The 144,179-nt window shown below is 40.7% G+C and overlaps 2 protein-coding genes across 3 annotated transcripts; both read left to right on the forward strand.

Annotated features, from left to right (window-relative positions):
* Positions 1–1,471: 1,471 nt before the first annotated feature.
* Positions 1,472–90,986, forward strand: LOC136871632 (GON-4-like protein). 2 transcript variants are annotated; one of them, XR_011018024.1, is made up of 10 exons: positions 1,472–2,168; positions 16,785–16,894; positions 20,780–20,960; positions 31,741–31,915; positions 43,325–43,599; positions 53,185–53,366; positions 65,996–66,191; positions 74,227–75,405; positions 79,849–79,998; positions 89,421–90,986. XR_011018024.1 is itself a non-coding variant. In XM_067145111.2 (9 exons), the coding sequence occupies exons 1-9, from the start codon at positions 1,974–1,976 to the stop codon at positions 89,499–89,501; spliced, it is 2,574 nt and encodes an 857-aa protein (XP_067001212.2). In that variant the 5' UTR covers positions 1,472–1,973; the 3' UTR covers positions 89,502–90,986. The 2 variants fall into 2 exon arrangements, 1 of the variants encoding a protein (XP_067001212.2); XM_067145111.2 differs by lacking the exon at positions 79,849–79,998.
* A 26,825-nt stretch (positions 90,987–117,811) lies between these two features.
* Positions 117,812–132,769, forward strand: LOC136872416 (allergen Tha p 1). The gene is made up of 2 exons (XM_067146235.2): positions 117,812–118,010; positions 132,262–132,769. The coding sequence occupies exons 1-2, from the start codon at positions 117,818–117,820 to the stop codon at positions 132,399–132,401; spliced, it is 333 nt and encodes a 110-aa protein (XP_067002336.2). The 5' UTR covers positions 117,812–117,817; the 3' UTR covers positions 132,402–132,769.
* Positions 132,770–144,179: the final 11,410 nt, after the last annotated feature.

Below are 144,179 nucleotides of genomic sequence, written 5' to 3' on the forward strand. Positions count from 1 at the left end.
ACCCTATCAAATGCTTTAGACATGTCAATCGCGATACAGTTCATTTGACCTCCAGAATCCAAGATATCTGCTATATCTTGCTGGAATCCTACAAGTTGAGCTTCAGTGGAATAACCTTTCCTAAAACCGAATTGCCTTCTATCGAACCAGTTATTAATTTCACAAACATGTCTAATATAATCAGAAAGAATGCCTTCCCAAAGCTTACATACAATGCATGTCAAACTTACTGGCCTGTAATTTTCAGCTTTATGTCTATCACCCTTTCCTTTACATAGAGGGGCTACTATAGCAACTCTCCATTCATCTGGTATAGCTCCTTCGGCCAAACAATAATCAAATAAATACTTCAGATATGGTACTATATCCCAACCCATTGTCTTTAGTATATCCCCAGAAATCCGATCAATTCCAGCCGCTTTTCTAGTTTTCAACTTTTATATCTTATTGTAAATGTCATTGTTATCATACGTAAATTTTATTACTTCTTTGGCCTTAGTCTCTTCCTCTATCTCGACATTATCCTTGTAACCAACAATCTTTACATACTGCTGACTGAATACGTCTGCCTTTTGAAGATCCTCACATACACACTCCCCTTGTTCATTAATTATTACTGGAATGTCCTTCTTGGAACCTGTTCCTGCCTTAAAACACCTATACATACCCTTCCATTTTTCACTAAAATGTGTACGACTGCCAATTATGCTTGCCATCATGTTATCCTTAGCTGCCTTCTTTGCTAGATCCAAACAGTTCCGCAGGCAAAGCACAGATTATTGTAAAATACACTTGCATCTAAATCACTGGACACTTCGAAGCACTTAGACACAGACGGAATATCACAATATCAATTATATTCTATCTAAATTAATATTTTTCAAGGAGCACGAATAGTTTGGAAGTAGAGAAATGACTTCCCTAACCTCAGACATTCTCAAAATGATGTATGCAAGCTACAGTTTTGTCATGGATTTCAAAATAATCACGATGTATATTCCTAATCCATTTCTCCATTTAATATTCTATTCCGTAGGAAACTTAAGAATAGTTGTATGAAAGGCATTGCCATAGTTAGACTAAAACCTGGTTCACCTAGTGCATTCATGTTTTTTAATGGGTAAAAACACGATCAAAACAAGCACATTCTCACATTACTGCGTATAATTACATATCTTATGTGTCCACTGACTCATATAAATACACTCGCACACCTATATTCTACAAAGAAACTAAGACTTGTCGTCAACTTTCATAAAATTACACCGACTACATACGATAACAACAAACAGACATTTCCAACAATTCCCGCTACTCGATTCGCCATTTTTGAACGATCGAGGGTAGCATTAAGTTCTGAGGATTGGAGATCAAGACCGACTCTGAACAAGACCGACTCTGGAATCGGTCTTGTTCAGATCTTGGATAGTTGTAGGTCCTGATCGAACGGATCTTAATCGATTATCGTGCACGAAACTATGGAGGAGATTTGTTGATATTTTTTTCATGCTGTCATTTGTCCGTTTTTAATGCTCTGTAGTACTTGTGAGTGAACACAGATTATTATGATTTTAGTAATGAAGGAAATGAGAAAAACATATTCGCCATTTATTTCCATAATATGGTACTGTTTGGAATGACCATGAACGCGCCGAAGTGTGTGACCGGTAGGCGAAAATATTATAAGGCGGTTATTGAAGTTTCTGTCATTAATGAGACTTTCCCAGTGTAATTCATGATTCATATTTGCGGATATGTTAAAGATCTGCAATGTTTCGATTTTGGAAAGCCAACTGAATTGTTTTGGGTGAAGTAGAATCCCCTCTGTCAGAATGAAGTGTCTGTGAATTAACTCGCTAACCTATAATATACATGTGTGCAGGGACTCGATATAGCTTCCTGCTCACAACTTGAGTATGTGATTTACGCCTGTATTTGTTTGTGAAACTTCGAATTTTTACACACTATTCAACATGTTGCCTAGTATGCCATTGATATCAACTCCATTGAAGGAACCAGCAGGTGATTCACAAAGAAATGAAACTATCAGTGGCAATGGTTTAGAGGTGCCAATAACACCAGTTAACTATCAGTCTGCAGATGGTGCTTCAGCACCTCTGACGGATGCTGCAGTTTGTGGAACAACAAATGCAATAGATGCTTGCTCTGTAAGTCCCTCTCCAAAACGATCATCTCTTTTAAAACATGTTACACCAATTCTGAAGAAGTATCATCGTAAAGGAAATAAAGCCCCTCTTCTTCTGAAAGGAAATTCCAATGAACTGGTAAAAGAAGTCTGTGATTTCATGCTTGACTTTTTATCATTGCACTCGGATTTTATGTACCATTGATTCAGTTTGCTCTTAGTGTGGTTTAGCTTCTCACTGTAGTCTTTATTTTACTGCAAGTTTATTGTTAAGCTATTGTTTCTCTTGAGAAAACCTATTGAACTCCATTGGCATGAGTTGCTTTATTCCAGTCATATTCTTGAGCTTCATTTCCTTTCTGTTGGTACTTGATTCATTAAATATGATTTAATTAGGCATAATTTCTGTAAATGCTGAATTTTTGGTTAGTAAGAGTGATCTTTTAATGTGAAACGGCTGTTCAACTATATTATATGCCTCGCTCATATTGATACTGATCCTTCCGTTCTCTTCGTCCATCACCATGTTCTGTAGTCCTGTCCTAATTGAAGTCCATCCATGATAATGCAGACATTATTGGCTACAATGATTTATTTGACCAAGCATGTTTGGGAATTGAGTAGGAACCAGTGTTAATGGAGGATTGTTACCCAGTTGTACTTTCTCTTAAAGCAATAATTACCTCCACCACCACTTTACAGACTTAACCACTCAGTCTCCTTAACTGATAGTGGGTACTATAGTTCTATGAATGTGGCAGCTGCAAGAAGTGAAATAAAGCCAGAATTGGGTAAATATAGGGAGATGAAATGGCTTCGTATTAAAATGGTATTTGGGTAAGGTACCTTCCATGTGTCTGAAGGCTGCAATTACACCTCTCTACAGGTGAGGGAACAGAAAGGATTGCAATAACTACTGCGTTATTTCTTTGATCAGTGTTCTGGGCAAGGTGTCCAAATGCATTTTTGGAAAGGAAACAGGATACAATCAATGGTGGAACGTTGGATGAAAATCTTTGTAGATCCAGACCTCTGAGGGACTGTCGTGAACAGAATTTTTTACCTTGCTTCACTTAATTTGGAAAATGCTATGAGAGGAATAGACAGTCATTCTTATGTTTTGTAGATCTAGAGAAAATGTGATGACAGAGTACCTACCATGAGAGGAAAGATGTTGGATATACTGAGCGATTATGGGTTCAAAGGTAGGCTATTACAGACAGTTAAAGGCATTTACATTGACAATTACACCTCTGTGAGGATTGATGATAGGTTAATTCTTTGTTAAAAATATTTACAGAGATTAGACAAGCCATATAATCATTCATAGTTTACATGAATTATTTCTGAAAGGGAGGGATTCAGCTGGGTGGAAATGTAGTAAGGAGTTTGTCCTATGCTGGCTACTTGGTCTTTACGACAGACTGTGCTGAAAGCCTGCAATATGATATCTTGAATAGTGATTTTGCAAATATGGTTTGAAAATTAGCATTTCTAGGGTTAATGTGATGTCAGCTGAGAAGAAATCTAGGTACTTTAAGGATTAACTGTCAGGTACAGAATATTAAATAAGGGCAAGTGGATCATTTAGAGTAACTTGCTTAGGATATGTGTATTCTCCCAGAAGGTAGGTGAAATTGAATCAAGGTGTAGCCTAGCAAATTTAATGTACTGTACGCGCACCTTTTAGCGATATATTTTTGTGTGGGGTAGAGGAGTAAGGAGGGAGCTCTCCTGGTTCCGGTAATACTACCAACTGAATGGAAATTAAATCTGAATTGATTCGATAATATTATCAATCAATATGAATTTTCTAAACCTTTATTATCTTAAGCCAACAACTGTGTCACACCTCAGGCCTATATAACATTTCTCGATGCGAATCTTGTTCCTAGCATGAATTCTCTAGTTTGGCTTTGCTGTGTAAACAACAGTACTAGTATGTAAAGTGTACGCCAGATGTCACACAGCGATGCACAAGCCATTCATAGTTTGTGTTTCAAAGGTTGCCAATACGAATCTCGAAGATAACCGAGGTTGACCCATTCTGCACTAGGGTGTCCATCTATCACTAAAAGGTGTGCGTACTATAGGTAGGTCACAATTGCAGTCAGCATTAGGTATTCTGGAAGGAAAGAAGTGTGCTCTCAGATGAAGTTATCCTCTGTTTTCAGACTGACTATTACTCGCGAAACTTTCAGTAATACCTGGACTCCCTAGTGCTGAATCGTTAGACTTCGGCAATCTTCGAGATTCGTATTGGCAACATTTGAACACAAACTATGAATCGCCGTGAGACATTTGGCGTACACTTTACGTATTTGTTGTTTACACAGCAAAGCCAAAATATAGAATTCATGCTAGGAACAAAATTCACATCCAGAGAAATGTTACATAATGTTATATAATGAGTGTGTGACACAGTTGTTGGCTTAACATAATAAAGGTTTAGAAAATTCTTATCGATCAATCATACTATTTTTAATGTAATCTCAGTTCAATATGGACCAATCAATATGAAATCTATATCCCTCCTTAGTCTTCACCCCCGTACAAAGAAGTATTATCACTTAAATTTTTGCGAGTAATATATGAGAGTGAAAGCCAGGTGGACTCAGGATTTATCATTAATAAACTGGAAGGACAGACATACAAGTACATACAGGTGAGAACTATCACAGGAGGAGATAAAGGCTAATTTAGGATCGATTTTGATGGATGAAGTTTTGCATATGAACTGTCTTCAATGGCAGGATTGTGCAAGCCAAACAGAGGATAGCTTACCTAGGAGAATAATGGGTTAAGACATGGAGGGTAAGAGAAGCAGAGGAAGACAAAGGCAACAGTGGTTAAACTCAGTTGGAAATTGAAGGTTGTGGAGGCAGTTAATTCATTTTCAGAGGGTACAGAATGAACACTGAAAGGCATAACAGTGTATAACGAAGATGTTTGTATGCTTGTACCAGTACTTGAAATGTTCCTGAAGAACTGTGTTATGTTTGTTAGTCATCTAGTATGTTACATTGTTAATTGTGCCAGCATTAGTGTTGTAAAATATTCTTTGTCCAGCATAGTTCATTGTTGCATGCAATAGTGTCTTTCTTCTTTCAGAATCATCTCAAGCTTTAAGGAATGTTTGAAAGTAGGCCTATAGATTGGAAGTAAAGACTGTTCTGAATGTTTAGTGCTATGAGATTGTGCTTGAAGGCTTATTTTACAAAAATATAATTTGAGCATTTTTCAATTCCAGCTGCAGATCATTTGGTAGTGTTGCATGATGCTGCTTGAAAATATTTTTTTACTGCTTTTTTAGTTTGAAACTGTAATACTTTTTGGTGAATTACTTGTAGAGACCTAATAGTTTCTCTCATGTACTCGGAGCTAACGAGGTGTTTGAGGTAATTAGGGGCTGCAACTGAGTCCAGCATTGCTTCTACTCTCTCTGAAACGACTTCTCCGGTTTCACTTTTCCTATCCAACTTCGATTTTCTCAAATGTTCTAATGTGTCTTGATATTTCTAAAGGCATTTTGAAGCCTAGGGATTCCTTCATTCACCAAGAAGGCTGTGGTCTTAAATGTACTTAAATCTTAACTAGCGCATGTGGAATCTGACTTGATTATCTAATATGCAGAGTGAGTAAACATATGAGGAAATGTTTACTAAAAGATTAAATAAAATGTATGAAAAATATGAAGTTTAAAATGACGAAATATGAAATTATGTGAAGTTGTTCGTGCAGGTTTTAGTTTAGATACTTGAAAGTTAATTGGTAGGAGTTCATTCCAAAATTCCAAAAGTATTAGATTGAATTTTTACTTTAAAATTATTGAATAATAAGTTTCTTTTAAGACCAGCCCTATGGTGTAGGGGTAGCGTGCCTGCCTCTTACTCGGAGGCCCTGTGTTTGATTCCCGGCATGTCAGGGATTTTTACCTGTACCTGAGGTCTGGTTCGAAGTCCACTCAGCCTACGTGATTAGAATTGAGGAGCTATCTGACGGTGAGAAAGCGGCCCCGGTCTAGAAAGCCAAGAATAACGGCCAAGAGGATTCGTTGTGCTGACCACACAACACCTCGTAAGCTTCAGGCCTTCGGGCTGAGCAGTGGCCGCTTGGTAGGCCAGGGCCCTCCAAGGGCTGTAGTGCCTTGGGGAAAGTTTCTTTTAAGACTGTGTTTATTTAATCAACTCCCAGTAGCCTAATTTACCAAAAAGTGATGAAGTAAATTATAATTAATAATTATTTGCAATAATATGTAATTTTGTTTTTCAATACGACATAGCATATAAAGCTGCTTTTAGTTGTACAGGAAATCATGTTATTTTCAAGTTAATATGAAATCAAGGAAAACGTGAATTTTAATGTGTTTATTTAAAAAACCAGGATTGAAGTGTATTTCATTTTCAGTATGCTTTACTACGCTTTCAGCTGCTGGGATATGTATTAAAACAGGGTACGCTATTTTTAAGTATATTATGTCATACGATTTTATACGTGAAACTGTATTCAAAAATATATAACATGAATATTAAATTGTGACGTAAGTTTTAATATGACATGGCATATAAAGTTTTATTGACATATGTAGAAAATTACGTTATCTGTGTTAACAGATATAATAAGTATTCTTTCAGTTCTACATTTCATAAATAATTAATGTCATTGGATTTAATACCAAATTTATACAAATTAACTTAGTTTTGTAATTTATTATCTTATTTATTGCTTATGAAAACTTGAATGAAGAGACACACCTTATCTGTTTCTAATTTATTTGAATAAATATGTAATGTATAATTATACAGAATTGCATAAGTGCTAGAATATGAATAAATATGAGAATGTTTGTAAAATATGAAGATTTTATCAAAATATTATGAAATATGATAATTTTTATTGCTGGATTATTATTGCTGACTGCATAAAACGTAAAGATATCTGGTTTCCTCTTGAATATTCTTTATGGTTTAGAATATGAAATTCCATATTTTTACTCGCTGTACTAATATGTAAAGAAATATTGGCAAACAATTTTTTTTATTTTACAGTAAATGCTAATCAATCTTGGCTGAGTACTGAGTAGAAACCCTTCATTGAAACCTTCCTGTACTTATCTATAATAATAAAAGGAAGTGTTTGTTTCTCTTTGTTTTGTGTGTGCGCAATGCCCAGCAAAATTTACAGCACAGAGAGATCTGAAATTTTGAACATAGGTAGATGGAAGGGGGTCCGAGTGCACCTCAAAGCCGGAATTTTCATTTTCGCTTTCATTGGTGAGTAATGAACGAAGAACCATCGGAAAATGTGTATTGGGATATGACAATCCAAGGTGCTGTCACCAAGAGTAAAAGATAGTCACTTTAGTTAGGCAACGTACATGAGATAGGTAGAGAACAAAATTGAAGAAGCCATTTTACGTCCGTGGTGTAGGAAGCCGTTTTTGGTCTTATATGGTGTGAGGGTATATGACGCTGCTGATTGTGATTTGTCCGTCGGATGAAGACGTAAAGTCTTGAGCTATTCGAGAGGAGTGGGCTATGTGCTGGTGCCGGGTTTTATCCTTTTCATTCTTACTATCATACATCATGTCATTCATTTCATCTCATTAACTCATCTGAATGGGTTGATGTCATGAAAGTCATACCCGGTATCTTAGCATTGAAAGTAACAATATAATAAAAATAAAATAATGTATTGCATGCAGTTTACGTCAAAACGATGTGAGTTAATAAATATAATGTTTTAATTTGCTTTTAAATAAATAGTTTAGAAACATCTAACGGCTGAATTTATAAACGCCGGCAAAGCCACGGGCACATGCTAGTAATGATATATACAGCTATCCTAAGATATTTCATTGTTGTAATACAGCTCTCTAGGATATGTAATTTGAGAGTATTTATGATCATCATACAACAGATACAAAAAACAGTGATCTTTACAAAATAACATATACATTTACAACAAAAATTACATATTAGTCCAAATTTCTAGTGTTGTTTGAGTCATCAGTCCATAGACTGGTTTGATGCAGCCCACCATGTCACCCTATCCTGTGCTAATCTTTTCATTTCTACGTAACTGTTGCATCCTACATCTGCTTGTCATATTCATACCTTGGTCGACCCCTACCGTTCTTACCACCTACACTTCCTTCAAAAACCAACTGAACAAGTCCTGGGTGTCTTAAGATGTGTCCTATCATTCTATCTCTTCTTCTCGTCAAATTTAGCCAATTACATAAAATCAGCTTCATGGTCCATATCGCACTTCAATAGATTCACAATTAAGTATTTATTTTTTTTCCACCTAGTCGATACAATGATTGCTTAAGGCAATTTTTAATGGTCAAAAGTGGTACATGTTTCGTATATTATCAACATCTTCAGCCACATAACACTGTTTAGATGAAAAATATATAAAATTGACAAAGTAATGCTTTAGAGGAAGTGTCCTTAAAATGAACATAAGATTGACAAGATTAAAACAAACAAATAACTCAAGAGAAAAAGCATTACTTTGTCAATTTTATATATTTTTCATCTAAACAGTGTTATGTGGCTGAAGATGTTGATAATATACAAAAGATGTACCAATTTTGACCATTAAAAATTGCCTTAAGCAATCATTGTATCGACTAGGTGGAAAATAAATAAATACTTAATTGTGAATCAAATTTAGCCAAATCGATCTCCTCTCCCCAATTCGATTCAGTATATCTTCATTCGTGATTCGATCTATCCATTGCACCTTCAGCATTCTTCTGTAACACCACATTTCGAAAGCTTCTATTATCTTTCTTTCTGAGTTAGATATTGTCCATGTTTCACTTCCATACAATGCCACGCTCCACACGAAAGTCTTCAAAAACATCTTTCTAATTCTGATATCAATGTTTGAAGTGAGCAAATTTCTTTTCTTAAGAAAGCTCTTCCTTGCTTGTCTGCATTTTATGTCCTCCTTACTTCTGCCATCGTAAGTTATTTTACTACCCAAGTAACAATATTCATCTACTTCCTTTAAGACTTCATTTCCTAATTTAATATTTCCTGCATCACCTGCCTTCATTCGACTGCACTCCATTACTTTTGTTTTGGACTTATTTATTTTCATCTTGTACTCCTTACCCAAGACTTCATCCATACCATTCAGCAACTTCTCAAGATTTTCTGCAGTCTCAGATAAAATAACAATATCATTGGCAAATCTCAAGGTTTTGATTTCCTCTCCTTGGACTGTGATTACCTTTCCAAATTTCTCCCTGATTTCCTTTACTGCCTGTTCTATGTAAACATTGAAAAGGAGAGGGGACAAACTGCAGCCTTGCCTCACTCCTTTCTGGATTGCTGCTTCTTTTTCAAAGCCCTCGATTCTTATCACTGCAGACTGATTTTTATACAGATTGTAGATAATTCTTCGTTCTCGGTATCTGATCCCAGTCATCTTCAGAATCTTAAATTGCTTGGTCCAATCAACATTATCGAATGCCTTTTCTAGATCTACGAATGCCATGTACGTGGGCTTGTCCTTCTTGATTCGATCCTCTAAGATCAGACGTAAAGTCAGAATTGCTTCGCGTCTTCCTACATTTCTTCTGAAGCCAAATTGATCTTTTCCCAACTCAGCTTCAAGTTGTTTTTCCATTCTTCTGTAAATAATACGTGTTAAAATTTTGCAGGCATGAGATACTAAACTAATGCTGCGGTAGTTTTCACACCTGTCAGCACCGGCTTTCTTGGGAATAGGTAAAACAACATTCTGCCAAAAATCGGATGGGACTTCTATTGTCTCATACATCATGCACACTAAATGGAATAACCTTGCCATTTTGGTTTCTCGTAAGGCAGTCAGTAATTCAGAGGGAATGTCATCAATTCCAGGTGCCTTGTTCCTATTTAGGTCGCTCACAGCTCTGTCAAACTCTGACCTCAAAATTGGGCCTCCCATTTCATCAGCATCAACAGCCTCTTCTTGTTCCAGAACCAAATTATCTACATCTTCACCTTGATACAACTGTTGGATATGTTCCTGCCATCTTTCTGCTTTGTCTTCTTTCTCCAGAAGTGGCTTTCCATCTGAGCTCTTAATATTCATACACCTAGATTTCCTTTCTCGAAAGGTTTCCTTGATTTTCCTGTATGCAGCATCTACCTTTCCCAAGACCATACAGCCTTCGACATACTTGCACTTCTCCTTCAGCCAGTCTTCCTTATCTACCTTGCACTTTCTATCCACTTCATTCTTTAATCGCCTGTATTCTTTTCTGCCCTCTTCATTTCTGGCATTCTTGTATTTTTGTCTTTCATCAATCAGGTCTAGTATCTCCCGAGTTATCCACTGATTCTTAGTTGATCTTTTCTTCCTTCCTAACATTTCTTCAGCTGCCCTACTGACTTCATTTTTCATGACTGTCCATTCTTCCTCTATTGTGTTTCCTTCAGCCTTTTCATTTAGTCCTTGTGCAACATGTTCCTTGAAAGAATCCCTCACACTCTTTTCTTTTAACTTGTCTAAATCCCATCTCTTTGCATTCTTTTCTTTCTTCGATTTCTTCAGCTTCAGATGACATTTCATGACTAACAAGTTCTGGTCAGAGTCCACGTCTGCTCCTGGGAACGTTTTGCAATCCAACACCTGGTTTCTGAATCTCTGCCTAATCATAATGAAGTCTATTTGATACCTTCCAGTGTCTCCAGGTCTCGTCCACGTATAAAGCCGTCGTTTGTGGTGTTTGAACCAAGTATTGGCAAGGACTAAATTATGATCAGTGCAGAATTCAACCAGCCGACTTCCTCTTTCGTTCCTTTGTCCCAATCCAAATTCTCCTACTGTATTACCTTCTCTTCCTTGGCCTACCACTGCATTCCAGTCTCCCATCACAATTAGATTCTCGTCACCTTTCACATATTGTATCAAATCTTCTATCTCTTCATATATTCTTTAGATTTCCTCATCATCCGCTGAGCTAGTAGGCATATAGACCTGCACTATTGTGGTGGGCATTGGTTTGGTGTCTATCTTGACGACAATAATTCTTTCACTATGCTGGTCGTAGTAGCTTACCCGCTGCCCTATTTTCTTATTCATTATTAAACCAACTCCTGCATTTCCCCTGTTTGATTTTGTGTTGATAATTCGGTAGTTGCCTGACCAAAAATCCTGTTCTTCCTGCCAACGTACTTCACTTATACCAACTACATCTAACTTTTGTCTATCCATCTCCCTTTTCAGGTTCTCTAATTTACCACAATGATTCAAACTTCTAACATTCCACGCTCCGACTTGCAGAATGTCAGTATCCATCTTCCTGATGATCACCCCCTCTCGTGTAGTCCCCCACCCGGAGATCTGAATGGGGGACTAGTTTACCTCCGGAATATTTTACCCGGGAGGAAACCATCATCAGTACATCATTCATACAGAGAAAGCTCCATGTCCTTGGGAGTTAGTTACGGCTGTAGTTTCCCGTTGCTTTCAGCCGTGTAGCAGTATCAACACAGCTAAGCCATGTTGAATATTATTACAAGGCCATATCGGTCAATCATCCAGACTGCCGCCCTTGCAACTTCCGAAAGGCTGCTACCGCTTATACCACAATGAAAATGGTACAGTCTGTATATTTTGTGTTGTCGAAGGACCTGTGTGGGCAGTTCGTACCTAATGTGATGGCCACCTTTCTTTTTAATTCCGTTAAGCCAATCTGGCATAGATCAAATCAACCTTTCACAGTGAGAGGGCTCAATCTGATCCCATTCTGTCAGAAGGGCAGTTTTGAGGTCATGCCGATAAGCTTAGATATGGCATGTTTGTGGATGTTTTCATTGAACACACTCCACAAATTTTCAATGATATTAATGCCTGGGAGACTGTGGAGGGGTATATAGTACATGGGGGAAATTATAGAGTAACCACATGCGTACCTTATGGGTTTTGGGTCGTTGCCTTAGTAGAACGTAAAACAGTTCCGCAAGCCTAATTTCTCTGCACTCTGTGTCAGTTCTTCTCCACCATCGTGTTCCACTATCGGCCGAAGATTCTTTTCTGCAAGCTCCATGTTTGGTTTTCACCAGATACTCGCCGTCTCATACCCTGCAAACACATTGAATTTACCTTCATCAATACAAGGTTATTACAAGTGATTGAAGTGATTTCATAAATTAACGTTAGTTCCAGGAATTGACATATGGTCTCGAAACTCAATGGTCATGTAGAAAAATTCAAAAAGTTTTGGTCTGCTGAAGTCGCACTTCAGATTTCTGTCACAAGAGCGCAGCAGTGAGCAGTGCGCAGTGAGACAAGGTGGCGACAGGAGCCGAGAAAGCGTTTGTTGTGCTTAAAATGCACTCACATCAGTCTGTCATAACAGTGCAATGACACTTCAGGACGTAGCACCACAAAGATCCACCAACTGCTAACTCCATTCGGCGATGTTATGTGCAGTTTAAAGCTTCAGGGTGCCTCTGTAAGGCGAAATCAACTTGTCGGCCTGCAGTGACTGAAGAAACAGTTGATAGCATTCGGGCAAGTTTCACGCGTAGCCCACAGAAATCAGACGTAAGGCTTTTTTTAGGCGTTTTGCTCTATCAACCAGCGTTTTGTCTTAGGTCTGACACTAGACTCATCAGAGTGAGATGTGTCAGACCCTACCCACTAACACTGGGGTGTATGCAGGTGACTTATCAGAAGCCCATTATAAGAGGCACAGTCTGATAACTGCATACGGGAGATAGATCTCCACAATGGAATTATTACCCGCCTAGCAATTCCGAAAGGAAATTCTAAGTTCCCATGGAGGGAATTAGATATTTTTCCACCTGATGAGTCTAGTGTTAGACCTAAGACAAAACGCTGGTTGGTAGAGCAAAACGCCTAAAAAAAGCCTTACATCTGATTTTTGACATGCTGTATTGGTGGAAAAATAGCTAATTCCCTTCATGGGAACTTAGAATTTCCTTCGAGTCCACAGAAGTCAACGGAGAGAGTGAGCAGAGAGCTGAACATAGCACAGCCGACCGTTTGGAAAATCTTAGGGAAACGACTAAAGCAGAAGCCTTACCGCTTACAATTGCTACAAGCCCTGACTCCCGATGACAAAGTCAAACGTCTTGAATTTTCAGTGTGGTTGCAACAGTGCATGGAAGAGGATGAATTTAGTACGAAACTTTTTTCAGTGATGAAGCAACATTTTTTGTTAATGGTGCAGTACACAGACACAATGTGCAAATCTGGGGTGGTAGAGAATCCTCGCGCTATAGTGCAGCACATTTGAAATTCACCGAAAGTTAATGTGTTTTGTGCAGTCTCACGGTTTACAATGTATGACCCCTTTTTCTTCTGCGAAAAATCCGTTACAGGACGTGTATCTGGACATGCTGGAAAATTGGCTCATGCCACAACTGGAGGACAGCGCAGACTTCATCTTCCAACAGGATGGTGCTCCACCCCACTTCCATGGTGATGTTCGTCAATTCTTAAACAGGAGATTGCCAAACCGATGGATCGGTCCTGGTGGAGCTGATGATCAGCAATTCAAGTCATGGCCTCCATGCTCTCCTGACCTAACCCCATGCAATTTCTTTGTGTGGGGTTACGTGAAAGACTTGGTGTTTAAACCTCCTCTCCCAACAAATCTGCCATAACTGCGAGCTCACATCAACTGTGCTTTCGAAACCATTGATAGGGGCATGCTGCGCCGAGTGTGGCACAAACGTGATTATAGGCTTGATGTCTGCAGAATCACTAAAGGTGCACATATCTAACATTTTTAAATGTAAAAAAACTTTTTGAGTTTTTCTATGTGTGTACAAAGCCTTGTGACAACATGTCAAATAATAAAGTTATTGTAGAGCTTTGGAATTGCTCAAATCATTTGTAATAACCCTGTAGAAATTGCTGTTTCCCAGAAGTCAATTTATGTGAGTGATTAGTGGCAAACTGGAACCTGAGACGTTTGTTCTTCTTGCTGATGTATGGTATACTGTGCGATACTCGACCATTGAAATCCTCTCTATAAAGGACTCTCCTCGTGGTTTCTGGGCAGGCTGTTTTCTTCATTTCTGTTTCCTTGGTAAGTTTTCGTGCACTTAACGTGGAATAATTCTTTTTAAAATAAAATTTAAAAAATGTCAAATCCATGTCTCGTCTGAAGCAGTGAATATTTTTCTCGAACTACACTTATCTTTGTTCTCTATTCTAATGTACTGACAACGAAAGCAGCTATTGACCAGGCGAGTTGGCCGTGCGGTTAGGGACGCGCAGCTGTGAGCTTGCATCCGGGAGATAGTGGGTTTGAATCTCACTGTCGGTAGTCGTGAAGATGGTTTTCTGTGGTTTCCTATTTTCACGTAAGGCAAATGCTAGGGCTCTACCCTAATTAAGGTGACGGCCGCTTCCTTCACCCTCCTAGGCCTTTCCCATCCCATCTTCACCATAAGAGCTATCTGTTTCTGCGTAAAAGAAAAAGGCAAATGCAACTAATGATATTTCGTACAGTAAAATGGCTCTGATTCACAATTTTTCTGATCTCGCACAGCTTTCTCAGTGCCACAGACGTCTGACCTCTTTCACGTTCTATGTTGATCTACGGAGGGTTGCTTAAATGTAATGCCTGTCTTCATGCACAGAACAAAGGTATGCGTGGTTCAGACTGTGTGAGCCAGACATGGCATGCCTAGTACAGTAGTCCAATGCGAGCCATGTATAGTGCAGTATACCACTTTCATTGTGGCGTTCAATCTGCAGTTGTTTTAGTGTTTTCCATTTTATGTAGGTATGATCATAGAAATGAAGTGCATCTTTATAGTCCCTAAAAGCTGGATATGTAATCAATTAAATAAGCAGTGTTACCGGTAATTTTCATGTAGAGGGAATGTTCATTTTCAATCAAATATCAGTTCATACTAGGTGTACCACTTCCATTGTGAGCCACTGTAGGTATATTCTTATCGCGGAGTGCAGGTTGGTCTCCTCATTGATCATGCAGAGAACAGTGGTCGGTGGCGAATTAAGTGGTAGAGTTGGTTACACATTTTATTTCTAAGTTAAGGATTGTGGGATCGATTCCCAGGGCAGTCGGTTAACATCCATAAGTGCTTAAATGTTACAGGTCTCTGTCAATAGATTGCTGATATTAAGTAACTTTTTTTAAGGTAATAATTCCAGCACTCTATGTTCCATTGAAGTGATAGTATTCAACACACAAAACTATTGTTATTAAAACAGGTTTGAAGATTTATGTAGAACTAATTGTATTTCAAAATAATTACCTCTGAAAATACACTGGTGCAATTTGTAAGGCATTGAATTATGAAGATACGGTTGAGCATTGCTTTCACATACTACTAATACTGAGTTTACCAGTATTCCATTTCTTATGATGTCAACATGTAAAGGATCTCTGGTGGTGGTGTGATTGTGATTATTTTAAGAGGAAGTGCAGTTGGACAGTCATTCTCTTGTAAACTACTCGCAGGGAAAAATAGAAGAGGTCCAACCCTTCGAAATTGAAAAACTCACTAGACATTTGGGGTTGGAAGAGAACAAGATGTGACTAAGAGAGGTCAGATGTGAAGGGTGAAGGTGGAAGTCATGCTAGGGGTCCTATAGTCACCAAACAATCCTTCCAAGTTGAGAGCCCCTGGGGATGTATTGTAATGACTCCACCCACTGTGGTAAAGGATCTCTTGTGATTTGGTGTTATCCTGACAGAATGAAAACTTAGCAGTACCGTAGTGTTCTAACTTCTCTGCCATCTGTTAGAATAATATGACACATTGAAATTGACATGCAAGCAGCCTAAACTGAAATATACAACACAGTTAATACTGCTGCGTGGAAACAACATTGAAAGAGAGTCACATTTCAAGTACCAAGGATGCCGGTTAATGCAAGAATGGGCTCAAAATGTAGGAATTGAAACCAGAATCAGCATTGAAAGTTGTGTGTTTCCAAAATTTAAATCTTGTGTGGAACTGTGACTTCCTTTTAGAAGCTCATTGCTGTGTTATCAGTGCTGCTTTATGGTGTCAAAGGCTGGAGACAGAACCTACTTCAGACATTTGAAATGTGGTTGTATTTTAAAATGTTGAAGGTTCCATGTAGGTCTATAGACTGTGCCACTAATGAGGAGGTAACTTACTCCATCATACAGGGAAAGCATGCAAAGTCCTAATCATCGAAAAATATAGGAAAGTAGCCTATACCAGTCTAATGTTCCAAAATGACAAATACAATCTGATACAAGGGTTCATCGAGGTATATAGGAAACGTGGATGTGAGCAAAGATGATTGTCATGGGCAGGGAACCGCTGATTGTTGTTTGACATCTCGATATGGCATCCTGGTATGAGGAGCACTAAAATAGAAAAAATACTCCATGATAGTTGCCATCCTTCTGTACAAAGGCAACAGGAGAAGAAGAAATAAGTAGGCCTAAACTAACTCCTCAGACAAGTCATATTTAATGGATAATATTTACATTTGCTTATTACAACTATTCCATGATGAAATATCCTATAGTTTTTGAATTGCCCTGTTTTAAACCTTCAGTGCTTTTATACTAATTAATAGAGATTAGATTACAGATTGTTTTCTTTAAATTATTTTATGTATCTGATTTTTTCTTTGTTTTTCTTTCTAGCAACATGTTGAGAAACAGAATTTGCGTCCTATTGCTCCAAAACCAGTGGTGGTAGTAATTTCTACTCCAACCCCAACTTTTGCTGCAGTTCCACAGGTTACTACCACCGAGTAAGTATATTCAGTTGTATTAGACGTTTGAAACATCAAGAAAACAATGAATAATGGAATTTAGTGATAAAATAAATAGACTCAGTATGTGGTAGGTATTAAGTTTATGCTTCCTTCTAATAAATGGTAATGTTTAGATTTCTGTGTAACAAATCTGACAGTTTTAAGCTGTAGGCCCTATTGTATTGTTATTTTTTCTTAAGTTAAAAAGTTGAAAATATTAAGAGTGACCAATCACTTTAAGGTGCAGCCACCATGGAATTATTTTTTAAATGTTTTTAATAATGGAATGTAGAATTTAAATACAGGGTGTACCAAAACTCGATGGCAAAAATTCAGGAATGAATTCCTCACATAGAGAGAAGAAAAAGAGGTTATGACAACATGAGTTCGGAAACGTATATTTACAGATTTATTCAAACTTTTCTGATACAAATTAATTTTAGTAATAATTTACGTGTCCTCGTGCAATCATCCAATTGTCTCACCAACAGAGGTTTGCCATTAACATCTGGGCAGGCATTGCTGGTGATTCCTTGTTGGGACGCTATGTTTTTCCGAATAGTCTTACTGAACAGAACTACACAAATTTCTTGCATAACTGCATTGCGTGATTATTTGGAAGACATGGGAATTGTATCCCGTCGACAAAAGTTTTTCATGCATGATGGTGCTCCCGCCCATAGGTACCTGAATACCCATTTTCCTGAGTGCTGAATAGGTAGAGGACCGATTGCTTCGCCACCACACTTTCCTGACTTGAATCCCATGGACTTTTACCTGTGGGGGCACGTTAAGTCTCTCATGTATGCGACTCCTGTTCCTGATGAAACAACTTTATGTGAGCGCATTGTGACAACCCCTCAGGCAGTTTTTTTATCGCGTGCGTAAGTCCATGCGACGACGAGCGGAGGCTTGTATTCAAGCTGAAGGTCGGCACATTGAACATTCCCCCTGATACATGCTCAAAGTCTTTCAGCTACCATTACAGACGTACGGTGTAAATGTACAAAAGTTTGAATAAATCTGTAAGTATACGTTTCCGGACCCATGTTGTCATAACCTTTTTTTCTTCTCTCTATGTGAGGAAACCATTCCTAAATTTTTGCCATTGAGTTTTGGTACAGCCTGTATACCTTTTGTCTATTCAGTATCACCGAGCTCAATAGCTGCACTCGATTAAATGCAGCCAGTATTCGGGAGATAGTGTGTTCAAACCCCACTGTCGGCAGCCCTGAAGATAGTTTTCCGTGGTTTCCCATTTGCACACGAGGCAAATGCTGGGGCTGTATCTTAATTAAGGCCACAGCCACTTCCTCCCTACTCCTAGCCCTTTCCTGTCCCATCATCGCCATAAGGCCTATCTGTGTCGGTGCGACAGGAAACAACTTGTAAAAAAATTTTTTATCAAACAGTATACTTCGAAATATACAGCTGTTTGATATTTTTTGCATGGGTAGTAGAGAAATAACGCAAGGCTCCAACCAAAGCCTTATTTAATGGCATAGGCCCTTTGTAAACTTCTGGTAGGCATTGCCTATTCATCCCATTTTATTCACCCAGGCCACACATCTGTATATAAGGCTTACGGAGCTCCAGCTTTGAACATAGAACAACGTCCTCTAATCAGAATTGCCAGTCCCTCAAAGCATAACACCGCAAAATCATTAACTTTAGAGTAATAACAAAGTGTTGGTGAAAACTTGCTGTTTCAGCTCTGCCTTCTTCATACATTCTCTGATAGCCACTAGATCAGGGATGGCAAACCTTTTCCAACTAGTGTGCCATTTTGAGTCTAGTTTATTATTCACAACTGTCTACTGTGCCACTTGTTATTATATATGTTATTGCATAATATTGTAAAATAATACATTTGATTGCATGTTCCGTGGTCGTATTTTTGCCAATACCGCAAAAATACATTTAAAAAAATATAATAAGCGCCCATTGTTACACACTTCGTCATTAAGTATTATTTGATATAGAAATAAAAAAATACTAATATTACCAAAGGACTTTCTCAACTTTAGTGTGAAACTTGTTGCTGAATCGTGGTAGCCATGTCATTTATGTTAGGTTCATAACTTCTTGTCCTCGATAACGTACAAGAAGCATTTAGGTCTGAACCAAAACGGTTTGTAACCGTTGACTTCACAACGTTCATTTTAGAAAATAGCTGCTCGCAGGCGTATGATGACGCAAACAAAGTAACTAACAGTGTAGCAAGTTTCTTCATGGCCGAAACCATTTGTGCGAGGCTGTTTCTCTGTTCAAATATTAAGTTCTCTGGCTTCTGGAGAGTGTTCACCATCAACAGCACATTCAATTTTCACCAATTCTTCACCAAGTTGTTTGTTCCCCGATGAACTGCTTTCTTGACATTCAGTCAACTCCAATTGTAAAATGTCAATAATTAACCACTCAGAAGTATTGATTTTAATATCACTCAATTGTGCAATATGAGGTTTTAAAATAAACTGCGATAGTTTTTCCAAATCTCGAAATTGGGGTAATCTCTTAGCAACTATTTGTCTTACAAAATTCGCAACAATAAACAGTTACAGTACACACCAAAAGAATAATTACGCGATGCTGGCAACCACACACGAGCCAAACTTCGCTAATTGACTGATATGGGTGAGCGAATGGCTTGTCGGCCGCATCTGACATTTATCTCACTTGACTTCCGGACATATCACTATTGCAGTGTTGCCATAATGCACGTGCGAATGGAACTAGATTATATATTTTCGGTATTTATTTCTTAAACCTGCAACACTATGACTTTACGATGCATGAGATATGTATAGTCTATAGTACAAAACTTACACAAAAATGTTAATATGTGCATGTGGTGTGCCACCGAAATCTTGTTCGCGTGTCGCCTACTGGCACGTGTGGCATAGGTTCGCCATCCCTACACTAGATGATCCTTTAGCTAGAATACTTCAAGTTAAGAAGAGATCTTACTCAATACCAATTGGCATCCCTTTCGGTAAGCATCTTGTAATATTTTTTATCAGGAGCAGCCCTCTATTGTGCCATGTGTTTCAGTTTATGAGCCATGTTGCAAGATCTTGAAGAAGTAATTAGCTTTTTTATTAAGTTTGTGTATTGTCTATTGTGTGCCATTTTCTGGATTTGTTGAGGTCGCCCTCATTGTCGTTTAGCGGCGCTCTGAAAGGGTTGCAACATTTTGAGTTCTGTAAATGAGATGGTGTTAAAATGACACTATACTACACAATACTATATAAAATTTACACTACACTAGAATTCCAGCCTTGATAACGATACACTTATTAACACGACCACAAAAGCACTATAATATTTAGCTGATTTCAAAAACACAATATAGCCTACAGATAATGATATCACTCAAAGTAGACATTGTTATATAGCCCAGCCACATGTGCTAAGGTATACCATATTGGCAACGTGGAACTCGGACCGACCGCCTCTAGAAGCTGTCTTACAGCGGGGGTAGGAAAAGGGAGAGTGCATGTCGAGCTGGGATTGGCTGAAACGGGAGGCGTGTACTGGTTGTCATAGTAACTGCCACCTCCTACTACCACGCTGAGAACTGTCAGAACACGCACATTGTTTTAATAGCACTATAGTGGAATTAATACCAGGGCCAGAATAATTTATCATTATAGAGAGGACTATCATTGTGTCAGTAATTGTTGTATGGAGATTTCACTGTCCTTTATATTGTTCACTACAGAGCATTTTAATTTTGGAAAATTTGTTAGTTTGAATGGAATGGGGCAACCTTATCACGCTTATTTTTATAATTTTTTTCATCAGTATAATTATTTTCAGTGAAGTATGTTCCCCAAGCTGGTAGAGAGACATCTGTTTTAAGACACTGAATTTAATTTTTAGGATCTTACCTGCAGTATCTGATTCTGCACAACTTCCTGCTGACACTGAGGCTCCCAAGCAAAATGATGAAACACATACCGAACAGCCTGTTGAGCAACAAGTTGAATTACAAGTATCTGAGCAGAAAGATGACTCTCAGTCTTCAGAAGAGAAGAAAACTGCAGAGCCAACTGAGAGAAAGGTTAGTATAATTGATTTACCAAGGTTGTAAAATATAGGCTTGTTTATTTTGAAAAATCCCATTGCAGATAGCCAAATACCAGTTTTTTCTTTTGTGAAGAATTTCACTATTGTTGATTTAAACATTTTATTTGAAAATGACAGATATAAAGGTTTGTTCAGTTGCGAGAGTTAATATCCATAAATATTATTCCAGTTGTATACCGGATGATTCTCTTGCGCCTACTAATTTTGTATTATGGAGCCCAGCAGACGTGTGAAAAATGTCATAAGGTCGATATTTCTATATTGGCATCCTTTGTGATACTAATGCCTTGTAAGCTCAGCATGCAGGCGATTATTACTACACCTGACAGTTGCTATAGCCCGTTCATAAAACAGCACGCTTGGTCTGGAAGTACCAACACTTAATGGATCAAGGATGAGTTGTCATCAGGCAACAAAAATGAAGTTCCTTTGTTCTTGTCTACAAAAATAAAATATGGATAAAATAAGAAATGTGGATATCCGACAACAGCTTGGATTGAAAAGAAGCGAGAAGTGAAGAGATTGCAATGGTATGGTCACATGAAGAGGATGGGTCCCATAGGACTGCCTGAGCATACTTTGACCACAGTGTTCCTGGAAAGAGACCAAGAGGAAGACCTTGTGATGTTCAGGAGAAGGTGGTTTTCAAGGACCTTGAAATTAGAGATCTAAACTGGCATTGCATATATAAACATCTGTGGATGGACAGGACAAACTGGAGGAGGCTCGTACATAACCGCACCCGGCTTGCTGGAGCGAAGAAATGATGACGATCTTATGTCAGTCTACAATGTTAATATGACTGGATGTAGCAAAGCACAAAATACATGTTTAAAATGAGGTTACAGTGATGTGAAGAGTGTATGAAATAGTGACCTGACAAAGTAATATACTCTATAATCTATTCTTAATATAAGCACACACTCACTGTTCCACCATAGCGCATGTGGTTAGATGCTAGCCTAGTAATTAACCGAACATATTGTTGGTTCGAATTGTACATTTTTCAATTTTTTTGAATCAATATGTTTTATTACTTGGGCACAGACCAGTGTGTGCCACGTGCAAACAGTAGTACGCTGTTGTTGTTGATATTGTGCGCTGCACTGCTATACGGCTTGAGTGAGTCACTTCAGTCATTCATCATGTTTTTTACGGATGAATACGCGAACATGCTCTTATCTATGGGGAAGCAAGGAAAAATGTGTGCCAGGAACTACGTGTGTACCAGGTAAGGTATCCAGATAGGCGACATCTGACTGCAAAGACTTTCAGTAGTGTTAAAAGATGTGTGCGGATAACGGGTGATTTCGAGAGAAAACTGTAACATCTGGTGAGAATGAGGTGGCAGTCCTGGACACAGCTCGTAATAATCCACACATGAGTACATGGACAGTTCCACAACAGTTGAGCATCAGCCAGCCATGCACATAAATATTACCCCTACCATCTACAGCTACACCAACACCTCCACAGGCAAGATTTTGAAGCTTGAATGAATTTCTGTCAGTGGCGATTAGGAAATGCGGAAAATGATTCAACATTCCTGTCAGAAATCTTGTTATTGGATGAATCGTGATTTCACAATAATGGAACTGTCAACCGCCACAACATGCACAATCCTCACTGGGTGCGACAGGCAGCCTAACAAGTACAGTGAGGAGTGAATGTATGGTGTGGAATCTTTGCTGTCGTCGCCATAAGACCTATCTGTGTCGGCGCGACGTAAAGCCCCTAGCAAAAAGAAAAAAAGAATCTTTGCTACCCGACCGCATTATCGGACCGTATTTATTCAAGGGTCATTTAACAGGCACACGCTACCTCACTCTCTCTGTCATGAACTTCCACTTCTTTCTTTCTTTCTTAGTCCATTTACCATCCAGGGTTGGTTTTTCCCTCAGGCTCAGTGAGGGATCCCACTTCTACTTCCTCAAGGGCAGTGTCCTGGAGCGCGAGATATTTGGTCGGGGATACAGTTCTGGAGGAGGACCAGTACCTCGCCAAGGGAGCCTCACCTGCTTTGCTGAACGGGGGTCGGGAAGATTGGAAGGGATAAGCAAGGAAGAGGGAAGGAAGTGGTTGTGGCCTTAACTTAGGTACCATCTTGGCATTTGCCTGGAGAAGAAGTGGGAAACCACGGAAAATCATATTGAAGATGGCTGAGGTGGGAATCGAACCCTTCTATTCAGTTGACCTCCCAAGGCTGAGTGGACTCCATTCCAGCCCTTGTAGCCCTTTTCAAATTTCGTGGCAGATCCAGGAATCAAATCCAGGCCTCCGGGGGGCGACAGCTAATCGTACTAACCAGAGGATGTACCACATGCAGATAATTTAATGATGTGATTTCAACAGGATAGAACTCCACCACATTCGATGTTAGCCGTCTGTCGCGATCTGAATGAGACACATCCGGGAACATGGATAGGAAGAGGAGGACCTGTTCCTTGGCCCATCAGGTCACTGGATTTTACACCATTGGACTTCTTCCTGTGGGGGCATTCAAAACAAATAGTTTACACTCAAGCACCAGAAATTCCTCAGCAGCTCTGGCATCTCATCATCTGCTGAACAGATCTAGCATGCCAAAGCATGGCCGGTGAATTTTATATTTTTCATTCACAACAATCTTGACCAGCCTACAACTAACAATCAGTTCTAAATCTCCACTTGTGGTTGACAACACATTCTGACATTAGTTACGGTACGTCAAGAACATGAAATGATATAGGAGGGTCAAATGAACCCCGGCTTGTAATATCCTCTTTACCCAAAACTTACGATAGAGGAAGAAGATCCATATTAGTTTTAGACATATGTTAAGTTAGATAGAATAGGACTAACAAGTATTAATTGTGTTAAAACACCATTAATTTGTTACCCACAGTTATGTTTTTTGTTCACATTTTTAAAATTATTATCCTGGCATGTTAGTCTTAAGAAATTATTAACGTTTGTATACGATACTATGTACGGTTAAAAAGGTCCCAAACCTTGACCTATAGGTTTCTTCAGGCTGAAGATGCCCAAATAATGGGTGAAACATGTACCTGACGTGATAAGTCTACATAAATTCATGTAGATTCAAATCACATTAAAAGTTGAAAGTTTTGAATAGGTGGTTTTATTATATTATCCTTGAGATTCTATGCCTATCGCGTTAGAATATCGAGGAGAGAGCTCGCAAGTCTACATAGTGAGAAAATGATACTGTACCGAAGATGACCGCATTTTGTGGCAAATATTTCTGTTTTCTTATTCAAACAAAATCACGTAACTTAAACCGTTCTATACGTATCATGAAAAAATATTTCAGCACCAGAAGAGAAATAACATTCTCACTATAAATTTACATGGCCATAGCCTCTCCGAAATTTAACCAGACACAAGAAAATATAAACTAACCTCTGAAATCAGTGATGCGCTCCGCCATATCTTGAGGTGTATCACATTCTTACTTAATTTCAGAGTAGAGTATAAAAATTAAACGATCATTTACCTAGCCTTTATTTCTATCGAGTTAACAACTGCTATAGGCCATGTTATTTACGTACTTATTACGAAAACATGTTCTCCTCCTTCATTTCTGATTTTCTTTATGGAACAGCAGTTGACAGGTATTACTAATCGACTCCGACATCGCCTTCGAATATCGAGAGAGAGCTCGCAAGTGCACATAGCGAGAAAACAATACCAACAGTCGCATTTTGTGGCAAACGCTTCAGTTTTCTTATTCAAACAGCGTCACTTAACCGTACTATATGCATCATGAAAGCATATTTCAAGCACTGATAGAAAAATGATAACATTCTTGCTGTAAATTTACATGATAATAACCTTTCCAGGATTTAACCAGATGCGAGAAAGTATAAAACTAACCTCTGAAATCAATGCTACACTTTGCCATATCTTGAGCTATATCCTATTCTTACTTAATTGCAGTATTTAGCATTAAAATTAAGCGATCGTTACATCAGCTTTTATTTTTTAAGAGTTAACAACTACTATCGGACATGTTATTTACACATTTATTACGAAAACATTTTATCTTCTTTCATTTCCTTTTTTCTTTACGGAACAGCAGTCAACGGGTATTACCAATCAACTGCGACATTGCCTTCGAATGTCGACGAGAGAGCTGGCTAATGGACATGGTGGGGAAACAATACCGAAGATGATTGATTGCATGGAATATATTCACAATTAAGTATTTATTTATTTTCCACCTAGTCGATACAATGATTGCTTAAGGCAATTTTAAAGGTCAAAAGTGGTACATGTTTCGTATATTATCAACATCTTCAGCCACATAACACTGTTTAGATGAAAAATATATAAAATTGACAAAGTAATGCTTTAGAGGAAGTGTCCTTAAAATTAACATAAGATTGACAAGATTAAAACAAACAAATAATCTTGTCAATCTTATGTTAATTTTAAGGACACTTCCTCTAAAGCATTACTTTGTCAATTTTATATATTTTTCATCTAAACAGTGTTCTGTGGCTGAAGATGTTGATAATATACGAAACATGTACCACTTTTGACCTTTAAAATTGCCTTAAGCAATCATTGTATCGACTAGGTGGAAAATAAATAAATACTTAATTGTGAATCTATTGAAGTGCAATACGGACCATGAAACTGATTTTATGTAATCGCATGGAATATAATCGCTGGGTGCATAAATGTCGACAATGGAAAAAAATCGTGCACGCTTAATCACTCGTAATAACGGACGCATCAGTCATAGAGGTCTCGCTGTAACCAAAGGATAATACACACAGTTTAATATAGGAATTTTGAAGGGACAGACAAAAACTGTCATTTAATGGGGTTCTCGTTATATGCTGTACTCGTTATAGTAGTATTCTACTGTAATTTAGTGTGTGCCCTTGTGATTGCCATTGTTTAATAATGTTACAGCGCAACATCATTTTATATGGTTAGGTGGTTAATACAAAGATATCTGTTTGTTTTTGCTTTGCATACCAGAAAGGCCAAAGTTCTCATGACATATATACTGTAACTGCCAGTTAGTTGAAATGTATAGAACAAAATTAGTAGGCGCAAGAGAATCACCTGGTATAGAAAAGGAGCACATGAGAGGGTGAAAAGTCAGCATCCAAGAAGGGAGCAATAGAAAAAAAAGCCAAAGACAAACAAGTAAATACCAGAGGATAAGAACAATCCCCACACCTTCATACACTACCATCTTTGAGTAAATTGGCTCTCTCCTCATCAGTTCATGTTCTCTTCCAACTTAAATAAACTGTAGTAGTGTATTGGACTATACTCCTTGGCTTACTTTCATCGTCATCATCACCCATCACCTTCGTGCACTTTGTCATGGAGGAGAGACTTGCCCTGTAGAAAACATCGAAACTCAAATTCTTTGGACCATATCTTTTGCTAGACTATTATCAGAATACAGAGTATTGTCGAATAAATACAAGTATATATGTAGGCAATTAAAGGATTTCACAATTTGCTATCACAAAAGCGAGCAGTTATTGCAAGTTAAAAAAATGTGTTAAATGTTTGCTTCTCCTTCACAAGGGATTTTGAGTTTCCCCAACTGGAAATTGCTTCTGAACAAAGTATACAGTAAAACGAGAGAACTGGGCGAGTTGGTCGTGCTGTTAGAGGCGCGCAGCTGTGAGCTCGCATCCGGGAGATAGTGGGTTCGAATCCCACTGTCGGCAGCCCTGAAGATGGTTTTCCGTGGTTTCCCATTTTCATACCAGGCAAATGCTGGGGCTGTACTTTAATTAAGGCCACGGCCGCTTCCTTGCCATTCCTAGGCCTTTCCTCTCCCATCGTCGCCATAAGACCTACATGTGTTGGTGCAACGTAAAAACAAGAGAAATTTAAAAAGTAATATGGAGGAGTTGATTACATAATGATTGATTGTTTGTCCAACCCTTGTCCCATTTTTGTACGGGATTGGTTAAGAAGTGAGATGAATCTGTCGTGGCGGGTTTTTATGACCGGATGCTCTTCCTGACATTAACCTCATCAGAGGAGTTAATGAGATGAAGTGAATGACATGATATATGATAGTAGGAAAGAAGAGGGTGAAACCCAGTGCCAGCACATAGCCTACTCCTGTCAAATAGCACCAAGGGGTCTGCTCAAGGCTTAATGACAGTGTCATATGCCCTCACTCCATATGAGCACTATGGAGAGGTTTGGAATGTAATCCAGGCTTTTGGCACGCAATGTAGTGATTAGGAATTGTATACCACCACCCCCCGTACCCTGCCAGCCAACATTCTGATGGTGAAATTTTTTTCAACCAACTGGATTCGAACAGGCTAACCATGGCGTCAGACCGTTTAGACTTCAACGGCTTAACGATCATGGCCACCAGGCAGGCTATATAATGATTGATTAGTATACAGTATTTGATATATTTTATGTGGTTTCATTAAGTTTGGTCCTTCAGGATTTTTATTTGTAAACTTTTTTGTTAAGTTTCTTCAGTCTGTCAAAACTAATTTATGAATAAATAAAATTTAGAAACTACCTGAAAAAGAAAACATATGATAACAGAATTATAGCTGGAAAAAAAAAAAAAGAAACAATTTAATTGAAAGTCAAATCCAAAATCATTCAACTGGTACTCTTTTTGATGAAGTGGGGTGGTTGTTCACTTGTTGCATTCTTTTCCTCGTGAACCTCATTGGGTTGTGTTTCAGATGTTTCAAATCTGATTGACAGATCTATTATAAAGCCTTTTTGATAGTCTTTGAAGGCTATCATGTGAATTCTATGGGTTGTGCCTGTAACAGAGGGACTGTGAACCTCCTCGAAGACCAAAGTTCGAGTTCCTTAATGGTTGAGCACTGACGGGTCATATTTTATGATACCATGCATTTATTTAAGATTTGGATTGAATATTTCAAGACAGTCACTGCAACTTCTCTTCTTAATGTCTAATTGAGTTTGATTGATTTGCAGAACTTGACGAAGAGGAGAGGAATGGTTCCTCTAGTGCCAGCCATTCATCCGATGACTTCGATATCATCCAACTGCAACTCTTTTTTGATGGTCTGCGATGGTTGGTTCACATGTAGCTTTCTTCTGCTCGTGAACCTTATTGGGTTGTGTTTCAGATGTTTCAAATCTGATTGTCAGATCTATCATTAAGTTCTTTTGGTTGTCTTTAAAAGGCTATCATGTAAATTCTGCAGGTGCTGCCTGTAACAGAGGGACCGTGAACCTCCTCAAAGACTGTAAATCACAAGTTCCTTAAAGCTTGAGCAATGACAGATCGTATTTTATGATGCCTTGTATTTTGTAGAGCTTCACCATAAGAGCATTAACCAAGGACGTGAACAAGTGTTTTCTACCTTGTTGTGCCAGCACTGACAACAGTTATTGTCCATGGTCCTGCTGACTTACAGACAAGCTTTTCCATTGTTGAAAGATAGCGACTGTAATATGTTCCAAGAGCTGTTGGATAATTCCCTAAACTGACTGAAATATGACACTTATAGGTATACTAGAATTTTGAATGCTTAAATATTTATTAAGCAGTTGGGCGGCCAAGGCTAAATGACAAATCAGTGAAAACTATAATTGGCTGCTGGCAAGAAATAGTGGTGTAACTGAACTATGAAGGGGGGATCAAATATAAATGTGATTTTAATTTTTTATTTAAATTAATTTATTGAAAAACACAAGCCAATTACAATTATTTTTCCACATAGTTTCCTGCTTTGGAAATGCATTTTCCCAGCGTATGGGCAGCTATTTGATGCTCTCATCGTAAAGAGAACAGGGTCGTATCACCAGCCAGTTGCGCAGAAAGACTTCCACACTCTCGTCATCTTCAAATCGTTGCCCTCCTAGAGCTTCTTTAAGTGGTCCGAACAAATGGAAATCGCAGGGCGATGAGTCAGGGCTGTAAGGATGATGATCAAGTGTACTCCAATGCATTTCCTGTAGCTTGGAGACAGTTACAACTGCAGTATGGGGCCACGCATTGTTGTGGAGGAGGACCTGTTGAATCGGTTGGTCTTGTCTTTTGCGACGATATGCAACCCTACCTTGTTCAATAGCTCGCAATAGTAAGCAGCATTGATTGTGCGTCGCTCATGCAAAAAATCAATCAGCAATAATGTCTTTAACCAAACAAATGTTTTCGTCTGTAATGCTATTCCGAGGATGGCGATCGTGTTGCTGATTTTCCACACGTTCTCATCATTCCTTAAAATTTTTATGCCAGGCACACACATGCGTCCTTGACAATGTTTGATCACCGAACTGTGCAGTCAATCTCTGGCAAATTTCCGCCGCTGTAACTCCTTCACGAGCAAGAAATTTTATAATTATGCGTTGCACAGTGGAGGGGTGCACCTGTTGCTCCGACATCATGAGCGTTACTGACGAAACGGCGGGAAGTATCTAACAGCACGCTCTCTCCACTCCTAACGGTCCCGCCTAAGCATAGCAGAAGCGCGGGGCCAGTCCTACCAACGGTTGATGTTCAGGAACAAAAATCCCGTTTATATTTGATCGACCTTTGTAAATGCAACAAGTACAGTGTTTGATGTTGGCAAATTAGAAATAAGTTGAAGTACTTCCATTTTTTAAATACAGTAAAACCTTGTTAAAATGTTTCTTCAGGGGACAACAAAAAGGAATGTGTGAAGCGAGAAAACGTACTACTGAATATACAAATAAAAACTATCCAACACCGATATGGAAACACTAAATATGATTTTTTCCAACATGAGGGCATTTTACGTTGTTTATCCGCAGGTACAGTGAAAACTATTATCTATCATTTCTAAAGAAGAGAGGAAAGTATTAAAAGGTATAAAAACATGAGAAAAGAAATATGAAAACCTTTTCTCCTGGGGCTTATAAAATAACAAGTGCACTGAAAAGTGTAAACATTAACATCACCAAACAGCAAATATGAAAACATATGCACGGGGGCCAACAAAAATATTCAAGTACTATTGCAGATCACACTCTTCCTAAAACAAATGTTAGTAGAAGCCTTTTATTTCAGACCAGTGGGTTATTAAACATTATTTTCTGGTCACACTCTTAGACAATGAATTGGACGTTATACTCGACCATTTGCGGCTGGGAGGAAGCAGGAGGAATTACTTTGACCGCCATTTTGAAAAACTTCGACCAAGTCGAATGATCGAGCTGCAACTGAAATGTGCGAGTTCAACATTCGTGACCTCTGCGTGCTTAAAGATGCGGATGCCAGTCCATTTTCTGAAATAGACTCACTGTGTTATTCAGCAATCTTGCTGCTAACCGGCAAGCGAAACTCAACATTCCTGAGCTAACGGCTTTCGCCCTGAATATGTTATTTGGAATCTATCCACCTCCAGATAGCCCTACGACGTATTCCTCGTCCTTTGAAGCTGAAGATAACAACAAGGAAGTTCATGACACACCAATATCCCCTGCTCCTCCACCTCCTCAAGTACGCGAACAAAAAAGAACGCATCATCGCAACTACACCAGGACTCAGGACCGTAAAAAATGATAGGAGATACTGTTCCAGAGGAAAGCAGTTTTAAAAAGAATTGACAACTAGGAATTAGTAATATTTTCATCTGCAATGGTAATAGGAGCCACATTATAAAATCTGGTTTTATTTATTTCGACAGTTACTTATAAATGTATAAATTGACCTTTTTTCATTAACTTTTTAAGAAAAGAATAATCATTAGGACATATTCTCTATGGATTATTATACAAGTGTTTTCTTGACAACTGCATTCAATTGTAGAATAATTTATATAATTTCTCTTAAGTATTTTGTTTTTAATATTGTCAATCTTCTTATGTTAATTTTAAGGGCACTTCCTCTAAAACATTGATACTCTGTCAATATATGAATGTTTCATCTAAGCAGTGTTATGTGGCTGAAGATGTTGATAATATACGAAACATGTACCACTTTTAACCAATAAGTTGCCTTAAGCAATTTAATGTATCGACAAGGTGGAAAATAATAAATACTTAATTGTGAATCTGTTTAAGTGTGATACGGACCATGAATCTGATTTTATGTAATTCCCAATTGATGGTCGAACAGTATCAAGAATATAACTGGGTTGAACATCTTTGCTGCTGCACATTTGGCCGAGGACCACAAGAAATGGAGACAACTGACCAATAGCCTCCTCGGAGATCACAATCCTCAGAATTGAAAGAACAATAAGAGAGAGAGTTGGATAGTATGCTGTAGTTGATTAAGCACATTCCGTCTGTGCTTTCAAGGTAGTAGTGATATTGAATTACAGCATGGTTGACTAGCCTTTTAAGCATTTGTAAAATGAGATGTCTGTGCGTATAGATTTATGGGCACATTGTCAAGGCCTTTACAGGGAAAAATTCAAGCTCTTCAGCATTTCTTTAGACCAGAAGAAGTGTTTAACCAATACCATTCTCCTCCTCCACATATAATGTAATAATTTAGAGATTTTTAGATTTTTAACATTGTGTTAACCTGGTAAGTTTCATTAACCTGGAGTATATTTAAGGGGTATTTAAAGTCATGCTTCCATGTATATTTCAGTTGTTAATGTTGCATATAATTTTTGCACATACTGTAATTTGCATATAATTCTACATACTACTTGTATATAGAAGTGCTTTGTTCCAATACCATTTTAACTGAAATAATTCAGTCTTTACTTTCATATGAGATCTGTTAAAGGGTCTCCAAATATTCAATGATATTTTTAGTAACTGTGAGAACTGATATGTGTTTCCAGGATGATGAAGATGAGCTGGCTGCTTTGATGCTGGCAAGCACAACTATAAGATCCTCACCTAAATCTCGGTCAGCAAATGCTGCTAAGAAGAAATCTAAGCACATTAGAGATATAGAAGCCACTTTAAATCTTCTGGCACCAGATAGTGACGACGTCAAGAATGACAAAGCATTTGGTTTGTACCTGCATAATTTTACTAGGTGTCATACATATTGTGGACAGGTTAATGTTTGGATAATAGCAGAAGTAACACCATCTAGCAGAGAGCTAACAACAGTAGTCATTCTAATGTTATTGTCGATAAGTTTTAGGGTCTTAGGACCTTGTAATCCCATCATATATTAAAGCATTTGTGCCCTGGACTTCCAACCCCCTGTTTTATGTTACCATTTACCCTCATTCTTCAAGTGATCATTCTTTCACATTCATGTACTAATTTCACTCATCATATTTATTATCTTACCGATTCATCTTCTTGATGCATTTCTGCTTATGCAGGTCGTTCACAGAGCCTCTTCCAGTTTTCTCTTTTTCCCACATTCTATCATTCATCACTGTCTGCCACTGTAGTCCTCTCCGATTTACGTCATCCTCCACCTGATCCCTCCATCTTGTTCGTTGTCTTCCAATTGGTCTTCTTCCATATTCTGTCCATTCCAGAGCTCTTCTTGGTAATCTTTCTTGTCCCATTCTTTTGACATGGACAAACCATTTCAGCCTATTTCTCTCCATAGTTTCTTTTAGAGGGTTGATCTGTAGTGTGTTTCGTATGGTTTCATTTCTTATCTTGTCTCTCCTTGTTTTATCAAAGATCCCTTGCAGAAAATGTATCTCTTTCGCTTGTAATCTACTCAGATCGTTTTTTGTCTCAAGTCCAACATTCTGATCCATAGGTAAATATGATTTATATATCATGATTTTTGCTTTGGTAGGTACTTTCCAATTTCTAATTATGTCTGATACACAGTAATAAGCCTTTGGTTTTAGGATCATACACAACCATTATCCCGGCTTTAGAGAGACAGGGCCACCTTCCCTGTCCTCTACTTGAGTAATTCTTGCCTGGCACGTCCATGTCGCAGGTGTGGGCATTCTACACTCCAGTAAGCCGGAGTGATAGGATGGCTGAGTTCAGACAGGGACCCAGTACCATGGAGTATATCATGAAACCCGTGCCCAGGGTTACGGGTGAAGACCTCAATGGCAGCGAAGGCGGAGATGATGATTTGCTACGGCAGAGCTGGCGGAAGAGGCAATCCATCCTCTGGGATAGTACAGATGGAACCCACTGCCTTGTGGGATAAGGAGAGATCCTCAAAGGCTAAGGGAGTAAACCCCAAAAGAAAATCCTTCTCTATGTTCACGTCTGTCAAGCATCTTCTGATTTCTTCCGTTATTATTATATAATCAGTTATGGATTTCTGTTGCAAGTTCCAACTGTATCTGGTATACTTCTGACTATTTCTTTTCTTATACCATCCATTACCAACGATCCATTTATTTCTCAGACACATGTCTAATAATATCTCCCCTTCATCATTCTGTGATCTCCGTGGCTTCCTATAACTGTTTCATATCCTCCTCTATCATTCCCAACTCTAGCATTAAAGTCTCCAATAATCACAGTCTTGTTACATGTTACAGCATCCTCCAGTTTAGTGATGAACTCTTCCTTTTCATCTATTTCACAGCCTATTTGAGGAGCATAAACCTGAATTATATCAAGGATATTTCCTTCCATCATTTAACTGAACTTTAATTATTCTGTCGCACACATAATCCACATTGAGTACTTTGTTGGCCAGTTCTTTAACCATTATTATTGCGACACCATTTCTTCTTTTGTCTTTTCCTGACCACCACATCCTATATATCCCCTCTCCAGTGCCTTATTATCACTCCCCTTTTTTTCTTTCTTATTATCACTTAGTCCCATTATCGGTATGTTTCTCTCTGTCATTACTGTGTGATTTCTTCAACTCTTGTATCCTTTTCTAAGGATACTACATTAATAGACCCTATTTCTTATATTTTTCTTTGAACAGATTTGTCTATCATCGGAGGCATTTTGGCTGTCATACCGGACAGATCTGCACAAAGGCTTTGTCACTTTTGGTATTGGTTTTACATTTGATCCGAGGCTCGTTTGATTGTTGAAAACAATATACAGTAATACACTACCACTGGCTTGCTAGGCCTGTCATGGACCTTTGCGTTAATATTTTGTTATGCACTAGCTGGTCGGTGCCTGAGATGCATTTCCTCATGTCAGTAAGTTTTATGGTTTACCCGCCAATACTTGGGAAGCTAATTGCAGTGGTTACCCACTGGGCGATGGGGTCGCCACATCCCTATGCTATATCTTACTGATTAATAGTCAGAGTTAATGAATACTTGATTTTCTTTTGCTTACAAAAATCACAACCGCCACCATCACCAGAACATTCGTTACCATGATGACTGAATGATATCTCCACGTTTACAATGATCACCATTGGTGGACTTGGTAATAGAAACCTAAATTTGTGATTATATCCATTATTACACTCTAGCTCATACAGTAACATTGTATGGAATAATATCAGTAAGTTAATTTATTGAATTTACCACCTAATCAATACAAAATGTCTTATTTTAGTTGGTTTACTTTGGCATGTTAACTAAAATGGTACATGTTTCGCCTTGAATTCAGGCATCATCAGCCATTATCTTAACTTTAAAATAGAAACAGGCACCTGATTTATATATACATGAAATAAAACATTTTTTTAAAAAAACCTTGGAGAGGCTAGAACTACAATTAACATATGGTAAAAGATTATAGTTAAGTTGGTTATAAAGATATTGCAATGAGTGAGTAAAATTACAATTGGTGAAAGTGATGGTGATATGACATTAGAAGGCTTCTATTATAATTAAAATGAACAAAGCAACAGTCTGTCATAAACGAGTGATAGGATTGCTAAAAATTGTTGGCCGATCAGCGGTTACAACGAAAATGACAATGATAATCGTATTTAATAAAAATGTAGAATAAAATAATAGTGAAATATGGTCATGTGACCATCAATATTTGTTTACAAGAGATAAATCGAAAGTCAATGGCATATGGTGATGTGGTTCAGTTTGATAAAAAATATGAAGTTGAAGAACGATGTTTAAATAGGGCCTTTATGGACCATCTCAATTTGTTGCAATGCTGCAATGTTGTTAAGAATGTGTGGTTGATTGACATTCAAGTCGAAATAGAAGTGTTACAGTTGAATCTGTAAAAGGAAACCAAAAACGTGGTGTTAATTGAGTGAAAAATCGTAATAAAATGTTAAAGTGAAGATTGTGTACACTTACCATTAGACAAAGAGAGGGTAGTTTGTTACGTTATTAATTGAGGGGAGCTGCTATTGGCGGGAGAGAGAGAGAGGGAAATGTACTGCTGCGCGTGTTGTAACGGTGAGATGCCGTTGGAGGAAGCGATATTACAGTGGGTGTGGCTAAGGGTCTATTGGTTGCATTTGAATTAGAGGTACTGGTGGTGAGGGGAAGGGAGGGGATTGTGTTAGTTGTAGAGGAGGTAGGGGGGTTTACTGATTTGAGGTTGAAAACTTTTAGGAATATATTGGTGAGGGGAATTGATAATGTTGGTCGAGGAAAATTAATAAATTTTCATACTCGGTCATAAGTTTGCTTTTGTTGACTCTTTTGAGGATATGAAGGTCTTGTTCTGTAGTGGTAAATTTATGTCCTGTGTCCCTCATGTGGTTGGCCATTGCAGAAAATTTGTTATGTCTTTGTGCATTATAATGCTCGGCGTATCTAGTGGAGAAGCTGCGGCCAGTTTGGCCAACATAAGAAAAATTACATGTGGAGCATTTTAGTCTGTATATTCCTGATCCAGAGTAACTATTGTCTGTGATGTTGATGGAGTTATGATTAAAGAATAAATTACGATTAGTGTTTTTTGTTGTATAGGCTATTTTTACATCGTGCTTCATTAGTGAATTGGATATCGCATAAATACCATGGTTATTAAACGTGAATTTAGCGTATTTTGGTTTAACGGGTTTCAATGGGGTTAAATTTGTAGCTAATTTTAATTTGGTTTTATTGATGATTTTATCAATTATATTTGTATGAAATCCATTGAATTTAGCTATTTCTTTAATGAATTGTAATTCTTTCTTTAAATTACTGGGGGACATAGGGATTTTTAATGTCCTATATATTAGACTGTGATAAGTGGCTTTTTTATGTGAGTTGGGATGTAAAGAATCATTTTTTATGGTTGTTGGAGAAAAGGTGGATTTTCTGTATATTTGGAAGTCGAACTTGTTTGGTAATCGTGTGATTTTGATGTCTAAGAAATTTAAAGAGCTATTGATTTCATCTTCTTTAGTGAATTTAATGTTATTATCCAAATTGTTGAGGAAGGATAATATGTTGTCACTGTTATTGATTTGTTTATCTATGATTGCTATGGTATCATCGACATAACGATGCCAAAGACAGAGTCCGTTGATGTTATTGGTAATCTTGCTGTGTTCGAGGTTATCTAAGTATATATCAGCTAATATTCCAGATAACGGGTCTCCCATCGCCAAACCTTCCTGTTTGTAAATTTTCTTATTGAAAGTGAAGTAATTGTTGTTTAAAATGAAACTAAGTAATTTTAATCACTCATCAATTTCGATTTTACTTAATTTGCTACGTTTCGATAGATTGTTCCTTATGATATTAATAGTATTATTGATAGGGATATTTGTATACATGATGGTGATATCGAAAGAGCATAAAACATGGTTTTGTTGTAGATTGAATTTATTTAGGGAATTGCAAAGTTCGATCGAGTTTTTTGGGGGTTGGAGTTGTTGAATTTAAAATGTTTTTTTTAGGAATATGTGTAGGAATTGAAAAGTTTTATAGGTAGGACTATTCATACTATTAATTATAGGTCGAATGGGGACCTCCTTTTTATTAATTTTGGGTAATGATCTTACTGTAGGTAACTTTGGGTTCGTTATGGTTAATTTCTGATAATCTTGATCAATTAAAATGAAAGTAGAATTTTTGGGAAGGTTCTTTAAGTCGCGCTGTATTATGTTTGTTGGATCTTTATTAATTATAGTATAGGTTTTGTCTGATAGAAAGGTTTTTGTTTTATCTATGTAATATTGTTTGTTCATTATTACTATGGTGTTGCCTTTATCTGCTTTGGTTATTACTACATTACTATGATGGATTTTAGATTTCAGATTTAGAATTTGTTTTGAGACATTGTAGTTGTTGTTAGATGTTATCTCATTAAACAATGTTGGGAGTTTCTTTTTTACTTCATTACGTACGCCATTTTGCTTCTCAATCGGAATTTGTTTATCAATATTAGTTTCGGTTTCAGCGATGGTAGTAATTATGTCGTCTGCTTTTTTGTGATTAGGCCAATTATGTTTAATACCCTTATCCAATAGATTCATCTCTTGTTTGGAGAAGGCAGTATTAGATAGATTAATAGTAGTGGAAATGTTAGTCAAATGGGAAGGGGACTCTTTGTTGGTTGTGTTATGGTCAGATGTTTTGCGTTTGTTTTCTTGTAAACAAGATAATTTATGGTTTAGGGTTTTCTGTTTCGTGTCTAATATGTAAGATAGGTTAAGGTCAGTGTGCCTTAAAAATGAACTCCATTGAAGTGGAGATAGGTTTTGAGAGATGGTCAAATGTGTCCTATATACAGTAAAAACTCGTTAATTCGAAGTCGTTGAGACTAAAAAATCGGACTTCGAATTACGTGATTTCGAATTAACCGCCAATTCGCAATTCAGAAGTACCAACCCTTGCCGCGTCACGAAGTATTCTAAGACCAATTAATACATGCAATCACCTCGATTCACAGTTTAAACCTTTCAAATGCCATGGAAAAAAACTTATTTCCAAAATGTATCCAACAAGGTGCATTTACAATGTTCAAATAATGCACTTGGATAAATCACTGACAAACATAACCTCACGCAACGAAAGAAAAAAAAAATCGCACAATTCAAAGACGAGGATAAATTATGCCGGTTCCCCTATGCAAATGCATTAATTTTTGGATTTCTTTACTGTTTGCATTTTTATTATAGATGCTTTGTACTGGCATGGAAAGTGCCCGACGCTCTTAAGTTTCCTATGACGAGGGGATAAAGTATCTCGCTTCCATGTGCATTGCAACGCACTACTATGACCCCCATCCCTCACACTGTACGATTTCCCGGCTGGCAATTTCTCCTTTAAAACCATAAGACCATTTGGGTTCGCATTAAAATAAAGCAATGCAGTTTCACCGGCAATGTCAATATTGTTCGGTGCCTACGAATTTATTATATTTGCCACGTTTTTTCGTCAACTGTCGGCATCGCCAGTGTTCGCGGATTCTGTTTTCCCGCACACTGCATGTTGCGTGATATTACGGCATTCCTTAAAAGGTTGAAGACAAAAGAATTCCGATTTCATTCAACTTAGCAATCATGAAGCGCACTGTAGACCCATCGAAGTGAGTTCTGGAACGCGCGTTCTATTATGACGCGGAGCGGATAAATTTCGAGTTGAAATTACTCTGCAACATACTATTGTTTGAAAATGTAAAGGCATTTTCGAATTAAAAGTCTGAATTTCGGTAATGGGGCCGACATTATACTTCGAATTACGAATTATCCGTATTTCGAATTAAACAATTGAAATAACATGCAAAACTGTATCTCATGTTTCCGGGAACGAGAGCTTCTTCGAATTAGGCGGGATTTTGAATTAACCGATTTCGAATTATCGAGGTTCTACTGTAATTGTAAATTCAATAGAGATTTCTTCCCGTATAATAGCTTGATTTCATTTTTTAACCATATGCTGTTTACTTTCTTTTGAGTGACATTAGATTTTGAATGGGGATGACCTTTTCGTTGCAAAGATTTGAGAAACTTAGGTACCAACTCTAATTTCAAGCAATCTTTAAGAAACTTGATATCTCTAGAAATCTTGCCTGGTTGGCATTAATATTACATGTGATAAATATCATTCTTGATCCGTATTGATGATGCTTGAATGCAAAAATATCAATAAGTTAATTTATTGAATTTACCACCTAATCAATACAAAATGTCTTATTTTAGTTGGTTTACTTTGGCATGTTAACTAAAATGGTACATGTTTCGCCTTGAATTCAGGCATCATCAGCCATTATCTTAACTTTAAAATAGAAACAGGCACCTGATTTATATATACATGAAATGAAACATTTTTTTAAAAAACCTTGGAGAGGCTAGAACTACAATTAACATATGGTAAAAGATTATAGTTAAGTTGTTTATAAAGATATTGCAATGAGTGAGTAACATTACAATTGGTGAAAGTGATGGTGATATAGAAGGCTTCTATTATAATTAAAATGAACAAAACAACAGTCTGTCATAAATTTTTAGCAATCCTATCACTCGTTTATGATGAAAACCAGGCGAAGAATTAGGATACGTAAATTATTCAAGAAATGCAGATATTTAAAAAAAATGTACAAATTTGTTTTTTTTTTTTTCCTAAGGGCTTTACGTCGCACCAACACAGATAGGTCTTATGGCGACGATGGGACAGGAAAGGCCTAGGAGTTGGAAGGAAGCGGCCGTGGCCTTAATTAAGGTACAGCCCCAGCATTTGCCTGATGTGAAAATGGGAAACCACGGAAAACCATCTTCAGGGCTGTTGATAGTGGGATTCGAACCTACTATCTCCCGGATGCAAGCTCACAGCTGTACAATTTATTTACATTTAAAAGAATACATCAAATATATACACACAATTGGTTCAACTCATTTGCAGTTATAGTCATTTGGCGTAAAATTACGGCGTGTGTTTCTTTCTGAAAGTCAGATAGGGTACATAAAGTAGGCTGGAGACAGATTTGAAGTACCAACACTGGAAAGTTCTCTTCCCATTACAAGCTGTAGATACAACCTGAAGTGAAATAAATGTGAACTAATAATAGTTCAATTCATGTAAGTACATAATAATGACATACCGGCAAAAAAAAGTCTTACCTTTTATAGGGTTCTGTATTCGAGCACTGGAGGAAAAACTGCTGCTACTGTTATCACTGCTCACATCTCTCCATAAGAAATCATCTTCACTCCCATCTAACGAATTTGAGATTCTCGTTTTCTTGAAGCTCTTTTCAATCACCTTCAAAGAAATTATGTCCCAAGTGTGCAATATCCACTCACAAAGTAGTTCCTCAGGTGGTTTCCGAATCTTGCCTGTTGGGGTAAGTTCGTGTACACTTTCCGCCATCCACCACTAATAAAGATTTTGCACATTGTCTTTGGATGGTTTATTTATCGAAACGTCCAAGGATTGAAGTACCGACATCAGTCCACCAGGAATCACTGCCAAATCGGTTTTCATGGTTTCCAATAACTTCTTAGTGTCTTCCGTCAGGTGGCCATGAAAACTGTCCATTACGAGAAGGGCCGGGCATCAAAGGAGGGACTCTGCTCGATTTCCCCAAACTATTTGTATCCAATCTTGTACGAGTGACGTGTTCATCCACCCTTTTTCCTGGATATGAACGTGGATCCCTCGCGGAAGTTTTACTTTCAGCATTATTTATCGCATTAAAACAATGTAAGATGCAAGCTTTCTGCCATCAGCTGTTACAGCAAGCATTACAAGTGCATTGTTGTTTTTATGCTTCCCATAGTATCGACTGTTCGACTTTGTGGCATGTCGAAACTTATTGGTGTCTGATCTGCGTTTCCTATTTGGGAGAGCTAATATTCCTTAACTTTATGCTTCTCAATCACAAAGCGGCAAAAATCAATTACTTTTTGGTTGAAATCATTCAGCATTCTTTGGCATAATGTTGTTCTTCGTCGAAGAGAGAGTCCATTTCTCTTCAAATACGGCATGTTTGTTTATTAACAAACGAACGCAGGTCTAATGCCTGCCGTTAAGCAAATCAGTGACAACATTGCAGCCACTCTCATATCATTGAGTGCTGTGCGTGTTCCTTTAAATTTTTTGTCTCATATAATGGCGTGCTATATACTGTACCAAAGATTTTTCTTACCATGGTAAAGGCTAATAAGTCTTTTGAATTGGGAGCTTATTCTGCCCGGTCTTTCACGAAGCTCTAAAGCTAATTTTGTAGAAGCTTGTTATTTATCATCGTTAAAGCCCTTTTCTAAATATTTATCCTTGTTGTTAATTGTTGTTGGTTTTTGAAAAGAGAAACAGAGAAAAAGGAACAAAATTAATTAGGAAATACCTTCGAATTTTGAAGTTTTTTGTGTGGTCATTTTGTCCAGGATCCTTGGCCCTGTCGCTTCTTACCCTCTACTGCCCTTGTGCATAACAATTGTTGTTGTTATTATTCATTTACGTATCCTTTTGTCCAGCTCCTGCCAGGTTGGGGTGTTGATGGTACTTTTTGACTGTTGCCTCTCCTTTTACCACTCCTCTTCAGTAATTGTATTCCATTCAAGTCTTCTTTTTCTTATACTGTTCTGGACAGTCTATCCATCTTGCTCTGGGTCTCCCTCTTGCCCTCTTTTCCTCTATCATAGCCTCCAGCACTTATTTTGTTATCCTCCCCTCCTCCATCCTCGTAAAATGTCCAAACCATCTCAGGTTATTCTTCTCCAACCTTTCACTCAGGTTTTTTTTTACCCCTGTTACTTTTCTGACCTCAACATTGTTAATTAATTGTTAATTACTCTCTCTCCTGGTTTTTCCTACCATACTCCTCAGGCACTTCATCTCACTTGCCTGAATTTTACTCTCATCTCTTGCTGTCAATATCCAAGTCTCTGATGCATATGTTATGTAGGGCTATAGTACATACATCTTTTACATGATCTCTTTACATTTTGTAAGAGCTTCTCTGTTCCACACCAAATTCCTTATATTCTGGTAGAAGGTATTTCCCACTTGTACCCTTCTGCTGATTTCCTTATCCAACCTTACATCCCGCATTACTTCACTTCCTAAATATTTGAAGCATTCAACAACCTTAAGGTTTTGTCCCCTGATATTAACGGATCCTTCTCTTCCTCCTCTTGTCATCACCACTGTTTTGCTACCATATTTCTCAGTAATGTAATTTAAAGCCTCCAGTTGGATTTGCACTCCTGTATTGTTGACTCCCCAGATCACTATGTCATCTACTAACAACAATATTTTCATATTTCGTCCATTTGTTGTCTTTGTCTCCTTTAAAATTTCATCCGTAACCATTACAAAGGTCGATCAAATATAAACGGGATTTTTGTTCCTGAACATCAAGAGTTGGTAGGACTGGCCCCACGCTTCTGCTATGCTTAGGCGGGACCATTAGGAGTGGGGAGAGCGTGTTGTTAGATATTTCCTGCCGTTTTATCAGTAACGCTCATGGTCAGAGCAACAGGTGCACCCCTCCACTGCGCAGTGCATAATTATACAATTTTGTGCTCGCGAAGGAGTTACAGTGGCGGAAATTTGCCGGGAACTGACTGCACAGTTCGGTGATCAAACTTTGTCAAGGACACGTGTGTAAAGGGAGTGGCGGAGGAAGGGGGAGGCAGCACCAGTGAAAGCCAAGACTCGACTGTCAGCTGGCAAGGTTCTTGCAACCGTTTTTTTCGATCAGCAAGGCATTTTGCTGATTGATTTTTTGCATGAGCGACACACAATCAATGCTGCTTACTACTGCAAGCTGTTGAACAAGGCGAGGGTTGCATATCGCCGCAAAAGATGAGACCAACTGATTCGACAATACACGGCCCCATACTGCAGCTTGTCTCCAAGCTACAGGAAATGCACTGCACTACACTTGATCATCCTCCTTACAGCCTGGATTTATCGCCCTGCGATTTCCATTTGTTCGGACCACTTAAAGAAGCTCTAGGAGGGCAACAATTTGAAGATGATGAGAGTGTGGAAGACTTCCTGCACAGCTGGCTGGTGACACGACCCTGTTCTTTTTACGATGAGGGCATCAAAAAGCTGCCCATATGCTGGGACAAATGCATTTTTCCAAGCAGGAAATTATGTGGAAAAATAAATTGTAATTGCCTTGTGTTTTTCAATAAATTAAATAAAAAATATAATCCTGTTTATATTTGATCCCCCCCCAGTACAAATAATATAAGTGGAGACAATATACTTCCCTGCCTTAATCCAGTTTGGTTTCTAAACCAATCTGTTTTCCCCACTGGAGTTGGACACAACTGGAACAGTTTCTGTACATTGCTTTCACTAATTCCCTCGATTGCTTTCCACATCCTTTTCTTTGCAGGGTACCCCACATTTTTTCTCTATTAACACTATCATATGTTTTCACTAGATCAAGGAATACCATCACCAGATCGTTTCCATATTTCCATGGTAAATATAGGGTCTATCATTGAGCTGCCCTTTCCTTTCCATCCTTCCTCTTGTCCTCCTTTCTAATATTCTCTTAGAAATTTTGGCTACTTGTGATGGTGTTGTATTATTTATTTATTTTTTTTCTTTTACTTTGCCATTTCGTAATGAATCACTAGTTGTTTTTCTTATGCTCATCATTACATTGTTTTTGTACCTTTTGTTTCAGGTTATGCACAAGCGTACTTCATGAAAGTTACTGAAAGGCTGGAAGGAAAGGATAATGCTTTGTATCAGGAGTTTCTGAAGACCATCAATGACTTTGGTCATACCATCTTCAGTGTGCCGGAGTTGTATCATAAGATAACTGCTATGTTCCATGGGCATCCTGACTTGGCTGAAGAGTTCCTCACTTTCCTTCTTCCGGAGCAAGCTATGGAGTGTGGCAAGTTCATGGAGCACCTCATGCTCACCAAGATGAAAGATTTTTTCAGAATGCTTGAGGTTAGTTGTATGCATATCTTTTTCTTTTCTCAGTCACCCACCTTCATAATCAAACATACTTAGCCATATTACATTGTAGAATTGAGAAACCAAAGCTGCAGGTATTTCAGTACAGTGAAACCTCGATTCTCCGTTTTTCGAGGGACCATGAAAATAAAACGTACAATACGGGAAAACGGAAAATCCGGGAATGAATGAAAACCATCAACAATTTGGCTAAACATCACAAAAATGAAATATGTATAATTATAATCTTACAAAACTCCTAAACCAAACCAAACTACAGCCCCAGTGGGACTTTGCCTGCCAAGCGACCGCTGCTCAGCCCGAAGGACTCCAGATTACGAGGTGCGCATGGTCAGTGCGACGAATCCTCTCGGCTGATATTCCTGGCTCTGTAGATCGGAGTCGCCATCTCACCATTAGATAGCTCCACAATTAAAGGTAATCACGTAGGCTGAGTGGACCTGGAATCAGACTTATATCCAGGTAAAATTGTCTGACCTGGTCGCAATCGAACCCGGGCCTCTGGATGAGAGCGGGCATGTTAGACCACGAAACCGCATTAATTACCGGTACGCGAGTTCAAAATCTCGATACTTTATATTCAGTTTTACAAGGGAATCTTCGTCAGTTTCCCGTGAAAACTTCTTTCAGTTCAGCGACTTTGATTAGGCTAGCCAAACTCTTCGAAAAATCTAATAACGCCAAGCCAAACGACAATCGACCACAAGTAGTTTTTAATTCTTTCATCTAATAAAATAAAGCACATTAGATACGAAAGCACCCAAAATGAATACAAAATCCGTTCATTTCTTAATCTTTCATTGTAATTTGGTCTCCGGTATACTGTTCGTAGTCAGTTTCTGGAAATCTCGTACTGCATAAATTAGGCCTACGTCGACTTTTAAAGGTTATGTTGAACTCGAAAACATGGTTTCGAACGTAAGTATCGATTCTTAAAAGTTCTCGAATGCATTATATTCAATTCTGCGCGTCACAAATCCAATCAAATTGGAAAGATAAAAGAAATATCAAAACTTCAGAAACTACGGTTATTCGTGACCTTGAGGTCATCTGGAAAGCGCGCTCGCTGCACATGTCAGTACGAGTTTGAAATTATACCAACCATTTAAAATGTAACGTGCGCAAATAAAACGACTGCGGTTTTTGGTATTTTAACATGAAAACGTAAAATTCCCAGTCTTACATTAGGACCTAAACAGTAATAGGCAATTCCAAGACCTCACATGGCTTTCTTTTTTTTAATGTAAGGTGCAACATCTGTTTTGGTCTCGCTAACATAATCATGTCCGATAATATCAAAAATACTGAATTTGTGTTAAGAAGCAATTTCGATTCCTGCCTGAAAGCCCAGTTACTCTTCAGTGCCCTGAGCAAAGTGCCAAAAACCTCTTCAGCAGTACGATCGAAAAAAGTAAAAATATAAACATCGAACCCTGGACATAATATGGACGTTTTATAAGTGCGAACATTTGACGAAACTCGTTCCGTCTTCAAGCAGAGCTGTCGAAATGCGCAGTGTCTCCTTGCAATTGTCGCCACTCTCTGCTTTATGATTTTCCGAGATTCTCTAAACAATACCACCCGATTGCGATGCTAAGATGGTCCCTTATGCAAGTTCACCACCGATCGCTTTTCCAGTACCGGTACAGTACTTGCTTTAATTATCGCAGTGACGAGGCGTTAACGCCAAGATCCATAAATATGCCATAGCCGTCCTTTTGTGAAATACAGTTTATTAAAAAACGATTGATCGAGGATTTAGCGTTGATGGGACTGGAATTTCTGGACGGTTGATCCGGGAAATCGTTTCTTCGAGGAACGGATAATGCGGGACTTTTACAACGTGATTTAATTACGATGCTCGCGGGACCACATAATTTGAACGCATATTCCGGGAAAACGTATTTACCGGGAACGGATAATCGAGGTTCCACTGTATATGTGACTAGCTATCATAAATTTGCTTTTTGCCTGGATATATTAATACCCTAGGAGGATTTTAGCATAATCTTGTACAGTAAAACCTTGTTAAGACGTTTCTGCAGGGGACAACAAAAATGAACATGTTAAGCGAGAAAACATACTACTGAATATAGGAATAAAAACTATCCAATAGGGATATGGAAACACCAGATACGATTTTTTCCGATATGAAAGCATTTTACATCGTGTATCCGCGGGTACAGTGAAAACTATATCTGCCATTTTTAAAGATGAGAGGAAAGTATTAAAAGGTGTGAAAAACACGAGAGAACAAGTATGAAAACCTTTTCTGCTGTGGCTTATAAAATAACAAGTGCAATGAAAGGTGTGTAAACCACCAAACAACAAATATTAAAACATAAATAAATAAAAATAAAAAATAAAAAGAAACATAAATAAAAATATCCGAGTATTATTGCAGATCACACTCTTTCTAAAACTAATGTTAATAGAAGCCTTTTATTTCGGAGCAGTGGGTTATTAAATCTCAAAAGATGAGAGTTCAACATTCGCTACCTCTGCGTGCTTAATGATACGGATGCCTGTGCACTTTCTGAAATATTTTAATTTTGGCTTCATTAGTAAGGAATTTCATGACCTTTTCCATATCCATAACTAGGCTGTCACAAGACAAATATGCTCCATGCTAGTCAATTTCACAAGATTATATGTTCCTAATCCAGACATAGGTTACCGTATTATGCGACAGATATTCGCTACTTTTCACTGGACCACTCAGCACAAAATAAAGTTCCAACTTCTGAATGGAATGCAAAATGCAAGTACAAATCTACTAACCAGCATGCAAAACTGAATATTCCTGAGGCTAACGGCTTACTCTCCGAAGGTGCAACTTAACCTGTGATGTTCAGGAATTTAAGGCCTTTTTCCATAATCACACAACTGTGGCGACGGATCTTACCCAAGTTGGAAATCACGTTTGTTTCGCAAGGGATGACAAATAACATTTTCAGGGCTAGGAAAAATGTGATCGTACTAAACGGTAATAGCAGAAATTTGTGACGCGATAAGTGAGGTATTTTCATGTAGATTTAATATGATGAGAATTGGGACTTCGAATTTAAGACGTGCTAAGCAGGAAAACGTGTTAATGAGGAACGCACTAATGAGGTTTCACTATACCTTATTTCAAATCATGATGCAATTGTCTGTCATCCAGAGTGGAGTGAATAAGATTATCAGGTGATCTGAAAATTGTATGTCTCTGTTTTTCCTTAATTGATAATCATCTTGTAGTCTCTTAAAACATAAATCACTACCATCTCTCTCTCTCTCTCCACGCATGCACATCCACTCATAACCTGGTTTCGAATGGGCTCTCTATATATCAATCATGGTTCTTCTACATCTATTTATTTTCAGCCTCCAATGAGTTTTCTACTGTTGTGCTTCCCAGCTTAATTAGGATGGCAGGCTTCAATACTCATTGAAACATTATTAACTCTGAAACTGGGGTAGTCTATATCTGACCAATATGCAGAAACATGATTAACTCAGACATGATCTCAAGACATCAATATCTGATATCAGCAAACCGCAAGCATGGCAGTGAACTCGCTACAGAAAGCAGAACGCCATAACGTCACTTCCAAAAAAGCACACCAACAATAATAAACCAGAGACTTCAGCACAAAAGTAAGGGAATACATTATTAAGGACAATATACAAAAACTCAATCTAATCTCAAAACAAATGTTTCCTGATTCAAATACTCCATACTGCACCTACCAGACTACACAAACAAGACATACAAGTTTACTTATTCCTCAGCTTATATGCATGCACCAATAAACTAGTCAAATTCATGGACAAAGTAATCAGAAAAACTTTAGATTTAATGCAGGGACATGTTGTAAATATCATCTCAAAACATAATTACTTCACCTTTGACTGCAAACACTTCATCCAACCTGAAGGACTCCCTCCCTCCATGGGCTTGGCCCTGAGTGGCTCAGATGGTATAACGTTGGCCATTCGAGCCAAAGTTGGCAGGCTTTGTCCCGCTCTGTCCATTGGTATTTAAAGTGCTCAAGTATGCTAGCTTCATGTTTTAGATTTACTGGCATATATAAAAAAATCTCCTTCAGGACAAAATTCCAGCTCCTCATCATCTCCAAAAACCTTATATGTAGTTAGCAGGACTTAATCAATAATGTTCATTTAATGAAAAGGGGGTTTACTGTGGGAATTTCAAGGAACATTGGCAATTATACAAACAGCCTTGTGGTGCATATTTTAGAACATACTAGCTGATGTACCCGTGCTTCGCTACGGAATTCTACATTGTATACAGAATTCTAGGTTAGGTAGTGTACACGTTGTGAGCAAGAATGTATTTAATTGCATAGCTCTTAACGTTACCCTAGAAACGCAACAGGGAATTCACCAAACGTCTTTTCTCATATGAAGACTTCATTACGGAATTTTCATTGTAATGGTAGGCCCGCTTGCCTATCATCAGTCACAATCAGGTTGCGTAGTTTTAATTATAATGGCAGACACTCACTCTCCACCTACCTTTTTACCCTCAGAAAGACCGTCTTAGTGGTTTTCTCAACTGAAATGAACATAGGTCATTACAATGACGCCACTAGGAATGGCGCGAGTAAAAGCAGTGATTTCACATGAAATACTCGATCAAATGAAAAAACACACATTTTCTCACCTTTAACTAACAGTACTACGCTGCCGATCTAACAGTCCAAAGTTCGAGATCTGGAATGACCAGGCCACAGATAGCCGTGATCCGTGAAAACTCTTAGTCTTTTTTCGGAGGGGGAGGTCGAATAATGGAGAGTCCCAAGGCAAAAACTATGCCCTTTTACTAATCTGTTTCCTAGGAGTACCCAATTAATTGGAAAATCTCAATTCACTAAAATGACGGCAGAAAAATTTATCTGACTTGGAGGCAGTTATTTCCTCCACACCAGAGGAGAAACCCCCTCGTCACTGCTAATTTTGAATAAAATGTAGTATTGAATAAAAGTGAAGAGGAAGAAGCTCTTGTTAAGAAATGACTCTTTTCGGGGTTGAATTTTGAGTTATTTAGTGAATTGTGGTGCTATAATTTGGAATATGCCTAAATTGTAATTCTAGACCAGGTCATACTACTACTACTACTACTACTACTACTACTACTACTACTACTACTACTACTACTACTACTACTACTAAGTGAGCCTCTGCCTTAAGAGTGCACACTGCTCATTCAAAACAACCTGTCAGAGTAGGGATCGAATAGCTGCAATACTATGATGAACCAGTGAGTTACATATCAGCAGTACGGTATCAGAAAATGTATGTACCAGAGGAATGGCACGCTAAAGAAGAAAGTTTTCTAACTCCCCAGCTATTTTCCGCTAATATTCAGTCAGGCTGTTATACTCGGTACGAAGTTGAGCGGCGGCATAAGAGACAAAGAACATCACCACAAACAATGGTCAGTGTAATGTTATTGTTGATCACTGTTTTGCGCTTTCAATATTGTAGGCCTTCACATTTAGTTTTCTTCCTACTCTGACAGACCACTCTTACCATACTTGGTACGGTAAAATCGAATAAAACATAAATGGCCGGAAATGGTATTTTCTATAACTTTTCCTATGTACTACTTTTCGATAGGACCAATAGGTATTTAAAAATTTTAGGCACCTTCCAGTAATCTACAATTTCATACAGGGCGAATAAAATTGTTTATAACTTAGACTGTAGTTTCTTATTCCCCGACTCTATATACCGACTTTCATTAAATTCTGTTAACCCATTTTCTAGTGGCTCGGCGTTGATGTGGACTTCGCAACAAAGAATACAAAATTCATGAATATCTGTGTTATCAAAGCCGGTATGGTAACAATATATGACATAATGATCATAAATTTAATTCTATATAACTTTAGTTATGTATTATTTATCGAAAGGACCACTACTAATATAAATATTTGAGAATTAACTTTTAAGCCTTCCCCTAAACTACCATTTCACTCAGTGTGAGTAAAATGATTTATAGCCTAGATTGTAGTGGCTCATCCTCTGAATTCACATACCAATTTGCATTAAATTCTCTTCAGCCGTTTTCTCGTGATGCGTGTACATACACGCATACATACAGACAGACAGACAGACAGACAGACAGACAGACAGACAGACAGATATTACGGAGAAGTAAAAAGTGCATTTCCTTGTTACTATGGACACGACCGATACAGAAATACCATTCTTTTCAAATTCTGAGCAATGTACAGACAAAACTCTTATTTTATATATATAGATGTGTACAGTATACTGTTGCCAAGAATGAGAGCCTAACTAAAGATGCACTAAAAAATACAAAATATTCATTATGCATATCATCATCTTCTTCATATGGCTTCTGCTACTGTATGGAGGCATTTAAAATGTTGACAGCAGTGTATTGTTTTTAGAGTTTATTTATTAGGAATGAAGTAAATACTTGTAATCAGGGATACTTGAACTTCTATGGATATACAGTAGAAGTCCACTACAGCGAGTACGGCATACAACGAGAACTCCGTTGTAACAACAGTTTTTGTCTGCCCCTTCAAAATTCCTGTATTAAACTGTATATTATCCTTCGGTTACAGCAAGAGCCCTATCACTGACGCATCCATTATTGCGAGTGATTAAGTGCGCGCAATCTTTTCCGTTATCGATATTTATGCACCCCAGCGATTATATTCTGTGCGATTGATCACCTTCGGTATCATTTCCTTGCTATATCCACTAGTGAGCTCTTTCGTCGACATTCGAAAGCGATGTCGGAGTGTAGTAGTAATACCCGTCGACTGCTGTTACGCAAAGAAAATTTGAAATGAAAGAGAGCATGTTTTCGTAATAAATGCATAAATAATGTGTCCGATAACAGTTGTTAATTACATAAAATCAGCTTCATGGTCCGTATCGCACTTACACAGATTCACAACTAAGTATTTTTTATTTTCCACCTTGTCGATACACTGTATTGCTTAAGGCAACTTACTAGAAAGGCTATTATCATGTAAATTTATAGCGAGAAGGTTATCATTTCTTTGCTAACGCTTCAAGTATGTTTTCATCATGCGTATAGTACGGTTAAGTTAGGATAGGTGACGCTGTTTGAATAAGAAAACTGAAACGTTTGCCACAAAATGCGATCGATCATCTTGTATGGTATAGTTTTCTCACTATGTGCATTTGCGAGCTCTCTCATCGACATTCGAAAGCGAGTTGAAGTCAGTTAGTAATAACCATTGAGTGCTGTTCTCTAAGAAAAATTCGAAATGAAAGAGGATAACAAGTTTTCATAATAAATGCATAAATAATGTGGCCGATAGCAGTTGTTATCTCCTTAAAAATAAAGGCTTATATAGACTATCTCTTAATTTTAATGTTATATACCAGTACTGAAATTAAGTAAGAATGTGATACACCTCAAGATATGGCAGAGTACATCACTGATTTCAGAGGATAGTTTATATTTTCTTGCGTCTAGTTAAATTTTGGAAAGGCTATTCCTATGTACATCTTTAGCGAGGAGGTTATCATTTCTGTACATCCGACTGAAATTTTTCATGATACATATTCGGTTAGGTTAGCTGACGCTCTTTGAAGAAGAAAACTGAAATGTTTGCCACAGAAGCCTCTGAAGTGATACCGTATTTCTCCGAATCCAAGGCTTTCTTTCTCAGAATCAAGGGTCGTCTTGCATTCGCAGCCTAACAGCAATGAACACTACTGGCAACTACCACGGTAACCACGCTGTTTCATTTCAACCCTGTGCGCGTGCAATCAAAACTTGTTTACTATAAACGACCGCCTCTTTATTATACATCGCTAGCTGCGGCAACCGGTTGTGCAGTGCCTCTGTTTAACGTTACTGGACCTCAGAAAATAGTGAAGAGAGAATGACGTTCTATTAGCCTCTACAAAAACGTTTCTCAAATCTGCACAAGTTCTTGCAGGTTCTGTCTCAGCTCGCTGTTTTGTTATCCATTCTGATTACCAAATACAATATAGACGATCTTTTAATCTAAAAAATTCCGCACGCAGTTGCGCGATGTCCTTCGATAAACAAAACACAATAGATTATTCCACTATTCGGTAGCCTGAACTACATGATCCAGGAAGCATAGGCATGATATACAGCATTGCCACATCTCCAGTGATACTGTATCAATGAGTGTGCTCTTTAAGTGCTGTCTATGAAATGTAAACTCATATAATTGAATACCGGTACTGATTTTAAGTGATCCCTTATTACTTAAGGGTTCCACCTATGTATAAGTGCTGACTATGAATTCGGCCCGTAAACTCATATAAGTGAATACTTATTATAAGTGATCCCTTATTACTTAAGGGTACCACTTATGTATAAGTGCTGACTATGAATTCTGCCCTAAGACCTGGACTAGGAAATTCGGAAACTGTATTCATGCAATAACGGCGTAAGTAGACTTATGCTGTTATTGCATCTAATTTATTACTGTATTATTCTTGTGAATTGATAGCCAATCTTTTGAGAAATCTTACTCAGGGCAGCTATCAGACTCTTATTCTTTCTCTCTTTTATATACAGGGTGTTTGGGAGATAAGTACAAAATAACCTTAAGCAAAGTGGGGATGAATATATGCAGTTAGTAAAGTATGCACTTTTTTTTAATTTAGCGAATGGTTTGTTCGAGGGGGATCTTAAAGTAGAGTGCAAAGTTTGTGAGGTAGGTAGTGGCTTCTTTTGCCCCTCAACTTATACCACCCGCCATACCAGGCATTGAATGAATGAATGAATGAATGAAAACCTACAACCTGTTTTCCAGTCATTGACGGGTCAGGGATGTAATGAATGAAGCATATATAGGCTGTTAGTACGATGGGGTCGCCACTCCCAAAGTGATTATTAATGAATGATAGATGTTATGAAATGAGAATGGAGAGTGTTGCTGGAATGAAAGATGACAGGGAAAACCGGAGTACCCGGAGAAAAACCTGTCCCACCTCCGCTTTGTCCAGCACAAATCTCACATGGAGCGACCGGGATTTGAACCACGGTATCCAGCGGTGAGAGGCTGATGCGCTGCCGTCTGAGCCACGGAGGCTCCCATACCAGGCATTATGAATGCTTAATGTGTAAGAAGTAATTCTAAGGAATTCACTGCGGCTTCAGGACGTGCATGCATAATGTGTAAAAAGCAGTTCTAAGTACATCATTGCACTGCAGCAATACACTTCCCTTCACTGTGGCTTCAGGACATATTCTGCACGTTTAATGTGTAAGAAGCAATTCTACATACATGACTGCACTGCAGTTTCAGGGTGTATGGATGCATAAATAAAAGATGCATCTTTCATTACAATAATGGTGAATGTATACTGCTGATGTTGGTTTAGGTTTTATTATATTGTTAAAGAATATGGAGGATAGCTGTGTAAATAAAGAATTTAGCATAATATAAGAGAAATTTTTAATCTCGCAAATTTACTAATCCTATTATTGTATCGTATTTTTATTTTCATTTTATATTAATATTGAATTTCATTCAACTTAATATGTTATTTTAACAGGTGTATTTTGCCAAGCAGCCTCAACAAATGCGCAAAATCTATTCAAGTTTGTCAGCATTAAGTAGTCAGAGCAATGTTACTCTGCAGGATGTACGTTCTGCTATCCTCCCACTTCTGAAAGGGAATTCATTGCTAGCTGATAGTTTTCTTCAACTACTGCCACAGGAACGACCTCCTGACAGGTAAGAAGACAGTTTTATTACAGATACATAAATCAGTGATTATGTAATGACAGGATTATTATTTTTGCCTGACATTGTTGGGTAGGATTCTGGCGTGAAAAGCCTAAAGTTAGAGTAATATTTTGAAAATACGTGATGTAGTACTTTTTCAATGCAAAGAAAAATCATGTGCCTGACGTAAGAAGTGAAATATCGATATAGTTAAGAGATGTAAACTCAATTTTCTGTGAAAGTTTATTGATCTGCCTGAAATTACCAGTGATACGAAGGATCCAAAATACTAAAATAAATTTGTAAATTAATAACCTACACTGCTTCAGGCAAGTGCTGGGGCTGTACCTTAATTAAGGCCATGGCCACTTCCTTTCCACTCCTAGACCTTTCCTATACAAAGATCGCCATAAGACCTATCTGTGTCGATGCAACGTTAAGCAACTTGTAAAAAACAAAAAAAGTCAAAACAAAAAGGACATTATTGAAATTGTCAGTGGGCTAATTCTAGACGCAACAAAACAACAAATAAAGGTGCACTTTTCGTTACAATAATGCTTGGCGAAACTACAGATGTTGCAAAATTATTGCAACTTTCCACTGTGTAAATCATGTAAACGGCAAAATTCAGGAAAGATTTTTAGGTTATAACAAGTAAATTTTATAAAATGTTATAACTTACTTAGTTCAATATTAGGTGGATTTTTAATTTTACTTATGTATTATAGCTGCTTTGCCTGAATATATTTTAGATGATAAAAATACATTGTCACAAAGCATAACGGTACACCTTTGCTTCTCATTCCCGCCAGTTCTAACCATGATGTTGGATGCGCCTCTTTTTTGTTTACAGTATGATCAACCAGCATTTCGAAGAAAATTGGTATCTGGTCCGCATTGTCTATTTGTGAAAGTATGAGTTTTTCTTGCATAAATTGATCACGTATTTATGGAAATTAACAATTTATGTTCGTAATCTGTTGGAAGACGCTATGCAATGCTAGTTTTTCTTTGAAAACTGTAGCCATAACGAACATAAAATCGCGAAAGCCATCCACGACTAGCTTTGAATCCTGAATCACCTAGTTTTTTTGCAGTTGATAGGTTTTAAGTTGGCACATTTCACTCGTAACGACACATTCAAATTGTCTGCTTCCTTCGATATTAGCACATAATTTTGCTTCAGTCTCAGGAAACATGGCTTTCTGTCCACGAAATGCCTGGCGATAACTACTAGTTTACTGAAGCCATAATTAATTTTTTCGCCAGTTGCAAATACAGATCTTGTCCACGTCGTATATTCTTCCTGCTGCATGATTTCCATTTCTTCTGCGTCTTCTGTAACCTGTAGCTTTTCTTTGGCCATGGAAAACCTATAGCAAGTATCTTTAGTTGCCATTTCGAACACGTAATTCACTTCAACTGACGCGCACAGAAGAATGACACCACGGCCCACTCAGAGTTGCCAGCTGTGTTTGGAACAGTCCCGTTAGATGGATCTTATAAATCTGTAGTTTTTCTTCAAATCCTGGAATTTCAAACTAGTATATTTATTGGAAAAGGGGCGTGGTTGAACATACACTATCACGTATTGAATGACATGAGGATCAGTATATCACAGTTTACATTAATTTCAAAATTATACAACATGCAAAATAGGCGCATTCCACTTTTTCCATATGCTTTGACATTCTAGACGGTGTGGCGTGAAGAGTAAGGATAGGCTGGTGGCTTACCAGACGGGAAGTGTTGTAATCACCTGTCGACAAGTCACTGAGACCGGGACTATATAGTATGCTTCTGACTGAGACACGGCAGCCCCTGCCATCTGAAATATAGCCACAAAAATTGAGAAAGACTCGAATTTCCTATTTTCAGCAAAATAAGAAATAAAGCCAAATGCATCATTATGCAGAGTCTATTTTCAATAGACCGGGTGAGTTGGCCGTGCGCGTAGAGGCGCGCGGCTGTGAGCTTGCATCCGGGAAATAGTAGGTTCGAATCCCACTATCGGCAGCCCTGAAAATGGTTTTCCGTGGTTTCCCATTTTCACTCCAGGTAAATGCTGGGGCTGTACCTTAATTAAGGCCACGGCCGCTTCCTTCCAACTCCTAGGCCTTTCCTATCCCATCGTCGCCATAAGACCTATCTGTGTCGGTGCGACGTAAAGCCCCCAGCAAAAAAATATTTTCAATAGCATTAAAATATAAAGTCTTGCTTACTAATACTTATTTAGGGTTGTCGGTACTATACTGATAAAAAAAATTGTATTTACTGTAATAGCAATGATATTTCCGGCTAGATTCCAGCTGTTTATAAGTTAGAGCCTGCTAGTTGCTGTCCATGATTTTTACCTGCTAACTTAACATAAAAAGCTTGCAGATATAGCGGGAAAACCGCTGAATTGGCAACACTGGGCCCACGCACAACTACACACGTTTCGCATCCTACCAACACCGTTCAGATTCGTATATATTCGTAGTAGTTTATACATTTACTTCCTTTCAGTTGCCAGGCATTTGTTATCTCCTCACTAGCGGCAAATTAATGCCAACATCGGAAACTAGGTGAGCAGGGAGCGTTTTGCCAACCTTGATGCAAGTAAAACCCTCACCCCAATTTCTTACCTCAAAATATGCAGGGATTATTTGCGTAAATACGGTAATAGGTCGTATGTACAATGTTTCTCTTCCTGAATCAGAAACAGCACTCTGTTATCAATTGAAAAGTTGTTACTGATCAAACTTCAAAGTCAAAGCAGCTTCTATGGTGCAGTTGTAGAGAAATTCGTCCGTAAAGAAGACAGGTGGATTCCATTGTGGTACACATAAAAGTGGTAAGCTTTATTTCGTTTTTATATTTCCTGAGTAACTGTTTGGTTATTTATAATTTATTTTGTACATGTACTTGTCAGATACTGTCATGTCAACGTCCTTAGAACTAGTCCCCTCTCAAAAATATCACTGCACGCTACTGGTCCACATCTCTCTTAGCAACAGGGAATTAGAGTAATGAGGAAAAATACTAGTTCACTAGAATGTTTTGAAACCATGCCAGCAACTCAATTGCCACACTATCGGTTCATCAGTTCAACCTAGTGCCTCTACCCGCACAGCTTACATGCGGCTCATTTGTTTCTTTCTGATGTATTCCCACGTTTTTATTTTTAGAGCCTGAAGTTAAGTCCTGGGGCACATTTTTTACTGTCTTTCTTGTTCAGTTCTTGAGCCCAGATCCAAAATTCAAACGAATTAGTAGAGCAGCCTTGTAATATATACTAGAATCCCTGTAGGTCAAATAAAGATGTCATAAAGTTATTGGTGTGTAGAAGTATTTAAGGAAGGAAATAGAATTACAGTTGATATATACATGGTGGTCGAAACAACGTGAACCAAGCATATAAGCGTTAGAGGGTTGGTCATGCTGACAAATAATTTGAAAGAAATAATTCGATATCTCGCACCGTTGTAATTTTATTGGCTGCTCAAGTTAGCCAATCAGATCGCTTTGTGGGCGAATTCAAATGGGCTTTGCACAGCAGTATTGCTAAATCTGTACTTGACCGAGAATGGCTTGAAAACCATACCGAGAAATCAACATCAAACACGAACATAACATTGTTTCAGCCATTTTCACAGAGGCGTACTTGCTTTGGCGCGATGCTGTCAGCTGGGATGTCTGCATTCAAACCCCTCCCCTGGCGAAGTTTCATTCTTCGACTGGCTTCTTCTTCCGGTCTTAAGCCGCGTACATATTTAACAACACAGTCCACAAAGCACTTTTGAATTTACCCACGAAGTGATCTGATTGGCTAACTTCAGCAGTTGATAAAATGACAACAGTGCGAGATAATGAATTATTTCTTTCAAATTATTTATCAGCATGACCAACCCTCTAACGTGCATATATCTGGTTCACGTTGTTTCTGACCATCCTGTGTTTACAAGATGAGTTAAATCATGGCTAAGAACTGGTAATACATATGTGGACTTTTCTCTCAGAACTGGAGTGTTTATTGTTCATAAGGACAGGCTAGATGTGATGGGAGGGAAAGAGTATTCATACTTATAAAAGATGAATTTGTAAGTTATGAAAAAGTTGAGGATGAGAAACGTGAAATTCTGCTTGCATGCTCATCAAGGATGAGAAACATGAAATTCTGCTTGCATGCTCATCTCCATAGGGGTGATGCTGATGCAGAATTATTTGGTGAGATAAAAAGCTACATGGGGAACTACACAGAAGGGAACGTGATTGTAGCAGGTGATCTCAAATTACCAAATGTTACTAGCGAATGACAAAGCATGATCATCAAATGGTATGTATGTATGTTTAGTCCTCAGCCCAAAGGCTGGTTGGATCCTCAACAGCTCCGCCATCAGCTGTCATAAATGGCCTAGGCATCACTGAAGAGGCGTACTAGGGAAATGAGGAGTGAGGTAGTTTCCCATTGCTTTCCTCACCGAGCTAGAAGTAGCTATTACATATCAGTCTGCCAAGCCCACTGAAATGCATGCACCAACTGACCCTATGAGCAACATTTTCACACCATTCATAGCAGGGACTGGCTGCACAAGGAATGGCATTACTAGCATCACTCATACCTCGGTCACTTTCATCTTGTCAAAGCCAAGGATAAAGCTGAGACAGATCAATGAAAGTAACAATATTGCTCTAGCCCATACCAGAAGACACAGTGCACTGTAAAGACTACATCCTTCCAGCAAAGGCATCAAATGGTAAATAAGTTAATCTGAGAAGGACAGCTGAATCAGAAAGTGATCGAACCAACTAGAAAATCAGAATATTCTAGACATTATGCTGATAAAAGTAGATGAGTTCAGGAGAGAAACTGAAGTGATAGATGAATAAGTGATCACGAAGCTATTTTTGTCGTAGGTAAAAATAAATGCATTAGAAAGGAAGGTTGTAAAAGTAGGAGTGTTAGGTTGGTAACAGTAAAGGCTCACTATATTATAACAGTGTAATAGAGAGATTACGAAGGAGGTGCAGATTAGAAAGAAATAAGAATTAAGAGTGGTTGTGGAAGTAAGAAGAGATTGAAGGAACACGCCAGTAAAATAAATTTAGTGAATAAATCAGCTGAAGGTAACATGTTGGCAAGTTCAGTAGAAGTTTGTTGTAACGAGTACGGCATATAACGAGATGTTATAACAACAGGTGTTTTCTGTCCCTTCAAAATTCCTATATTAAACTGTGTATTATCCTTTGGATACAGCGAGAAACCTATCACTGACGCATCCGTTATTACGAGCGATTAATGCGTTACTGATATTTATGCTCCCAGTGATTATATTATATGCGATTGATCATCTTCGGTATCGTTTCTTCGCTATGTCCACTAACGAGCTCTCTCATCAACATTTGAAGGTGATGTCGGAGTCGATTAGTAGTACCCATCGATTGCTGTTCCCTAAAGAAAACTGGAAATGAAAGAGGAAAACATGTTTCCATAATAAATACTTAAATAACTTGTCCTATAGCAGTTGTTAATTCGTTAAAAATAACAGCTGAAGTAAACGATCGCTTAATTTTAATGCTAAATATTGCAGTTAAGTAAGAATGAGATACACCTCAAAATATGGCAGAGTGGATCATGGATTTCAGTGGTTAGTTTTATATTTTCTCGCATCTGGTTAAATTTTGGAAAGGTTGTTATAATGTAAATTTATATCGAGAAGTTTATCATTTCTGTATGTGTGCCCGAAATATGTTTTCACGATACATATAGTACGGTTAAGTTAGGTTAGGTGACTGTGTTTGAATTAAAAAACTGAAATGTTTTGGTTGATAGCAATTGTAAACAATCGCTTAATTTTAATACTCTGACAGTAAGTAAAAATGCAATACACCTCAAGATATGACAGAGCGCGTTACTGATTTCTGAGGTTAGATTTTATTTTCTCGCGTCTGATTAAATTTCGGTAAAGCTGTCCCCATCTAAATTTATAGCGAGAAGGTTATCACTTTTCTACTGGCACTTGATATACACTGACTGAGCAGATGTCATGGGATAGAGGAGCACTGATGTGCAGGTATGTTGTCTGCGCACCACACGCCCCCTGTGCCAGCGGCAGTTGTATAGGAGACCTTGTGAGCAGTGGCTGTGCATTTGACAGGTGTAATATGGAACGTCGTCGTGAGCTGACACCGTTCGAATGGGGTATGGTGGTCGGTGCCCGACAGATGGGGTTTCGGAAGTGGTGCAGGAATTCGGTTTCACATGATCAACCGTATCCAGGGTGTATCGTGAATGGTTGAATGCAGGTGTCACCGTTCACAACAGATGAATGACTGGAACCGTGCAACAAATCAAGGCTCAATTCAACACAGGCCGTGCTAGACACGTCTCCCAGTGGACAATCTGTAGGAACATGGGTTCTATGGGGTATGGGAGCCGGCATCACACACGGGTGCCACTGTTAACCCAACGTCATCGGGCACGACGACGCGCATTTGTCGCCAGTCACCAGGGATGGACATTGGAGCAATGGTGTAACATGATATGGTCGGACGAATCACGATTTCAACTGCACCATGCCGGTGGGAGGCACCGTGTATGGCGCAGACCACATGAAGCAATGGATCCCGCCTGCCACGAAGGTGTGGCGCTGGTGTCTCTGTTATGATCTGGGGTGCATTTTCCTGGTATGGAATGGGCCCCCGAGTTGTTCTGGAAGAGACTTAGAATGGTACATGGTATGTTGAGCTGCTCGGAGACCATCTCCACCCATTTTTGGCCTTCCAGCGCCCAGACAGTTCTGTGGTGTTTCAAGATGATAACGTGCCACCACATCGCTCCCACTTCGCCTGGGAATGGTTCCAGGAACATGCAGCGGAGGTCCAACGACTGCCATGGCCACCCAGGAGCCTCGATATGAACCCTATCGAGCATATCTGGGATGTCCTGGAAAGCAGGCTCCGTGCCATGGATCCTGCACCCACTAACAGACCAGCATTGGCGGCTGCTCTGCAAACGATTTGGTGTCAGCTGCGTCCGGACTACCAGGGACTTGTCGACTCACTTCCACGGCGTCTCACTGCAGTTCGCAATGCCAGAGGAGGCCCCACACGCTATTAGGTGACTATCCCATGACATTTGCTAAGTCTGTGTATGTTTTCATGTTACTTATGCGGTTAAGTTAGGTGATGTTGTTTTATTAAGAAAACTGAACTGTTTGCCACAAAATGCAATGTTCAGTGTAGTTTTCTGACTGTATGCACTTGCAAGCACTCTCGTCGACATTCAGAGGTGATGTCAGAGTCAACTGCTGTTCCGTAAAGAAAATTAGAAATGACAGAAAACAAGTTTTCGTAACAAATACGTAATTAACATGGTGGATAGAAGTTGTTAACTCGTTAGAAAGTGAGGCTAAGTAAACAGTCGCTTAGTTTTAATACTCTACACTGAAATTAAGTAAGAATGTGATACACCTCAAGATATGGCAGAGCTCATTACTGATTTCAGAGGTTAGTTTATATTTTCTCGTGTCTGGTTAAATTTCGGAGAGGCTATTCCCATGTAAATTTAAAGCGAGAATGTTATAATTTCTCTACTGGTGCTTGGAATATGTTTTCATGATACATATAGTACGGTTAAGTTAGGTTAGGTGCTCTTTGAATAAAAAAACTAAAACAATTGCCACAAAACGTGATCTATCATCTTTACCGTATCATTTTCTCGCTATGTACACTTGCAAGTTCTCTCCTCGACATTCAAAGGGGATGTAGGATTCGATTAGTAATACCCGCTGACTGCTGTTCTCTAAAAGAAAATTCAAAATGGCAGAGGATAACACATTTTCGTAATAATGCGTAAATTACTTGGCCAATAGCAGTTGTTAACTTGTTAGAAATAAAGGCTGAAGTAAACAATCGCTTTATTTTAATGTTAAATACTGAAATTGAGTAAGAATGTGATACATCTCAAGATATGGCAGAGTACACCACTGATTTTAGAGGACAGGCTATATTTTCTCGCATGTAGTTAAATTTTGGAAAGGCTGTTCTGATGTAAATTTGTAGCGAGGAGGTTATCATTTCTCTTCGTGTGCTTGAAATATGTTTTCATGATACATATACGATTAGTTTAGGTGACTCTGTTTGAAGAAGATAATTGGAACCGTTTGCCACAGAGGCCTCTGGAGTGATACTATAATTTTTTCAGAATGAAATTAAATGTACACTTTCGAGTAGTATCGGATTTTGAAAAATAGCAAACGAGTAAGCAGTAGTTCCCGGCAAGAGAAGTCGTGGACAAGTTTTCACTTGATGGTCGAACATTATCAAGACCATTACTGGGTTGAACATCTTTGATGCAACATGTCTGGCCAAGGCCCGCAAGAGATGGAGACAACTGACCAGTAGCCTCCTGGAGCCACGATTTTTAAAATTGAGGGAACAATAAGAGAGAAAGAGATTGAATCCGAATAGATGGGCTTATACAATACTCACTCTTTGGGAAAAATAGAAACCTCGTCCTCACTGGCTTAGAGAAATGCATATACTATAGATCTCATAAACCCCAAAGAAATTCAAGATGGAACCATCTTCAGGATTTGAGGAAGAATCCTGAGAGACATCCTATTAAACCATGTAATATCTCAGCGGAAGAGGAGCAGTCCAGAAGAGTGAGATTGAAGAACCTTTGGCTGCAATGTAAAGAAAAATGTGCAAGCCTCCAAAAGAAACATGAGAAGTAGCTTGTGTAGTTGTAGCCCGTAGCTGGTGGTGTCGTCATAATTATAATTATAAATGATATGATTAAAGAACAGGAATCACAGCTAGGCTTTTTGCTGATGATATTATACTGTATAGAGAAATGAATAAGATACAGAATTGTAAGAGAGTGCAAAAACGACCTTGACAGTGTTGTGAGATGGACAATGAGATGATGATAAATGGGGTGAAAATTCAGGTTGTAAGTATCACCAAGAGAAAAAGTCCTCGTGGGTTTTAATAACAGTGTTGAAGGAGTGGAAATACCTCATGGGAATTACTGTAAGTACCTACATGTTAATGCAGTGAAATATCATTGTAACGAACGCCAGTATAAAGAAATGTTCAGAGTAGTGAAATTATTTTTAGGCCCCTTTCCCTTTTCTCTCTTTAACATGTGTTAAAATATTTCATTTTAACGAATTTCGAACTTTCAGTATAACGAATTAAAATGTAGCCCTTTTCTTCAAAATATGATTGAAATTCATCCTATTTTAATCGCCAGGTATTTCGCACAACATATCTCTACTATACAGCTAATATCAGACGGCACGCTCTATACAACACACAGGCGAAACTACCCGATTACCAATCAGGGGAGAGTAAAGAAACGCATCACAATTCTGACGAGCAGGTTGCCTATGCAACAGCACGTGAAGATTATGTTATTCAGTTTTGGTGTTCCGGTACTGAACGTCTGTACAGTAAAGCCTCGTTAATTCAAAGTCGTCGGGACGCAAAATTCAGACTTCGAATTAACCGTCAACTCGTAATTCAGAAAAGCCAAACCTTGCCGCCCCACGTGGCGCGTCCCAGGTGGCGGATAGGGGGGTCCTAACCGGCTTGCCGGCGGACTTGAGGGAAATAAAATACCTCTCGCGGACCAAACACACTACCCCCTGCGGGTGGGGGACGCACATGTAGAATACACCCGCGGTATCCCCGGCCTGTCGTAAGAGGCGACTAAAAGGGGCGACCAAGGGCTGACTGAATTAGAACCATGAAACTAATTTTGAATCGTACCATCACGCAGGGAACACCATGGGTTGCCTGTACTTGCGAGTAGTACCACTGTATTAGGTATGAAATAAGTTTGTGATTAGTAGCAGCTGGAGGGGGTTCTCCTGTGGGTTTCCAGTACCCGTGCGTCGTACCCATGTGAGCAACACCGCGGGTCTGGGCGTTGCCTGTGAGTTGTACCACTGTATGAGTGACACCGTGGGTCTGCGTTGGCTGTGATTGGTACCCACTCTGTGAGGAACACCACGGGATGTGTGGTTAGTACACCTAGGTGAGGAACCTTATCGGTCTGCGTTGGCTATGAGTGGCGCCATTGTGTGAGAAACACCATAGGTCTGCGTTCCCTGTACGAAGTGCAAACCTTGTGAGTAGTACCTTCTTGTGTGGAACACCGTGAGTCTTCGCTGCTTTTGATTAGTTCCCCGACATGACAAATACCATGGTTCTACTTTACTCGCGACATGTACCATTCTGTGGGGCCTTAGACATGGATTTTGCACCCCTTTAGACATCAAGCATCCTTGTGCTTTACAAGTGGTCCCTTGGTCAGTAATACTATTATTTTCGATCTTTTTTTTAAGTCTGATCCACTGTTTTTTTGTTTGTTTGTTTGGTTGGTTGGTTGGTTGGTTGCTTTTTGTTGGGTTCATGTCCATCAAATCATTGTTCATGACAATTTTTATTTTATTTTGGTCAGTGGATTTATTTGACCTTTTTGTTATTTCATTTCGTACCATTAGGGGCCGATGACCTCGATGTTAGGCCCCTTTAAACAACAAACATCATCATCATCAAACCTTGCCGCATCACAAAATATTCTAAGACCTGTTATTGAATGCAGTTAACCTCGATTCACAGTTTAAACCTTTCAAATGTCATAGGAAAAGCTATTTCCAAAATGTATCCAACAAGATGCATTTACAGTATTCAGATAATGCACTCAGATAACTCACTGACAAACATAACCTTACACAACGAAAGAAAAACAGAGATGATTCAAAGACGAGGAGAAATCTATGCTGGCTCTCATGTGCAAGTGCTTTATTCATTGGATTACTGTATTTATGCATTTTATATGCCCTGTACTTGCACGGAGAGTGCCAACATCTTCTAATACTATTAGAAGGTGTTGAAACCACCCGACGCCTTTAAAGCGTCGTGGCTTTTCGAAGTTTCCTATGACAAGGGGATAGAGTCTCTCGTTTCCTTGTGCATTGCAATACAGTACAATGATCCCAACCCTTGTATGATTTGCTGGCTGGCACTTCTCTGCTTTAAAATCATAAGTCCGTTTGGGCTTGGCATTAAAAGAAACAGTGCAGTTTCATCTGCATTGACGATATCGTTCGGTGCATATGAACTGATTATATGAGCCACTTCTTTTTTTTTTGCCAACTGTCGGCATCGCCAGTGTTTGCGGATTCTGCTTCTTCGCACACTGCCTGCTACGTGATATTGTGGCATTCCTTAAAATGCTGAATACAAAAGAATTATGATTTCACTCAAACCTAGCAAATATGAAGCACACTGTAGACGCACCGAAGTGAGTGAAAGTGCGGAAAGCTACCCTGTATGTTCCGGAAGATGCGTTCTATCGTGACGCGGATAAATGTTGAATTTAAGTTACTCTTTAAAATACTTTTTTTTTTTAATGTAAAGGCAGTTTTGAATTAAATTTGTGTTAAATTCAAATGCAGTGGTTGCTGACTACCTTGAATATTTGTTTGTGTCTGGGTAGTGTTCAGAAGAAAATCACAGACTTTTTCAAAAAATAAAGTCGAGGAGATAGTGTACCGGTACAGGGTAAAATTTGAGATGCTGAAAACTTCTTGCAAGTACCTGTACTTTATATCATTACTTCATGTAAATATACGTATCCTAATTTTCCTCTCATTTAATAAATACAGTATTAAGGTTTTTATGTTTAAATTCATGTTGAAATAATGTAGATTCTTCAACAGGTTTAGCATTAGGAGAGTTCTTAAGAATTGGCTTATTTCAGTATAACAAAATTTCACTATAACAAATTAATTTCTGAGGTCCCTAAAATTTTGTTTACTGTATATGGAAAGATCTTCATTGGGGTAATCACATTAGCAGGATTGTAAATAAAGATTATGAGAGTACTTAGGGGTTGTAGTAAGGATGTGAAGGGGGGGGGGGGTGAATAAGTCACTGTTATTATACCAAATAGAGTATAGTTCCTGTGTATGGGACCCTCACCAGGATTACTCTATTCAAGAACTGGAAAAGATCCAGAGGAAAGCACTCTCTTGATAACTGTTGGTTTACACAAGAAACTTTACCGCAAATACTTGAAAGAAGTTGGAAATTTATTGCAGCACATCTTCCTTGGTAAATTATTCTAATCCCTAATTGCTCTTCCCCATATGACCTCTTGAATTTCAACTGTGTCTTCTGGCTGATTTCCGACAAAAGAATAGTGTTACGAAAATGTCGCAAACTTTGGACTGGAAAGACCTCGGAGTATGAGCTGCTCAACTAAGCAGTATGTTCCAAGTTGTCTGCCGAGAAATGATTGGAATGACATTTGTAGACAAATACGCTTGAATGGAATTTTTTAAAATAGGAAAAACCATAACATGAAGATAAAGTTGAAATTCAAGAGGTTATATTGGGAAGAGGAATTAGGGATTAGAATAATTTACCAAGGGAGATATACAATGCATTTCCAATCTCTTTGCACTGTGTGCTGTGAAGTTTCTTGGTGTAAACCAGTGGTTGTCAAGAGTGTTCTCATTCTTTGTTAGAGTGGCTGTTCATAACCTAAGTGTAAATTCTGCACCTTGAGGAAAATAATTGTGTATAAAATATTTAGTTGTGGTTGAAAAAAGTTTTAATTTTTATTTGTTGTACAGCATAGTTTCAGAATTTGAAGAAATGGACTGTGGTGATGCAGACAGCTACCACTCTGGGGATGACCAGTTTGAAACTGTGGAGGTACCTGACCAGAAAGACATGTATGGAGGTGATCAGTGTCTATGTGTGTGCCATGAAACAGGAGATGACAAATATAGAAGACGAGCCGTCCATTGTGTCTCTTGTGGAACAAAGGTGAAGAGTACTATTGCAAATACTGTATCTGTAGAGTGTGCATTTCACCAAAGGAAGTAAAATGATACACCGTCTTGGTAATGTGCAGTTTCTAAAATGTTACATGTCATTCCTTTGCTATACATCATACAGCTAGAAAGCTCTCTAATCTCAATGCTGTACATTTTGCGAGTTTGAAATATTATTATGCTATAAAAGTACCTCAAGTTTATGGGCTAAATTTTATTGTCCAATGTTATACTTTCTGAGTAACTTTTCTTATTTCCATTTTACCGTATAATTCATCATACAATTTAAGATAACTTTGAATCTGTTTTTTTTGGCACAAGCCAGAGCAAAGTGTAGCTTCCACCAAAGTCTCTCTCATTTAGGCTTCCACCAAAGTCTCTCTCATTTAGGCTGTGACAGTATGGAAACTGCTGAGGTATGCATTGTGTGGAGTAATGATATTCGGAGCATGACTTGTGCGTATATGGACTTTGGTTCCACTTAGTTAACATCCAGGCTGCTGAAGCATAGGTCAGTATAGGTTTATAATAGGACAAGTATAAAATCTTCTTGCACGTCATTGGCACATCTTTATTCCATACAATGTCTCTCACACACTGGTAGAAACTTGCAGACCGCTATATTCTTAAATCAATTTCTCCATCCAAATTTCCAACTTGTGACATCATGCTGCCCAAATATTTAAATTTTTTCACTACTTCAAGACGGTCATTTCCTATTTTCATCTTCATTTCAAAATTTCTTATCTTCTCATTCCGTAAATCAACTTGTAGCTGTACTTCCTCTTCATTATCTCCCCAAACTACAATGTCATCAACAAAGAGCATAGACTTTACTTGCTCGCCCATCATCTTCTCCTAGATATTATGGTGAATTCTATCTATGATGATAATGAAGAGTAAGGGAGACAATACACTTCCCTGTCTTAAGCCTGTCTCAACTCTCAACTATTCAGTTTGACCCACTTTGGTTCCTACGAACCTGCTACGCAGGCGTAGCAGGGGGAGAGGTGATACTCCCACGTGGCGCGTCCCAGGTGGCGGATAGGGGGGTCCTAACCGGCTTGCCGGCGGACTTGAGGGAAATAAAATACCTCTCGCGGACCAAACACACTACCCCCTGCGGGTGGGGGACACACATGCAGAATACACCCGCGGTATCCCCTGCCTGTCGTAAGAGGCGACAAAAAGGGGCGACCTTGGCGCGGACATGGATTGCGGTTGGTATAATGTGATGGACCTCCTGTGGATGGGAGAGGCTGAATACATCCATAGGTAATCCCTGCCTGTCGTAGAAGGCGACTTAAAGGGTCATGTGGCCATGGTCCCCTCTTTATTTTTTATTATTTTTCCGAGGGTCAGATGTAGACCATTCAAAATTTGATGTGCGTGCTGCCCGGCGATGGAGCTCCTATGTGTGCGACTACGCTCGAAAGCCCGTGCCAGCAACCACCCAGGACGCGGCGGGTGGGAGTATCATGTACCCGGGCAGTGGTATCCGCCTGACAACGCAGGTCCCCGCACAGCCGAATGCCAGAAGGACATATTATTATTAATTATTTTTATTTATTTTTCCTATTGTTAGTGCTCTGTACACGCTATGGGGTACATGCTATTGCGGGTGACTGGAGGAAGGGAGTCCTAGTGCTCATTGCCTCAGTCATCCCGTATTAGGCATCGTTCAACATCGGACCCCGGGCAATACCTGCTACGACCAGGTGGGTATTGCCTTGGCTGCTTGGTTCGGCTACAGAGACCCCTGATCGGAGTGGGTGGCATTCGGGGAGGATGCTATCGGGCATGGCTTCCAAACGAAGTCGGCTCTCACAAGGTGGTCGCCCACCTAAGTCTTTAACTTTTGCTTCCCTGAGAGGTTCAACTCCCTGGGAACATGCACAGCGTGAAGGAATGGGATCCAGCTTCCCTAGGTTTCTGGTCGCTACCAGAACCGATGGGCAGGATTTTAAGCTGGTGAAGTCGATCCTGTTTAGTAGACACATCGAAGGCGTCTATGGCGAACTGGAGGAACTTAAGAAAATGCGCAACGGTAGTTTGCTTCTAAAGACTCGTACAGCACTGCAAGCTGATCAGTTGCTTAAGTGCGAGCACTTTGGCGAAATCCCCGTCAAAGTGGAGGAGCATAAATCCTTGAACCTGGTTCGTGGAGTCATCTTTCACCGCGACCTTATTTTGAACACTGACGACGAGTTGATGGAAGACATGAAGAACCGTGGCGTGACACACGTCCGGCGCATTACGCGCAAGGTCAACGGTGAAGACGTTGCCACTGGTGCCTTCATTGTCTCTTTCAAGTTGTCAGTGTTACCAGAGAAAGTCAAGGTAACAACTTATCGTTGCGATGTGAGGCCGTACATCCCGCCTCCTATGCGATGCTATCAATGCCAGCGATTCGGACATATGGTATCTCGCTGTTCGAATCAGGCTGTATGTGGTACATGTGGACGAGTAGCTCACGGCGCGGAGGAGTGCACAACTCCATACAAGTGCACTAACTGCTCCGGTTTTCATTCTCCTCGGGATCGGAACTGTCCGACATACCTGAGTGAGAAGAAGATCCAGGAGATCAAGACCCTGGATGGTCTTTCCTACCAGGAAGCGCGCCGTAAGTTTCATTCTACGAATACACCTGCCCGTACACTCGACTATAGCTTGATAGCTCAGAGTCTTCCAGGTTCGTCATTTACAACCTCGACACCTGTCCAGACCGCTGCGCCCAAGGCGACTGTTGCTGCTCGCAGCAACGTCGCAAATAGTCAAAGCTCGAAGGGGGGGACCACCCCACCTTCGACCAACCAGAAGTCTGTGCAGGCTGGCAGTTGCCCGCCGGCACAGCAAGGGGGGAAGACTAAGTCACCCCCCCCTAGGAGGTCGACGAAAGTCGTGCCCCAGCCGGCGGAGGCGGCATCGTCGACCAGGGCTGGGAAACCACCTCCCAGCCCGTCTAAACTCGAAAAAAAGAAGGGGAAGAAGAGCGCCCGTCCTGAGCGCTCTCGGACTTCCCCTGCGAAGGAGAAGTCATGCCCCCCATCTGGGGGATATGAGTCTGCGCCGGGAGGCACTCCTGCTCCCAAACCGGCGCGCTCTCCTCGTAGGGGACCCCCTCGCGCCCGAAAAGCGTCGAAGTTCTGGGCGGCACCCCTGCCATCTTTCGATGATGGAATGGATGTCGCACTGTCCTCTACATCTACGGATGTAGAGCTAGATAGTGTTTAGGCTTACGAGCATTTTTTCGCTCATAACCTAACGCTCCTTTTATAGTCCACACTATGGCACTGTTACAGTGGAATTGTAACGGTTATGACAGGCATCTTGCTGAGTTACGTCAGCTTATTAGTGAGTACGCAGCGAGTATAGTCTGTCTTCAGGAGACCAATTTCCGACCTGGTCATCATACGGTCTTGAGGCATTTCAAACTATACTCGACAGAACGATACTATGCTCACCGGGCTTCCGGAGGCGTTGGCATTTTTGTACGTTCTGATAGCTACAGCGAAGAGGTTCCATTAAGAACCCCTCTTGAGGCTGTAGCTGTTCGCGTCTCGCTGCCTGTCATAGCAACAGTGTGTAATGTTTATCTTCCACCTGGCCAGCATCTGAACATCAACGATGTCGCTGATCTTATAGATCAGCTTCCACCTCCCTTCCTCTTGTTGGGCGATTTCAACGCCCATCACCCCATCTGGGGCTCTGAGACACCTTGCCCCCGAGGAAGAGAGCTGGGAACACTTCTAACAGCTCTGGATTTATGTATTTTGAACACAGGGGAACCAACTCACTTCAGTGTACGTTACGGCAGCCGAACGTTGGTTCCACTGTTTCGGTGGAATGCACACGATGATCTCTGTGACAGTGACCATTTTCCCATCATTCTTACTTTGTTGAAACATACACCCGTCGAGGCTCCCCCTCGATGGATTCTTAAACATGCTGATTGGCCAAAGTACACATCACTAGCTGTCTTTCACGATGATGTCAGGCGGACCGTCGGCGAGGAAATAACTTACGTCACCCAAGTTATTCTTGCTGCTGCTGAGGAGTCCATTCCGTTTTTCTCGGGGGCTCCTCGCCGAAAACTCGTTCCTTGGTGGAGCGATGAAATAGCAGCAGCAATCAAAGAACGCCGTCGCGCTCATAAACGTTACCGTCGACAGCCTACTGTGGCCAACTTGGTAACATTTAAGAAACTCCGCGCTAAGGCGCGAGTTCTTATTCGACAAAGTAAGAAGGCTTCATGGGAGAGATATGTGTCGTCCATGACGTCACATACTCCATCATCTCAAGTGTGGACGAAACTTCGACGAATTTCGGGTATTCATGGATCATCTGCTGTACCGGGAATTTCCATTGCAGGCAGTGTCGCCACTGATCCCCTCGCGATTGCTAACCATCTCGCAAGTCATTTCGCGGATGTCTCTGGCTCCGGGAATTACAATCCTGATTTCCTCCCTCTGAAGCGGGAGGCAGAACGTCATCACCTTAGTTTTGCCACCCATGCTTCAGAGGACTACAACGTGCCCTTTACGGAGTGGGAACTCCGTAGCGCCTTAGCGCTTTGCAAGGACACGTCTCCTGGACCGGATAACATCCATAACCAGATGTTGAAACACCTTAGTGATGATAGTTTACTATATCTCCTTCGTGTGTTCAACCGAATCTGGACAGAGGGTGATTTTCCGTCTCAGTGGCGAGAGGACATAGTCATTCCTGTCCTCAAGCCTGACAAAGATCCTAAGTATGCAGGAAGTTACAGACCGATTTGTCTTACAAATTGCCTGTGTAAGCTATTTGAGAGGATGGTAAATCGCAGACTCGTGTGGTGTCTGGAGAAACAAGGACTTTTGTCCGAGTACCAATGTGGATTTCGAGCCGCTCGATCCACCACAGACCACTTGGTACGCCTGGAGAGCTCTATCCAGGATGCGTTTCTCCGCAAACAGCACTTGGTAGCTGTCTTCTTTGACTTGGAGAAGGCCTACGACACCACCTGGCGATATGGCATCCTTTCAGTCCTGCATCAATGGAGATTCCGAGGTAACTTGCCGGTATTTATTGCGAATTTTTTGTCCCTTCGTCTATTCCGTGTCCGAGTAGGGAGGACATATTCGCAATACCACGTTCAAGAAAACGGAGTCCCACAGGGATCGGTTCTTAGCGTCACTCTGTTCGCGATTGCCATAAACGGTATTGTCGCTGCTGCTGGTCCAGCCGTAATACCGTCCCTATATGTGGATGATTTTGCTCTGCACTATAGCTCGTGCAGTATGGCAGTCACAGAGCGACAGTTACAGCAAGCTATTAGGAGGGTGGAGAAGTGGACCTTAGAACATGGCTTTCGGTTTTCTGCCGCAAAGACCTCCGTTGTCCACTTTTGTCGTCAACGTACTCTTCACCCCCATCCTGAGCTTTATTTAGACAACGTCGTTCTTCCAGTTGTTGACACTTACCGATTTCTTGGGCTCCTTTTTGACAGTAAATTGTCGTGGGAGCCACACGTGCGGCAGTTAAAAGTGCAATGCACTAGGAAGCTTAATATCCTTAAGTTTCTTAGCAGCACTTCTTGGGGGGCTGACCGCACGGTGCTCCTGCGATTCTATCGGGCACACATTTTATCCCGGTTAGACTACGGCAGTGCAGCATATGGCTCCGCAAGACCAAGCGTTCTTGCGAAGCTGAACAGTATCCACCACAGCGGGGTTAGGTTGGCGACGGGAGCTTTTCATACAAGCCCCATCGCTAGCCTGCTCGCTGAGTCTGGTGTGCCGCCTTTACACCTGAGGCGCCAGCACCTTCTACTTACATATGCTGCAAATTTGCGACAGATGCCACTTCATCCAAGCTATCCTTGCGTGTTCAACAATGCCAACCGTTTGCTGTACGCTGCTCGTCCTCGAGCGACGCGGCCGGTTGGGATACGCTTGGATAGCATTTCCGAATTGTTTGATGTACCTTCGGTCCCTTGCCTTGTCAGACAACCAAGTGGGGTACCTCCGTGGGTCGTACGACGACCTGAAGTCATCCTGGATCTGCACACTGGCCCAAAGGCAAACACGGACCCTTCGATCTATCGGAGGCTCTTCCTGTCCGTTGTTGGCCGCTATCCAGGTTCAGTCGTCGTCTACACGGATGGTTCAAGGACAGATACGAAGGTGGGCTGTGCGTTCGTTGTTGGTAATGATAGGTTCCTTTTTGCTCTTCCGGCAACCTGTAGTGTGTACACAGCAGAGCTCTATGCTATCTGTGAGGCTCTGCGGTACGCACTGTACAATAAGCGCCGCCACTTCCTTCTGTGTACTGACTCCTTGAGTTCGCTTCAGTCTTTTGATACCTGTTTCCCTCGACACCCATTGGTGCAGCGGATCCAGGACCTGCTGGCCGGGTGTTCGGATGCCGGCACCAGAATCACGTTTCTGTGGCTCCCAAGCCACATGGGCATAGAGGGAAACGAGTTAGTAGATCGGGCTGCCAAGGAGGCAGTTACACTGCCCCCGTTGCCTTTCAAGGTTCCAGCAAGTGATATTCGCTCCCAGCTGCGACATCTTGTTATGTCCCATTGGGAGATGGAGTGGCAGGCCATTCCACTTCCCAATAAGCTTAGAGCGATAAAAGGAACAACGAAGGTATGGAGGACTTCCCTTCGGGCTTCGCGGAGGGAAGCCGTGGTATTATGTCGTCTTCGGATCGGCCACGGTATCTTGACTCACTCGCATCTTTTGAAAGGAGAACCCCCTCCGGTGTGTACCTGCGGCGACCATCTTACCGTGGTGCACATCCTTACGGAGTGTGTGGACCTGGTCGATCTCCGCCGTAGTCTTAACCTTCCGGGTACCATCTCCCTTATCTTGCGCGATGACGAGCAGTCAGCAGACCTCGTCATCCGCTTTATGAGGGATAGTGGTCTGTTTTACCGTGTCTAGTGATGTCCTTTGTCTTCGTGTCATTGTTTCCATTACGCTTTTAACCTATTGACTTCATTTTAGTTTGTGTTGCGTATTTTAATGTGTTCTTTTAACGTCTCTCTTAAATTATGTACTACCAGGCAATGCCTTATTCTTTTGTTTTCCTGTATATTCTCTTATTTTATTAGAAAATTAGGCATTGCGTATTAGATCCACTGATTGTTTTAATCTCACCCTCATTTTTCTCCATCATCATTTTTTTTTTTTTTTTTTTTAACTTTAGTCAGTGGATATGTTTTAAAATTTTAACATCATCTCTCATGTCGTTTATCTCGTTCCATTAGGGGCCGATGACCTTCGATGTTAGGCCCCTTTAAACAACAAGCATCATCATCATCAACCACTTTGGTTCTAACACAGTTTTTGCAATTTTGATACAATGCTATTACCATCTGCATTGTTTCATTCCCAATCTGTGCCTCTGTCAATGTTTTCCATACCAAATTCCTTGGGACACTGTCATATGCCTTTTCATATCTGGTCTGTTTCAGTAAATTATCTTTTACCAATTTCAGTGAGTTGTTACGAACTTCCTCATCTGTATGCAGATGATTTTTAAAAGTCATCATCATCATTATCTTTCAACTTGTGTTTAAAGTAAGTGACTGAAGAGTTTTTTTTGACAGCCGAATGTTAGACCAGCAAGAATGGCAGTTGAACTTTTAATTTTGTTTTCAATATTATATAGCTTGCTATATACAGGACTCCTCTTCTCTTTCTGTTATTCAGATTGTTCCTAGTTCATTAAACATGCTGAAAGTCCATGGAGCATGCCAGCATACAGGATTATTTGAAAGTTTTATTCTATTATTACACAGTGTTGGCCTATCACATGAAACATTACCTGTTTTGCCCATAATTTTCCTTTTCTTGTTAGTGGTCAACTAGCAGTCTTTGCCTAGAGCCAATACTCAATGATATGGTTGTGTCAGGCAGAGTCTGCCAGTAATTCTGGCAATGTATGGGCACCTATAGCCTATTTTATATTGCTATTCTTGTTAAGAATTATTTATCCTAATTGATTGAAATGTTGTCTCTTTTCCTTTACAGTTCATTTATGGAAGAGTGTTTGTTCAAACTGGGAAAGTTTTACGACCTGCAAAAGTTGTTTTTGATGTTGATAAAAACAGAACTATTAAGAGGTTATCTGCAAAAGAGGGGCCAAAGAAAAGTGGCCGGAAGAAATCAGTTTTTCGTTATAATAAAGATGCCACTCCTACTAAATCTCATAATGAGGAAGGCCGGCATGATTCAGAAACTGTCTCCCCAAAATCGAGGTCATGTAAGTCAAGGACACCTGCTGTGAGCTGCAAGAAAGTTGCCTGTAAGCAGTCGTCATCTTGCAAAACAAGTGGTAGTGAGGGAAGCAAGAGTACCTTTAAGGACACAAAGACTAGTACCTGTCATTCTACTCGAATAGCGAACAGTGTAGGTGCCTCAAAGTCCCGTTTAGAACCTCCTCATAATGTACCTGTGAAGAAACCTACACTTGTCACCAAACCTGTTGAGAAGCAGAGTGCTTCCTCCTCATTGAAAGAAATACCATCTTTGTTAAGTAGTAGTGATGAACTATCATGTTTGAACAATGATAAGGAAATCCCCCTTGAACCAATAAATGATAGTCAGAACTTGGACACCTCCATGGTGGCGGGTGATCCTGATATACTTTCTCCGGAGTGTGTTATAACTGAAACAGTTTCTCCATTGCCTCCTGCAACTCTGGATGAGTGTGCTACAACTCTCCCTCCAGATTCTACACCAGGTGAGACAGTATTACAAGATTTCAGCTCACTTTCCCAAGTGCTTGGATCAAAAGAATCTGATGTGTATATTACTGCGATGGACATTCCAGATCAGCCTGAGAATTTGTCATGTAAATCCCCTAAAAAGGAGGTGAGTACAGCAATTGTTCGTGAACTTGATGTGAAGGAGGAAGCTTGTGATCTTTCTATGAAGACTCGGGTTGCAGAAAATGGAGTACCACAAGCAAGTTGTGAAGAGGACCTTAATATGGAAGTTGATTGTGTCGATGAAAGCAATCCTGGAGAAAGTACTGATAAGAAATTTTGTCCAACTGAAGCCCAGGGTCCAAGCCATGATAAACCATTCTCAATGTCGTGGACAAGAGAAGAGGATAAGATTATACTGCAGATGTTTCAGATGGAATGTAATGCTGAACAAACCTTCCAGAAGATCAGCCAGCACCTATCTCAACGTTCTGTAGATGAGGTAAGCCATTTAATATGCATTTTGTAAGACTAGTACTACTGTATTTATGTTTGTAATAACCACACTATTAATTTTGTGAAGGAAGAGGTAAGTGATCAACACAAATACAACTTACAGTTTCACAGGTTTCAGATGATAGCAAAGCGACATCATTAGTGATCTGTCAGCAGTGCTGTTGTTCAGTTCCCAGCCAATGCATGTAAGGTTTTCAAAAGTAAATAAAGTAAAATAAATAGTTACTTACTTGTGGTTCAAATTCCTCAGGAGGTGGTGTGTTCAACTCCCATTATTGATAGCTCTGAAGATGAATTTCTGTTGTTTCCCTATTTTCACACCAGGTAAATGCTGGGGCTATAGCTAATTAAGGCCATATAAACTTTGTTCCCATTCCCAACCCTTTCCTATCCTACTGTTGCCAAATACCTGTCTTGAATTAATGCATTGGATTGGATTGGTAGATGGTTTATTTCAACTGTCAAAGTTCAAGGACGAGGACAATTTATGCTGGCTCCCCTGTGCAAATGCTTTACACTTAACCAATGAATACTTGAATAATGTAAAAAAAATGATTAAAAATCTGAAACAAAACCTCTAGCACAAGATATAAAAATTTGAACCTGCATGGTGTATGATAACAAGCTCAACGGCTGCATAAAAACTACAAGTTTTCACTGTATCTTCTCATTGTCTTCTAACAGTTACAAAGGTCTACTATTTTCAACTAATTTTTAAAGTCATTTTCATCTCTCAACATGCGGTGTATGAAAATGTGGCGATTATCCTTGTCCTTTCGTGTTTTCATGTTTGTCCTTGTCTCCTGTTTCTGTGTTCCCTCTTCCTACATTGACCTGCCATTGTGTTGTTCCTACTGTGTGTTCTTTTTTCATATTCCTATCTCCATATAACTTGAATTGATATCTGTTTGTTCCTTTCTAATTCTTATTTTCAACTAGAGTGAAACTTCGTTAATTCAAAGTCGATGGGACGCAAAAATCAGACTTTGAATTACGTGATTTTGAATTAACCGCCAACTCTTAATTCAGAAGCGTCACAAAATCTTCTAAGACTCATTACTGCACGCAGTTAACCTTGATTCACAGTTTAAACCTTTCAATTGCCACTATTTCCAAAATGTATCCAACAAGGTGCATTTACAGAATTCAACTAATGCACTTGGATAACTCGCTGACAAATGTAACCTCACACAACAAAAAGAAAAAAAAAGCATGATTCAAGGACGAGGACAAATTATGCTGGCTCCGCTGTGCAAATGCTGTATTTTTTTAGATTCTTGTACTGTTTGCATTTTTTAGATGCCTTGTATTTGCACGGAAAGCGCCCGATGCCCTTAAAACGTCATGGTGTATTGTACTTTCCTATTTTCGTATGACGAGGGGAGGAAGTGTCTTGCTTCCGTATGCATTGCATTGCAACTCGGTACTGTGTGTAGACCCTCACCCTTGTTCGATTTCCCGTCTGGCACTTCTCTCCTTTAAAACCGTAAGTCCGTTTGGCTCGGCATTAAAAAACCAGTTTCATCAGCATTGTCAATATTCTTTAGTGCGTATGAATAAATATTTATGAAAATATTTTATTCATCTCTATCAAAAATATAACTGAGTTGGTGATCTTAATGAAATTTCTGATAAATCTATAACATTCTTTTCATTGAATTATTAAAAAAAATTCTGAAGCAGGACAATAATCATACCGTAGATACTTACACGCAAACTTCTTCTAGGTCTTCTCTTGTCCCACCCTCTCTAGTTCCCCTCTACTCCCCCTCTGTTGTCTCCCCTCAACAAGGCAGTTCCACAGCGGCCACAGCGTAGTATTCAGTCCAGAACAAGTTCTTCAGTAAAGCACAGGTCATCGAATGGAACCAACGGGGAGTACAGTAGAACCTCGATAATTCGAAATCGGTTAATTCAAAATCCCACCTAATTCGAAACAGCTCTCGTTCCCGGAAACATGAGATACAGTTTTGCATGTTATTTAAATTGTTTAATTCGAAATACGGATAATTCGTAATTCGAAGTACAGTGTCGGCCCCATTACCGAAATTCAGACTTTTAATTCGAAACTGCCTTTACATTTTAAAACAATAGTATGTTACAGAGTAATTTCAACTCAAAATTTATCCGCTCCGCGTCATAATAGAACGCGCGTTCCGAAACGCGGAGGGGTAGCTTTCCGCACTTACTCACTTCGGTGGGTCTACAGTGCCGCTTCATGATTGCTAAGTTGAATGAAATCGGAATAATTTTGTATTCAACCTTTTAAGGAATGCCGTAATATCACGCAACAGGCAGTGTGCGGAAAAACAGAATCCCTAAACACTGGCGATGCCGACAGTTGGCGAAAAAACGTGGCTCATATAATAAATTCGTAGGCAACGAACAATATTGTCATTGCCGGTGAAACTTCATTGCTTTATTTTAATGCGAGCCCAAACGGTCTTATGGTTTTAAAGGAGAAGGTGCCAGCCGGGGAATTGTACAAGGGTAGGGGTGAAGGTCTAGTAGTGGGTTGCAATGCACATGGAAGCGAGAAACTTTATCCCCTCATCATAGGAAAGTTCGATAAGCTACAATGTTTTAAGGGCATCGGGCACTTTCCATGCCAGTACAAAGTATCTAAAAATGCAAACAGTACAGAACTCAAAAAAAATAATGCATTTGCACAGGGGAACCAGCATAATTTATCCTCGTATTTGAATTGTGTGATTTTTTTTCTTTTGTTGCGTGAGGTTATGTTTGTCAGTGATATATCGAAGTGCTTCATTTAAACATTGTAGATGCACCTTGTTTGATACATTTCGGAATGTTTTTTTTTCATGGCATTTGAAAGGTTTAAACTGTGAATCGAGGTGATGACATGTATTAATGGGTCTTAGAATACTTTGTGACGCGGCAAGTGTTTACATTTCTGAAGTACGAGAGAAGTGCCATGGCGGGAAATCGTACAAGGATAGAGTCATAGGAAAGTTTGATTTTAAGGGCATCGGGTACTTTCTGTGTAAATACAAGGCATCTAAAATGCATACAGTACAGTAATCCAATTAGTAAAGCACTTGCACATGGGAGCCAGCATAGATTTCTCCTCGTCTTTGAATCGTGCTCTTTTTTTTTCTTTCTTTCTTTCTTTCTTTCTTTCTTTCTTTCTTTCGTTGCGTGAGGTTATGTTTGCCAGTGAGATATCCGAGTGCATTATTTGAATACTGTAAATGTACATTCTTTGATACATTTTGGAAATAGTTCTTTTTTCATGGCATTTGAAAGGTATAAACTGTGAATGAAGGTTAACTGCATGCAGTAACGGGCCTTAGAAAATTTTGTAACGCGGCAAGGGTTGGTACTTCTGAATTGCGAATTGGCAGTTAATTCAAAATCACGTAATTCGAAGTCCAATTTTTTAGTCCCAACGACTTCGAATTAACGAGGTTTTACTGTATGTAGTTTATATTCGCTTCGTCTGGTTATTCACTTTCATTTGCTGTTTTGCACATTATTTTACTTATCTTTTCTTTTTTAGATTCTTCTTATGTCTAGTGGATCAGAACCTACAAATTTTTGTATTCAATCTTACTTCAGATTTGGTTCCTTCTAAATTATTGCCATAATAAGATCTTCAAGAATAACACCATTCAGTATCACTCTTTGAGAGATGTTCCCTGGCACATTTGACCTTGACGGTCGTAAGTATACGGACTGATGACCTTAGATGTTAGGCCCCTTTAAGCAACAAGCAAGTCGTAAGTATGTATATTTACAGCTGCTTCAAGTGACAATATTTTAATAGCCAGTGGAGAACTCAAGACATTAATTGAACATTTTATCTTTGGAGTGTATTTTCTCTTCTATTTTAACATGAGTCAGATGACAAAAGGTAGTGTTTCAGAGGGTGAAATCATGTGTTGGCACATAGCCAACTCCTGTCGAATAACACCAAGGGGTCTGCTCAAGGCTTAATATCTCCCTCCGATGGATGAATCACCATCGGTAGTGGCAAATGCCCTCACTCCATGTGAACACTGCGGAGAGGTTTGAAATTGAATCTAGGCTTTTGGCACACAATCTAGTGATTAGAAATTGTATACTACCCTGCCAACCAAAATTCTGATGGTAAAACTGTTTGCAACCAGCAGTACTCAACTATCTAACCACAGTGTCGAACCCTAGAGACAAGACGCCTTAACGATCATGGTGACGACTGCAAGTGTCTGATTACTCTATGAAATTATATACAGTACCGTGCAAATTAATCAGATTTTTTTTCATAATTTTTTCTGCTGGTTTGGCAACAGTGTGCTTCACATTGCTTATTCTTCAATCCTTTGCTCCATCAATTCTTTGCACTGTTATTCATGGGTAATTTATCTGTGTGATGATTGTTTTAGGTTAAAAATCTATTTATTTCAAATGTGTTTCTTTGTGCCTTTAGTAATACAAGTCTTCACTGAATACGACTCCCAGGGAACATGGTGTGATTGTAGCATTATCTAGTGATGGGCAACACTCTCGAGACCGATTCTCCTGTATTGAGAGCTGTGCGTCGTCGCAGTAACAACGAGTGTAGTTCTCATTTGGAAATGTATGTGCCGCTAAATGTTACTAAAAAACCTGGGAGAGTACTGCATTTTGAACTGTGAGCCCCTTAATACCATTAACGAAAGTGAAAATTGAATGTCAGTATCTTAAATTGTTCACAACTTATTTGAGGTGGACATCTTAGCTGAATAACCCTGTATAATTTGTGAATAACTGTAGATAAGATGTACACCTACTTGGATACTAGAGGCGTGCATTATTCGAACTGGAGACGGGGAAGATGTGCTTTGCTACTATGCAACCACCATTACACACGAGTGGAACGTGTAATCTAAAATGCCTGAGTATGCTCCAATTCTTTCCAGAGGAGTGATGGGCATCGCTCTCGAGACCGATTCTCCTATGCTGCAAGCTTTGTGACGTCCCAATAACTACGAGTGTAAGCTTGATAGTATATCACCAGTTCGCATATGGAAACGCGCGTGCCAATACATTTTGTCAAAAGCCCAGGAAAGCACTGCATGTTTAACTATGAGCTCCTTAATACCATTAACGAAAGTGAAAACAGAATGTCAGTATCTTAAACTGTTCACGACCGATTTCAGGTGGACATCTTAGCTGAATAACCCGTGTAAATTGTTAATAACTGTATATAGAATGTACACCTACCTGGATACCTCGCAGTTGTTGTCGTCGACTGGGTAGCTTCTTGTGATGCAGACCGGCCCGGAGGTGTTTTGTGACGATTCCTCTTCAGCGATAGTATGTGTTTTTAAGTGCCAGATCATCGTGGAAGTATTTCTGCCGACGTATTTTACTTCTTTTGAACAAACAACACAGTGGGCTGTGTTATGTGACATCTCTTCAAAATAACCGACATCCACGACTTACGTTGCGTTTCGGACATAGTCTTCAAGTTGTCGCATACAACTGGACACAATTACACATTGCACCGCCATATACTGAAATGCTTAATTAGTAATGCGATTACTATATAACATTGTAAGGAATTATTTCTTTCGTCACCAAAATATCGGTAAACACAAGCAGTGGTCATATGATATTGAATGTGGGGTCTGATAACGATGTACACCTACCTGTCAAAGGAATTGGAGCATACTCAAGCATTTTAGATTACACTCGTTCATAATGGTGGTTGCATATGCAGCAAGGCACATCCTGCCTCTTCTCGAGTTCAAATATGCACGCCTCTAGTATCCAGGTAGGTGTACCTACAGTAGCCGTCAGTTTCTGTACTTAGCCTATTAATTTGCATACTTGCACTGCATGTAATGAGAGAATGCATAACCTTTATAGTTATGTTATACTGCATCAAAATAGACCTCAGTAGAAATTAAATAAATGAACGCCCTAGTCGCTTGTTGACACTTACGGAATGGAGAAGGCGCGTGGTTTGCTATTCGCAATCTCGGCACAAACAACATTCAGCTCCGCCTACATGTAGGCCTACGACACGCCGCATGGCATACAATGCGGGGACAACGCTCTCGAGATCTCTCGAAATTTCTCGCGAGAATTAGTGCCTGTGCTAGTCTCGAGAAATCTCGAGACCTCGTCTCAGACTGCCCATCACTAGCATTATCTCAGAATACTTCTATGACATGAAAAGAGTAACTACAAAATTTTGTGTCAGTGTAGGAATTCTTCTTCTACTTCTTCCCATGCTCTCTTCTATTGAAGGTTGGCGATCTTCATGACTATTCTAATTCTAGTCTTTGATTCTGCCACACAGAAAAGCCACATCTCAAACCAATCCCTCAGGTTCTTCAGCAAGGTCTCCATTGTCCTGAGATCATCTCCTGCATCAACAGCTGTAGGATCCTGTACTTTTCATTCCACAACACATGCCTGAAATATGGAAAGGAGTACTTCAATTTTCTTGTTTAGTCTTCCCATCACCTCGGTATTCCTTACTCTTTTGATCCACGAGATACACAACGTCTGCTGATAGACCCTCATTTCAAAGGCTTCCAGCTTCTTGCACAGGGACTGGGTTAGAGACCATTCACAGCCTCAGATTTAGATTAAGATTGCAGTTGTTGAGGAGCTTCTTCATTTTAATGAAGGTGTTTTGCACATGCACAGTTCTTGCTTTGATCTCTTGGCTGAGCTTCCATTGTTCATTCAGATTACAACCAAGAAACTTCTGTTGAACACGCTTCATCTCCTTGGTGCCTAGGACGAGTCTAGCCTAGATGGACCGCTGCTTGCTCACGATCATGAACTCGGTCTTTTTCACGTCATCCTGAGGCCTCAATTGTTACAAGTAGTGTTGACTCTCTCCAACTACACTCGAAGATAATTTGCAATGTCTGTGATATCTGCATAGCAAATGATGTTGATGCGCTCTCCATTCTCCAGTGCTTCATCCAGTATTTACTGTGACTAGATGTTAAAAAGCAGGAGAGATAAGACATAATCCTGACGGACTCCTCACTGGATTTCAATCTCTGCAGACAGGCTGTCTTTCTGGCTCCAGTACAGATTTGTGATGATGCGGGTGTAAATAGAATAGAATGGAATTATTCAGCTGCACAAACAGACTGCCTTGGTTTCACTGAAGAAAAGTATAAACTGGAGGTCCCGTGGCTATGATCATAATGTCAACAAACTTATAAAACTACGGTCTTGCTTGCTTGCTTGCTTGCTTTGAACAAAGCGAAAGTCATCCCACAACCCTTTTTAAAAAAATCCTTTTCTTCCTTAATATTGATGCATCAACCTTGTGTTTATACTTACTGTAGTATTTGGTTCATGTTCATATAAGGAACAAGGAACTACTCAGATTCTTTTCAGATACCATACTCAATTTCTCCTGCCACACATATTTGCCAGCATTATCTAGATGGGCTGAATTTTACCTGCATCTTTGTCCAGATAATGTCCTTTTCTTTTTTTAACCTTTTAAGTGCTGAGTTACCAGTTGACTGTTTGGTACCTCTGTGCTGAGTTTTTTTTATTCGTATGTACAAAATTTTGTAGAAGCCTCAATTTTTAACTTATCAGTGGGGTGATTAGCTTAAAATGTTTATAAATGTTGGTTGTTTATAAATCTAAATGCAAATGGAAATCCCACACTTACGTTGAATATTATTTTGAGAGAAAACAAAATTACACTTACGTGCCCATGCGTGCATTATCTTTATACAAAGTAAAGAGCCCAAAATAATATTATTTCCTAAAATCTGTAGGCAACTACTACATGTAACTTCTTAGAAGTATATAAGTTGATATTTCAAAATACTTCCCAAACCTGGAATGTGGTGATAGTTAAATGTTTTCTATTGGACTTTTGTGATACTGATTTGTTAAACTATCTGCACCAACTCCACTGGAACAAAAGTTTCTAAAAAATAAATGATTTTCGGGTTGTCATCAAACACTACTTGGCCCTCAGAGCCTGTCACAGTTACTTGAAACTCTGGTGAAGAAAAGTAAGCTGTCCGCCACGAAAAAAGTGATAAAACAGCTTTTGTACTCACCGTGTTTTTCTCCTTTCATTTAGAAGGAGGCTCTGTTTCTCTCTCATACACAATATTTTTGGCACTCTCTCTATCTCTCTCACTTTCAAAATCGCTTAACAATTCAATAAAATGGTCATCTCCATCACTTTCCGCTGTGGTTAATAACTGAAAGATTCTGTGATCCAAAATAATATCGCTGCAGGAGCAACTAGATTGTTGTTCCGCCATGTTTGTTTACATCACAGATGAACTCCACAGACATCTACAAAAAGCTCTGTAAGTTACTTCCCGAAGCTATAATCTCTGATCAATTAGTTCTACATAATGCCCAACAGATGGCAGAACATGTCAAAGATCAAATTGGCACTCGAAAGTGAACCGGGAAACTCAAAAAAAATTAAATTCTCGCGCACGGTCTATAGACGGGCGTAGCAGTGGTGGACTGGCCGCATCAGCCTGTCTATAGGTGGGCGTAGCACTCATCGGGTTAATGAATGTTCTAGCCACAAGCTTGTATGGGGGAAGAGCTCTGAACTGAGTAGGGGCTTTTCTGTACTCTGTGGAAGACGGATCTGGGAAGTCCTCAACCCCGACACGGCGCGTCCCAATGGCTGATAGGGGCTCTCGTGAGAGAGTGGTGTTCGCACCCGCGGATCAACTGAGGACATGATATAGTGGCAGCAGCTATATCATTAATGCTGATAAGAAGATCGATACATCGACCTTGTATCAGCATACAGCTGCCTCGCGTCCTAGCATCCTTGGATGTTACGATGTGACGTGGTTACTGCGCATTGAGGAAGGCAACGGGAAACCACCTCAATTAATTTTCCCTAGTAATCACCGTGGCTATGCTTGCAGCTAAATTAGTATCCGGAGTAAGCTCCTCAATCGGATCTCCGGGAGGGGCAGATACAAGCACAACAATAGAAAGACTGAAATATCAAGATAGAGTCAAGATTGGAACTTGGAATGTGAAGACGATGAGCCAAGCGGGAAAGATCCACAATGCAATAAAGGAGATGACAAGAATGAAAATAGATATTCTAGGAGTAAGCGAAATGCGATGGCCAGGATCTGGAACCATCAACATAGACGAGCACCGAGTTTGCTACTTGGGTACAGACAATGGTATGCATGAACATGGGGTAGGAATCATACTGAATAAAAGAATAGCTAAGTGTGTTGACAACGTTATTCCAGTCTCATCACGTGTTATGTTAGTTCAAATCAAAGCAAGGCCAGTCGACTTAAATATTATTCAAGTCTACGCTCCTACTGCAGACAAACCAGATGAGAAGTCGAAAATTTCTATAATAGCATAAACCACATCCTGAACAAGCTAAAAAGAGAAGACCTCAACATAGTCATGGGCGACTTTAATGCAAAACTTGGGGCGGGAAGAACATCAAACGCCGTCGGACCCTTTGGTCTAGGAGACAGGAATGCTCGAGGAGATGAGTTGGAACTATTTGCAGAAACAAATCAGCTAGTGGTTATGAATACGTTGTTTAAACTACCACCACGCAAGTTATACACATGGAAATCGCCCATGGACACACCAGGACACATTGTGAGGAATCAGATTGATTTCATGATGGTGAACAAAAGATACAGAAATGGTTGTACATCTGTCAGAACATATCCAGGAGCAGACATACAATCAGACCATGTCCCAGTGGTTGGAAATTTTAAGATCAGAATGAAATATGTTGTCCCCAAAACAGCACGGAAATACGACTTGAGAAAATTGAAAGATGCTACCATACAGCAGACAGTCAAGACAGCTCTAAACAATAAATTGATTGACAATTGTGACGATGTTAATGAAAAACTTACACACCTACAAGAAGTGATAAAAGGAGTAAAAGAAGAGCATTTGAGACCGGACTTTAGAAAGAGGAAAACGTGGATGACAAATGAGATTCTGGACCTAATGGAAGAACGAAGGAAGAGAAGAGGTAATTTGATGGAATACAGAGCGGTTCAAAATACAATCAGAAGGAAAATTAGAGAAGCCAAAGAGAAAGAGAAAACTGAATTATGTGCAGAAATAGAGTTTTATCAGAGTAGACATGACGATTTTAATGTTCACCGGAAGGTCAGAGAGGCAACAAAAAAGTATCGCAAATCAAACTGTGCAAAGCTTGTAGATAGTAGTGGTAACCTCATAATCGACAAGGAAGAAAAAAAGAGAAAATGGGAGAAATATCTGGAACAGTTATTCCAAGATGACATGAGGAGAGAGGAACCAGAGATATCAGATACAACAGGACCAGATATCCTAGTAAGTGAAGTGGAAGCGGAAATACAACAAATGAAGGAAGGGAAAGCAGCTGGGCCAGATGGCATACAAGCAGAATTTCTCAAACTGCTCAGTGAGGAAAAAATAAAAATGATCACAAAAATATTCAACGACATTTATTCATCAGGTAAAATCCTTCCAGAATGGTTAAAATCAGAATTTATTGCTTTACCTAAGAAATCAAATGCCAAAGAATGTGGGGACTACCGTACCATCAGTTTAATGAGCCATCTGCTAAAATTATTCCGTAAAGTGATACACAAGCGGATATACAGAATTTGTGAAGAACAGATAGCGTCCAACCAGTTTGGGTTTTTGAAGGCAGTTGGCACTAGAGAAGCAATATTTAGTGTACAGGTACTGTTCCAAAAATGTAGGGATATCAACTGTAATGTATTTGCATGCCTCATTGATTATCAAAAGGCGTTTGATCGCATGATTCATGAACACCTGATAGACGTACTCAAGAAAACAGGAATTGATGGGAAAGATCTAAGAATAATAGCAAATTTATACTGGAACCAATCTGCAGTCATGAAAATAGATCAAGACCAATCTGAGCAAGTGAGAATACGCCGAGGGGTCAGGCAAGGATGTATGATATCACCGATACTCTTCAACCTGTATTCTGAGCACGTATTCAAAGAAGCCCTATTTGATGTGGAGGAAGGAATTTCAGTGAATGGTGTCAAACTCAACAATTTGCGCTACGCAGATGACACAATTGTCTTTGCAGATACGATGGAAGGGCTACAGAAGTTGATGAACAAAATTTCTGAAACAAGCAAGAAATATGGTCTGGACATCAACACTAATAAAACAAAATTGATGATCATCAGTAAGAAGAACATTCGAGGCGTGAATCTGTTCCTCAATGGAGCAAGTATAGAGAGAGTTTCACAGTATTCGTACCTGGGTACCATCATTAACGAAGCATGGGACAATTCGCAAGAGATAAAGTGTTGCATTGGAAAAGCGAGAAGTGTTTTCAATTCAATGAGCTCAACCTTCAAGAATCACGACCTTACCATGGATACCAAAATGCGGCTCCTTAGGTGCTATGTGTTTTCAGTTCTCTTTTACGGTGTGGAAACATGGACGCTTACAAAAGCCACCACTGCTAGACTGGAAGCATTTGAACTCTGGCTATACAGAAGAATTTTGAGAATATCATGGATTCAGAAGATTACAAACATTGAGGTTCTACGCCGAGCTAACAAGAGACCAGAGCTGATCAACACCATCAAGTGCCGTAAACTACAATATTTTGGACACATCATGAAGAATCAGAAAAGGTATGAGCTGCTTCAACTTATCCTGCTAGGGAAAATAGAAGGAAAAAGATCTGGGCGAAGAAGAATTTCCTGGCTCGACAACCTTAAAACCTGGTTCAACAAAACATCTGCAGAACTGTTCCTAATTTCAATGGATAAAGCCCGAATAGCCATGTTGATCGCCAACGTCCGAGGCGGACAGGCACGCGAAGAAGAAGAAGAAGAAGCCACAAGTGCTGAGTAGGCCTACAAATTGCTATAACTTCATAATGACACAACCTACTAACTTCCACAAATACTATGAAAGTAGGTTTTGATAACCCACTTACAGTCTGTGTGTAGAATGTAAAGCTCTCTAGTTGATGTCTTAGACCTACAATTATGTGAATTCTTCATGTAGCTTAAGCCTCTCCTCTTCTCTTTTATTGTTGACAACAACTGCATGTTCATGACTGTTAATAAAGAGCTCCACTTTGCAATTTCCTTGTTGATACTGCTTGGCCACGAACCTGCTACGCAAGCGTAGCAGGGGGAGAGGTGATACTCCCACGTGGCGCGTCCCAGGTGGCGGATAGGGGGGTCCTAACCGGCTTGCCGGCGGACTTGAGGGAAATAAAATACCTCTCGCGGACCAAACACACACCCCCTGTGGGTGGGGGAGGCAGACGAATAATACACCCACGGTATCCCCTGCCTGTCGTGAGAGGCGACTAAAAGGGGCGACCAAGGGATGCTTGGATTAGAACCATGAAACTACTTTTGATTAGTACCATCACGCGTGGAACACCATCGGTTGCTTTTACTTGCGAGTAGTACCACTCTGTTAGGTACTCCATATTTTTGTAATTCGTAGCATTCGAGGGGGGTTCAGTGTGGGTTTCCAGTACCCGTGAGTCGTGCCCGTGTGTGCAACACCACAGGTCTGGGCGTTGCCTGTGAGTTGTACCCGTGTGAGCGACACCACGCGTCTGGGCGTAGCCTGTGAGTTGTACCACTATATGAGCGATACCGTAGGTCTGCATTGCCAGTGATTAGTACCTACTATGTGAGGAACACCACGGGAATGCCGGCGCCCGTGCTAAGTACACCTAGGTGAGGAACATCATCGGTTTGCGTTGGCTATGAGTGGCGCCATTGTGTGAGAAACACCATAGGTCTGCGTTACCTTTACGACGTACAATACTTGTGAGTAGTACCTTAATGCTTGGAACACCGTGAGTTTACGCTACCTTTGATTAGTACCGCATCTCGAGACATATCATGGTTCTACTGTCCTCGTGACTTGTACCATACTGCGGGGCCGTAGACCTGGTTTTTGGACCCCTTTAGACATCAAGCATAATCGATTCCGGGCTGTGCTTTATAAGTGGTCCCTTGGTCAGTAATACTATTATTTATGCCCGTTTTTTGAGTCAGATCCACTGTTTTTGTTTGTTTGTTTGTTTGTTTGTTTATTTGTTTTTGTGTTTTTGTAGGTTTCATATCCATCCATTCATTCTTCATGACATTTTTATTTTATTTTGTTCAGTGGATTAATTTGAACTTTGGGTTCTTTCATTTCGTACCATTAGGGGCCGATGACCTCGATGTTAGGCCCCTTTAAAAAAACAAGCATCATCATCATCATCATCAATACTGCTTGGCAGGAAGCCTCAGGTTTCATACAGAATTATCATTATTTCCCCACCGTATCGGTAACACTCCATGTTACATTGCAATAACTAGTTCATTTACGGTTAAAAGTTGACTAGTTTAGTTCACCTTACTGGTGTCTTGTTGACGTATTATGGAAGTATTTTATTTTTAACTCTTACTCTTTTGCATTCAGGAGATGTTGGATTCGAGCCCCACCGTCGGCAGTCCTGAAGATGGTTTTAATGCCATGGCTGCTTCCTTCCCATTCCTATCCCATCGTCACCATAAAACCTAGCTGTTTCAGTGCAATGCAAAGCAACATGTAAATTGTAACACTTTTGATAACTGGAAAGGGGCAAGAGGGGCTGTCTAGCCAAAGTGATGAAGTATTATTCCCCATCAGAAAGACCAAATTTTAAGTAACCGTATTTCCACTTCTGGAGCTGCACATGGTCCTAAGGTTGATTTAGCCTACTCCTAAATTTAATACGAGGTTAATTTCTAGGGACAGAGGTGGCCAGGCATAGAGTTAACCCCTCCCATGTAGTACCGAAGTTAAGAACAGTGGAAGGTTCCACTTCTCCAAGGGCCTTCATGGTCTGTATGGAAATTGAATTGCATTGCTTTGCTTTGCTTTGTGTTGCTTTGAAAACAGATAACTGAAATACCTCATTAATCTGCTCTCATTATAGATATCCATATTTGTCTAATAATGTGGTCATGTTTTCATTTACTATCTGTTTTCTTCTTTTGTTCTTTCTTTCAGATTCGAGAAAGATTTTCTACTCTCATGAATTTACTAGAGCAAATGACTGGTGTGAAGATGGAACAGGAAATCATAAAGTGAATTGTAGGGCAACATGCATAATTGTTGTTTTCATTGTTGAGGGTAGCATCAGCTAATGTATGCATAAAATAATTTATAAATACTGCAGGGATCTCTAATAGATTGATTGTAAATATGATTTTATTGTATTATGTTATTTCTGTACATATAGAATGTAACAAACTCAAATTCTCTTATTTATTCCCTTCTCTTAACTAAGAGCTAAATGGCAGGGTTGCAAATAACCTCTGGTTTTAAATCATAAGTTCAATTTCTATATACCATAATTTTTTAGAAACTAGTGGTCAGTTTTGATTTTCTTTTCACTCCGAGAAAAATATGATACAGTTTAGTTTCTTGTGGAGGTGGGGGGCTGTTACCCTCAGCTCAAATCCTTGTGCTGATGGTAACTGTCCAGAATATGAGCATCCCATTTCCTTCTCACCCTGTTAGGAAAGTTCCTTATTTTAGTCCTGGATCATCTTAAAATTCTTGCCATTAGTTAAATGTTTTAGTAGCGACACTACAGTGAAATAGATTGTTTGAAGAATTTGTGTGAGAAAATCAGGGAAGAAAATTGCCACCTGGTTCTAAAACAACAAAGAACTTTGACAGTTTTTCATGCCAGCATTGCAAGTGAGTTCTTAGTTCTATAATTGGTTTCTTCCACAGTGTATGATCCCATAATTGGCAACCTTGATGCACTTGGAAGACAGCACCATATTTGCCAGGGAGTGAATGTAATGATGATGATTAGACATAATTATATAAAGACCAAGCAGTACTTAATCTCTGAAACAGAGCGATAACTCATCTGACTCTGATGATGTTAGTTTTGCAAGGCTGAGGAATCTTTCATTCTCTTGCCTTTTCTGATCTTTCCCTTTCCGTTCCCAATATCCACATTCTACATTGGGTCAGAACTCTTCCATTTCCTTTTTTTTTTTTTTTTTTTTAAGAGGTGATGGTTTCCTAGTCCTAGGTGTACTTCCCCATAAAACAATAATCACCACCAACACAAAGCTGCAACTTAAAATCATGAGTTCTGAAATCTAAGATGTTCTACTGCAGAAGTACACTATTCAAAGAGAAATGACCTTTTTCAGCACTGTTAAATTTTATATATACTCCCACTGTCCAATTTTTTTAAGGCAGTGTACAAGTTTTTTTATGCTTTGGAATACCAGGTAACTGTAATAAATTTAACTCTGATTGCCCAACCTTAGTAGTGCATTTGGATAGTTGTTGGCCATCTACTCTATCCCAACTGAGATCAGTGACATTTAAAGAGTGTATAAATAGAGCAACTCCATGCTGGTCAGCACGGACAGTAAAATCATTGGTACTTAGAATGAACATTAAATAACTTTCTATTTATTTTAACTATTGTATACCATTTGATTCTTCTGCAAGCACCTCTCTTGTGTCTCCTGTCCTTTCTGCCATTCAAATCTCTGAACATTTTGTTTGAGGTCTGTATAACCTTTTTGGTTGTAAATAAAGATATCTGGGAAAATATATGAATGGTAGTACTCATAATTTTCTCCACTCTTTGTATATGTATGCTTCATTCACTGGTATATTGCGCATAGACTTAGTCTCAGGGCCACTGGGCTGAGTGATTCGGATCATAGATGATTGCCTTTCTTAGTCCAGGTTTGACCCCACTTCAGTCCGATTTCATTTAAAGGTCCACATTTATTGAATCAATTGAAGGACAAAAATATCTGGCACCTTGGCATCTCTGAAATAAAAGTTTGTGGGATGTAAAATCATAACATAATTATTTATTAGGTGTACTGACATGAAAAAGAGTTCTTGCAGGACAAAACTCTGATGCCTTGATGTCTCCAGAAACTGTAATGAGACATTAAGCCATTACCTTCAACATCACTGGAGTCGGTGGGTGAAAATTACAGGTATAGAGCTTGAAGGCGACAAATGAGGCTTGGTTTCGGAAATGAAGAGAGATGCAATAGGTCAACATTGTTTCTAAGGGCAAAACAACGGTAATATCAACCTCCTCTTAACAATCATCGGAGAAAGAAGTCTAACCTGTCAAGAAATACAGGTATCAGCTGAAGGAAAACGATACCATAAGAGGTCACCAAGGTCTCAAATTGATTGGACAGATAAAAGAGAGGATTCAGGAACATACAAACTTAACCAGTGCCAGACTGAGCTAGAAACCAGAGGTCACCACTTCATGCTCAGAAGTTGTTAGGCTCTGGGGAATATAAGAGGAATGGTAATATAATATTTTAGGTGATTGGCAGAAACTCCGATCTGATATTTTGCAAATCTTGAACTCTGGAAAGACATACTGTACATGCTGATTAATTCCTACTGAAAATAGTGTTGTAGGAGGGTTTTTAGTGATATCTGTTGAGTGGAAAGGACGATTAACAGCACGCTACATGTGAGCTCTGTTTACGTGGCATTTGCAATATGGCAATAGTGTTTTACAAAGCATCGAGTGTGAAAGTGTTGTAAGACGGGCTGCCCACAAAAATCGAGCCGTATTGGGAAGAATTCATTACTGCCCTTCCAGATGCAAAGTACAGCAACAGCAGCATCATAGAAGCCTATAAAAAATGTAGTTTTGTTGTTCCCAAGAACAGCATCTTGTGTGTTGAAGCCTGGATGGGACTAATTCCAAAAGGGAAAAGGCAGGCAAATCTGCGCACTGTCATGATTCATACTACTGACATGATACAGAAGGTAAATGCTCTCGTTAAAAAAAGAGAAAACAATCCAGCCACGAAGATATCAATTATAAATAAGTTAGGTACATCAGTATGTACTGTCAACACCACAATTAACCGGGACCTTCATATAGGGTTGAACTCATAAGCTATTGCCTCGCCAAATCACAGAAACCACGAACCTGCTACGAAGGCGTAGCAGGGGGAGAGGTGATACTCCCACGTGGCGCGTCCCAGGTGGCGGATAGGGGGGTCCTAACCGGCTTGCCGGTGGACTTGAGGGAAATAAAATACCTCTCGCGGACCAAACACACTACCCCCTGCGGGTGGGGGACGCACATGTAGAATACACCCGCGGTACCCCCTGCCTGTCGTATGAGTCGACTAAAAGGGGTGACCTAGGCGCGGACATGGATTGCGGTTTGGTATAACGTGTTGGACCTCCTGTGGATGGGAGGGGTCGAGTACATTCACAGGTAATCCCTGCCTGTCGTAGAAGGCGACTTAAAGGGTCATGTGGCCATGGTCCCCTCTTTATTTTATTATTATTTTTCCGAGGGTCAGATGTAGACCATTCTAAATTTTGATGTGCGTGCTGCCCGGAGATGGGCCTCTTACGTGTGCGATTACGCCCAAAAGCCCGCAACTGTCCACCCAGGACCATTGCGTGGTGGGAGCGCCATGTACCTTGGCAGTGGTATCCGCCTGACAACACAGGTCCCCGCACAGCCGAATGCCAGAAGGACATATTATTATTAATTATTTTTATTTTTTCTCTATATTTAGTGCTCTGTAAACGCTATGGGGTACATGCTATTGCGGGTGACTGGAGGAAGGGAGTCTTAGTGCTCATTGCTTCAGTCATGCCGTATTAGGCATCGTTCAACATCGGACCCCGGGCTGTACCTGCTATGACCAGGTGGGTATTGCCTTGGCTGCTTGGTTCGGCTACAGAGACCCCTGTTCGGAGTGGGTGGCATTCGCGGAGGATGCTATCGGGCATGGCTTCCAAACGAAGTCTGCTCTCTCAAGGTGGTCCCCCACCGAAGTCTTTAACTTTTGCTTCCCTGAGAGGTTCAACTCCCTGGGAACATGCGCAGCGTGAAGGAATGGGATCCAGCTTCCCTAGGTTTCTGTTCGCTACCAGAACCGATGGGCACGATTTTAAGCTGGTGAAGTCGATCCTTTTTAGTCGGCACATCGAAGGCGTCTATGGCGAACTGGAGGAACTTAAGAAAATGCGCAACGGTAGTTTGCTTATGAAGACTCGTACAGCACTGCAAGCTGATCAGTTGCTTAAGTGCGAGCACTTTGGCGAAATCCCCGTCAAAGTGGAGGAGCATAAGTCCTTGAACCTGGTTCGCGGAGTCATCTTTCACCGCGACCTTATTTTGAACACTGACGACGAGTTGATGGAAGACATGAAGAACCGTGGCGTGACACACGTCCGGCGCATTACGCGCAAGGTCAACGGTGAAGACGTTGCCACTGGTGCCTTCATTGTCTCTTTCAAGTTGTCAGTGTTACCAGAGAAAGTCAAGGTAACAACTTATCGTTGCGATGTGAGGCCGTACATCCCGCCTCCTATGCGATGCTATCAATGCCAGCGATTCGGACATATGGTATCTCGCTGTTCGAATCAGGCTGTATGTGGTACATGTGGACGAGTAGCTCACGGCGCGGAGGAGTGCACACCTCCATACAAGTGCACTAACTGCTCCGGTTTTCATTCTCCTCGGGATCGGAATTGTCCTACATACCTGAGTGAGAAGAAGATCCAGGAGATCAAGACCCTGGATGGTCTTTCCTACCAGGAAGCGCGCCGTAAGTTTCATTCTACGAATACATCTGCCCGTACACTCGACTATAGCTTGATAGCTCAGAGTCTTCCAGGTTCGTCATTTACGACCAAGACACCTGTCCAGACCGCTGCGCCCAAGGCGACTGTTGCTGCTCCCAGCAACGTCGCAAATAGTCAAAGCTCGAAGGGGGGGACCACCCCACCTTCGACCAACCAGAAGTCTGTGCAGGCTGGCAGTTGCCAGCCGGCACAGCAAGGGGGGAAGACCAAGTCTCCCCCCCCCCTAGGAGGTCGACGAAAGTCGTGCCCCAGCCGGCGGAGGCGGCATCGTCGACCAGGGCTGGGAAACCATCTCCCAGCCCGTCTAAACCTGAAAAAAAGAAGGGGAAGAAGAGCGCCCGTTCTGAGCGCTCTCGGACTTCCCCTGCGAAGGAGAAGTCATGCCCCCCATCTGGGGGGTATGAGTCTGCGCCGGGAGGCACTCCTGCTCCCAAACCTGCGCGCTCTCCTCGTAGGGGACCCCCTCGCGCCCGAAAAGTGTCGAAGTTCTGGGCGGCACCCCTGCCATCTTTTGATGACGGGATGGATGTCGCACTGTCCTCTACTTCTATGGATGTAGAATTAGATAGTGTTTAGGCTAACGAGCATTTTTTCGCTCATAACCTAACACTCCTTTTATAGTCCACACTATGGCACTGTTACAGTGGAATTGTAATGGTTATGACAGGCATCTTGCTGAGTTACGTCAGCTCATTAGTGAGTACGCAGCGAGTATAGTCTGTATTCAGGAGACCAACTTCAGACCTGGTCATCATACGGTCTTGAGAAATTTCAGACTATACTCGACAGAACGGTACTATGCTCACCGGGCGTCCGGTGGTGTTGGGATTTTTGTACGTTCTGATACCTACAGCGAAGAGGTTCCATTAAGAACTCCCCTCGAGGCTGTAGCTGTTCGCGTTCCGCTGCCTGTCATAACAACAGTGTGTAATGTTTATTTTCCACCAGGTCCGGCTCTTAACATAACTGATGTCACTGATCTTATAGATCAGCTTCCACCTCCCTTCCTCTTGTTGGGCGATTTCAACGCCCATCACCCTATCTGGGGCTCTGAGACGCCTTGCCCCAGAGGGAGAGAGCTGGAAGCATTAGTTACCGAGCTGGATTTATGTATTTTGAACACGGGGGAACCAACTCACTTTAGTGTGCGTTACGGCACATATTCTCGCATAGACGTAAGTCTATGCAGCCGAACGTTGGTTCCACTGTTTCGGTGGCATACACACGATGATCTATGTGACAGTGACCATTTTCCCATCATTCTTACTTTGATGAACCAAAAATCCGTCGAGGCTCCCCCTCGATGGATTTTGAAACATGCTGATTGGCCAAAGTACACATCATTAGCTGCCTTTAACGATGATATCAGGCAGACCGTCGGCGAGGAAATAACTTATATCACCCGAGTTATTCTTGCTGCTGCTGCGGAGTCCATTCCGTTCTATTCGGGGACTCCTCGCCGAAAGCTCGTTCCTTGGTGGAACGAAGAAATAGCAGCAGCTATCAAAGAACGCCGTCGCGCTCACAAACGTTACCGTCGACAGCCTACTGCGGCCAACTTGATTACATTCAAGAAACTCCGCGCTAAGGCGCGAGTTCTTATTGGTCAAAGTAAGAAGGCTTCATGGGAGAGATGTGTCGTCTATGACGTCACATACTCCATCATCTCAAGTGTGGACTATGCTTCGACGTATTTCGGGTATCCATGGATCTTCTTCTGTACCGGGAATTTCCATTGCAGGCAATATTGTCACTGAATCCCTCCTGATTGCTGACCATCTAGCCAGTCATTTCGCGGATGTCTCTGGCTCCGGGAATTACCATCCTGATTTCCTCGCTCTGAAGCGAGAGGCAGAACGGCATCACCTTAGTTTTGCCTCTCAAGCTTCAGAGGACTACAACGTGCCCTTCACGGAGTGGGAACTCCGCAGCGCCCTAGCGCTTTGCAAGGACACGTCTCCTGGACCGGACAACATCCACAACCAGATGTTGAAACACCTTAGTAATGATAGTCTCCTATATCTCCTTCGTGTGTTCAACCGAATCTGGACAGAGGGTGATTTTCCATCTCATTGGCGAGAGGGCATAGTTATCCCTGTCCTCAAGCCTGACAAAGATCCTAAGTATGCAGGAAGCAGACCGATTTGTCTTACAAATTGCCTGTGTAAGCTATTTGAGAGGATGGTAAATTGCAGACTCGTGTGGTGTCTGGAGAAACAAGGACTCTTGTCCGAGTACCAATGTGGATTCCGAGCCGCTCGATCCACCACAGACCACTTGGTACGCCTGGAGAGCTCTATCCAGGATGCGTTTCTCCGCAAACAGCACTTGGTAGCTGTCTTCTTTGACTTGGAGAAGGCCTACGACACCACCTGGCGATATGGCATCCTTTCAGTCCTGCATCAATGGAGATTCCGAGGTAACTTGCCGGTATTTATTGCGAATTTTTTGTCCCTCCGTCTATTCCGTGTCCGAGTAGGGAGGACATATTTGCAATACCACGTTCAAGAAAATGGAGTCCCACAGGGATCGGTTCTTAGTGTCACTCTGTTCGTGATTGCCATAAACGGTATTGTCGCTGCTGCTGGTCCAGCCGTAATACCGTCCCTATATGTGGTTGACTTTGCTCTGCACTATAGCTCGTGCAGTATGGCAGTCGCAGAGCGACAGTTACAGCAAGCTATTCGGAGGGTAGAGAAGTGGACCTTAGAACATGGCTTTCGGTTTTCTGCCGCAAAGACCTCCGTTGTCCACTTTTGTCGTCAACGTACTCTTCACCCTCATCCTGAGCTTTATCTAAGAAATGTCGTTCTTCCAGTTGTTGACACCTACCGATTTCTTGGGCTCCTTTTTGACAGTAAATTATCGTGGGAGCCACACGTGCGGGAGCTAAAAGTGCAATGCACCAAGAGGCTTAACCTCTTGAAGTTTCTTAGCAGCACTAATTGGGGAGCTGACCGCGTGGTGCTCCTGCGATTCTATCGGGCACACATTTTATCCCGGTTAGACTACGGTAGTGCAGCATATGGCTCCGCAAGATCAAGCGTTCTTGCGAAGCTGAACAGTATCCACCACTGCGGGGTTAGGTTGGCGACGGGAGCTTTTCGTACTAGCCCCATCGCTAGCCTGCTCGCTGAGTCTGGTGTGCCGCCTTTACACCTGAGGCGCCAGCAAATGCTTCTTTTGTATGCTGCAAATTTGCGACAGATGCCACTTCATCCGAGCTATCCCTGCGTGTTCAACAATGGCAACCGTTTGTTGTACGCTGCTCATCCTCGGCGACGCGGCCGGTTGGGATACGCTTGGATAGCAGTTATGAATTGTTTGACGTACCTTCGATTCCTTGCCTTGTCAGACAACCAAGTGGGGTACCTCCGTGGGTTGTACGACGACCTGAAATCATCCTGGATTTACACACTGGTCCGAAAGGAGACACGGACCCTTCGATTTATCGGAGGCTCTACCTGTCCGTTGTTGGCCGCTATCCAGGTTCAGTTGTCGTTTACACGGATGGTTCAAGGACAGATACGAAGGTGGGCTGTGCGTTCGTTGTCGGAAATGATCGGTTTCTTTTTGCTCTCCCGGAAACCTGTAGTGTGTACACAGCGGAGCTTTATGCTATCTGTGGAGCTCTGCGGTACGCCCTGTACAATGAACGCCGACACTTTCTCGTGTGTACTGACTCCTTGAGCTCGCTCCAGTCTATTGATACCTGTTTCCCTCGGCACCCTCTGGTGCAGCGGATCCAGGACCTGCTGGCCGGGTGTTCGGATGCCGGCACCAGAATTACGTTTGTGTGGCTCCCCAGCCACATGGGCATAGAGGGAAACGAGTTAGCAGATCAGTCTGCCAAGGAGGCAGTTACACTGCCCCCGTTGCCTTTCAAGGTTCCAGCAAGTGATATTCGCTCTCAGCTGAGACATCTGGTTATGTCTCATTGGGAGATGGAGTGGCAGGCCATCCCACTTCCCAATAAGCTGAGAGCGATAAAAGGAACAACGAAGGTATGGAGGACTTCCCTTCGGGCTTCGCGGAGGGAAGCCGTGTTATTATGTCGTCTTCGGATCGGCCACGGTATCTTGACGCACTCCCATCTACTGAAAGGAGAACCCCCTCCGGTGTGTACCTGCGGCAACCATCTTACCGTGGTACACATCCTTACGGAGTGTGTGGACCTGGTCGATCTGCGCCGTAGTCTTAACCTTCCGAGTACAATCTCCCTTATCTTGCGCGATGACGAGCAGTCAGCAGACCTCGTCATCCGCTTTATGAGGGATAGCGGTCTGTTTTATCGTGTGTGATGATGTCCTTTGTCCTAGTGTTGTTTTGTGTCAGTTGCGCTTTTATCTCATTGACTTCATTTTAGTTTGTGTTGCGCATTTTAATGGGTTATTTTAACCTCTAACGTAAATTATGTGTTAATATCTGTACTACTGGGCAATGCCTTATTCCTTCGATTTCCTGTACTTCCTCTTCTTTTAAGAGAACATAAGGCGTTGCGTATTAGATCCACTGATTGTTTTAATCTCACCCTCATTTTTCTTCATCACCACTCTTTTTTAACTCTAGTCAGTGGATACGTTTTAAAATTTTAACTTCATGTCTCATGTCATTCATTTCGTTCCATTAGGGGCCGATGACCTTCGATGTTAGGCCCCTTAAAACAACAAGCATCATCATCATCAAATCACAGAAAGAAGAGGAAACTACAGTATATGAATGGCAGGTGAAAGATGGAAACAGGGAAACTTTCCCTAAAAGGCTGATCGTGATTGCTAGCTATTGATCTAAAGGCAAGTTAGAAATTCATTGAGTACCGTAGCGAAAAATGTGAAAGTCAATTCTACTACTACTATTAAAGCTAATGAGTCCAATTAATTGTTCCGAGACCCCGACATTGAACAGCCCAGTGGTAAGGAATGTTTGACTGCTTCAAGGTAAGGCATCCAGTCATACCTGTGCTTCAACTTACCAGTTTCTGACTTATTTGGAAACAGAAACTGAAATACATGCTTATTCCGTTCAGCTTCAGTGACATTCAAGTAGCCAGATGCTTCAGTGTGTTTGGGCTTCTCATAAAGCCTCTGAGAAACAGATAAACTCGTACTGTAGTCGTGCTTTGGGAAGCCTGTCAAGCGGAGTGGCATAAACTGGACATGACTCTACTTTGCCACAGTTTCCTAGAGTGGAAGGTGGGTGTAGAGCATGTGAACCAGTTAGCAATGGTAGCTGAATTTTTTTTGGGGTGTTGCACAGCCTTTGAAACGTTACCGAAGATCGTTAACCCTCCATATTATGTTCCTTAAAATTGTAAATAATATACTGGAGAGGTGGTTTTATTCATGTTTAAGCACAAAATGAATTATAATGTGTAGCTTTGCAGCTGTCTCCAACATTTACATTGCTCAGAATTGAAAATAAGAGTGGTATTCCTGAATCAGTCGTGTGCACAGTAATAACGAAATGCACTTTTTAATAGTCGATCATGTCTGTCTGTCTGTCTATATGTACGCACATCATGAGAAAATGTCTGAAGAGAATTTAATGACAATCGGTATGTAAAGTCGGAGAATTCTGTAGTGAAGCTCGGGTACACCAGCAAGTTATTTATAAATGCACTAGAGGCAGAGGAGTTGCAAATGGGTTTTTCTTGAGAAAAAAAAGAAAAAAAGACAAATTGTTTTTTGATAATGATGATTCACTTTTGCAAAGGAATCTTCTATTTTTGAAATAATGTTGAAGTTTGTGTTGCCATTCATTTCTCAAGTTATTATTCTACCGTGTTGAACATATGTTGAACATATTAAGTGAGTGGTGGTGGAGGGTTGTACACTTTTCGCTGGCTTAAATTTAGTAACATTCTAATTTGTGTAGTTCGGTAACTACTTAAATAAAATTTGTCATCCACGAACCTGCTACGCAGGCGTAGCAGGGGGAGAGGTGATACTCCCACGTGGCGCGTCCCAGGTGGAGGATAGGGGGGTCCTAACCGGCTTGCCGGCGGACTTGAGGGAAATAAAATACCTCTCGCGGACCAAACACACACCCCCTGTGGGTGGGGGAGGCAGACGAGTAATACACCCACGGTATCCCCTGCCTGTCGTGAGAGCCGACTAAAAGGGGCGACCAAGGGATGGTTGTATTCGAACCATGCAACTACATGTGATTAGTACCACCACGCGGAGAATACCAAGGGTCGCTTTTACTTGTGCGTAGTACCACTATATTAGGTACGAAATAGGTTTGTGATTAGTAGAACAGAGGAGCACCGCGCGGTCGGCTTTTGCAGTACCTGTGATTAGTACCACCATATGAGCGGGACCATGGGATGATAGCTACCATGGACCTGCCTTACCTGTGATTAGTACCCACTGTATGAGGAACACCACGGGATAGGGAGAGGTCCCTGTGGTTAGTACTCTTATGCGATGAACATCATAGGTTTGCGTTGCCTGTGAATGGCGCCGCAGAGTGAGAAAAATATAGGTCTGTATTAATGTCGAAGTTCATAAGCTTTGAGTAGTACAATAATGTGTGGAATACCGCAAGTCTCTGCTACCATTGATTAGTACCGCAACAGGACAGATACCATGGTGCTACATTACTAGCGATAAGTATCATTCTGAGGGGCCTTAGACTTGTATTTTGGACCCATTTAGACACCAAGCATCCTCGATTTGCTTTGGAAGTGGTCCCTTGGTCAGTAATACTATTAACTATGATAGTTTTTTGAGTCGGATCCACTGATTGTTTTAAATTCATGTTCATTCATTCATTCATTCATTCGTTCATTCATTCTTCATGACATTTTTTATTTTGGTCAGTGGATACTTTTGAACTTTTACTTTGTCGTTTCATTTCGTACCATTAGGGGCCGATGACCTCGATGTTAGGCCCCTTTAAACAACAAGCATCATCATCATCATCAAAATTTGTCATGAATAACATACACCCATTACAATTCAGGAAATTATGTTCAGATTTTCAGAAAGCTTAGTAATAACATCTAATTTTAAAAATCAAATTTTGATATTAATTTTGTGCAGCTAAATAGGATTTGCACTTTAAATACTCCATTTTTATTTTCATTTTATTAATATTTACATGATTCTTTTGGTCTGGCTCCTTGGCTGAATGGTCAGTGAAGTGGCCTTTGGTCCAGGGGTTTGATACCCAGCTGGATCAGGGATATTTAACTTTATCAGGTTAATTTCTTTAGCTTAAGGGCTAGGTGTTTGTGTTCGTCTTACTGGGCGAGTTGGCCGTGCGGTTAGTGGCGCGCGGCTGTGAACTTGCATCCGGCAGATAGTAGGTTCGAATCCCACTGCCGGCAGCCCTGAAGATGGTTTTCCGTGGTTTCCCATTTTCACACCAGGTAATTAAGGCCACGGCCGCTTCCTTTCCACTCCTAGGCCTTTCCTATCCCATCGTCGCCATAGGACCTATCAGTGTCGGTGCGACGTCAAGCCCCTAGTAATAAAAAAAAAAGTGTTCCGTCTTAATATACATCTTTATTTACATACAACACATCACACTACAAACCACCACCGAAACATGCATTAGTGAATAGCCTACATCCCTTCACAAGGGTTGTTGTCGTCGTGGTGATTATTGTTTTAAGACGGAGTACAACTAGGCGACCATCCTCTATTAACACTAATCAAAGTGAAAAAAAATTGAAGAAATCCCACAGTTCGAAAAATGAAGGTATCGGCCAAAGAAAGACAAGGGCCACGAAGGGCGCAAAAATGAAAGACTCCCTAGGCCTCGAGTGCTCTAATACCGTCGGGGTAGGAAAAGAACAAAAGTCGACCAAGAGAGGTCGGACAGGATGAATAGATGAAATTGAGGAGCCTGACACAAGTGGAAGTAATGCCAGGACTTAGCTGAGGCTCCCGTGGTCGCCAACCCACTCTCCCAAGTTCAGAGCCCCTGGCACCCCTTTTAGTCGCCTCTTGCGACAGGCAGTGGATACCGTGGGTGTTATTCTACCGCCCCCACCCACGGGGGGGAGGTTGTTTTCGGGATAGGCATCTGGTCGTAAAAATTGGCTAAATCCATACAATCCCAGGTAATTGGGAAAAGGCCAGGAAGTTGATAATATTGTAGAAAAAAAAAGATACATCAGTAACATACCGGTACTCTGAAATCTCTTTAAAATAATCAAAATTTATAGTTTTTGCACTACACTATTTTTTGAAAGTTAAATTGTTTGCGACAAGTGCTTCAACAGCTGAGCGTCTATTTTCGTATCCAAGACTTCATTAGTTATACGGCTGTGGTTTCAACATAGGCGATGGAAGTCCCACGCTTCTTACGAAATTAAGCCTGCTTGACCTTGCGATCATCACATTATTTTTTCCTTGTGTATTTCATCCATCATACTGAAACCTCTTCCACTTTCTGCTGTCGAGATGGAAATTGTCTTAACAGTCTTGATTAAAGGCATGCCCAGCTCTATGGCTAAATGGTTAGCGTCCCGCGTTCGATTCCCGGCAGGGTCGGGAATTTTAACAATCATTCGTTAATTTCTCTGGCACAGGGGCTGGGTGTATGTGTTGTCTTCATCATTTCATTCTCATCACGACATGCAGGTCGCCTACGGGAGTCAAATCAAAAAGATTTGCTATTGGCGAGCCGAACATGTCCTCGGACACTCCCGGCACTAAAAGCCATACGACCGAGCTCGATAGCTGCAGTCGCTTAAGTGCGGCCAGTATCCAGTATTCGGGAGATAGTAGGTTCGAACCCCACTGTCGGCAGGCCTGAAGATGGTTTTCCTTGGTTTCCCATTTTCACACCAGGCAAATGCTGGGGCTGTACCTTAATTAAGGCCACGGCCGCTTCCTTCCCAGTCCTAGCCCTTTCCTGTCCCATCGTCGCCATAAGACATGTCTTGTGTCAATGCGACGTAAAGCCAATAGCAAAAAAACAAAAAAAAAAGGCCATACGCCATTCATTTCATTAAAGGCATAATTTCCACTGGAGCTTCCTTGGTCTGTATATACTTTCTCATTTTGTCTACACCATGGAAAAAATAACAAAGGCTGCCAACACTGTCATCACCATAGTGGATATTCAAAGTAGAAGTGGAAGACTAACAATTATACAATTATTTTTGAACAACTGATATTTTTTGTCATTCTGTTACCTTTCTTCTTATTCGATCGGATGTTGTGGCACAGTTCCCTTAAGCCTGTTATTTAAATCATTCATAAGGCTCCTGAATAACCTAGAGTGTTCCCATGGCAGTTAATATTTTGCCACTGTGTTTGGATTCTGAACAACTGTGTTACTGGTACGGTACGAAACTGCAAATCAGGTAGGCGTAATAATATTATGAGGATAAAAATAAACAAAAATCCGAAACGGTGTTCCACTGCGTCCCGGCCCAACTAAAAACTCCTGCTTATGTTAGAGAAAGGAGCCTGGAGCACGTTGTTCATAAATATAGTCTGTATATTGCTAGTGGTTTAGCGTCGCACTAACACATCGGAGGTTTTCGGCGACGCAAGGATGGGAAAAGGCTAGGATTGCGAAGGTAGTGGCCGTGGCCTTAATTAAGGAACAGTCCCAGCATTTGCCTGGTATGAAAATGGGAAACCACGGAAAACCATCTTCAGGGTTGCCGACGGTGGGATTTGAAACCACTGTCTCCCGAATCCAAGCTTAAAGCTACGCGATCTAATTCCACGGCCATTCATAGAGATAAAATACTCTACTGTAAAAATATCTTCAGCAGTTTTTGAATTGTGATGAAAACCATTCGTAAAACTAAACAACTAACTTATGTTAGCAGATGACATGCATGAACATTTACAAACATATTTTTTGGAGAAGTTGTGAAGATAATTATTACAGGTGATGTGGCTTAAATAATGTCGGATTTTCGAAATATACTTATTCACCTTAATTATTTAATTAATTAAGAAACACAACACGATTATTTTTCAAAGCAACCGTTTGGTTTTGAGCCATCTTTCAGCCAGTGCCATTCATTCATTTATAGGAAGGGGAGTTAGGGATTGGAATAACTTACCAAGGGAGACGTTCAATAAATTTCCAATTTCTTTGAAATCATTTAGGAAAAGGCTAGGAAAACAACAGATAGGGAATCTGCCACCTGGGCGACTGCCCTAAATGCAGATCAGGATTGATTGATTGATTGATTGATTGATTGATTGATTGATTGATTGATTGATTGATTGATTGATTGATTGATTGATTGATTGATTGATTGATGATTCCGTGACGGTACCAGTCTTCGTTTCTTGGTGTGAAGAATTCGCGAATATCGCCTTCGACTTTCGATGTTCTGGATGTTCTGGAAGTTTCTACCGCCGAAGAAAATGGGCCATGGATCTGCACAAATGGTAATCAGAAACATGGACTGTACGCTGGATGTAGTACCGGTAGCAGTTTATTCCACCGAGTCTTTTAGTAGTCCTGGTGCAACCATGCTCTCTAGCGATTTATCAATGCTGGTTATCTTTCAGCCAAAATAACAGGATCTTGTTCAAGTAGTTCAAAATACAACTGAGCATTGATAGCTTGTCCATTTGGAACGAGTTCAATGGGTATTACTCCTCCACAAAACCCGGTTCACATTAGATGTGCTGGACCGTTTTGAGCAGGTCACGATTCGGGCGTGGATCCATCAGGCCGATTCACACTATACTTGACGCGGTCGAGTCGATCTACGCTCGATCCCCCCTTTTCTGTTCAGCCTATCCCAGTACGTCCGCTAGTAAAGTTTAGTGCCAACAATTAAAATGCCTTTTTCAATCGAATCGTTAATTAAAATTGTCTTTATTTTTGACGAAGAAGAGGATAATAGACCCAGTCGGAGGTTCAGGCTGCATCAAATGGTGACAAAGCGAAAAAGAGGAGAAAAGTTCACCTTATTTCGAGTTAGTTGACGATGAATCAAAATTCTACCAGTACTTCCGTATGTCGCAGTATGCGGTTGTTGGGGTTCATTGAAGCAGATATTGAACAGATGAAAACTTCGTTCTGAGAATGCAACACGCCGGCAGAGGAACTTGCTTTATTTTTGTGCGATAAATCATGCAGTTCTTGGTACGCACGCACTCAATCTTTCGTCGTTCATGGTTATCGCAAGTGAGGAGCGGCATCATGTTGATTCTTCGCCCTTGGCCTTTCACGCGTTCCCATTAGACGGTCATTGACGATTCCAGTCGAGCCGTTCTGGTCTCAGATCGGATGGAGACCGATGATATGGTCAGTTGATCTTTCCTTGAACGGCTCGGAACATGAAGCGAGAACGATTCCATTGAATTTAATATAAGCGATTTTTGATCAGTCTTGATTGATACGGCCCGGCACATCTAGTGTGAACCGGGCTTTATTCCACCAGACACGCAACATTGCTTTTCTTTTAAATCTCCTTCGTTTAGCAATGGCTTTAGCTCGCAGGCTAGCGTCAAGCTACTGTTTTCAGGTGTTAGCATTACGGAAGCAGGACTCCCGCCCATGGGATTGCTGATAAACTGGCGGGAAATATCGCCTCACCGCTGAGCTGCTTGTGGCGTTAATTCATGTGGCGGCAACTTTTATGTGACGTTTTGATGTGATGGTGTACTGTATAATAAAAATAATGAAAATTTAAAAAAACACCTTTTGAAGGACCAAATTCTTTTGACAATCTTCTTGAGCTAGCAGATGGATTTTCATGTAAAGCTCTACGGGTATTATCATTATCCGATATAGTAGACCTTCTGGGACGTGGATGTTCTTATCCCCATTACTGAATCGTTAGATCCATAATTGGGTTTCCCGCTCATTGACGACCCCTTCACCCTCCACTTCACTTATTTTCCGGAACGCAGCGGTTGCTTTGTAGTTTTGTTTCCAGAATTTCTCTTTTGGTTGCCACCAGTTTGTATATCAACAAAACATCCGTTGTCATGACTACTTACACTACACCTATAAGGACTCATTTTAATGATTTCCCCTAATAAATTTTCATTGTAAATGTTAAAATCGTAATAAAAAGGAAATTATTTATGGGAAACCTCGGATTAAAGAGGAACGTATGTTCTACAAAGAAGAAATACTTGGAAACGGCAATATTTTTGCCCATAAATATGTACCGTGGTTTTACTTCCTTTAAGTGGCTGGAGTCAGTACACCAGACTCGTGTATGTTATGGTGTGTAAATATCGTCTGTCACTGTGATATCTGCCGCTTGTGCATATTAAATAAGCCTAAAAATTGTGATATGGTAATGCACAATCTCGACAATTGAATTCTTGTTAGAAGTAAAGGAGGTGGGGAGAGGCGGTGATTGTTGTTTTCAGGGGGGGAAAATACAGCTCTTCTTAATAACAAGGTTTATGGCGATGGTTGCTCTTTTTAGAGTCCAAACATCGAGGTAATCGGCCCAGCGCAAGGAAGAATATTCCGATCACTCTACGAGTATAGATATTTCCAAAAGAAAGTGAAGGTTATGGAAAGGCGGGGAAGTGGTCTCCGTAGGCTTCACAAACCTAATACCGTCGGGGGTTGGAAAAAACGGACGTCAACCGAGAGAAGTTGAAATGAGAAATAAAGGAATCTGCCGGGAGCAGGTGAGGCTACAAGGTTGCCGCTCCAATGTCCAGGCCCTTTTTCCCAATTTTTACTGGGGTCGGTACTTGATGTGAATTAGGTCCAGTTTAACGTCCAGATGCCCTTGCTGACGCCGACCTTATGAGCAGGGATGTGTTTAGTACTGACTGTTTCTGTAGTGGTTGGTAGTGTAGACAATTATACACTGAAGAAAATGAAAATTGCAGCACCCAGAAGGAGTGGTGCTACATTGCTGCAATTGAACATGCAGGACGAGTGTTCGGTTGTGATTCGATGATTACACTTTCAGGTCCCTCTGACCGCAAGTTTGGACAACAATCAATACAGGATATACCCACCACGAGCTGCAATACATTGATGAATTCGTCGAGGCATGGAGTCAATAAGGCCCTGGATCGCTTCCTGAGGAATTGTGGCCCATGCTTGCTGCACTGCACGGGTCAGTTGTTCCAGAGTTGTGGGTGGCTGAGGACGGTTGGCCAGTTGTCGACCTATCATGTCCCACACATGCTCAATAGAACTGAGGTCCGGGGATCTGGCGAGCCATTCTAAGGTTGTGATGTCGTGGAAAGCTTCTCTGGAGATGCGTGTAGTGTGAACCCGGGCATCGTTCTGCTGAAACATCCCATTAGCAATGTTCGCCATCATAGGGACAACCACTGGATTGAGTACCCTATCAACGTACTGTCGAGCAGTCATAGTGCCCTCAACAAGCACTAATTGTGATTTCACATTAAAGCTAATAGCTCCCCAGACCATAATGCTTGGTGTTGGCCCTGTGTGGCTCTCGACAATAAGATCTGGGCGGCCCCTCTCCCCGGTACGTCGGCGCACACGATTCCAACGATCACTGCAGGCAAGACAGAAGCGCGAATCACCACTAAAGACGACCCTATGCCATTCGTCGACCCACGTCGATCTTTCTCGACACCAGGCCAACCTTTCACGTCGCTGTTGTGGGGTCAATGGAACACCTTCTGCAGGGACACAGGCTCGTAAGCCAGCTGCATGCAGGCGATTACCAACTGTTTGTTGTGTAACGTGGGGTGCCACAGCTGCTCGAATTTGCGCTGCTGTTGCATGGGGTTCCATCCGGGCCATCCAAACGATGCGGCGATCCTTTCTCACAGTTGTCTATCGCGCTGGGCCTGTGCCAGGTCTACGAGTGTGGGTACCTTCATTTGACCACTGCTGCTATACACGTTGTACCGTAGATACCTGTCGGCCAACACGTGCAGCGACAGTCCTTAGCGATAATCCAGCCTCACACAGCACAATTATCCGAGCCCTCTTAAACGGCGACAGTTGTTGATAGCGTGCTCTTCTCTGTCGTCAAGGCATGTTTGACGGGGAACACTTCACTACACAGACTGCAAGTCAACTACGCTACACCAGAGTCCGTATACTGGAGTTGATTCCTCCGCGACCAATCACGTGGGAATACCTGTAGCAACAATCCAATGGGTCTGAAACTTTGATCGTTTACATACCTACATGGCATTATTATTATTATTATTATTATTATTATTATTATTATATTATTATTATTATTATTATTATTATTATTATTATTATTATTATTATTATTATTATTATTACTTATTTTCCACCAATTGCAGATACAATTTATGGATGGTGAATGGAGAAAGGGCATAGCCCCACATACACAAAAGTGACCTCATCACCAAATCGTTCCGCATCTTGAAAATCAACACAAACGACCAATGCCTTCATGGTGTTGCAATTTCCATTTTCTTAAGTGTATTTTGATGAGGGGAAGTGTATTAAGATGAACACAAACATCGGTTCTCTGAGTCAGAGGAATTAACCACACACGGCTAAAATCCCCAGTCCGGCGGGCAATTGAACCTGTGGCCCTCTGAACCGAAAGCCTGTACGCTGATTATTCAGCCAGGTAGCCGGCCAGTCGTGACTCATATTCATAATTTAAATTTGTCGCCTTATAGCCCATGGGTTTACAGCCTAGGCTATATAATTTAGTAATTATCCCCTGGGGCTCTCAGTATGGGAGAGTGGTTTGGAGACCACCGTTTTCCGAGCTGAATTTGGCATTGTTTGGGCCAGGCTCCTTATTTTCATCTTCCCTGTTCGACCTCCCTGTATCGTTCTCTTGTGATCTCAACAATGTTAGGATTGCGAGCCCTTGGAAGTCTTTCATTTTCATGCCCTTCATGGCCATTCTCTTCTTTCGATACTCTCATTCTCTGAAGGGTAGGAACTCTTCCATTTTCTTCTGTCGATTAGTGTAAAGAGAGTTCTACCTCCTAGAAAACAAAAATCATCACCAGGGTTTTGCTAATCGTGACCTGTGGGCGGCAAACACAGCGCATATTATTTCCACATACTAGTGCTCGGGAAGTCGTTTCCTCGCCTTTCATGGCTCCGTTATTTCTTAACCAGTTGCGTCATTCTTCAGGTGTCGGGGGCTCTTCGCACTTCTCCTTTATGGTGATGATTTCGTTTTTCCCCTATGACAGTTAGACCTACTTATATTTCCGGTTACCGGGCGAGTTGGTCGTGCGGTTAGGGGCGTGCAACTGTGAGCTTGCCTCCGGAAGATAGTGGGTTCGAATCCCACTGTCGGCAGCCCTGAGAATGGTTTTCCGTCGTTTCCAAATTTCACACCAGGCAAATGCTTGGGGTTGTACCTTAATTAAGGCCACGCCCGCTTCCTTCCCACTCCTAGGCATTTCCAATCCCATCATCGCCATAAGATCTATCTGTGTCGATGCGACATAAAGCAAAATTGTAATTTAAAAAAATATCTAGTTTATGACTTATTCTACATTATTTTAGAAACGAACTGACAGTTCTCTGACCCTTTCTTTTCAACCTCACTGTGTGTAATTTTGTTTCATTCGGCTCCTACGCACCTTTACACAAGCACAATATCTTGTATCAACCAGTTACGGCGGTTAGAGGGGCACACACACATTGTGAAGAAAACATTACATTTCAGCCAGCTGAAACTAGGAATTATAAAACCAAAAAAAAACCATGGCACTACAGCCCTGGAAGGGCCTTGGCGTACCAAGCGACCGCTGCTCAGCCCGAAGGCCTGAAGATTACGAGGTGTCGTGTGGTCAGCACGACAAATCCTCTCGGCCGTTATTCTTGGCTTTCTAGACCGGGGCCGCTATCTCATCGTCAGAAAGCTCCTCAATTCTAAGCACGTAGGCTGAGCGGACCTCGAACCAGCCCTCAGGTCCAGGTAAAAATCCCTGAGCTGGCCAGGAATCGAACCCGGGGCCTCCGGGTAAAAGGCAGGCACGCTATCCCTACACCATGGGGCCGGTAACTAGGAATTATGGGAATTATTTTTTAAAAAAACTTTTATAAGCCCTGTTGTCTTCTCAGCTAATTCTTTCCTTTATTTTCTTTAATTGCTGACAAATTTTTTAGCGGAAATACGCACAAAATGCCGTTTGTCGCGGCTAACCGATTTGTATAGCGCCACAGCAAGTAGAGGAAACTTCAGACGTGCTGTGAGGAAGGGTAGCAGGGGTATATTTTTTCACCCGCTTGCCGCGCGCATTCGTCAGTCTGGTAATCTCTTTAGTGTCTGTCAGTTCCTTAGTGTATAGTCAAATCCTAAATTATTTTTTATCGTATAGTCACCTCGTCCTTCTGTGTGATTGTTATACATGTGTAATATTGTTCCTTCGGTGAAATTTTTATTGTATAATATTAAATCAAAATCTCAAAAACTATTATTACTGCACTGTTGGTAAACTGCCTCCGTCAAAATTCGCCCAGAGAGCATTAAAGAACTTACTGTTGTATGTCCGTCGCTCCCTTCTCGATCCGCCAGCCAGCTACACGCGTGCCAGTGTGTTATTCTTCGATCCTCGACGCGCAGCTCTCAGTGCGCGTGCCTGGAACGTCGTGTGTGCTATAAAAAGGAGCTCCTAGTCTGTCCAGACCCCCCCCGGGATCTTACCTCTGCATTCTCGAGGAGCGCTGGTTTCAAAATCTCCGAAGACTCTCCTCATTATTTTTGTTGCCGGCCGGGTGGCTCTACATCTTTAACTCAGCTCCCTGCCGGACTCTCAAGCATATAGGCCTGACACCGAGTTGGAAGTCGGCCGTTCCCACACCATGCGCACCTGTGTCATCCCCGATGTTAATCCTGCCATATCCGAAGAAGAGATTTGCTACGCCCTCCGCACCGCTGGCTACCCAGTTCACGATGCCCACCGGATGTTGGATGCCTCAACTTCATCACCATCATCGCAGGTTCTTCTTTATCTACCTACGTTGGACGACTGGAAGCGCCTCCTTGACACGGGAGTGTCTATTCACGACCGATACTACCTAGTGGAGCCTACCAGCCAGCCTATATTAGCCCAGCTTACAGCAGATCCCACCACATTGCCTGTCGTCAACGCGCCTCACCACAAGCCTCTGCTACAACAAACATCGCCCTCCTTTCCCCCTCATCACACACCACCTACTACTACCACCGCGACCACTACGATGTCAGCCACTACTCGCCACCATATTCCTGTTACTACCGTTACGTCATGCCATCCTTCCCCTGTAATGATATCCTCCCTCTCTTCTATCCTGACTTCTGCACAACCTCGTCCCCAGCAAATTCCCGACAACATCCTAGCCTCCCCCGCCGTGTCACCACCAGACGACACCGCAACAGCCGCCGCAACATCCTCGCAACGGTCGCAACCACCACCTCTGGACACTATGTCAAGCTGTGTCATCCGCGGCGTAGAACCTACCATCTCAGAACGGGAAATTCTCCAAGAACTCCAGGAAGCAGGCATCCCCGCTCGTCGGGCGTTCAGGATTTACAACGCCTCCGGGCCTACTTTTATGGTCCGAATTCACCTTACCACCGCCAATGATGTGGAACAACTTATCAACACTGGTGCCTACATCTTTCAACGTCGCTTCAAAGTGGAGCCCTCACGTTCCCCACCCCAACCTTTTCGCCATACTTCCAACACTCCCTTTCGTCGCCCCCGGCCAGCCAGTCCTCCATTTCAACCTTGTCAACCCGTCCGTCCACCCCTACCTCCACCTAACTTCTTCTATCAACCTCCTCTGCAACTTGAACTCCTCAGACTCCTCACCACCTCATTATGCAATATAACCGCAACATTACACCTTCTAACTCTTCAATTCCATCCTAGCCCTCCCATCTAAAACTTGTCAATCATTGCACTCTCCTCAAAATATTTAATCCTTGCACACATCTCCGATCATTCACTACTATCCGCACACACCTCCTAATTCCATACATCAAATTACCCACCTCCCTCTTTCCTCACATCTTCTCAACCCCGTCATCTCTCCTGGCCAGAGAGAGGGCGACACCCTCTAGGTGGCCCGCCCCACCCCTTCAGGGTGGGGAATGAAAGCATTTGAACAACAACAACTGTCCAGACGCCCACTGACCCCGGTGTCCAGCTCCAGAATACACCCTACGTCGAGCACGGAGGCTACTCCTCTTGAAAATGTGCTTCGGCCAGGTGGACTGAATTTCTGGCAGTAAGAGGTCTCACCTCGGGTCACCGCTCCTCTTGCCTATTCCGCTGTCCATGCCCAGTCTTACCATTATATGCCAATATCATTACCTAGCTAATGCGAGCTCCCATTATCAACTTAGTTTTGCTAAGTAGGAACTCTTCAGTCATTGAACTTACGTTAATGAACTCAGACACTTCAACAAGGAAGGACTCTCTGAGATATTTACGTCAATGCTTCTGATAGTTTTCGACTATCAAGAACTTTTCAGGTCACAAGGACTATCTTTCCGAGATAGTAGTGAACGTGAATACTCCAACGTGTATATAGTGTACAAAGACAGACTCTTTCTCCAAATTCATAGTTCAATTTGCTTCGAGATAACTTTCAGTTTTGTTAGTATAAATATTGTAATTTTACATGTGAAGTAAATAAAGAAGTTGTGTTTTTGTAAACCCAACCTTGTTTACAACACTTACCATTTTGTACCATTTTTCTTTTTTCAGATTTGATGCATATACCCTCTTCCGCACCCTATCCTGCCCTCAATATCCCACAAACCTGGGTACTTTTTGTTCTCTGCTCTTTTTTTTTTTCTTTTTTTTTTTTCCCGCACCCCTTCTAATTTCCAATCGCTGGTACTAGTATTAACTGCTAGACTTCCTGCGTTGTATTTTCTACTTTTTAAATGACTGTACTTGGAATGTTGTTGTTGGACACATTCCTGTCTGTCATCCACTTACACGTGCGTGACGAGGTTCGTGCAGTACCGTAACATCGGTGAACTTAATAGCCAAAACTGAAATGGCTTATTGCAGGGATATATTGACACTCAGTGGATATCTAGAGATTTTCCTTCCATATTTACGTTTGACAATTGCTAGTATAATCCTTTAAACTCACGAGCATATTTCTCAATCCAATCCACAGAATAGTACCGGAACATACGACTTCTTCTTCATCCACCGCTGTTCCCACGTCATGCGCAATTTATAGTTTATTTTAAATATCACGGTTATTCATTCCAAAATTAACACATTATTATCAGAATTCCTTGTCCTTGCTCATGAATTCTTGATGTAAACAACACTTTATTTGTTTTACCCTCTGAACCAAAGGCCGCGACGTGTCATACATGTGGAGTTAACCCTGTTTTACAGCCAGTGCCCTTCCCGATGCCATCTGTACTCTGAGGGACGTAATCACTATTCCGTGTCCCTACGGTTTTATAATAATAATAATAATAATAATAATAATAATAATAATAATAATAATAATGTTATTGATTTTACGTCCCACTGACGGTTTTCGGAAACACTGAGGTGCCTAAATTTAGTCCTGCAGGAGTTATTTTACGTGCCAGTAAATCTACCGACACGAGGCTGACGTTTTTGAGCACCATCAAATACCACCGGACTGAGTCAGGATCAAACCTGCCAAGTTGGGGCCAGAAGGCCAGCGCCTCAACTGTCTGAGCCACTCAGCCCGGCCCGTATGGTTTTAGTAGTGTGGTGTGTAGGTGAAGAGATACGGATTGAAACAAACTAAACACCTTCACCCAGAGCCAGAAGACTTTAAGCAGATGCGACTAAGAACCCTGACCTCGCCGTATATCGAATCCAGGTCCCTCTGAACCAAAGGCCGCGACGCTGATCATTGAACTTAAGATTCGGACTAAACAATACTTAACCCTTAAATGCGCAATTTTTTCAAAAAAAATGCGCAATTTATTGTTTATTTTAAATCATGGTTATTCATTCCAAAAGCAATACATTATTATCGGAATTCCTTGTCCATGCTCATGAATTCTCTCAGGTAAACAACATTTATTTGTTTTACCCCTTAACTGTTTAAGGTTTACACTTCACTCCAGGTGATTAGCAAGACGAATAGTAAAATAAAAGATTGTTCATTTGTGAATACACTAGCGACCCCTAGCGAGTTCATCTGCAAGATAGAAGTAAATGCCCACTCGTAAAATCGTAAAGCAGATATATCTTACTGTTACGTCATCAGCCCAGAGGCTGGTTGGATCCTCAAATAGCACCACCAAAAGTTATGCGGTTATAAGGAAACCGCAAAAACCAATGGCAGCACCAAAATGAGGCGCACTAGGCAAGACGAGGAGTGAGGTAGTTTGCCATTGCTTTCCTCACTGGGTCAGAAAGTGCTATTGCAGCACGACTGAGCCTATGAGCAACACCTTTCATAACACTCATGCACTAGTCGTGCTCTGAATGTCATTACTCAGCACCACCCATACCCCAGCAGCTTCCATATTGTCACAGCCATGGATGAGACTGGGACTTGGTGGAAGCTACACTTTACTCTGGCCTGTGCCAAGAGATGGATACAAAAGTACTGTATCCATCAAGAAATGGCAGCAGGCCTAAAGCAGATATAACAAGCAAGTAAATTCTCCTTTGCACATATGCAGTGCTGTGCATTTAAGGGGTACGTCTGATGAACACATTGTCTCTAGCCTCTATAAGCAACATCAGTAACTTAGAATGTGTCAAAACTACATAAATATCGTACGATTAGAAAACTGTGAAATTTATAGCAAAGCAGCTGCTAATGTGAGTTTAATTTCAAATTCAGAAAAATACCAGAATGATGCCTTTCCTAAGGCTGCCGTTTCCTTTCCACATCCTACCCTAGGCGATGAGCAAGCCTGGACGATTGATCATCTTCTTTAGCTGTTTTTTATTTTTACAAGTTGCTGTAGGTCGCACCGACACAGATAGGTGTTATGGCGACGATGGGACAATAAAGGACTAGGAGGGGGAAGTAAAGTGGCCGTGGCCTTAATGAAGGTACAGTCCCAGTATTTGCCTGGTGTCAGAATGGTAAACCACGGAAACCCATCTTCAGGGCTGCCGACAGTGTTGCCTACTGTATGTATAATTCTTCATTTCCGAAGTTTTTGACTTTTAAGATAGTAAATGTGTCCGCCTCTGTGGTGTAGTGGTTAGCGTGATTAGCTGCCACCCCCGGAGGTCCGGGTTCGATTCCCGGCTCTGCCACGAAATTTGAAAAGTGTTACGAGGGCTGGAACGGGGTCCACTCAGCCTCGGGAGGTCAACTGAGTATAGAGGTGGGTTCGATTCCCACCTCAGCCATCCTGGAAGTGGTTTTCCGTGGTTTCCCCACTTCTCCTCCAGGCAAATGCCGGGATGGTACCTAATTTAAGGCCACGGCCGCTTCCTTCCCTCTTCCTTGTCTATCCCTTCCAATCTTCCCCATCCCCCGCAAGGCCCCTGTTCAGCATAGCAGGTGAGGCCGCCTGGGCGAGGTACTGGTCATTCTCCCCAGTTGTATCCCCGACCAAGAGTCTGAAGCTCCAGGACACTGCCCTTGAGGCGGTAGAGGTGGGATCCCTCGCTGAGTCCGAGGGAAAAACCGAACCTGGAGGGTAAACAGATGATGATGATGATGATGATAGGATGATGATAGTAAATGTGATTCTTTTAAGCTAGACAACCAATCCCTGCCAACTCTAATCAGATCGAAAAAAGGAAGTGTTCCTATTCTTCGAAGGGAATGGTCACGAAGGGCGTGACATTGAAAGATTCCCCAACCGTCGGTTTCCGGGAAGAATAAGAGTTGAACAAAGGATATCAAACAGGAAAGATGACAGGGAGGAGCCTGGGAAAAGTAAGTGGAAGCAATTCCAACCTCAGCTAGGAGCTCCGTGGTCACACTCGCAACATGAGACCCCTGGAAATCGTCGTTTTTGTCACCTTTTACGATCGACAGGTAGGGGATACCGTGGAAGTGATCTATGTCGCCACATATAGGGGTGACTTTTAAAAGTGACAGAGGATAGATTTTTCGCATGGTGATTATTCTGAATATTCTATTGTAACTTTGCATTTTAATCAGAATATCTTATTCTTTTAGGATTTCTATCCAAATACAGATTTTTAAAAATGTTGAAAACATTTCTTAGCAGCCAATGTAGGGGTCGCCATTCTACAAAAAGGTAAAATTAAGAATTTCCTCAGTTGTGCCGAGAATTGAAGGGCTAAAGGGCCCGGAAAGGTTTCAAATTGTGAGTCTTAGATAGCTCTATCAAACTAAAGAACAGATTTCGAAAATCACTTCCTCTCTAAATGCAATTCCGGAAAAAATAGCTTGAAATAGCTTGTCTCATTACTCGATTTCTCTTTTTATTCAAATCCTAGCCAAATTAACTTATTTACATAATTCCTTCTGTAATGTGTTCCTTGGTTCAGTACCCTCAGGTGTTTTCTGATTTTTTGAAAAATGTCCACACCGATAAGGGCTTCATTGAATGCATTGACTCACATTAGCGCTCGTAGTGGTAGAAAAAGGCAACCTGCTAATCTAATCTACCGGATAGCTATGATTAAGAAAAGGATTGAAATTTTTAGGAATAAATAACGAATATATTCTCATACTTTATTTATATTTTATTTACCTAAAATTCGTAGCTCATATTCCTAGGATGTTTTCAACATTCAGTTGCTTGAGTTGAAGAGCTACAACTGTGGCTTAATTCATTAGCTACGGACAAAATTTTGCCAGATGTTTGGGAATTAGGATATTTGGAGTGATTAAAAATATATTTTACTTTCTACATCTGTCCATATTTCCGGGCATTGTACTTTTTTTAAACATATTTGAGGAACGGTCATGTATATTTAAATAATTTGATATTTTATTTCAAATAGGCCCATATGTTTTGGTTTGGATGTTAGTCTCGCGAGAAAATAATTTAAAATGTATGTTACTAGATCAATATTCAACGCTGGACTCTTCATATTCGGACAACACACTACACTACCAACCACCACAGAAACACGCAATAGTGATTACATCACTCCATATAGGGTTGGCGTCATGAAGCGCATCCGGCCGTAAAACAGAGTCAAATCCACATGTGCTATACAGTTCGCATCCGCGATCCCACAGGTGTGGGAAAAGCGTTAGAAAAAGAAAGTACAGCACCGGACGAATTGGCCGTGTGGTTAGGGGCGCTCAGCTGTGAACTTGCATCCGGGAGATAGTGGGTTCGATTCACACTGTCGGCAGCCCTGATGATGCTTTCCCGTGGTTTCCCGTTTTCACACCAGGCAAATGCTGGCTTTGTATCTCAATTAAGGCCACGGCCACTTCCTTCCCACTCCTAGACCTTTCCTATCCTATCGTCGCCATGAGACCTATCTCTGTCGGAACGACGTTAAGCAAATTTTAAATGGTGTGCAGGCACTTTGAACTGGTGCCATTTAGACTGTTTACGTGTCAATTCATATATTCCATTTTACACTTCCAGATGGCAGAGAAACTGTAGATGTGTTGGGTAACTCTTTATTAAGATTTAAGTAATTTTGAGGAGTGAATACTGAATGAGAATTTCATTTTATGTCTCTTCAATAATGACAACTATTCCATAACACAAATATTGTTTTCCATTAGTGGTAGTATTTCGACATCACTTTCACTGCTCTGTAAGTTCTCCAGTAGAACCTGTGTATTGAGACAGCAAGGAAAATTTCTTGAAAAATAGCTGCTTATCTTTCCTGTTTATGAGCTCATTATAACAAAATCGCTTGCCCAGCGGGGAAACCAAGAATGTTTCTTTTTTCTTTATCTCCTACCTATATATATTGACAGATAGTCTGAGAGTAGTCTGTATACGTCCATACACGATGAAGGTGTTTCTCTTATCTTTTGTGCTGGCTGTGGCTGTGAGTGGCCTAGTGGGCGCTCAAAACGCAGAGTTTGGTACCCAGGATCCCAATAACGTGAAGAATATTCTAAGAGACAGAAGACTCGTCCAGAGGCAGATTCATTGTGTACTTGATAAGGGACCCTGTGACAAGCTTGGAAATTCTCTGAAATGTAAGTATATAATTACAATTTACCTTTTAATAATGGTCGTTACTATTGTTTCTTTTTTTATTTCTTTCTTAATCCAGAGTTGGTATTTTCCCTCGGACTCAGGGAGGGATCGCACCTCTACCGCCTCAAGGTCTGTGTCCTGGAGCGTGAGACTTTCGGTTGGTGGGATACAAGTGGGGAGGAGGACCAGTACCTCGCCCGGGTTACCTCATCTGCTATGATGAACAGGGGCCTTGTGGAGAGATGGGAATATTGGTTTGTTTTGTTTTCAAGTTGCTTTACGTCGCACCGACACAGATAGGTCTTATGGCGACGATGGGACAGGAAAGAACTAGGAGTGGGAAGGAAGCGGCCGTGGTCTTAATTAAGGTACAACCCAGCTTTTGCCTGGTGTGAAAATGGGAAACCACAGAAAACCATCTTCAGGGCTGCCGACAGTGGGGTTCGAACCCTCTATCTCCCGAATACTGGATACTGGCCGCACTTAAGCGACTGCGGCTAACAAGCTCAGTTGATGAGATTGGAAGGGATAGACAAGGAAGAGGGAAGGAAGTGGCCGGGGCCTTGAGGTATGTAAAATCCTGGCATTTGCCTGGAGGAGAATTGAGAAACCACGGAAAACCACTTACAGGATGGCTGAGGTGGGAATCGAACCCCCTCCCGAGGCTAAGTGGACTCCTTTTCAGCCCTCGTACCACTTTTCATATTTCGTAGCAGAGCCGGGAATCGAACCCAGGCCTCCAGGCGTGGCAGCTAATCATGCTAACCACTACACCAGAGAGGCGAACGGTCGTTACTATCTGTTGGAAATACATGTTTGTCCAACCCTTGCCCCGTTTCTCTACGGGGTCGGGTATGAGGTGAGATGAATCGGTCGTGGCGGATTTTTATGACCGGATGCCCTTCCTGACATCAACCTCATGAGAGGAGTTAATGAGATGAAATGAATGACGTGATATATGATAGTAGGGAGAGGGTGAAACCCGGTGCCGGCACACAGCCTACTCCTGTCGAATAGCATCAAGGGGTCTGCTCAAGGCTTAACGTCTCCATCCGACGGACGAATCACCATCAACATGAATGAATCTAATTCTCGCTGTTTGAGCGTTGTCATTTTAGACTATTTCACATGTCAACGCTCAATATGCAACTGTCTGAGAACTCTTCTATTTCCATGCCTTTTATCTTGAAGTTCATACCTTCTAATGTAGGCGTCGTCTCCTACGCCTCCCTCTGTTTCCATTATCACCCACGACTGAAACCATGGATCTCGGTTAAAATTATCACCGCTTACACCCGTCATTTAAGCCCACAAATTAAGCCGACTGATGCATCAATTATCTCATCGTTAAAAAAAATACGGTCCTCGTCGCCGTAAGACCTATCTGTGTCGGTGCGACGTAAAGCCACTAGCAAAAAAACAAAAACAAAAAACAACGTGTGTTGTTCCATCTATTAGTTCCGGTTATTTATTCTCTCTTTGTTGTTGTTGTTGTTGTTTGGGTCATCAGTTCATAGACTGGTTTGATGCAGCTCTCCATGCCACCCTATCCTGTGCTAACATTTTCATTTCTACCTAACTACTACGTCTCTCAAAACCTACTGAACAAGTCCTGTGTGTCTTAAGATGAGACCTATCATTTTGTCTCTTCTCGTCAAATTTCCCCAAATCGTTCCCCAATCACCAATTCATTTCAGTATATCTTCATTCGTGATTCGATTTACCCATCTCACTTTCAGCATTCTTCTGTAACACCACATTTCAAAAGCTTCTATTCTCTTTCTTTCTGAGTTACTTATCGCTCATGTTTCATTTCCATACAATGCCACGCTCCAGAAGAAAGTCTTCAAAAATGTCTTCCTAATTCTTGTTCGAGGTGAGCAAATTTATTTTCCTAAGAAAGGCTTTCCTTGCTTGTGCTAGTATGCATTTTATGCCCTCCTTAATTCTGCCATCGTTAGTCATTCTCCTACCCAAGTAACAATATTCATCTACTTCCTTTAAGACTTCACTTCCTAATATAACATTTCCTGCATCGCCTGCCTTCGTTCGACTGCACTCCGCTACCTTTATTTTGGATTTATTTATTTTCATCTTGTATTCCCTCTCCAAGACTCTGTCTTCACCATTCAGCAATTTCTACAGATCTTCTGAAGACTCAGATAAAATAACAATATCATCGGCATACCTCAAAATTTTGATTTCGTCTTCTGGGATTGCGATTCCTTTTCCAAATTCCTCTTTGATTTCCTTTATCGCCTGTTCTACATAAACATCGAAAACGAGAGGGGAAAAACTGCAGCCTTCCCTCACTCCTTTCTGGATTGCTGCTTCTGTTTCATAGTCTTCGATTCTTATCACTGCAGACTGATTTTTGTATAGATTGTAGATACTTATTCTTTCTCGTTATCCCATCACGATTGTTTCGAAAGCAATCGAGCAAATTAACATGGATCTAGAGGGCATAAGCAAATGGTCTTCCCAGCATGGACTTATTTTAAACCCGAAAAAATCCCAAACTATAGCAGTTGTCCACCCAAAACTTATTTCCAGTAATTACCGCATGTCCATCCCTGACGTACGACTTCAAAACCAAGCTTTACCCTTTTACAAGAGCGTAAAATATCTCGGAGTAATCATTGACCAGCACTTCTCGTGGACGGATAAGACAATATCTGTGAGTAGACGACTTTTCGCGATGCTGTACATATTAAAAAATTTCAAATTTACTTTCCCGTTTAGTTTAAAGAACAACCTAGTTGAAACCCTCGTTCTTCCAATATTCGATTATTGTGTCGTAGTTTACAAAGACGCGAAAACCGAGCTTCGAGATAAACTACAACGTGCACAGAATGCCTGTGAAAGATTTATAGGTAATCTGAAATTTTCAGATCATGTTACCCAATCTTATGTCGACCTCGGATGGCTACGCCTTGAAGACAGACGCAAGCTGCATACCCTGACTTCATTGCACCGAATCCTTACCTTACAATCCCCGTCTTACCTGTATGAACGATTTCATAGCCTTTATGAACACCATGATAAAAACACCAGAGCGCTGAGCTCGACATTGCTCGCTATTCCTAGGCATAAATCCTCAACCTACAACAATTCCTTCACTGTTGTGGCCATCCGTGAATGTAACTTCCTTCCGCAGGAGGTCAGAGGGATATCAAACCACGGAAGATTTAAACGTATGTGCTCAAAATATCTCTATGAAACGAGCTCGTAGTGTGACAGACTTCGTCTTCGTCTTCTTCTTATTATTCTCCTTCTCATCCTGGCCTTTCTTCTTCTTCTTTTTTTCTTCATCTTCTATCATTCATCAGTAGTACTCAGCTGTATATTTAACCTTATCGCGATCCCAATTTTGTAATGTTTTTCGCCGACAATAACAACACGAAAACTGTAACATTCGTTAGTGTGATATATTTCTGTAATTCGACAAATTAATCGTAAATATTAGTAGGTCTGTCTATATTATTATTATTATTATTATTATTATTATTGCAATTCGTTGTATATTAATTTTTTGCAGGTATTATATTATTATACTTAGGAAATGAAATGTTAATTTATATTGTGTTTTACAATAGATATTTTATGTACAGTAGGATAGCACAGTAGCAGAATAATTTGTTTGTCTCTTTTTTAAATTCATTATTCAAATATTTGTATTTTATGTTATTTATGTATTTCACTGGTTAAGTGTAAGGCAGGGACACGTGTCCCTAACTTTGCCCGTTAAAATAAACCCTATCTATCTATCTATCTATCTATCTATCTATCTATCTATCTATCTATCTTCAGAATCTCAAATAGCTTGGTCCAATCAACATTATAAAATGCCTTTTCTAGATCTGCGAATACCATGTACTCACGCTTATAGACATATCGGGAATAAAGCCTAATTTAGCTCTCTTACGGTAAAATCAGCCCGGAAAATAAGGATGTAGGCAATTTCGTCTGTGAACTCACTTACTTCTAGCCAAATGCCGTCGATAGTAATTCCAAACTTTGGTTCGATGATAGAATATGCAAAATAATTACTTGAATTGGTTCACCTGCTTCTATTTCGTACGCATCCTACCCACCTATATGGTCATAGTCTTGGAATGAGAGATATTTATATCATACTCACTGTATTTATCTTCAAGTGTCAAAGTATCAGATTGCAAGTTTACAGCACAGTCTGCTGTTACACCTAGTCCATCAGATTATTGTATACCGAGCGAGTTGGATATGCGGTTAGGGTCACGTAGCTGTGAGCTGTGAAGATGCATTCGGGAGATGGTGGGTTCCCACCGTCAATAGCCCTGAAGATGGTTTACCGTGGTTTTCCCATTTTCACACCAGGCAAATGCTGGGCCTGTACCTTAATTAAGGCCACTGACGCTTCCTTCCCAATCCTAGGCCTTTGCCTTCCTTGAATCGCCGAAAACTTTCGATGTGTTAATGCGACGTTAAACGACTAGTAAAATAAAATAACTATATAGATCATCACTTCTTTATAAATATCGCCGACATATAAGACATTCACTTTTAATAAGAATTTTATTGGCTTTACGTCCCACTAAATATTTTTACGGTTTTAGGAGACGCCGATGAGCCGGAATTTTGTTCCGCAGGTGTTCTTTTACGTGGCAGTAAATCTACTGACACGAGGCTGACGTATTTGAGCACCTTCAAATACCACCAGACTGAGCCAAGATCGAACCTGACAAGTTCGGGTCAGAAGGCCAGCGCCTCAACCGTCTGAGCCACTCAGCCCAGCGCATTTCCGGCTCCTTGGCTCAATGGTCAGCGGCGTGCTCTTCGGTTCAGAGGGACCCGGCTTCGATTCCCGGCCGGGTCGTAGATTTTAACTTTAAATGGTTAATTCCCTTGGCTCGGGGACTGGGTTTTTGTGCTGTCCCCAACATCCCTGCAACTCACACACCACACGTAACACTATCCTCCACCACAATAACATGCAGTTACCTACACAAGGCAGATGCCGCCCACCCTCATCGGAGGGTCTGCCTTACAAGGGCTGCACCCGTCTAGAAATAGCCATACGACATTCTTCTTCTTCTTCTTCTTCTTCTTATAGCCCGGCACATTCACACATAAAGCGACATAAAGCAAAATTGTAGTTTGCTCATGGCAGGAAGCATAAGTGGCCAAACAGTAAAAACATATCAAGCTGATTTTTTCTCCCAGCCCTACAGGTAGTTTGGCTTTAATTATGGAATTATATAACTAATTAGGCATAATTTGATCAAAATGGATTTATATTTACTTAACTCCATACGTTTAGCAGTCACGGGAACAAATATGGATTTTTAGGAAAAAAATACATATTTTTCAAGTTGCTTTACGTCGCACCGACACAGAGAGGTCTTATGGCGACGATGGGATAGGAAAGGCCTACGAGTAGAAAGGAAGTAGCCGTGGCCTTAATTAAGGCATATCCCCCAGCGTTTGCCTGGTGTGAAAATGGGAAAAGACGGAAAACCATCATCAGGGCCGACAGTGTGGTTTGAACCCACAATCTCACGAATGCAAACTCACAGCTGCGCGCCCCTAACCGCACGGCCAACTCGCCCGGTTAAGGAAATATCCTCAGCCTAGCAGTGATAGAGTAAAATCAGTATTTTTTAAATAAGAAAGACCAATCTTGCAGTGTTACGTGACGGTTTATATTGTTACTACCATAGTTGCGGGGCCTCCTGTTTTACGCGGAAAACCATAGGGCCGTAACTCTTTATTTTAAAAATTCCACACGTTTTGACCAGTACTCGAACCGCGGTCGCCTTTGTGTAAATCTAAAATCTGACCTTTAATTCAAGATCATGATTACAAGTAGAGAATGTTATTCGGTTTTCAAATCTCTTGTACTTTTAAAAGGATTGTTCAAAACGTCGCCTTTTTCGAATCCAGGCATTGTTTATAAATCTCTCTCAGGATCCCAGATACACTTACGATCCGTGTCCTTGTCACACGCGCTTGTAATTGCGGCTGCAAAGGCGCATACGCACTGGCGAGCTGTTGCATGTAACTGTACCCACATTCTGTTAGTGAAGACACCTTTCGAACTATGCACACGAACTACAGTGAATCTATAATAATTATGTACAGTGTGCCCAAGTCCAGCACAGCCGCCATGTTTTAGCCAATCATTCAATCAGCTGATAGATGAAGGGGAGTGATATGATTACTATTTTATAAAAGGATAGTTCAATGTTTTAGAATAAAATAGATTTATTTCGCCAGGTAAGATTAAGGCAAATGGGCCCTCTCTTCCATCTAGCGACAAAATACAATATTTACATTAGAGAATGTAAAATAAATACAATACAAATGAGACATCTTACAGCTACTAAACAACACAGTACTCTTCTGCTTCTTCTTCTTCTTATTATTATTATTCTGCGCGAATGGGTCACTTAGGACCACGTGAAATCAACATTTTTGTTGTATTTTCCTCCTTGTCCGTAGAGCTAACGACTCTACCCCATCAAGTGCCGAGGTTACGGGTAGTGGAAGCCTTTACCTTTCACCCCTCCAAGGGCCCTTACTCTGCTCTTTCCTCCTTGTCCAGTAGTTCTTCATTTTCATCGATTGTTATAGTTTCTTTTCCTCCGACCAGGTACGTCGTGTTGGTTTTTTCTCATCTTCCTCAAATCCGCTTGTGTGAACATTTATATCCTGCAGATTTGGTGATCCTAATTCATTTAGGTCCTTCTCTACTGGATTATACAATTTTGATCTCGTAGTTTGATTTTCAGAAATATGTGTATTCGATAAGTAAGTCTTTCCCAATGGCTTAAAAATTGAATTCGTCATATTCTCATTGTATCAGTAAGTTTAAATATTTTAAAATATCTTTCCTGAGATTTTTCTCATGATTTTCCTTTCTTTAATCTCTAATTGTTCCTTTAAGTTTTTATGGTGTAAATTGAGAGTTTATGAAGCATAAACAGCTTCAAGTTTGATCACTTTCAATCTAGTATTATGATATAAAAATGAGAATTGAGAAAGATGATGATGATGATGATGATGATGATGTACACAATTATTACATGACAATAGTATTCACCAAAAAACTTAGGTAATTTCTATCTAAAAGAAATCCTTAACGTGTGGTGAATATTTAGTGAAGAGGATATAATGCATGAAGATTACCGCGCTGATTGAGTTATAGCCAACCGAGTTCACGTTAGGCAGGTATAACGTGGTCATAGTGACATAGGTCACATGCAATCGTGGAAATAAGTGTTCATACACTGCAGTGTAGAAAAGTAAACTACCCGGCGAGTTGGCCGTGCGGTTAGAGGTGCGCGGCTGTAAGCTTGCATCCGGGAGATAGTGAGTTCGAATCACACTGTAGGCAGCCCTGAAGATGGTTTTCTGTGGTTTCCCATTTTCACACCAGGCAAATGCTGGGGCTGTACCTTAATTAAGGCCACGGCCGCTTCCTTCCAACTCCTAGGCCTTTCCTATCCTATTGTCACCATAAGACCTATCTGCGTCGGTACGACGTAAAGCCACTAGCAAAAACAAGTAAACTTTATGTTTACCGCTATAAAAACAAAAGTACTCATTGGATTTGTAACATATATGTTACGGAGTTTCCGTGGAGCAGAAAGAGGTGAAAGAAGGTGCTGGTGTTGAATGGGTCTAACCACAATATCAAAAATTAATTTTAAAATTTAAATAATAGTTATATTTCTTTTAGAATCTCAAACTTAACAAACAATGTTTTCAGGTACTGGTAATCAGGTACAGAATAGCAATAGAGATACAAAAATTGGAAAATCCAACATTAGGGAATTTAACAGACTTGGGCTTCAAGCCCCTAATTTTCGACTTTACAATATCACCAATTAGTGTTTACATAGACAATGAGAAACTCCCAAAACAAGAGCACGTTGCTCCAAAGGTTACAAATCTATAGCCATCCAGAGGCACCCCTCAATGTTACAAAAATCTCAGAAAAGAGCTTACATGCTCTCCAACATTAACCAAGGAGACCGCGTTCCCAATTTCTTACAGCCTATTCAAGGCAACATTGCATCAAAATCTTTACATTTTAATACACAGGGGTAACTAGTACCCAAACTACTGGGCCTAAGTGGAAAAGAAAAACAGGTTAAATAACTGGCCCGAACAAAAAATGATTGGAGGCGTACACTTGCGCTCCTAGAAAATTACGTATAAAATCCTAATTGGGCTCTCGGCCCGATGAAGCAGAGGCTAATTCCAAGCTACTGAGGTGACTAGACTGAAGAGTAATTTAATGCATTACAGGAAATAAAAACAGTTACAAAATCGTAGTCACCTCAAACCAAGTTGAAGGGGAACTCGAGAGAGTAACGCACTCTCTATTCCCGATTTACAGTTTAAGACTTTATGAAATTTTATGTTAGCCGAAAGAAAATTTACCTTTTAGAAAAAGGTGGTTACATAGTTAGAAATTTGAACCTTCCCCTCGTGTAAGTCTGCGGAGGTAGCTACAGAAAAATAAGACTGATGGTCATTACCTTGGCTGATGGACTGCCTGGCGAAGAATGAGGCGCCCCGCCTCCTGTCTTAACATACACACTCTCAGAAATACGGTGATCCAAAGACAAGGTAGCCTGCAATGCCGAAGCTTATATATACAAGGGGATGGTTCTAGAGGGTTCTGGACTAATCCGGACACCCCCTGTCAGTTTTATTGGCAGAATCAAAAGTTACACCCAAAAACCAACAAGAAGCCTGTGATCGGCTGAAAAATAATTACAGAAAATTCCCTATTGGCTAGATTCAAAAACTGGCGGAATGAGAAGGAAGTGTTGCAAACCTTGAAATATAAAAAACACATGAAAGTTAATTTACTTGAGAAAACCTATAAACACAAAATTTCTTTCAATAACAAATTATTTCACTTTGCACCAGAGTGCGTGACCTCAGTTTTGTAGAGACATCTATCGAGAAAAGATCAAACGTTTTGAAGTAAACAAACACAAAGCAAATAAATCCAGTCAGTTTAGGCAACTTCACAATAACACAATTAATACTTCCATGGTGACATGTTCAGGTCAATGTCCCAACTTCATGCCGTACGTGTTTCACGTTTTGTATGACAGATAGCGTTCTTTAAGGCGCTTCTTTTAAATGTGTGGGGTTGAGGTGTACCTCCCGGTACAATATACATTGCTCAAATAGCTCTACAGGTAGAAAAACAACCATTTACAAGACTTTATACTGAAACACGCTGTCAAGCGTTCTTTTGCACTGCGAAATAAATATTTATTCATACAATGATTGAAAACGGAACTAATAACAAAGCCACAACTGGTTTAATACTTCATATGCAAACTCCTTCCATGTATCACCTCTCTCAACTTCTTAGGCACGAAATGGGCCAGTCTTCTTGTAGTCTCTGACGTAACACAGTACTTTGCCACTTTCGTAAGAGACATTCTTTCAAAGATGTCTGACTTCGAATTTCGTGTTTCTCACCCGCGTTTCAAGTTCACTCCACAGGTGCTCAATTGGGTTGAGGTCTGAACTTTGGACTGGAGTTACGAGAGTGTGTGGAGTATGGTACAGCAACCACAGACGTCCAATTCCCGATGTATTTTTTTATTTTGGTCATTGTCTTGTTGGAATTTCTCGCAAGACCCAAGGCATCAACAATCTGGTGTAAATTATCTTGGAGAGTATTCAGATACACAAATTTGTCCATTTTTTGCTAGTGGCTTTACGTCGCACCGACACAGATAGGTCTTACGGTGACGATGGGATAGGAAAGGCCTAGGAGTTGGAAGGAAGCGGCCGTGGCCTTAATTAAGGTACAGCCTCAGCATTTGCCCGGTGTGAAAATGTGAAACCATGAAAAGCCATCTTCAGGGCTGCCGACAGTGGGATTCGAACCCACTATCTCCCAGATGCAAGCTCACAGCCGCGCGCTTCTAACCGCACGGCCAACTCGCCTGGTAATTTGTCCATGTTATCATCAATAGACACAAGTTTCCCAACACCGGAGGATGTCTTACATCCACCAACTCCATGTTTCACCGCGGCTTGAACATTTTGAGAGTCTAGTTCTGTATTCGGTCGCCTCCAAACCAATAACCTATCAAAGTTGTGAAAGCTATGAAATTTACTCTCATCCGTAAATAATAACGCATCCCAGAAATCTGTTGTCTTGTATACATACCGCTACGCGAACTCCAATTTCCATTTCTTGTTTTTTTCACTAATGTAGGGTTTTCATGTAGGTACCCTGGCTCTGTAGCCCGAACGGTTGAGAATGGTACGGATTGCCCTTGGAGTGATGACCTTTGTGAGGTCACGCACATATGCAAATATTGCAGACATTGGCAATTTAAGGGATTTCTTTATCATTCTTTGCAGAATTCTCGTTTCTCTTGTCGTAAACGTCTGTGGACTAGCTCTTCTTTGACCATTGATCACTGTTTTTCTGTTCTTATAGCATTTAATGATGGATTACACAGCTGCTCGTCTTCTCCCTATTATACTTTTAATTTCATAATATGATTTTTATAGAAAATATTGAAGGACAGCATTTTTTTTCCCCTCTGCGGTCGTTTCCTTTCCGTTGCGGCCCAATCTCCTATTCCACAGTATGCACATCTTGCCAGCTAATACAGTACTTTACGGTACACCACATGACTAGACAAGTGTTCCTTGCACTAACTTACGGGGTTGGATGAGCTATTGGTTTGGTTACAACTAGTTCTCGGTTGAACGCCGTACGAATTACAACATCGTTTATTTTCATAGAACATTTCCGTGGCATATGAAAAGATGTAGACCCAATTACTTAGTTATCGTGCAGGTGTTACATCATGATACCTATGCGATTAGATGCAGTTTTTAATTTACTATTAACCCATGTCGGGGGGAGGCGCAGGCGAAAAATACACCCACGTCATCCCATAGCTGTCAGACGAGGCGACTAAAAGGGGCGACCAAGGGATGATGATTTTAGAACCATGAGACTACATGTGATTGGTACCATTGCGTGCGGAACACCATGGGTCGACGTTACTTACGACTAGTACCACCTTACGAGGAAAACCGTTTCATAGGAACAGTACCATTTTGCGAGGAACACTACTGGTCTGGGCGTTGTCATCGTGCGTATTCCACCGGTCGGTTCCACTTTGTTCAGAATGGGTCTGCGTTACCTGTGAGTAGCACCACTTTTTGAGAAACACCATGGCTCAACGTTGCCTGTGATTAGTTCCTCTATGTGAGGAACACCATAGGTTTGTGTTGCCTGTGGGTGTTATCATAATGTGTGAAATTCGGTAGGTTTACATTGCCTATGAGTAGTACCACTATGGAGCAACACCATGAGTAAAAGTGGTCTGTGATTAGTTCCACTAAGTAAGTGAGGAACACCGCGGGAAAACCGGCACCCGTGATTAGTCCCAGTATGTGCGGAGCACCCTGGGTCTGCATTGCTTGTGAGTTGTACCCTTATGTGCAAAACACCATAGGTTTGTGTTACCTCCGAGTGGCGCCATTGTGTGTGACATGCCATGGGTCTACATTACCTGTGATTAGTACCACTATAGGAGGAACACCATGGTTTTGCTTTACCGGTGATTACTATTATGAGGGGCCGTGACCTGGATTTCGGATCCCTTTGAACAACAAGCATCGTTGCTGAAAATAAGGAATTGTGAACTGGATCCGCTGACTGTTTTGGATTCACGGTCATTTTATCATCATCATTCGTTTAAGATTCTAGTCAGTGGATGCATTTTGAAGTTTTACTTTTCATTTCGTTGCACCTAGTACCATTAGGAGCCGATGACCTAGCTGTTAGGCCCCTTTAAACAACAAACATCATCAAACATCACCTAATTTACTATTAAAACCACACACTTCTGTTTTGCGGCACATGCTGAATTAATTCTTTTCACCATGACTGTACTAATGTATATAACATACACAGGCATTTTCCGTATGTTGCAGTTTTTCATTATATAATGGCGTATGGCCTCCGGCGAGTCTTTTTCTCGTAGACGTCGTATTAGGCGACCTGCATGTTTGTGAAGATGAGGGCCCTACCTAGGATGATTTCTAATGCTGAATACGCCACACACACCCAACTCCCGAGCCATTGGAATTAACCAATGAAGGTTAAAATCCCCGACCCGGTCGGAAATCGAACCCGCGACCCTCTGAACCAAAGGCCAGTACGCTGACCATTCTGCCAACGAGTCGGAGAGTTTGTCATTAAGAGTAGCAGACAGGTCGTTGTTATATTATTTATTTTGCTTATACAGTCTGACTACCGTCCGACTCGTTGGCTGAATGGTCAGCGTACTGGCCTTCTGTTCAGAGGGTCCCGGGTTCGATTCCCGGCCGGGTCGGGGATTTTAATCGCTTCTGATTAATTCTTCTGGCTCGGGGACTGGGTGTATATGTCCGTCCCAACACTCTCCTCATCATATACAGACAACACACTACACTACCAACCACCACAGAAACACGCAATAGTGCTTACATCCCTCCATAGAGGGTTGGCGTCAGGAAGGGCATCCGGCCATAAAACAGGGCCAAATCCACATGTGCGATGCAGTTCGCACCCGCGACCCCACAGGTGTGGGAAAAAGCGGCAGGAAAAGAAGAAAAGAAGATACAGTCTGACTACCCGACGTAAGACTTCAAATTTTAGATTTATAAGTGGTATCGTTGCTTACGTTATTATACAAGGCTGGGAAATAAGCAATGAGAAGTGGGGTCTCCGAATTTAGTTTCAGTTTTCAATTCTACCGCTACAATGACCTTTCAAAGACACAAGTTTTGAATGTCTTCCTTTGTTCGACAAGTGCTCGAGAAAATTCACGAATGTATAGCAAATTGTGATACTTACGGAGTAACCACGTGTTTTGAATGATCCATGCTTATGGTCCATTTTTGTTGTAGGGCAAATAATCCATCAGTATGTTGTTAACATGTCCTCACAGGCAAATGCCGGGATGGTACCTAAAAAAGGCCACGGCCACTTCCCTCTTCTTCCTTGTCTATCTCTTCCAAACTCCCCATACCCCTACAAGGCCCCTGTTCAGCATAGCAGGTGAGGTCACCAAGGCGAGGTACTGGACCTCCTCCCCAGTTGTATCATCCGACCTAAAATCTCACGCTCCAGCACAACTGCCCTTGAGGAAGTAGGGGGCGAGATCCCTTGCTGAGTCCAAGGGAAAAACCAACCAACGGCAAACGGATTAAGAAAGAAAGAAAGAAAGAAAGGAAGAAAGAAAGAAAGAAAGAAAAAAAGGAAGGAAGGAAGGAAGGAAGGAAGGAAGGAAGAAGGATAATGAATAACTGTTTCTCAATGTTATCCGAAATAAATACGTTTTCTTACTCAAAATGTCTTTATACCTAGATAATGATCTTTCCACGTCGCAAGAACACGCGGAAGCAGATATCATTAAAGCGACATCATTTGGCCCCATATCAGGGATAACTGGCCTTTGTCCACTTAAGACGGAAGAGATAATAAAGTATCCGGGCATGTATTTCTTGTAAGTGACTTCCTGGATATAAAGAAGAGATCCTAAAACCTAGCCTCCTCGGTCTCCAGATTTGGCACTTGTAGACGTTCTGCTTGGGGGTTTATTATGAACGTTGCACAGAGGGGAAATGTTTGAGATGTGGCTGATTTGAGACAGCGTATCGTTGAAGCAGACTTATAAAGCCTCAACGCGTGGCAAGAATTTGAATATCGTTTAGATTTATGAATACAGATATTGCCTAAATTGGTGTGCATAAACACTTTTTGGGAGAGCCTCCGTGGCTCAAGGGGCAGTGCGTCGGCGTCTCACCGCTGGGTTCCTCAAATCTTGGTCAAACCATGTGAAATTCGTGCTGGACAAAGCGGAGGCGAAACAGTGTTTTCTCCGGGTAATCCGGTTTTCCCTGTCATCTTTCATTCCAGCATCACTCTCGAATATAATTTCATTTCTCAGTAATTAATCATTGCTCCAGAGGAGTGCGTCAGGCGTCGGCAGCCGGTACAATTCCTATCCTCGCCGCAAGATGGGGCTTCATTCATTCCATCCCTGACCCGGTCATTGACTGGAAAACTTGTTGTGGGTTTTCATTTTGAAACTATTTTTGAGTTACTTCCTACAATGTTGGAGAAAAATATAACCAACTGGTACTAAAATATAAACAAACATTTTTATATATCTCCAGCACAGTTATCGTATATTGTACTTCTGATGATTTTTGTTTCAGCTATCATCAAAGAGGTTCTGTTCAACAACTGTAGCAAGTGTTCCCCTCGCCAAGCAACCAACGCGAAGATCATAGTGGAGCACATTCAGAAGAATTTCCCCAGCGACTACAATGCCATCGTAGCACACTACAAGCAATAAGCCACTATTTCTTAGGGACTATACATGTGATTTTTGTATGCCGTGAATGTCAGTTAGGTACTAAAAACAAACTAAAAAGAACACATTGGCCTTGAGGAGAAGGTATTCATGAAAGGATTGCTCAAGATATCTGAAGCATTTGGAATGATTACTCGTGTAGTTAAAAATAGTATTTTACAATAATGAAGTACAGTAATGCTGTGAAGCACCTTTATGATGTGTCTTTTTTACTTTTCTTTGTCGTACTTTCCTATCTAATCTAGTGAAAAAATGATTATCTGAATTTCTTCAAAATATATGTTCGTAAATATTTATGAATGCCACTTGCTACTCCAATTCCGTCATATTTTTGTCAGTAGCTTCAGGTTTTACACATGGTTTTCATCATTTTTTAAATAAGATATTTCTATGATATATATTTTTTGTACAATTTGATTTGCGTTCCACCGACACAGATGGTTTTATGGTGACAATGGGAGAGGAGACGGCTAGGAGCGGGAAGGAGGCGACCGTGGCCTTAATAAAGGTACAGCCCCGGGGTTTGCCTGGTGTGAGAATGGGAAACCAAGGGAAACCATCTTTAGAGCTGCCGACATTAGGATTCGGACCCACTGTCTCCCTAATGTAAGCTGATAGCTATGTCCATGAAATTTTGCTTTATAATGTAATGAACAACATGCTGTACGACTCTCTTCTTTAACGCAAGTGACTTAATTTTACAAAAATAATTAATAGTTTAAAAAATAAAAAGATTGATAGGAAAGGTGCCGATTAGGAAAAACTATTTTCTGAAAGAATATCTGAGAGATTATCGACAGTGGCGGAACTAAAACAGCGCACAGACAAGCCGTGATTTGGCACCGCCTCGAGATAATAGGATGTGGGCTAAAAATTTAAATCTAGAATTCGGTAAAGTAGTGTAAATAATACATAGCATTTAATACACCTAAAAGTCTATAGCAAAACATAAACTTTTACATTTTAAAATTTGTACACATGTGAGTTAAGTACAAACATCTTCGGCTTATTTTTCATAAGTACATATTATTACTTCATCGATTTTAATTGAAACAAAATTGAAGAAATTGAAATGGAATCATTTCCTTGCTTTTACTGTAGCAAACTGATCAATTATTTCATCAAAGCCACCTTTCCTCATTTATTTGAGCTCCCCGCCATCCCGTAAAGTGCCGCTCAGGGCAGAGACCATGACCGATCCTCCCTAGCTACGCCACTGATTCTAGATATCGTCCTTGAGCCTCGAAATACCGTTATGTGTCAATGTTAAGGGAAGAAATACTGACCCGCAGCACATGTGCCAATTAGAACGAAAATGTTGAGGGGAGAAATACTGACCCGCAGGACATGTGCCATTTAGAACAATAATGTTGAGGAGAGTAATACTGATCCGCAGTACATGTGCCATTTAGAACGAAAATGCTGAGGGGAGAAATACTGACTTGCAGCACATGTGCCATTTAGAACGAAAATGTTGAGGGGAGAAATACTGGTCCGCAGCACATGTGCCATTTAGAACGAATGTGTTGAGGGGAGAAATACTGACCTGCGGCACATGTGCCATTTAGAACTAAAATGTTGAAGGGGGAAATACTGGTCCGCAGCACATGTGCCATTTAGAATGAAAATTCATTGATATAACAGTAATTCATGCAATACTGAATCTTAGATGACAGAACCTTTCTGGTCAGAGTTCCAGCTGAAATGTTATCACACAGCGGGTTTTCTAGGCGAAACGACGATATGTTAGTCAATAAAAGTACTTAAATCATTTCAGAAAAACAATCATGTAAATACTCAAGGAATTGTTGTATTTATGGTGCAAATTCCAAATTATTATGCCAATTTGATAAATATTAACGCTTTTTAATAATAACCATATAATAAATAGAGTAAATAAAAGGAAATCCTTTGTCTCTTCTCTAAGAATCCTTGTGAATATTCCCGCTTTTATGCGCTATCTCACGTAATACACCCCTTTCTTGAGATTCATTTACCCTTATTTAAGGCTTTATGAATATTTCTGCCTAATGAAGGAATATTATTGATAAAATAATTGATTAGTTTGCTAGAGTAAAAGAAAAGGCTATTACATATGCAAAATTTTGTTTAATTAGCATTAGTAGATGTTGAACTAAAACATTTGAATTTTACTACATTTCATCTTAATATCGCGCGTAATACACTATTTTGCTGATATCCTTGACACTTCTCTAAGAACTTTTACGATAATCCTCGAGCAAGGTATCCGAGTGATATACTATTTTCCTGAGATCCTTGACTCTTCTCTAAGAACTTTCATGATAACTCTCGCTTAGTACGCTATCTGAGTAATACACTCCACTCTTGTGTTTCCTTGACTTTCCCTGAAAACCTCTATGAAAGGTTCCATTCAATGAGCTAGTCTAAAATTGTCAATACTTTTCTGCGATATCTTGACCTTCCCTAATAATCTATGAGACAATTACCGTTCAGATCTTTCGGTGTTTCCACAAGAAACTGTATGACAATACCCGTATTATTTAATAACATAAGTAAAATGTCCAATTTTGCAAGTAGTCCCGCGAAATATGTTTCTTTTCTGCGGTATACTTGCACTCTTCGATTAAAATATGTGCTATGTCCCCGTTTATACTCTTTTCCTACGCTTGAAGTCCACCATAAGAAACCCTGTTAAATACATATTATGTGTTCGTGCGTAATGTATGGTAATTTAACAGTTCACGTCAGAAAAACCCCGTTTAAGCTACTATATAATGGTGTCTGTACTTCCGAAAATCACGTAGAATTAGAATATTTACTGTTGTGTTACAGAGGCTACGAAATTTACCTTTCAATTTTGAACCTTCCGTGGTTTTCGATTTTCACACCAGGAAAATGCTGGGCCTGTAATTTAGTTAACGCCACATTTGCTTTATTCCCAGTCCTATCCCTTTCCTATTCTAAAATTGAATCCTGCTGAAAATTTGATATTTCTTCTTAAAGCAATAAATTAAAGATGCGTCTTCACACACCCAATTTTCGCTTCATAATTCGTTTGCATTTTGGATTAGGTATATATAAGTTGAAAATAGGTTCTTTCCTTCGACTTAATTAAATCGTCAGGTTCTTCAATCTATCGAAATTAATTCAGAATAAATGAAATTAGAAAATATCACAAAGAGAAAACATTTAAAAATAACAGTTTATACACGATATTTTTTTCAGGTTATTACATCTTTGAGACATTTTCTAATTTCATTTATCTTGAATTAGTTTCGTTAGACTAAAGAACATCACAGTTACAGAACGTCATATACTAATATGGATATAGTTTTGTTCTGAGGGTCTATCTGGAAATAGTGTAAGCAATTTAGCGTGGACAGTTTGTGGACAATAACCCGACACTGTCGTAACCAGGCAACGAGTGTACGTCTTATGGATGGAAGAACGACGTCATTTTGGTGGACGGAAATACATGTTTTTGGAAGATGTTCATGTTGGACGTATTTTGGGACGCTTCATCTCCCGTATGGGTGGAGTGAAAGGATGCAATATCTGCATCCCTTGCATATCGTAGGAGGCTACTAAGAGGGGAACGACCGGGCGAGTTGGCCGTGCGCGTAGAGGCGCGCGGCTGTGAGCTTGCATCCGGGAGATAGTATGTTCGAATCCCACTATCGGCAGCCCTGAAGATGGTTTTCCGTGGTTTCTCATTTTCACACCAGGCAAATGCTGGGACTGTACCTTAATTAAGGCCACGGCCGCTTCCTTCCAACTCCTAGGCCTTTCCTATCCCATCGTCGCCATAAGACCTATCTGTGTCGGTGCGACGTAAAGCCCCTAGCAAAAAAAAAAGAGGGGAACGACCAAAGAATTTGCTCTCGCTCTCTCGAAGCCCAAAAATATATCCATTATTTTATGTTTTCCTGTGTAGTGGAGACATATATAAATATAAAATCCCTATTCTGTCTGTCATCCACATTGATACTGAGAAAACAAGAATGTTTAAACAGCCGAAAGTAGTACCAGTTCCAGTTTTCTAGGTCTTCTATACAAGACAAATACAATGAATCTCTCATGACCACGACTTTTGTACCTTTTTAAAGAATAACTTTCTATCAGTGAAATTATTGTCACATATTCGCCATGATAACGTAGGTACACAGCTATATCTATCGGTATGAGTTCGAACTACGTACATCCTGACATCTGGTGCCTTCCAAAGACATACTGAGAAAACGGGAACGTTTGAGAGATTTAAACTATTACCAGTTATAGGCTACAAGAACAATGCACTGATGACCATCATACTTAAACTTTTCAGAGAAAAATACTATCTTTCAGTGAAATGGCTGAATCATATTATTTTTCTCCATTTTGGGGTTTATTATTATTATTATTATCCAATACAAATGAACCCTATTTTACAAAGTGTTTTAGGATTATAGTTGAAACATACAATTATAAGTTAAACATAAATATGGTGATTTACAGAACCAGTTTACGAAAGATGCGATGAATGAATATGGTGTGGCTATTTCTAGCCGAGTGCAGCCCTTGTAAGGCACACCGTCCGATGAGGGTGGGCGGCATCTGCCATGTGTAGGTAACTGCGTGTTATTGTGGTGGAGGATAGTGTTATATGTGGTGTGAGAGTTGCAGGGATGTTGGGGACACCACAAACACCCAGCCCTCGGGCCATTGGAATTAACCAATGAAGGTTAAAATCCCCGACCCAGGCGGAAATAGAACCAGGGACGCTCTGAACCGAAGGCCAGTACGCTGACCATTCAGCCAACGAGTCGGACGATGCGATGAATGAAAATTAGGAAATGTTTGTAACAGCATTTCTGTATGAAAATATGGTATAGTGGTTGTGAAAGCTGATTATTACTGCCGTTCAAATGAGAGTCCAAATCAAATCTTGCTTTTGTTAACACAGGTCAGTCAAATATTAAATGATCAACTTGTTGAGTAGACCCACAAAACAAGAATAGCAACTTTTCAAAATAATTTTAAAACGTGCAAAGTATGATTTGAAATTTTCATGGCCTGACATAAATTGTGTTAACTCGATTTTTTTTTGCTATAGGCTTTACGTCACACCGACAGAGATAGGTCTTATGGTGACGACGGGATAGGAAAGGCTCAGGAGTTGGAAGGAAGCGGCCGTGGTCTTAATTAAGGTACAGCTCCAGAATTTGTCTGCTGTGAAAATGGGAAACCACGGAAAACTATCTTCAGGGCTGCCGACAGTGTGATTCGAACCCATTATCTCCCGGATGCAAGCTCACAGCCGCGCGCCTCTAACCGCATGGCCAACTCGCCCGGTAACTAAAAATTTGGCACCAAACGTTGCACTGAAATCGGCTGTAAACTGTGGGAAAATATATTCTTCTATTAACGGATCCATTTGAAGCAGAGCTCCAAAGCAGATTCCATTGATTCAAGATATGTTCTTTAACTTGTCTTCTTGCATGGCGTAATGGAGAACTGTCATACATGATTTCCAGATTTGATTGAGCTTTTGCTAGTTGATCAGCTCTCTCATTTACGATGGTTCCAGTATGTCCGCGAATCCAGGAAATGCAAAGGTGACGGTTTTTTTGCTAGTGGGTTTACGTCGCATCGACACAGATAGGTCTTATGGCGACGATGGAATAGGAAAGGGCTAAGAGTTGGAAGGAAGCGGCCGTGGCCTTAATTAAGGTACAGCCTGGTGTGAAAATGGCCACCACGGAAAACCGTCTTCACGGCTGCAGACAATGGAATTCGAACGCATTATCTCCCGAATACTGGATTCTGGCCACAATATCTGGTTTTAAACTGAATGTTATCTCTCAAAGTTTTAAATTTTTGAGAAGCTATTTTCTTGTTTAACTTCTAGGACGCAGAACTGACCAACATGTGAAATTTCATCCCCGTATGTCGAACGGTTTCAGATATATGGATGTTTTCTTTTCAGGTATTAACCGCCATTTAACTCTTAATGACTGATGTTCCATCGAAAATTGTGTTAATTAACATATAACAGGAGAAATCACTGTTTGAAATTTCAACTTTGTCCGGTGAACGTTTTCAGAGGAATGAATATTTTGGTTTTCAGGGTTTTATGCCCCATTTCATCCTATTAGGTGTGGAACTTTTTGAAACCGTTTCCAAAATTATTTAATGTACAGTGTTATATTAATTCTCAAAATCATGCAAATATTCACCATTAAAAAAGACATTTTTAATCAAGGTTCAGCTTCGTCTCCTATCCTATTCATTCTCAGCCTTGATACTATCACCGCAGAGCTGGACGCATGAACGCTGATCTTCGGTGACGGCGAACAACAACAAACAACAGAAGAAAATAACTCAAACGTAGGAATTATCTTTGTAGTATCACTTATTTGCTAGTGAATAAACACTGTTATATTATTATTGTTTTTGTTTTCCTCTGTAAGGTATTGGGAAATGGTGGTCAATTTGCATACTTACTGTGCCACCGAGTTATGTCTAGTAGGGTTGATAAGGATCGGCCGTAAGGCTGGGAAAAATGGCAGTTTACTTTTTCTTCTACCTCTTTTCCCACATACTGGTAGAATTGCGGCTGCTAACTCTGTCGCATGTGTGTGTATATATTTATTTATTTATTTATTTATTTATTTATTTATTTATTTATTTATTTATTTATTTATTTATGTATTTGTCCTTGTTTTACGGCCAGATGTCCTTCCTGACGCCAACCCTATATCAAAGGATGTCTTTATTATTTTGTATTTCTGTGGTGACTGGTAGCGTGAAGTGTTGTGTGAATATGAAGTGCAAAGTATTGGTACAAACAAACACCCAGTACCCAAGTGAAGGGAATTAATCAGACGAGATTTAAATCCCCAACCCGAGTGAGAATTGAACTCGGGGCCCTCTGACCCTAAGGTCTTAACGTTGACCATTCATCTTTGGAGCCGGATCCGGAAAAAATACGGTTTTTCTATATTTTACTGAAGATGGGATTCAAATTTACCTGACTTCTGATTTTATGTGAACTCTCCGTGCTGTATCGTTACGATAAAAATTTAATTATGATCCTGATTAACAGTAGTTACAATTGGTGGATAAAATGGGTCCACCTATTCAGTACCACACTAATAAAATATGTAGCATCTGAGAGATAGTGGGTTCGAATCCCACTGTCGGCAGCTCTGAAAATGGTTTTCCGTAGTTTTCCATTTTCACAACCTGTACGTTAATTAAGTCCACGGCCGCTTCCTTCCCACTCCTACCCCTTTCCTACCCCATCACCGCCATAAGACCTATCTCTGTCGGTGCGACGTAAAATAAATTGAAAAAAAAAAAAAGAAACAACATGTAAATATATTTGGTCAAAACATCAGTTACATTGTCATATAATTAGCACATGAGACCGGTTTGGCCGTTTGGGCCATCATTAGCCGTAATGATTAAAAAAATTGGCACACTAAAACCATAACAACCACGGAGCAAACAAAGACATCTAAACAAAGAATACATATTAAAATCAATCTCTGATAGAAAACTTAGAGGCACTTACGTGCATGCGTCACGAATATTGTACAGTGAATTTAGATCTTCGCGTAATAAAAACATTAAACATGCCAAGATATCAAGATAATAGAACACACGTTAAAGCTTGGAGAAACTTGTGTCCATACATCAAAAAATGTTGTGCCCTATTTTTGAATTGGTGAGTTATTGTGTGGAGTTCATTCTCGACTTGCTTGATATTAACAAATAACTTGTTTACACTTGTGAGTTATTGAGGGGAACATGAATAGTCATCGCAGAAATAGGTAGTGGCGTAGTAAGTGTTCTGTCGATACGGATCAGACTGATGGCCCCCTCTCTCCTTCCAACTTCCAACTTTACTACGCCAATGTCTAAATTCACAGTACAATATTTGTGACACAATGGACATAAGTGCCGCAAAGTTCTCTATCAGAGATTGATTTTAGTGTGTGTTCATTTTGAGATGTCTTTGTTTGTTTCATGGTTGTTATGTTTTTAGTGTGCCAATTTTTTTTTAACTATTGGCTTTGCGTTGCACCGACACAGACAGGTCTTATGGCGACGATAGGATAGAAAAGGCCTAGGATGGGAAAGAAGCAGCCGTGGTCTTAATTAAGGTACAGCCCCAGCAACGTAAAGCAACTTGTAAAAAGTAAAAGAAATGTAAAAATAGATGATTCAATTAGTCACTACAGATCTGCATTTAAGACCCCCCCCCCCCAAGAGGTCGGCGAAATCCGTGCCCCAGTCGGCGGAATCGGCATCCTTGACCAGGGCTGTTAAACCATCTCCCAGCCCGTCTAAACAAGAAAAGAAGGCGACGAAGAAGAGGTGACGAGGTGAAAAATTCCCTATATGTTGTTTTCGTGGACTTTTCCTGAATAATTGAAAATAAATAGGAAATTTATTGAACATCCCCCTTGGTAAATTATTCCAATCCCTAACTCCCCTTCCTATAAATGAATATTTTCTCCAAATTGTCCTCTTGAATTCCAACTTCATCTTCATACTAGCATACGTACCCGTTCTTCGTACGGGAATTGGTGACCGATTTCACGATTCCTTAAAAATTTATGCGAAGTTACACGCCTGTATTCAGACGTTTAATACGGCATGTTAAACTGATAATCTTCTACAAAAGCACGTGGCAGTAACGCGAAGTCCGATAACGCTGAACAAAGTGGCGACAGAATGGGTTAGATCACAAAGTTTAGTGAACGATACAGTTCCTGGTCCGAACTTGTGTATAATTCTCTCTATTTCACGGTTAAAGATTGTTGTTCATCTGAAACCGGAAGTGGCACTGTGGTTGAAGACTCATAAAACCAATCGTTGACGATAATATCTATTATTATCAGTTCTACTGAAAAGAGTAAAATGGCTCTTTAGTTAAACCATTTAAACCTGAAATAACAGGACAGCTTGTAAAACAGTCCATTAGTGATAACTCCCTTGTTGACCTACTATCGAAAAGGTGCACATGAGAAAAAACGTTTTTGAAATTCATTTCCATTAAGGCTGGTAGTTTTCCATCAAGGATGGTCATCCATATTTTCTGGGAGGGTAAAATCACTGTTTCTACTTCCTATAAACCCCCAAAGCAATCCGGGATTTAGAAATATAATTGACCCTAATACCTACTCAAGAACAGATATTAAGTTTGGTAGAAATATGTAGAATAGTTTCCCAGTTCAGGCTCCCCAGAATCCACAGGCCTGATTGAGCTCCTAGGAGCGGTAGATTCCTCAGCGAGATACTACCTGGGGTAGTGTCCTTTTTGTGACGACATTCCATGATGCTTGGTTCAAACCAGTAGGGGATCTTTGAAGAGCATAAACAGGCACTCGTCGCTAGGCTCAGAAGATACTGGCAGGAAGTCAAAGCCAGAACAAGAACAAGACCTAGACATTAAAATGAAGTTAGTTGTTAGCACGCAGTCCATAGAGGCTCAACTCGATGTATAAAAAAAAAGTTTCCCAGTTATGAGAACTCAACAAGTGGCCGAACAGAGAAATCCACAAAAAAGCTAAAAAAGAGTCCGCTGGAAGTTAGACCGAAAAACGGCCTGTTAATGATATTTCCCTTATTCATCCCCGTATCGAAATGATGTACACGAGGAAAAGGTTTTAGAAATTAATTTCCATTAAGGCAAGTAGATTTCCATTTTGCTTTTGTATATTTTGTGTGAGTTCAAAATCAGAGTTTCGGTTTCGTACCCCCAGTCAATTCAGCGATTTTTTTGCTAGTTGCTTTATGTCACACCGACACAGATAGGTCTTATGGCGACGAAATTCAGCTATTTAGAAACAACAGGTGGATTCTAAATATGTAGTTTGGTAGAAATACATCCAGTAATTTTCAAATTATAAGACCTCAGATAAACAAACAGACAAACAGACACCAAAGCTAAAAATATTCAGAGGGTCATTATTACACCTGAAACGGATAACTGAATGAAAACTTCGCCAAAATAGTCCATGTACAGACACACGGTCGTTACGGTTTTATTTATACAACCTGTGACAATAAAGTTCGGTGAATTAAGTCATAACGGTCAATCCGGCAACATTGGCGACACGCAACTCTCCACCTGCGTAGCAGCAGGTTTTGACCACCTGCTCCCAACGTTGTTCAGTTGAGCATCGTGTGTGTGCCGTGTAAGACTTGTTTGACATAGAGCATGTTTAGTGCGTTGATTATAAACTGCGAACAGGAACATTAACGACCAAAAGATCAATGTACAGTTTTGTTTTAAGCTTGGCAAGACACCGAAGGAAACGCATGCGATGCTGTTACGTGTTTATGAAGATTAAGCACTGTCTTTGAAGTGTGTGTACGGGTGGTTCGCCCGTTTTCGAGGAGGCCAGAAAAGTGTTTCCGACAACCCCCCGTAGTGGAAGACCGGCGACCGCCGTCAGTGACGAAAACGTTGAGAAGTTGAGGACATTAATCACGAACGATCGGCGATTAACTGTGCGCATGATAGCGGATGAACTGCAGATTAACCGTGAATCCGTGCGACAAATCCTTAGCAAGAAGTTAGGGAAGAGGAAAACGTGTTCTCGTCTTGTGCTACATCACTTGATTGACGATCAGAAGCAGACTCGTTTAGAGGCTTCACAGAATTTTGTCGAAACGACGGATGTGACACCAAATTTCTTGAACTGTATTGTCACTGAGGATGAAACCTGGTGTCTCAGGTACGACCCTGAAACGAAACGGCAAAGCATGGAATGGCGTTCTCCGGGATCCCCTCGTCGGAAAAAGGTCAGAGCCTATTCCCACAACTCAAACTCGCTTTGAAAGGAAAGAGATTTGACGATATTTCTGACAGACAACGAAACGTGACGAGGCTTTTGAACACCATCCCAAGGGAAGCCTTCTTTCAAAGTTTCCAGGACATGTATCGCCGATCTCAGCAGTGCATAGGGGACCATTTTGAAGGACAGTAAGGTCACTGTCGTGCGTTGTTCATCTATGTTGATAGTACAGGACTATTCACCGAACTGTATTGTCACCAGTTGTATAGACTACTTTTAAAAACACCATTCAAATGCATTCGTCTACTACTATCATTTCACGCCATCTCTCCACTGACAGCTCGGAACATACCACTTAGTGCAACAACGTCGATTTCAGCACAAAATGACGGTGACGTCAACGATTATTGAAACTTACTTCAAATAATATGTCCATTCTTCACCCTTGTAACCGTGCATTAAAAATTTAGATATGCTTTATAGTATCAAACTTACCAAAGGCCCCGTGCTCGATTCCCAGCCAGACCAGGGATTTTTACCTGGACCTGCGGGCTGGTTCGAGGTAGTGTTGGCTACTGAATGCATGATTCGAAGCAGTGTATCTATTCATTCAAGCCACGAACCTGCTACGCAGGCGTAGCAGGGGGAGAGGTGATACTCCCACGTGGCGCGTCCCAGGTGGCGGATAGGGGGGTCCTAACCGGCTTGCCGGCGGACTTGAGGGAAATAAAATACCTCTCGCGGACCAAACACACTACCCCCTGCGGGTGGGGGACGCACATGTAGAATACACCCGCGGTATCCCCTGCCTGTCGCAAGAGGCGACTAAAAGGGGCGACCAAGGGCTGACTGAATTGGAACCATGAAACTAATTTTGAATCGTACCATCACGCGGGGAACACCATAGGTTGCCTGTACTTGCGAGTAGTACCACTAAATTCGGTACGAAATCGGTTTGTGATTAGTAGCAGTAAAAGCCTGGCCTGGT

This window comes from Anabrus simplex, chromosome 4 (genome assembly GCF_040414725.1).
Source record: "Anabrus simplex isolate iqAnaSimp1 chromosome 4, ASM4041472v1, whole genome shotgun sequence".
Lineage (NCBI taxonomy): Eukaryota > Metazoa > Arthropoda > Insecta > Orthoptera > Tettigoniidae > Anabrus > Anabrus simplex.

What these genes read in the sequence shown, in the direction of transcription:
- LOC136871632 (XM_067145111.2), top strand. Translation starts at nt 1,974, where the DNA reads ATGTTGCCTAGTATGCCATTGATATCAACTCCATTGAAGGAACCAGCA. An exon ending in CAAGAATGACAAAGCATTTG is followed by an intron (nt 31,916 to 43,324) that starts GTTTGTACCTGC and finishes CTTTTGTTTCAG; the next exon opens with GTTATGCACAAGCGTACTTC. An exon ending in ATTTTTTCAGAATGCTTGAG is followed by an intron (nt 43,600 to 53,184) that starts GTTAGTTGTATG and finishes TTATTTTAACAG; the next exon opens with GTGTATTTTGCCAAGCAGCC.
- LOC136872416 (XM_067146235.2), top strand. Translation starts at nt 117,818, where the DNA reads ATGAAGGTGTTTCTCTTATCTTTTGTGCTGGCTGTGGCTGTGAGTGGC. An exon ending in GCTTGGAAATTCTCTGAAAT is followed by an intron (nt 118,011 to 132,261) that starts GTAAGTATATAA and finishes TTTTTGTTTCAG; the next exon opens with CTATCATCAAAGAGGTTCTG.